The 144,179-nt window shown below is 44.2% G+C and overlaps 2 protein-coding genes across 4 annotated transcripts in view; both read right to left on the bottom strand.

Annotated features, from left to right (window-relative positions):
• LOC121004985 (gastrula zinc finger protein XlCGF26.1-like) overlaps positions 1-43,214 on the bottom strand; it is a 57,632-nt gene extending 14,418 nt beyond the window's left edge. The window contains exons 1-8 of the mRNA XM_040437470.1: positions 43,041-43,214; positions 39,279-39,434; positions 38,768-38,956; positions 35,929-36,037; positions 15,805-15,902; positions 14,707-14,812; positions 11,873-11,931; positions 9,923-10,019 (exon numbers count right to left, since the gene is read on the bottom strand). Of these exons, the coding sequence (XP_040293404.1) occupies positions 9,923-10,019; positions 11,873-11,931; positions 14,707-14,812; positions 15,805-15,902; positions 35,929-36,037; positions 38,768-38,956; positions 39,279-39,386 (766 nt within the window). The 5' untranslated portion in view covers positions 39,387-39,434; positions 43,041-43,214. The remainder of the gene's footprint in view (positions 1-9,922; positions 10,020-11,872; positions 11,932-14,706; positions 14,813-15,804; positions 15,903-35,928; positions 36,038-38,767; positions 38,957-39,278; positions 39,435-43,040) is intronic.
• Positions 43,215-54,028: 10,814 nt separating this feature from the next.
• On the bottom strand, positions 54,029-102,335 carry LOC121005079 (oocyte zinc finger protein XlCOF7.1-like). Of its 3 annotated transcripts, XM_040437612.1 has the most exons (8): positions 101,810-102,057; positions 97,537-97,672; positions 91,237-91,428; positions 84,984-85,098; positions 77,308-77,345; positions 77,248-77,268; positions 56,310-56,421; positions 54,029-55,460 (listed from the first exon to the last, which is right to left on the bottom strand). In XM_040437612.1, the coding sequence occupies exons 1-8, from the start codon at positions 101,878-101,880 to the stop codon at positions 54,550-54,552; spliced, it is 1,596 nt and encodes a 531-aa protein (XP_040293546.1). In that variant the 5' UTR covers positions 101,881-102,057; the 3' UTR covers positions 54,029-54,549. The 3 variants fall into 3 exon arrangements, with proteins under 3 accessions (XP_040293546.1, XP_040293547.1, XP_040293545.1); XM_040437613.1 differs by lacking the exon at positions 101,810-102,057 and adding an exon at positions 102,068-102,335 and having other exon boundaries at positions 77,248-77,345; XM_040437611.1 differs by having other exon boundaries at positions 77,248-77,345.
• Between the last annotated feature and the right edge of the window lie 41,844 nt (positions 102,336-144,179).

Genomic DNA, 144,179 nt, shown 5'->3' with positions numbered 1-144,179 from the left:
CGCACGCTTCCCTCAGAAACCGTTTTTTGCTCCGCGGAGGAGGGGCCCTTGAGGGGGAGGTACTGTCATGGTCTTACCTTCTTGCTGTTCTCCTTCGTTTGACATGTGCTGGCGGCCATCTTGGTTTCTGGGTTTCTTGTAGCCTTCCACCCTGCGGCTCCTCCTTCCCACTGGGAGGAGCTGGATGCCTAGCTCATATATATAGGAGGTCTGTGGCTTCAGTTCCTTGCTTGGTCCTCCTGTGTTCACATGCTTCTAAGACTGCTGCTGCTTCTGGTTCCTGATCCTGGCTTCGTCTGACTACCCTGCTGGTTCCTGATCCTGGCTTCGTCTGACTACCCTTCTGGTTCCTGATCTCTGGCCTCTCAAAGACTCTGCTTCGGTTTCACCATTCGTTTGGACTTTTGCTTTACAGCTTTATTTTCAATAAAGCCTTCTTATTTTCACTTATCTCTTGTTGTACGTCTGGTTCATGGTTCCGTGACACTATGGTAGGCCTGGGATTGAATAGAGCTCTATGTTCTTCTTTGGTGATGAGACTGTTTTCCTTACCTCTATCTAATATAACTTTCAGATCACGTTTGAAGATCTCAGTTGGATTTTCTTTTAATAGTTTTTATGTCTTTGTATCATTTAAGAGGGTCATCACCATTTGTATATAGTACTCTTTACTGAGGAGTACTATATTTCCACCCTTATCTGAGGGTTTAAAGGGACTCTGTCACCACTTTCTAACCCCCCCTTTTCAAAGTATTGTTATCTGCATGGCGCCCCTGTGATTATAAATGTGTTGTTAGAAGTTAAATTCGCCGTCTCCTTTTGATAAAAAGAGCTTTTATCTAACCTGTCAATCTTCTTGATAAGGTGCCCAGGGCGTTTCTTTTCGTCTCAATCTGCCGCCCGCCGCCGCCACCGTTGGTGCCCAGCTCCTCCCCTCATGCTTTCAGCGCCGCCTGAATGTAATCAAATACGCCTCCGGCTCTCTCTGTGCCCCCTCCTCCTTTTCAAAGATCCCGCGCGTGCGCACAGGGCTGTGCCTGATGCGCCCGTGCGGACATTTACAATCAGCCTCATTGAGCGAAGTGCGCATGCGCGCACTTCGCTCAACCTCCTCATCAGACGAGCACTGCAGCAGGCTGCAGTGCTCGTCTGATGAGGAGGTTGAGCGAAGTGCGCGCATGCGCACTTCGCTCAATGAGGCTGATTGTAAATGTCCGCACGGGCGCATCAGGCACAGCCCTGTGCGCACGCGCGGGATCTTTGAAAAGGAGGAGGGGGCACAGAGAGAGCCGGAGGCGTATTTGATTACATTCAGGCGGCGCTGAAAGCATGAGGGGAGGAGCTGGGCACCAACGGTGGCGGCGGCGGGCGGCAGATTGAGACGAAAAGAAACGCCCTGGGCACCTTATCAAGAAGATTGACAGGTTAGATAAAAGCTCTTTTTATCAAAAGGAGACGGCGAATTTAACTTCTAACAACACATTTATAATCACAGGGGCACCATGCAGATAACAATACTTTGAAAAGGGGGGGTTAGAAAGTGGTGACAGAGTCCCTTTAATTTCTAAGTTCTTATCTTTCATTAGACTATCCAGAGCAACTCTTTCCTGTTTGGTTAGATTGGATCCCATGAGTGCTTTCCTAGTTTTTATTTTTTGGAGATCTCTAGTCACTAAATCGACAAATGACTTGATTTTCCCATATTTCGTAAAGGGTGGAGTGAATCTTGATTGTGGGGTCAATGTGCTGTAGGGTGCACTGGATGGTACTATTTCTCCCGTATGTTCTCTCTGTAGTTCCTCCAAAAGTTGTATTGCTAGATCTTCTCTTGCACTCTGTTTTTTGGGGTCCCTCTCCATATTTTTATGTTCTTTATGTAGTGCCAGTTTTCTTGCAAATAGATTGATGTCTTTGACCCAGCTGAAGCAGTCATAGTATGGTAACGGTGTGAAGGATAAGCCTTTATATAGGAGGGTCTCCTGCTCTGGTGTTAAAATCAGACTAGTTAGATTTATGATTTGCATTCCTCTGTTAGGTGATACAGCAGCTATGTCCCCTGACTATATCCCCACTTGTCTCTGTCCCTAAGTTGTACTCCGGGTACTAAAAAATGTGGCATGAATGTTTGGGTGGTAGTCCCCATTGGTCCAGCACCTGTTGTTTGTGGTAACTGTGAGCAGGAGGATGGCAGCACAGTAGATGGCTGCCCATCTCCTCCATTTATCGCTCCACTTATATTTGTTGGTGCCGGATTTGGGCATCGTGAATTATTATGCGTTCCGTACTTATTTCTAGCCTGGTTCGAGTTGTATCTGTTATTGCCTCTACGTTTATGTCCGGGTTTGTACCCTGTTCTTTGCGTAGATGTATTGCTCTCTGGTTCTGACACATCTGATTCTGATATGTCAGTGTATTCACTGCGATTTCTTGTGTAATTATTGCGATAGTTAGTTTGACTGTTTTTTACATAGATCTTCCCTGTCTCAAAGTCTTTTTTGTCCCTATTGTATTTACGGTGTTTTCTTTCTTTAACCTCGCCCTGTGGGTATTCAATGTTTCTTTGGAGTTTCACTTCCAGATTGGTAAATTCAGTGTGGGAACGGAATGTTTGGCTATCATTGATTTATTTTTCCAGTTGTATTGCAATTTTATTAAGTATCATTTTATTAAGTATCCTTTTATCATATTCTAACAGGTACAACTGCATACGTAGGGAGCACTCAGTCAACAGGGTCTCCCATCCTCTCAAGAACTCGGGGTCGTCCTGGTGGGAGTTTGGCGTAATGTTTATCCTGATCCCTCTTTATACGATGTTCTGTTGCAGGTATGTCTCTAAACTTGTTACTTCCCATATGGATCTAATGTACTGCTTGTATGTCTTATTTAGCTCTTTGAATGCGAAGTTTATATCTAATAAATTTACTGGGAGGCTTTCTGTTGAAAACACTTTACTCGCCGGAAATCACCGGAACATGGGCTTCCACCCACTGTAGAATCTTCGCAGACTCCTGCATCACTGCTTGGCTGCGAGTCCCTCCCTGGTGGTTGATATAGGCCACCGCCGTGGCTTTGTCCGACTGTACTCTGACTGACTGACCCTGCAATAGGGGAGTCCAATGGCGAAGGGAGAGGTAGATGGCACGGAGTTCCGGGATGTTGATGGGCAGTTTGGACTCCGATGGAGACCAAACGCCCTGGACCGTCCGGGTGGCGAAGACCCCACCCCAGCTGTGGAGGCTGGCGTCGGTTGTAATGACAGTCCACATCACTGGAAGAAAGGCTTTAACCGAAGACAGGTACGCAGTCACGATCCACCAACTGAGTGCAGAGCGCACTTGCTAAAATAGACGAATCCTGAGATCCAGAGAGTCCAGGGATTTGTCCCAGGATGACAAAATGGCCCGCTGAAAGCACCTGGTGTGGAATTGGGCGAAAGGGATTGCCTCGAAAGAGGCGACCATCAAGCCCAGCACTCACATACAGTTGCGGATGAATGAATGGCAAACCGAAGAAAACGTTGGTGAACGGCTGCGATGGGAACGTGGAGGTAGGCATCCTGGATGTCTATGGACGCCATACATTCCCCTTGTACCAATGAAGCAACCACGGAACGAAGGGACTCCATCCTGAATCGCTGAGAACGGAGGAAGTGGTTCAATATCTTGAGGTCCAGCACTAGGCGCACAGCGCCTTTTTTTGAAGGGGGGGGGGACCACGAACAGGTTGGAATAAAAAACAGTAAAGCTTTCCTCTAAGGGCAAACAGTGTTATCACCCCCCGTGAGAGAAGGGATTGAACTGCGTGAAAGAATGCCGCAGCTCGAACTGAATCCCTGGGAGGCTGAGAGGAAAAAACGGTTGGGTGGGATAGACTTGGACTCTATCTTGTAGCCCGAGGAGACGACCTAGAGTGTCCATGCGTCCAAAATATGGGTTCGCCAAATCTCCTGAAAAAGGAGAAGACGCCCCCCCCACCCGTGAAGGTGGGGACGCACCTTCATGCTGAAGGCTGTTTTCCGGGAGCGGAACGAGGTTGCTGAGCCCGCGGACGCCAGGCCGGCGGGGGCTTAAAGGACGGGCCCTTCCGTTGAGGTGGGTGCTGGACGGGTGCCCGAGAACCGGCGAAAGGACTAGTAACAGGAGAAGGAAACTCAAGAACGAAAGGAACGCTTGACCCTGGGTTGGGACAGATGGGTGCTTTTTCCACCCATTGCTTCTGAAATAATCTCGTCCAACCGAGCACCAAAGAGTCGCGACCCAGCAAAGGGCAGCCTCAAAATGCGAGCGTTTAGAGGATGAATCTGCAGTCCAGACCTTGAGCCATAACTCTCGGCAGATAGATATCGTGAGAGCCGAGGAACGGCCGACCAGCGTCCAGAGCCGCTTTGAGGAGATACTTCCCTGCCTGAGAAATTTGGAGCGCTAAGGACTGAAGGTCAGCAGGGGGGGGAAGGTCGGACGCTAGGTCTTGGTTCAAATGGAGAGCCCACTCAGAGACCGCCTTGGCTACCCATGCAGAGGTGAAAATCTGTCGTAATGCCGAACCACTAGCCGCAAAGACAGACTTGGAGAGTGATTCTATGCGACGGTCTACCGGGTCCTGGAGAGAAGAGCCATCCACTACCAGAATAGCCGTGTTCTTAGCCAGGCGAGCGATCGGTGGGTCCACCTTCGGCGGTGAAGCCCATTTTTCCACGTAATCGCCTGGAAAAGGATAGAGTAGGTCCAGTCGCTTCGGAACAATGAAGCGTAGACCTGGCTGGTCCCAAGCTTTTGCGACAACCACAGAAAAGTCATCGTGTAATGGGAAAGACTTAGGTGCCTGCCTTGAACGCAGAAATGACACCCCCTGGTGGCTGGTGGAGGGAAGAGCCCCCTGAACCTGGAAGGTGTCACGTATAGCCGATATCAGGCTATCCACCATGGATGCAATCTGAGAAGAATGCTCCGGGTCCATTTCCGTATCCGAATCCCCAATCTCACCCTCTGACAGTGCGTCACCTAAGAGGGGAGGACGCCTGGGATTGGGAGCCAGGAGGGTAGGGGATGTTGAGGCGTCAGAGGAGGAACGGTTGTCTGCTCTGGGACGCTTACTAGGATGTCTGCCTCTGGTTTATACGCTATGCGACGGTGTGGATTGCACCGGTGGTGATTTCTCAACCAAACGACCCAGCAAGGAAAAGGTGGAATGGGAGATTTTAGAGAGGTCTTCCACTGCCTGGGACAGGGACCTTGCCCAGTCAGGTTCCCCATAACCAGGATGGTCCTGCACTTTTGTGGGCTGCTGAAGAATAGGGGGATGGCTCTGTGCAGGCGCATGACATGCAGAGCATAGTGGTAGTGACTGGCCACGAGGGAACTTCACTGAGCATGAAGTGAAGGCATAGTAGGTGGTCCTGCAGGGTGCCTGAAGGGGAATATTGGCCGGGTCAGACATTGCGACACGGTCTCTATGCTGGAGGGGGTAGCGATCTCCTACCAGAAATATGGCGGTCCCCGGTCCTGTAGCTCGAAAGGAAGGAGGAGGAAGCTTTGCCGCGGTGGGAGAATAAGCTCAGCCCCCTGCAACTGTGAGAAGGAAGGCGGAGCGGCCGATTTGGAGGAAGCCACGCCCCCCTGCTCCGATGCTCTCGCCTGGTGGCGCATGGAGCCGCCATTAGACGCGAACATATGTAAAAGAATGTGGCCGAATCTGGTTATCAACAGATGGAAAGTGGCCGCTGCGGCTAGAAGGGTGCCGCATGAGGCGATATGCGCCCGCACCGAAAAGGGTGCCGATGCGGCGATGTGCACCCACACTAAAGGTGTGCCGATTCAGCGATCAATGAAAGGGTGCCTGGGGGGGGGGTTGAGGGAGAGAGACTCTCCCCTATTGCAGAAGCATGAGATGCCGCCGCCGGGGTTAACCCCTGTCATACCGCATGTGGGGAGCCGTGATTGACTACAGGTGGGTGGAAAACCTCTCTACCCCCTACAGGTCAGTATGGGAGACAGGGAGAGGGGGAATATACTCACCTGTCTTCATCTGTGGTCTTCGCCCTTTAAACCTGTACCAGCAGGGCCACCACCACGAACGCTGGCAAAAGGCAGCAGGGGTCCTGGCAGAGAAGGGCTGAAGAGTAGGTGGCCCTCTTGCTGGCAGGAAGCAGGGGAGCAAGGCTGCCCTGGTCCGCTTTGTCTTCTTAGGGGGAGGCAGGGCGGTGGAATCAGTGCCACCGGCCAGCCTCCTAGGGAGACAGAAACGCCATGAGAATCTGTGCCCCATCCAGGAAACCTATAAAAATATAGAAAAAAATAAATAAACGCCACTCTGCAAAGCGGGGAGGTCTGCCTCCTACGACACAAAGCTAAAAACTGATATGCTCTCTCCAGGCTGGAGGGGGTATAGCCTGCAGGGGAGGATCTAACAGCTTTCAGCCTAGTGTCGCCTCCTAGTGGCAGCAGCAGGCTATACCCACGGTCCTGTGTCCCCCAATTATATGAGCGAGAAAATCTGTGTGATTGTTAAAAAATTTTTTTTAAAAAATAAGTATTATCGCTAGAGATGAGCGAATTTCATATTTTGAAATTCGTTTGCGCTTCGTTTGGTGGTAAAAGAAGAATTGCGTTATGGATTCCACTACCACAGACCATAACGCAATTCTATGACGGAATGCATAACGGGATGCCTTTGGAGGCATTCTGTTATTCATTCCGTCATAATAGAAGGCTATGGGGGGGTCCTCTCCTGCATAACGGAAACGGGACGGATCAGTTATGCAGGCCATAGACTTCTATTATGACAGAATGAATAACGGAATGCCTCTAAAGGCATTCCGTTATACATTCTGTCATAGAATTGCGTTATGGTCCGTGGTAACGGAATCCATAACACAATTCTGCTTTTACCACCAAACGAAGCGCAAATAAATTTCATAACATGAAATTCGCTCATCCCTAATTATAATTATAAAAAAAAATTCTGTTTGCAAGCTTAACTTTTTTTTGTCAGCCAATAAAGGTATCACTGCTATAATACTTTTATCTTTTTTTTTTTAACACAAAAGTAATTGCATGTAATCAGAGTTGTAGGGAAGTAGAGATCAGGTAGCTGCATGTGCCAAAAAATTAGAGCCCTTTGGCCATGCATGCCAGTTTATAAAAGTGGAGTGAGAAGTGGGTATTTATGAATTTAGACACATTTATGAATTGTGACTTTATAAAATGTCCACATTTTGTAGTCTTTTCCAGTATGTGGCTGGCAGCAAAACATAGAAACTTCTGTAGACATACACCTGTGACAGAATTAACCCCCCCACCCCACACCCTTGGGGTTTTCCTGTTTTGTTGCATTACAACCTAGAATTAAAATTGACTTTCATTTATATTTCATCATGGACTTTTTAAAATAGTCCAAACTGTTACACTGGGATGGAAAAAAAGACCTTGTTCACAAAATAAACACCTGAAACACGTGTGCATATGTATTCACCTACTTTTGCTATAAAACCCCCAAATAAGGTCTGGTTTAACCAATAAATCCCGCTGTGTGCAATCAAACAGTCACACGATATGAGAATAAATCCACCAGTTCCGATAGGCACCTAAGTCTGCAACACTACTAAGAGCAACATGAAGACCAGGCAACCAAACAGGTCAGAGACAAAGTTGTGCAGAAGTACAAGTCAGGCTTCGGTTAAAAAGATATCCCAAACTTTGAACATCCCTTATAACACAATGGAAAAAATAAGGCTCAACTACAAAGCTGAAAACAGAAGGCCATCCACCAAAACGAACAGACCAGACAAGGAGTGCATTCATCAGAGATTCAACAAAGACACTAGTAGCACTGAAGGAGCTCCAAAAAGAGAGATGGAGCGGAGATGGAAGTATCTGTCCACAGGACAACTGTAAGCCATACACTCGGGACTTACAGAAGAATGAACAAACAAAAACGCATTTTTATAGAAAAATCTAAGAAAATATGTTTGGAGTTTTTATCAAGCAGCATGTGTTAGACTCCCCAAGCACATGGGAGAAGGCTCTCTAGTCAGATGAGATGAAAGTTGAACTTTCTGGCCATCAGGGGAAACCCTATGTGTGGTGGAAAACCTAACACTTCCCATTCGCAGTGAAGAATGATGGTGGCAGCATCATGCTGTGGGGATGCTTTTCAATGCCAAGGACCGCTCAGAAATGAAGGGAGGATGGAAGGCAGTAAATACAGGGCAATTCAAGAGGAAAACCAGTTTAAATTTGTCAGAGATTTGAGACTGGGATGTTCACCTTCCAGCAAGACAATACAATAAAGGATATGAACACCTTTGGGCCATTTTTTTCCTGATTGCAATTTACTCATTTTGGGCTAAAATATTTATTTTCAATTAGTCTTTATTAAATTTCAGCAGTTTTTGTGAAAGGGTTAAATTAGTTATTTGGTAAATTATATTGAAGACCTATATCGTCTGGACATGTCCTATATCCTAGGCCATGTGATGTCACCGTACATCAATCATGTGGCCTAGTTGCACCTCAGCCCCATTTAAGTGAATGGCATTGAGCTGCAATACCTATCACAGCCGTTATCTGAGGAAAGGGATTTAGGAGTAATTATTTCAGAAGACTTAAAGGTGGGAAGACAATGTAATAGAGCAGCACGAAATGCCAGCAGAATGCCTGGATGTATAGGGAGAGGTATAAGCAGTAGAAAGAGTGAAGTGCTTATGCCGCTGTACAGAACACTGGTGAGACCTCACTTGGAGTATTGTGCGCAGTACTGGAGGCCATATCTCCAGAAGGATATAGATACTCTAGAGAGAGTTCAGAGAAGAGCTACTAAACTAGTACATGGATTGCAGGATAAAACTTACCAGGAAAGGTTAAAGGACCTTAATATGTATAGCTTGGAAGAAAGAAGAGACAGAGGGGATATGATAGAAACTTTTAAATACATAAAGGGAATCAACTCGGTAAAGGAAGAGAGCATATTTAAAAGAAGAAAAACTACCACAAGAGGACACAGTTTTAAATTAGAGGGGCAAAGGTTTAAAAGTAATATAAGGAAGTATTACTTTACTGAGAGAGTAGTGGATGCATGGAATAGCCTTCCTGCAGAAGTGGTAGCTGCAAATACAGTGAAGGGGTTTAAGCATGCATGGGATAGGCATAAGGCCATCCTTCATATAAGATAGGGCCGGGGGCTATCCATAGTATTCAGTATATTGGGCAGACTAGATGGGCCAAATGGTTCTTATCTGCCGACACATTCTATGTTTCTATGTTTCTATGTTATACAATGTAAAGCGCTGTGCTTGGAGAGCTGCTAGGAGCCCACCCATGGATCTGATAAAAAAGGGAATCCCCTTAAAAAACGTGCTACCCTGTTCCCTTGTTTTATCATTTTACCTAATAAATTATCTCTTCCTCAGTTTAGCGTTCAGTGTCCTTGTTCTTTTTCCACACTCCTGTATTTTTCAAACTAAGACGTACTTAGGATTTGGAGGAGGAAAATAAGAAAAAATATATATTTTCCATCAGACCTCAGAGCACACCCTCATCAACCCTCCAATCCTCATCAGACCTCAAAATCAGACCCCCATCTCTATCAGCCTCAGATCAGACCCTTAATCAGCCTCAGATGGGACCCCCCCCCCCCTTCCCCAAATCAGCCTCAGATGAGGTTTTAAACATTTACCATATTTACTCCCTACTAAAAGGTGATGTCCCATCTGGACATTTATGGCATTTCTGATAGGAGCCAATCCCAAAGTTGGAACCCGTACCTATTTTGTTGGAGAACCCAAAAAAGAAAGTATTGTTCTGATTAAAGGGAATCTGTTACCATGATCTTGGACTGTTATCTGCAGTAATTGATATGTAGTGCTGTACTCCAGATCACCATTTTTTTCAACATTTTGCTCCCTGTTCCCCAGAGACCTCCTTACCTGGGATGGTATCTAGAGAAACGCCTTCTTCCTTACACTGCTGATCACAATTGACATAGGTCTCTTCTTTTTCTAAAGCAGCTTCGACGTCTTCATCCTAGAATGCACAATGTACATTTCATCTGGAAATGCAAACCCTTTTTTTCGAAGATCAAGAAAATTGCTGGCTTACATTTAGACCATTTTCTACACCTGAAACAGGTGTAGAAAATGGTAAGTGAGACGGGCCTGTTGGCCCACCCCCTTCCCCCGACCATGCCACACCCACTTTTTAAGACCTGCCATGAGGGGGGAGAAGTCAGAGATTGTGGCGCAAATAACCGTTGGCGTATTTAAGCATTACAAATGACCCCCATAGAGTAATTCTCATAAACTCCAATGCTAATGCATTGGAGTCTATGAGAAAAGCAATCTCATGATTGCTTGCTAAGGGGAAAAGTAAAATAAAACTACATAAACAATTTTAAAAAATAAACACCATGAGTGTCGTCGCATGCGAAAGTGCCTGTACTATCAAAATAGAAAAATACTTATCCCATATGGCAAAACAGAAATAGAGTCAAATTCACTGATTCACCGTTTGTTGGTCGCTTCAGCCCACAAAAAAATTGAATAAAAAGTCATACACACCCCAAAATGGTATTGATGAAAAGTACAGATCGCCCTGCAAAAAATTAGCTCTGACACAGATCCTTTCACATAAAAATAAAAAGTTATGGGGTTCTAAATATGGTGATGCCATTTTTTTTAAAAAAAATTTGTATTAAAATCACAAGAAAAACTATACAGGTGAAACTCAAAAAATTTGAATATCGTGCAAAAGTCCATTTATTTCAGTAATGCAAATTAAAAGGAACTGCATTAATGCAGCTTAAAATTAGAATTTTGTAAAAAATGTTCAATATTCTAGGCTCAAAGTGTCACACTCTAGTCGGTTTATTAATCCATACCCCCTGAGCAAAGGGTACCTGAGATTGTGACTTTGGGGTTTCATAAGCTGTAAGCTATAATCATCCAAATTATAACAAATAAAGGCTTGAAATATCTCGCTTTGCATGTAATGAGTCTCTCTCATATATTAGTTTCACCTTTTAAGTTGCATTACTCAAATAAATTAACTTTGCACGATATTCAGATTTTTTTCTGTACATGTGGGGTATCTTTGTAACCATACTGACCCAGAGAATAAATTTAACAGGTCAGTTTTACCGCATAGGAAACGCTGCAAATACAAAACTGTGGCAGAATTGTGTTGTTTTTTTTTTTATAACTCCACCCCATTTGAAATTTTTCCCGCTTACATTGTATACAACCATAAATGGTGCCATTAGAAACTACTTGTCCTGCAAAAAACAAGCCCTCATACAGCTATGTGAATGGAAAAATGACTTACATTGAAACAGAATTTTCCACCAGAGTTGTGGTGCAAAACATTACCTCTTACGATAAGCCCCCTTCCCGTAAGGCCCCATCCCTTTTGATAAACCCCACCCCTCCGGGAAAAGTTTTAAAAATTTGGAGAAATCCTGGTTGCACCAAATTGTGCCACTCCTTAAACAGATTCTAGGCACAGACATAGGAAACCTGGGCCACTATTTCCAAGTAAAGGGACAACATTCAATTGGTTCTTTGTAAAAACAAGCCCATCTTATTCAGTAGACAGAGCAGTTCCAGTTTAAGAAAGGGCAGACAAAAGCCAGAAAAGTTGCTTCTGTATCTCATGTATGTCTGATGCACTAATTTGCGAGTTACAAAATTAAAATTAAAACACATTTTTGCAGCAAAGAATCAATTAAGTGCTGCCCCTTTCCTTGAAGGGAGAAAAAAAGAAAAGCACAAGTAGTGTTAAATTACACTTTGCAATACAAAGATTAAAAATTTGACATTTAAGACCAAATGATAGCTCCACATTTTATATATATTATTTGGCAAGACCTTAGCTTTACTCACCTGATGATTCTGCAAAATACTGTAATCTTCCATGGGGACATTTTTATTACTGTGAAAATCTAAAGAAAAAATATTAATGATTCAGTGTGTATGCAAAGTTTTCTGACACTTTTCAGAATCCTGAGTAGTCCTGGCATGTAGTGAAAATACCATTACAATACATCTAACAAATTACAATCATGGGACACCAATTTTGCATCCAACTGTAACATTTTGTTTAAAAAATGCAGATAATACTTACCTCGCTCCCCGGCATCCACGTCACTCCTGATGCCGGCACTGCATCTCCCTGTCACGCAGATCAAAACATCCAGTGACAGGGGGCAGGCCAATAGCAGGCCGCAACGGGGGACGAGCTTCCCTAGCATCAAGGGTGACGCTTGGGAGGCTGGTCTCAGTCGCGGCCTGCTGATGGCTGCCCCCATAGCCCGTTGCTGGAGGACGTTTTGATCCACACGACAGGGAGATGCAATGGTGGCCGTGCGGGCATCAGGAGCGACGCAGGTGCAGGGGACCGGAGCAAGTATAACCTGTATAAGGTGCCCGGGCATTTTGGGGGGCATTATAGGGGTTAGATAACCACTTTAATTACTGAAACTAAAGAGCCCAGAAATCTCAGGCCAGGTTCACATCTGTGTTGTGAGCTCCGGCATTGTAATCTGGTCACTGTATCCGGCGTACATGCCGGCTTTCAGCCAGACAGAAAATGCAACATTTTATGTCCTGCAGACAGTCGGCATATATGCTGGAAAGCGGACGGATTACAGCCAGATCACATTACAGTGAATGGGGATCCGACGGCGCACGGTGGTATCCGCCTATGCCAAATACAGTGAAATCCGGCAGTCTGTTTCTCCGCCAGAGCAGACTGCAGGAGTTCACAGCACAGATGTGAACCCAGCCTCCAGGTTTTGGAGTCAAACGTCCTGATAAGAAGCAGGTTATGGTTAAGGTTAAGCAAGGTATGCCAGGTTAGGCCAAGTTCACACTTCAGTTATTTGGTCAATTATTGTGAGCCTAACCAGTAGTGAAGCCTACTCAGAGATGAGGTATAATGGAAAGATTTCTTACCTGTTCTTTGTTTTTGACCCACACCTGGTTTTGGTCAAAATAACTGATGGAAATAACTGACCAAATAACTGAAGTGTGAACTTGGCTTTAGCTGAGATAAGCAGGTGTGAATAATGTCTGCCATCTTCCGAAAGAGAGTGGTAACTAAGAAGTACCTCATAAACAAGGAGATAAAATAAAAACATCTGACATTCAAAGCAGAAGACCACTCATGATATCTGATGAGCACATTGTGGGCATTTTTAGCCTAATCCTTATCTGTGACTTACGACCCAAGAAAGCACCCTATTCTTTTCTACCTTTTACTATAAACTTATGAACCAGAAAGATCCTTCATCTACTTGGCTTGGATCTGGAACTCTCAGATAATATTACTTTATTGATGCACGTGGAGAGGACAAAGTGGAGTGTAAGAGAAGGACAACTTTTTGCATATGGAAACTTCCCATTTAGACTTTTGAGGGTCGCTCTCCTTTCTGCTGGGCTCATCAGATTCAGAATGCACAGGACCTTCCACAGTTAAGTCCATGTACAATTAGGTAATAGGCAAAAAGGACCCACATATAGGTAGTGAGTGTCTAGGTCAATTATCTGATATTAGATGGTGTTGTGGGTGTAGGGTTCTGCTTGGGTCAAACTTTCAGCCACAAACATGATAATATTTTATACAAAATGCAAAAAGAGAAAAAAATTCCTACAAGATTGTGTTTGTGTCAGCAGTGTGAAATTGTCCAGCAAGGGCTAATGACAAGATTTTATGACTTAGAGAAGCTACCTTGAGAGGATTGCAGCACTAGGCTGGAGAGTCGTGTCTTGTTCTACAAATTGGGTCAAGTAGAACTATCCTAAAGGCGGGTTTACACCGCAGGATGTTACAGCCAAATGTCGGAAAGAAAGCATTCCTTTCCAATAGTTGGTTGCTCATTCAGTTAAGGAGACAGCTGCATTCACATCTCCTTTACAGTATGAGGACGAGGGATCGTTATTGCTACTGGTAGTCCTCATACAGACAGCACAACCTGCTGCCCAGAAAAAATGATTGACGTGCCTGCACGAAAAACAGGATCAACGAAGAACAAGTGTTTTGCTTATTCATTGGGTAATAGGCGGCACATTTATACTGGCAGATTGTCGGGAACAAGTGTTAAGAAAAACAGTCATTCCCAATAATCTGCCCAAAAATCAGGCCATGTAAATCTACCTAAAGGCTATGTACACCTTCAGGGACAATTGTTTCTAATAGGATTGCATTTTACTCATTTTTGGCTAAAAATCATTTTATCAATTGTTCGTTATTAAAAATATTGAGCTCTTCTGTCACAAAGGGTCAAATGTTTTTCCAGCTGTGTAAATCGTACTTTCACCTTGTGCTGGTCATCTAATAAACCTTATCTCTAAATTACTAAACGGTTATAAACACTTATTTAAGCCACATTGTTATCAGTAAGTTAAGAACAGAGCTTCAATGAGTGTTTATAAGGTTAGAGAAAAGGAGTCGTAAGCTCCCTGCCCAACGGAAAAGAGAGAAAATACAGATCCTGCTAGTTTAGAAACTCAAAGCTATGCAGGAAAAACAGCTCATCATTTTTAATAAAGACCAAATGAAAAAATTATTTTTAGCTCAAAATGAGTACAATGCAATAATAAAAAAAGAATGCCACCAAAGGTGTACATAGTCTTTAACTCAAGTAGGGCTTTTTCCTAGGTGAGAAATTATTGAACCCGGATGCCAATATTTTCTGAAGTTAGTAGTTAATACTCACCTGGGCTTATATCTACAGGAATTTCCTCCATTTTACACTGATAATCACCCCAAACGTACTTCTCTTCTGCTACAGTCTCAATTTTAATATCAGTCAGATCTTCAGCCTGGTTCAACAATAAACAAAAGTCATCTGGAAAAGCAAGACCCTAAGCAACATCTTCACTAAAACATGTTTGTAACGGACCGTTTCAGCAGACAAGGGGTTAAAATCCGTTTAGGCGATAAGCCCCTTTCTGAGAGACAGGCACAGCTACTGCAGAACACCAACTCCCGAACTGGATACAAAGTAGCACTCCAAACTGGAACCTCACGAATAGCTGCTAGCAGACGAACAGGAAAAGCATACAATCCTGGCAATCGGTCTTCTAACAGCATACAGTGAATCCCCCCAATAACGAGACAAGGCTCCGTTTTGAGGGTCAAGCAGTGGTCTGACTGTACTTGAAGTACAGCCTCTTTTATTCACAAAAAACAAACATAGTACTGCCCACAGGGGTTTGAAATACAACCAATCAGTAATTAACAACACATACAATGTAACTACAGCAACCAATCGTTCACGCCCCCAGAGGACCAGAATGAAGACTGGGACATAGGACAACATATCCCCACAATGCATCATGGTTTCCTCCTCTCTGTCCAGACAACCTGAAGAGCAATCCAATTATCTCTGAGGACAAAGGGAGATCGCCAATACACATGTGCAGACAACAGAACAGACATCACCCTTTAAACACACAATGGGACAATGGCACAATAGAAACACAACCAGCATATTCCCTCCCCTTATCCTGAGAGGAGACTCAATTATACATACAGTTAAACATACTTTCTACCCAACTTTCATAACTCTAAAACCATACATCACATTCACATAAAAATTACATATTCGCAATCAATCCATTCAGGGGAACAACATATTAAAAAATGGCATGAATCAGACCAGGGGTTCAAAAGTTAGTATATGGCCCATAATCCAGGGGCAAGAGGCCAGCAGCCAGTCCTCTCCAAAGCCCAGTGGCGAGGTTGGTTTCGCCACAATGTTAGAATGCACAATTCCTCAGAAGATCATGGGTCAGACCTCGGCTTCATTTACCTGATGATCCAGTGAGATCCTGTGATCCTTCTTTTGACAGCCCTGGGCATAGAGAGAACTGAGACATCTGTCAGGTGTAGTGCTGTCACTGGGTCCACCTGCAAAATACACAAAGTGGCTGAATACATTCCGAGTATTAGATTATGTTGTCAGAACTTTTGAGTATAAAAAGAGTTCATCATATAAGGCCTATACAGGTATATGAATAGGAACATTAAGAGAAGCCATTTTGGTCAGATTTTTTTTTGAAATATAATTTTTATTGTTTTTCTCCCAATCCAAAAAGTAGCAACTTGACATCATATCATTGCATACATGAAGATGACTTTGACATAGATAAATCAGCATGTCACATCTCTGGAGTATTAAAATAAATTAATATAACGTAACATTTCCCCCCTTCCCCCCTCCCTTCCCAGCATCAGCTTAAGCACCACACCTGGCCTTCACATTACTATATAAGTTCTTGGTAACACCTATGTCACTTTCAAAATTCCCAGTCTATCCTTTAGGTCCTCTAACAAATACCACTCTGTCAATTTAAAAGGAGACATAATCCGATTGTGTTCTCCTTGATCAATATGACCCAGAATAAATTTGCGCCATGTTAAATATAATTTTTTCCCTCTAACCTCTTTTTGTTGTATCGCTTCCAGCCATTCTAGATGAAACACACGCCTGAGACGCGAGGTGACCATAGAAACAGAGGGAATCTGAGACTGAAGCCATAGACTTAACAAACATTTTTTTGCCCCTAGCACAATCTTGTGCTCCAGTGGCAAAAGAGATGCCGTTGTGTAGCTATCGGACTGGTCCTCCTTGTTGTATTGGACATGCAAGATCACCATTGCAGGAGTGATTTCCGTCTCGTTCCTACCACACTTTTTCAGAAGATCCGAGACTCCATCCCAATATGACCTCAATCTCGGACAGCTCCATAATCCATGGTATAGATCTGATCTAGAAAAATCAAATTTTGGGCATGCTACCAATCTGTCTTGTCTTGAGCCTGCATTTGGAACATCAAAACCATATAATGCATGATGCAATATTTTGAAGTGGGTCTCACGCCAATTTTCATCTGGAACAGCCTGATGTAGGGCCCCTATGCCTGCCCAAACCAACTGGTGCACATCCTTAACCTCCAATAGTATTTCCCACTTCCGGAACATTTTCTTGGGGTCAACTCTCTCCCATTTATTTCTTAGGGATTGATAAAGAAGTGAAATTGTCGGTCTAACTTTTAACCGCAGGAGTCTGTCAAATTCATTTGCCCTCCATTCTTTTGTTAGATCCTTACACAATCCTTTGCCATATGACATAAGTTGCATGTACGGTAAAAAATTTAGACCCTGCAATCCCCACTTCTCCTTCAGTTCCTCCTGCGTTTTCCATCTGGGTTCTGTCTCATGGAATAAATCACCCATTTTCCTTATCCCTTTACTTAACCATATTGCTATACCTTTGCTATTCCTTCCTGGCTCAAAACTAGGATTGGCTGCAATTGGGAGATGTTTAGATATTCGATAAGGCAAATCATACATCTTCCTCAGAATTTTCCATACTATAATAGTATCTCTTAATAAGAATGACTTTTTAATTGATCCTGGTAGGTTAGGTATACTGGTATGTAATAATGCCATCAGGTCCCAAGGTTTTGCTAACTGTTTCTCCAAGCTGAGATTTGTATAATAAGAAGTCTGATTTGCCCAATCCAATATGTATCTGCTATTACACGCAATATTATAACCCCTAACGTCCGGAAAGTTGATTCCCCCTACCTCCCTTCTCAATTTCAGTTTGTCCAGAGCAATCCTCTGTCTCTTGCCTTGCCATATAAACCGCACAAATTTGCTTTCCAGTAATTTGACATCATCATGTCTTAGTAACAATGGAATAGTCTGCATTGGATATAATAATCTAGCGACTCCCATCATCTTCACCAAGCAGCACCTTCCCATCAGGGAGAGGGCAGACCTTGCCATCTATCCAGATCAGCTCCTATGCGGGACAGTAACGGTGGGAAATTTAATTGGTATAAAGAGTGTGGGTCCCTCCCTATTTTCACCCCAAGGTATGTTATGCTAGATTTGGCTATACTAATTCCTTGATCCCTTTTTACCTTTTGTAAGATATTATTCATGGGCACCAAAGGTAAGAGTTCACATTTGGAAATATTAACCTTATAACCTGAGTAACTTTCTAAAGCCTCAAATACCACTGGGATGTGTTCCCCCGGTCTGGCCAGAAATAACACCACATCATCGGCAAAGAGCGCCGCCTTCACTTGTTTGGTTCCTACCTCAACACCTGTGTACAAATCTGACGAGCAAAGAAGCCGTGATAGGGGCTCAAGTGCAAGGTTGAAAAGCAAGGGAGAAAGCGGGCACCCCTGTCTTGTACCCTTTTCCAATTTAAACGGTTTGGAGAGGTAGCCCTGGGTATATACCCTTGCTTTTGGGTTATTGTACAAATTTGTAATAAATGTCCTAAAAGCCCCTTCAAATCCCAGTCTGTCCAGTACCGCCTCCAGCCATGCCCACCTTACGTTATCAAAAGCTTTTTCTGCGTCTAAGGTGAGCATGGCTGGATGCTCCCCTGGCTGAGGGTCATGTCTAACCCTATCCAGGACCGCTAAGACTGTCCGAATATTTTTGACCGCTGAGCGGCCCTGGACAAACCCCACTTGTTCATCACCTATCAAAGACGGTAAAAAAGAAGCTAGCCTGTCCGCAATGATTTTCGATAGGATCTTTGTGTCTACGTTTATTAGGGATATAGGCCTATATGAACTAGGCATAAGGGGGTCTTTCCCTGGTTTAGGCAGGAGTTTAATGTAAGATACATTGTCTTTATCTGGATGGGATTTGCCCTTCAATACATTATAAAGCTGTACCATTATTGGGGAGACCTGCGAGATTAATATCTTATAATATTCTCCCGTGAAGCCATCAGGCCCTGGAGCTTTTGCGTTCTTCAGACCCTTGATGACCAGCTGGAGTTCCTCCACGGTCACATCCGCGTTTAATTTCAGGAGCTGTTCAGATGTCACCGTGGGCAACTCCACCCTATCTAAGAGAGTATCAACTAGTGATGTTGAAGAATGATCTTTATATAATGCCTCATAATATTGGCCTACTATCTCGCTAATACCTGCCGGGTCAATGACTATCTTCCCTTCAACGTCTTTTAGACAGGATATATACTGAGGCTCTCTCAGTCCTTTTGCTAGATTGGCCAGCAAACGGCCCGCTTTATTACCAAAACTGTATAGTTTAGCTTCAAACTGGGTTTGTCTGAGAGATTCTTTGTTTTTCACTAACTTCAAAGGCCTGGCGTGCCTCTACCCATTTTGCCTTATTATCCACTGTGGGCATTTCAGTGAATTGCCTGTACATTTGTCTTACTCTATTGCTTGTTCTTTCTAGTGACTGCTGGCATGCTTTTTTTCTGCCAAAGATGTAACTCATGATGCGAGCCCTCAAGACCGCCTTTGACGTTTGCCAGAAGAGCTCTGGCTTGTCCATGTGAACCTGATTATCCTCCTTGTATTCTTCCCACCAGCCTATTAACTTACTCTGAAAGTCCTCATTTCCCAACAGACCAGAGGGAAATCTCCAGGGTTCAGGGTTACCGGAGCATGGTCTGATATAATAATGTCCCCCACATCGGCATGTTCCACCAACCCAGATAGAGAGCCCTGTATAAAAATGTAATCAATGCGTGACCAAGAGTCTTGAGCATGAGAGTAGAAGGAATACTCCCTGTCATCAGGATGAAGCTGCCTCCAAGGATCCATCAGACCCACTGACTCTATCACCTGTCCCAAAACTGCGTCGTGAGCTACTGTAGTTCTGCCTCCTTTCGACTCAGTCTTCCTGTCCTCCTGCCCCACCATAACTGAATTGAAGTCTCCCCCCACTATTAGGTTTGAGGTCTTGTCTAGTAGTAATTTACTTTCCAGCACCCTGAAAAATTGTGAGTTATTGGCGTTCGGACCATACACATTGAAAACAGTGTACTCCATATTTTGGACCTTTATCGACACCTTAACCCACCTCCCTTTGTCATCAGCTTCTGAACCCAGCAAGGTAAAGTTGAAAGCCTTGTTGAACAGAATCAGGACCCCCGCTTTCCGCTCTGAGGAGGACGAGCCTATCACCTGGCCCACCCATAATTTTTGCATCCTGCCGAATTCCCCTGCTGGTAGGTGAGTTTCCTGGAGTAGTGCTATATCAGGCTTTAATTTTTTAAGATGGCGGAGGATCATCCATCTCTTCTGCGGAGAGCGGAGGCCCTTCACATTCCAACTAACTATTTTCATACTTAATAATAACTACAAAGTTTGATTTCCTCATGGCTAGGATAGTGACTGGATAAACATAGCTTATTACCAAGATACTCCCAAGATAAGCGCCAGCTGATGCACAGAAATAAACATGAACATTATCACATACATTATTGTAAACTACCCCCCTCCCCCCCCTCCCCCATTAGGAAAATCTCCTAGAACCAACCTGTCATTGTGACACATATTACCTACTTAACAATCTCCTTCCTTATTCCTGACCTCCCTTTTTTCTGGGCTGCAGTACTCAAACACCTGTCCCCCATACTTTATACTACCCTGACCGCAGTGCTTTCTAAATCATATAACCATGCAATCACATAGGCTAGACTATAGATTTCCCTTCTGTGTGCACTCCCGCTCCCACTGCGCAGGTTAACCCATGTCCACATTTTGTTGCTGGTAGAAAAAGGAAAAATAAAAAGAAATGGGCTATCAATGACTCGTAACAAAACTTAACATAGCTACCAGTAGCGTCCACTTTATCTTGACCAAGAGTCCCTTCTTCTTGTAGGACGAGGTCCTCTCTTATCAGCTGGGACCACCTCCCAATCTCTTCCCCGTCTATCTGTGGGGGGTGAGCGTCTCCACTCCGGGCTCCTTGCCATCTCCCTGCTCCGTTGTCGCTGTCTTGGCGACCTCCCTCTGCGTCGTGGCTCACCTTCCAAGTTGTTATCCCGCAAGAATTCCTCCGCAGCCACCGGATCTTGGAACGTTTTGACCTCGCCATCCGTACTTGAGATTTTCAATATCGCCGGATACAATAATTGGAACCGTATCTGTTGCTTATACAGCTCCGAACAGACAGTGCTGAATTTGCGCCTCTTTTTTGCCACCATTCCAGAATAGTCGGCGAACATTAGTAAGGTATGTCCTCTGACCTTTAGTGGACCTTTGCGGGCCCTAAAAGCTCTTAGAATGGCTTCCTTGTCATTATAATCTAGAAACCGCATAATGACTTGTCGCGGTCTAGACTGAAGATTTTGTGAAATATTGCGATTTTGTGCTTGAAAGTCCATGGCAGGGCCTACTCTGTGGACCCTCTCCACTATATGTCTGCCGTTCAGGTTCAAGGCTTGAGGCAACTCTACCTCGCAGATTTCTTTCAAGGCAGGCTGTTTAAGGCTTTCTGGTAGGCCCACTATTCTTAAATTATTCCGCCTGGACCTATTTTCCAGGTCCTCCAGGCGGTCTTTCAGCACGATGTTCTGTTTAAAAAGATCTTGAGCTTCATGGGTATATCTGGTCACATCATCCTCCATCACTGAAACCCTTTGCTCCAGCTCCTCTATGCTTGCCTCATGTCTTGCCACCGTGTTATGCAGCTCATGCAGGGACTGTGTGAGGGTCTTGGCTAGAGTCTCTCTGATATCTGGGGCCAGATATTTAGCTACTTCGATAGCTAGAGTCTTGTAGTCTATGCTACTCAGATCCCCAGTAAGCTTGCTGCCACTTTCCACCACCTCTGTGACCCCTTGGGTCACGATCGGGGAGTGAGGGCGGGTATCCGCCATCTTGTCCAGCACGGCACTTGCGGTCTTTTTCGTCCCGCTCACCACTTGTCGTCTGCCGCTCCTCAGTAAATACCGGTCCATGGACCGTCGGCCGCCGCTCAGTGGGATCCCCCAGATGACTTTCGGGGTCCCTTATTGTGCACTAGTTCGGAGCGCAGGTGAAGTTATAGGGACAGGCGCCGGAGCTCACTCACTCCGTGTCCTGCATCCCAGCGCCGGAACCGGAAGTCGGTCTGATTTTGTCTTATTCAAGAGGGTAATATAAGTTCAAACCCTTGTGAACTTAGAATCACTAACTCGAGATTAAACTTGTGTAAAGACTTTTGTTTATAAAAGTTAGGAGGGTTTGCATAGTCTGCTCTTGTGTGAGAGGAAATTTAGACAGGTCTAATAAAATGTATTTACCCAGATAAGACACTGAAGTAGAAATGTATGAGTTTTAGGTTAGTTGAAATGGATAGAAAGAGACTAATTTTCTTTGGGGTTTTTATGAGTGGTTTTGATTTTGTATATCATCGATTTAAATATGTGTGTTTTATATAACTAAGAGTGTGGTAATTATAGATATATTCATTTTAAGGTTAGAATTGAGGTAGAACTTCCTATGTAATTTCAGGATGTCTCCCAGAGAACAGTGTAAGTTAATGATCTCTTTCCCTGAAGATTTCTTGAATGGAGAAATGTGGACACAGGTGATCATAAACAAACCCTGTCTTTTTACCAAACAATGACCAACAGTGGTGTAGTGTGTGTTTGGAATTAATTCGGTTTAGTCAGAAATTTAGAAAGAGACTAGATGTCTGTCTGGAATCTTAGTTAAAGTTTATCCCTTCTTCAAATTAAGATGTAAATAAGTAAAATACTAATTAATTCCCAAAATTTATACATGGACCTTTGGTGCCATCTAGTGGTAGAGTAAATTAGGCTTAAATTGTGAAATTACTAGGGGAGGTCCTATTAGTTATAAAGTGATGTCACTTAGTAAATGATCGAACCAGGCCAGTCCCATTTTAGATGGCATAAAAAGATAGTATGGGATGACAGAGGGATCATCTTCTTGAATCAGCTTTGGATGGTCATCTTGAAGAAAACATCTTGAGACCTGAAGACATCTTGATCCAGCGGATACAGCCACTTGACCACCTTTTCAGCCATTGGAGGCAGTCATCTTATAACCATTGAAACTGATTTCTGCTAGCTGACATGGTATAGTATAACCTTACCTATAATTTATAGGATAATTAACTAATATATATCTACATATATTCAATTAACCATACTTTGTGTATAGTATCCGTTTTGGAATAAGATTCGGGTGTACCTGCAGCATCATCCTAAAACTTGATCCGATTCAGGGAGATTTATATGTACTGTTGGAAACACTATCATCTCCAAAGAACTGAATTCAGTTCTAGGCCGGTACGGTTAATTATGTATATATATATTTGCATCACTAAAAGAGGAAATCTGAAATAGACCAGATTTGGATTTAATCAGACATTTGTCGGCTGAGAGAAATCAGGTATCAAATTTATTTAAAATATAATTAAAGGGTATTGTCATAATAAGGCATAGTAGTGGAGATATACAGTACAGACCAAAAGTTTGGACACACCTTCTCATTCAAAGAGTTTTCTTTATTTTCATGACTATGAAAATTGTAGATTCACACTGAAGACATCAAAACTATGAATTAACACTTGTGGAATTATATACATAACAAACAAGTGTGAAACAACTGAAAATATGTCATATTCTAGGTTCTTCAAAGTAGCCACCTTTTGCTTTGATTACTGCTTTGCACACTCTTGGCATTCTCTTGATGAGCTTCAAGAGGTAGTCCCCTGAAATGGTTTTCACTTCACAGGTGTGCCCTGTCAGGTTTAATAAGTGGGATTTCTTGCCTTATAAATGGGGTTGGGACCATCAGTTGCGTTGAGGAGAAGTCAGGTGGATACACAGCTGATAGTCCTACTGAATAGACTGTTAGAATTTGTATTATGGCAAGAAAAAAGCAGCTAAGTAAAGAAAAACTAGTGGCCATCATTACTTTAATTAATGAAGGTCAGTCAGTCAGCCGAAAAATTGGGAAAACTTTGAAAGTAAGGGCTATTTGACCATGAAGGAGAGTGATGGGGTGCTGCACCAGATGACCTGGCCTCCACAGTCACCAGACCTGAACCCAATCGAGATGGTTTGGGGTGAGCTGGACCGCAGAGTGAAGGCAAAAGGGCCAACAAGTGCTAAGCATCTCTGGGAACTCCTTCAAGACTGTTGGAAGACCATTTCAGGGGACTACCTCTTGAAGCTCATCAAGAGAATGCCAAGAGTGTGCAAAGCAGTAATCAAAGCAAAAGGCGGAACCTAGAATATGACATATTTTCAGTTGTTACACACTTGTTTGTTATGTATATAATTCCACATGTGTTAATTCATAGTTTTGATGCCTTCAGTGTGAATCTACAATTTTCATAGTCATGAAAATAAAGAAAACTCTTTGAATGAGAAGGTGTGTCCAAACCTTTGGTCTGTACTGTATATGTATATATATATATATATATATATATATATATATATATATATATATATACACACGGCAGGTGATACAACCAGTGATTTTATACGCGATTTGTGATTTCTATTTTGTAAGTATATTAAAACAAACGTGAATTATACCAGTCTGGTGGTGCTTCACTATGTCAAGTTTTCTTGAATAATATCTAGGAAAAAATGAGAATCTTGACTGTGGGAAAAGTCCGTATCTTGGATTCAGTGATCGACCATATTGAAGGAACTTTCTCTGCATACCTTTTTCATCACAGTCTTTCCTATGGATGGCTAGGAGCTACGCGGTCTCTTCTTTGAAATTCAGGACTAAGTGTGAATGTGACCCTACCTCACCATAGACCTAGTAACATAGTACATAAGGCCGAAAAAAGACATTTGTCCATACAGTTCGGCCTGTCATCCTGCAAGTTGATCCAGAGGAAGGCAAAAACCTGTGAGGTAGAAGGCACATTTCCCCACTTTAGGGGAATAAAAAATTTCTTCCAGACTCCAATCAGGCAATCAGAATAACTCCCTGGATCAACGACCCCTCTCTAGTAGCTATAGCCTGTAATATTATTACACTCCAGAAATACATCCGACCTGCTGTGCTCTAAACAAGATTGTGGTTTGAGACTTTTTTTCTTTTGATTTTCGAGTGTGTGTGTGTATGTATATATATATATAATATATCCAAATAACGGTACAGCACCTCCAGAGACAATCGCAGGTGCAAGCTACCAGGCAACAATGTAGCAACCAAATAAAGTAGCAGCAGTGCAGCACACTGCTAAATGTGTGTGTATGTATGTATATATGTGTGTGTATGTGTGTATATATATATATATATATATATATATATATAGAAAGAAACCAAAAACAAAGCTCAGCAGCACAAGACCAAAAACAGTGGGTGCAAGTCCTCTCAGCCGCAGGCTAAGACGGCTCTGAATAAGTATAGTTTCCAAAGATGAGGCAGCACTCCAATAGACGTAAAAAGTGGATCCAGAGGGGAATAAAGGATCCACTTTTTACGTCTATTGGAGTGCTGCCTCATCTTTGGAAACTATATTATATATATATACACACATACATATATATATATACATACATACATACACACACACATTTAGCAGTGTGCTGCACTGCTGCTACTTTATTTGGTTGCTACATTGTTGCCTGGTAGCTTGCACCTGCGATTGTCTCTGGAGGTGCTGTACCGTTATTTGGCTATATTATATATATATATACATACACACACACACACACACTCTAGATTACTTTGACTTTCTTAAAAACTTGCATATCATTGATTGAGTTTCATTTGTCACCAATTTTCTTATATATTAATTTGCACTGTATTATTGTTATTTAATAAATATATATTTTGATTTACCACCGCCTTCTTTTTGTCGTCTAACTTAGCACAGATTTTGAGCTCGTTTTAGCTTGGTATTTATGATAATAGATTAGAATCTCCTTCATTACAGATTCTAATTTATTTACATAAATAATATAGACTGTTAAATCGGAGAAAGCATAAATATTCCGACAATGTGATAACTGGAGTGTCTGTGTGACCCCGAAAAACCGCTCCCTTTTTATCAGCTAAGGAGTCTCCTCTTACTCTGTGATGTAAGGGGAATGGCTATTCTCAATATGTGCCTCCTTGTCCAGCTCTAATGATGAGATTGTTGTCTTTCAAATACATACACTTCCTCCTAGGTCACAATTTGCTTGCAAGTATGTCACAAAAAAAGAGAGGAAGGTCATGTAAGCAGACGCATGTCTAGTCTTCGCCGAACAAAATGTGCACTACCACTCCACTGCCTTTCTCAGTTAAAGTGATAGCATTATTCTTACAATAATGTACTATGGTCCAGGCGCTCCAAGCAGTTGCCATTTTAATACACAGCCCAGAGACACTGCAACCTGGGTACCAGCCTCTGCCCAACCACCTATTCAGATATGCACCTGTCAGGGGCTGGAAGGGGATAAGTTTGGGGGAGGGGAATATAAAAAGCAAGCGGATGGAGGCAGTATATAGCAGCGGTTTCAGCCTTTACGTGGTCTTAACAACCAGAGCATGGCATTCAAAGTTCAGCTTCCAAAAGGTGAAAGCGGAGTCCGATCAGATATGTCACTTTTGTGTCGTATATCTGGCGCAGATTCTGTCACACGCCATGTTGCTGCATAATCTGCGAGTTCTTCCCCACTCACGCTAGGTCTAAAAAAGGGAGCATGGCATGGGCGGGCAAGGGGATGGGCTGGCATGCCTGGCTCACTCATAATTTTCTAAACCTGGTTTAGACGGGTAGAAAATTATCTAAATGTAAAACAGCTAGGAAGCTGGGTTACATTTTGAATCGGCTGGTGCCTCTACATAGCTTCGGCGATCCCCAGCTAGCACAAGGGCTTATTAAGGCAGGTGTCTAAAATGCCATTCTTAATAAATGACCCCCTTATTCTCTAGGATCTGGCAACATGCTGGTAACTCCAGGGTCCGCAATTCCTGATGACTGATCAGCATGCGCAAGACAAAGGACAGATGACGGGGAGGCTGGAAAGACGTTATCCTAGTCCTCTCTGGCTTCTATGCCCTGAACTTCCTGTCTGCTGATTCCACAAGGCATGTGAGGGAGCTGTGCTCTTCTCCATCACCTGAAGTTGGCTTGCTGAATAATCCTGACATGTAGCAGTAAACTGAGGTTTTGTACTCGATTTTTCTGTTTCTTTTTTCAGCTTGCCTGTGTAGATCTTGCTCAGTGTCTTGCTTTCTGTGTCTTGATGCTGGTGTGTTTCTGCCTTTTACACAGCCGTCTGTCTGTATTTCTGTGTCTGCAAATCTTACATTGTGTCTGTATGCTTTTCACTATGCATCTCCCACTATTTTCTATGTCTCTCTGTATGTATGTATTGTTCTCTCTTTCTCACATGACTGCACTGTGTGTTTCAAGAAAGAGAAGCAGACCTGGAAGAAGTGGGGCGCATAACTTAAAAAGAAGAGTCACTTCAGAGGCTGATATGTATCAGGTTAGGTTAAGTGCACCACATACACACCAACGCTACAGGAGTTGAAAAAGATAGATAACTGGAATACCCCTTTAACCCCTTAAGGACCGGGCTCATTTTCACCTTAAGGACCAGGCTCATTTTCACCTTAAGGACCAGGCCATTTTTTGCAAATCTGACCAGTGTCACTTTAAGTGCTCATAACTTTAAAACGCTTTGACTTACCCAGGCCGTTCTGAGATTGTTTTTTCGTCACATATTGTACTTCATGACACTGCTAAAATTGGGTCAAAAAAGTTAATTTTTTTGCATAAAAAAATACAATTTTTACCGTAAATTTTGAAAAATTAGCACATTTCAAATTTTCAGTTTCTCTACCTCTGTAATACATAGTAATACCCCCAAAAATTGTGATGACTTTACATTCCCCATATGTCTACTTCATGCTTGAATTGTTTTGGGAATGATATTTTATTTTTTGGGGATGTTATAAGGCTTAGAAGTTTAGAAGCAAATCTTGAAATTTTTCAGAAATTTACAAAAACTCAATTTTTAGCGACCAGTTCAGGTCTGAAGTCACTTTGCGAGGCTTACATAATAGAAACCACCCAAAAATGACCCCATCTAAGAAACTACACCCCTCAAGGTATTCAAAACTGATTTTGCATACATTGTTAACCCTTTAGGTGTTGCACAAGAGTTATTGGCAAATGGGGAGGAAATTTGAGAATTTCCTATTTTTGTCAAATTTTTCATTTTAACCCATTTTTTCCACTAACAAACCAAGGGTTAACAGCCAAACAAGACTGTATCTTTATTGCCCTGACTCTGCCGTTTACAGAAACACCCAATATGTGGCCGTAAACTACTGTACGGCCACACAGCGGGGCGTAGAGTGAAAGGTGCACCATATGGTTTTTGGAAGGCTGATTTTTATGGACTGGTTTTTTGACACCATGTCCCATTTGAAGCCCCCTGATGCACCCCAAGAGGAGAAACTCCCTAAAAGTGACCCCATCTAAGAAACTACACCCCTCAAGGTATTCAAAACTGATTTTACATACGTCGTTAACCCTTTAGGTGTTGCACAAGAGTTATTGGCAAATGGGGATGAAATTTGAGAATTTCATTTTTTTGCCTAATTTTCAATTTTAACCCATTTTTTCCACTAACAAAGCAAGGGTTAACAGCCAAACAAGATTGTATCTTTATTGCCCTGACTCTGCCGTTTACAGAAACACCCCATATGTGGCCGTAAACTACTGTACGGCCACACAGCGGGGCGTAGAGTGAAAGGTGCACCATATGGTTTTTGGAAGGCTGATTTTTATGGACTGGTTTTTTGACACCATGTCCCATTTGAAGCCCCCTGATGCACCCCAAGAGGAGAAACTCCCTAAAAGTGACCCCATCTAAGAAACTACACCCCTCAAGGTATTCAAAACTGATTTTACATTCGTCGTTAACCCTTTAGGTGTTGCACAAGAGTTATTGGCAAATGGGGATGAAATTTGAGAATTTCATTTTTTTGCCTAATTTTCAATTTTAACCCATTTTTTCCACTAACAAAGCAAGGGTTAACAGCCAAACAAGATTGTATCTTTATTGCCCTGACTCTGCCGTTTACAGAAACACCCCATATGTGGCTGTAAACTACTGTACGGGCACACAGTAGGGCGTAGAGTGAAAGGTGCGCGGTTTGGTTTTTGGAAGCCAGATTTTGCTGGACTGGTTTTTTGACACCATGTCCCATTTGAAGCCCCCCTGATGCACCCCTAGAGTAGAAACTCCATAAAAGTGACCCCATCTAAGAAACTACACCCCTCAAGCTATTCAAAACTGATTTTACAAACTTTGTTAACCCTTTAGGTGTTGCACAAGATTTAATGGAAAATAGAGACACAATTTCAAAATTTCACATTTTTGGCAGATTTTCCATTTTAATATTTTTTTTCCAGTTACAAAGCAAGGGTTAACAGCCAAACAAAACTCAATATTTATGGCCCTAATTCTGTAGTTTACAGAAACACCCCATATGTGGTCGTAAACCGCTGTACGGGCACACGGCAGGGCGCAGAAGGAAAGGAATTCCATACGGTTTTTGGAAGGCAGGTTTTGCTGGACTGTTTTTTTTGACACCATGTCCCATTTGAAGCCCCCCTGATGCACCCCTAGAGTAGAAACTCCAAAAAAGTGACCCCATTTTAGAAACTACGGGATAGGGTGGCAGTTTTGTTGGTACTAGTTTAGGGTACATATGATTTTTGGTTGCTCTATATTACACTTTTTGTGCAGCAAGGTAACAAGAAATAGCTTTTTTGGCACGTTTTTTTTTTTTGTTATTTACAACATTCATCTGACAGGTTAGATTATGTGGTATTTTTATAGAGCAGGTTGTCGCGGACGCGGCGATACCTAATATGTATACATTTTTTTTTATTTATGTAAGTTTTATACAATAACTTCATTTTTAAAACCAAAAAAATGTTTTAGTGTCTCCATATTCTAAGAGCCATAGTTTTTTCAGTTTTTGGGCGATTATCTTGAGTAGGGTCTCATTTTTTGCGGGATGAGATGACGGTTTGATTGGCACTATTTTGGGGTGCATATGATTTTTTGATCGCTTGCTATTACACTTTTTGTGACGTAAGATGGCAAAAAATGGCTTTTTTTACACTGTTTTTATTTTTATTTTTTTACGGTGGTCATCTGAGGGGTTAGGTCATGTGATATTTTTATAGAGCCGGTCGATACGGACGCGGCGATACCTAATATGTATACTTTTTTTTTATTTATGTAAGTTTTACAGAATGAGTTCATTTTTGAAAAAAAAAAAATCATGTTTTAGTGTCTCCATAGTCTAAGAGCCATAGTTTTTTCAGCTTTTGGGCGATTATCTTGAGTAGGGTCTCATTTTTTGCGGGATGAGATGACGGTTTGATTGGTACTATTTTGGCGTACATGCGACTTTTTTGATCACTTTTATTACTTTTTTTGGGAAGTAAGGTGGGCAAAATTTCAATTTTCTCATAGTTTTTATTTTTTTATTTTTATGGCGTTCACCGTGCGGGGAAAGTAACATGACCATTTTATAGATCAGGTCGTTACGGACGCGGCGATACCTAATATGTGTAGTTTATTTTATTTTTTTAATTTTTATTCAGTGATAAATGTTTTTTTTTTTATCTTAACTTTTTTCACTTTTTTTTACATTTTTGTGACCCAGACCCACTTGGTTCTTGAAGATCCAGTGGGTCTGGTGTCTGTATAATACAGTACAGAACAATATATATTGTTCTGTACTGTATTTTACTTACACTGAACAGATCTGTGCTTTTAGCATAGATCTGTTCAGCACCATGGACAGCAGGACGCCTGAGCAGGCGTCCTGTTGCCATGGGAACCCTCCCCGTCTGCTCAGAACTTCGCAGACGGGGAAGGGTAAGCACGGGGCTGAGGGGGGCTCTCTGGGGGCTCTCTCCCTCTCCATCGGGGGGCTGCAAAGCCACAGCAGCCCCCCGATGGAGAGGGAGGGAGCTCCCTGACCGATGACAGTTAACTTTTTCCATACAGCGGTCCGTACGGACCGCGGTATGGAAAGGGTTAAACGGCTGACATCTTCACAGATGTCAGCCGTTTATACCAGGGTGCCAGCAATGTGCTGGCACCCTGGTATACCCACTAGAAGCCAACGATCGTTCATGGGGAGGCGGGCGGGGGATCGCGATCCCGCCTGCCGCACCGCCCGCCTCCCGCAACGCCCCCACCGCCTGCGACACCCCCCCCGCACCACCCTCCGGCATAAAATCGTGCAGGGGTGCAGGGGGGGGTGAAAAATAATGATTTTAGCCACTCTAAAGTTTCTGATCCCCGCGGTCAGGGACCGCGGCGATCAGAAACTGCAAAAAGCGCAGCAAACCGCAGGTCTGAATTGACCTGCGGTTTGCTGCGATCGCCGATACGGGGGGGTCAAATGACCCCCCCCTGCATTGTTACGGGATGCCGGCTGAATGATTTCAGCCGAAATCCCGTTCCAATTAACCCCTGGGGCGCCGGAATACAGATTTTAAGTCAGGACGTACCGGTACGTCCTCGGTCCTTAAGGACTCGGGAAATAGGGCGTACCGGTACGTCCTAGGTCCTTAAGGACTCGGGAAATAGGGCGTACCGGTACGTCCTAGGTCCTTAAGGGGTTAAAGGGAACCTGTCCCCCCCCCAAAACCATCCCAAGCCGCCAGCAGTACCTGCGTGTAGCCAGCAGTGTTTTTTCTTCCTGAAGGCAGATGCAGCAAAAGTACTGAAAACGTTCTTTAATCCCCTGCTCGGCGCGCTTCTCTACTCAGGCTTGAAGTCACGGAGACAGCGGCCTCCTTGCTTCAAGTCACGGTAACCGCGCCCCCTTCCCTGCCCCTTCTCCTGTGACTGACAGCCGGCTGTTTGGCAAAGGCAGCCGAACTCTCATGCATAAGCGCTGTCAGTCACAGTGAAGGGGGCGTGGTTACCGTGACTTGAAGCAAGGAGGCTGCTGTCTCCGTGACTTCAAGCCTGAGTAGAGAAGCGCGCCGAGCAGGGGATTAAAGAACGTTTTCAGTACTTTTGCTGCATCTGCCTTCAGGAAGAAAAAACACTGCTGGCTACACGCAGGTACTGCTGGCGGCTTGGGATGGTTTTGGGGGGGTGACAGGTTCCCTTTAACTTTGACTGCACAGAGTAGTCCTCCATTTGACTGGCCGTGCTACTTCCACTGATAAAGATATAGCCATATGCCTCGTATAGTTTTGAGAAATTCCTGTAACTAAAATATCTGTTTAATACATTAGAATGGAGAGTTTTGCAATTCACGTACATTTGAATGGAGCAGTGGCAGAAATACCTGCAAGAAATCTGCCATGAGTGAACTTACCCTCAGGGCATATTCAAATTTAGCAGATTTTGTGCAGAAACCTGTAGGACTTTCCTTTTCATCTGAATGGAGTGAACAGAAATCCATGTGCATGCTGCAGAAACAACCCCGTTCAGATGTATGGAATCAATTTTAAAGGGTTTCTCCTGGAGCACAATATTAATGACCTATCGTCAGGTTAGCTCATCAATATCTGATTGGTGGGGGTCTGACACCCAGCATCACCACTGATCAACTGTCTGAAGGGGCTGCAGTGCTCCAGTGAGCACTGCAGCTTCCTCAAAGCATTTCAAGCACAGCCAATACATTGTATATACAACCCAGGCCCATTCACTTGATGGGGCTGAGCTGCACACAAGCCATGTGACCGATGAACGCGACGTCACTGGCTTAGGCCTCATGCACACGACCGTATTTTTTTGCGGTCCGCAAAACGGGGTTCCGTTTTTCCGTGACAGTTTTTTCGTCCGTGGGTCTTCCTTGATTTTTGGAGGATCCACGGACATGAAAAAAAAGTCGTTTTGGTGTCCGCCTGGCCGTGCGGAGCCAAACGGATCCGTCCTGAATTACAATGCAAGTCAATGGGGACGGATCCGTTTGACGTTGACACAATATGGTGCAATTTCAAACGGATCCGTCCCCCATTGACTTTCAATGTAAAGACAGGAGTTAATATACCATCGGATCTGAGTTTTCTCCAATCCGATGGTATATTTTAACTTGAAGTGTCCCCATCACCATGGGAACGCCTCTATGTTAGAATATACCGTCGGATTTGAGTTACATCGTGAAACTCAAATCAGACAGTATATTCTAACACAGAGGCGGACGAAAAAACTGTCACGGATCACGGAAAAACGGAACCCCGTTTTGCGGACCGCAAAAAAATACGGTCGTGTGCATGAGGCCTAAGCCAGTGACGTCGCGTTCATCGGTCACATGGCTTGTGTGCAGCTCAGCCCCATCAAGTGAATGGGCCTGGGTTGTATATACAATGTATTGGCTGTGCTTGAAATGCTTTGGTAAATACTTACCAGTAGGAGGAGCTCCCGGCCGGACCTGTCACTTACCAGTAGGAGGAGCTCCCGACCGGACGCAGACCATCGCAGCTCGCAGGTAAGTATAATGGTTCTACAAATTGCTAAGTAACCATAGCAACCGGGACTGCAGTAGCGTCCTGGTTGCCATGGTTACCGATCGGAGCCCCAGCGATTAAACTGGGACTACGATCGGTACACTCCGCTGCCACCAATGATAGGGGGGAGATTTTAATTAGGAGGGGGAGGGAGGGGAGAAGGCCCACTGGCCACCAATGAGTTAACTACAGGGGGGGGGGGGGGGGGGCCGCTCTTCGGATCCGTCTGTATAAAAACTAACCTACGGCCACGGATCACGGACACGGATGCCAATCTTGTGTGCATCCGTGTTCTTTCACGGACCCATTGACTTGAATGGGTCCGTGAACCGTTGGCCATGAAAAAAATAGGACAGGTCATATTTTTTTCACGGCCAGGAAACACGGATCACGGATGCGGCTGCAAAACGGTGCATTTTCCGATTTTTCCACGGACCCATTGAAAGTCAATGGGTCCGCGAAAAAAAATGGAAAACGGCACAACGGCCACGGGGGCACACAACGGTCGTGTGCATGAGGCCTTAGGAAGAGGCCGCTACTCTTCAAACTGCTGATCGGTGGGGGTGCCAGGATTTGGAACTTATTGCATCCAATATTGATGATTAATCCTGAGGATAGGACCTCAATATTCTACTCCCAGAAAACCCCTCTAAGTCACAGAAATTTCACCCTATGTGCGCCACTCATTATATTTGTTTTAGCACTGGAATTTTTTGTTTATAAAACTAAAGCAAAATAAACAGGAAATGCAAACAATTAATGGCAATTCATTGTGATTTTATGATTCAATGAATTTATGAAAAAATGGTAAACTTGATATGAGAGAAAGGTTACATAAAGGGGTAATGGCGTGTTAAAGGTGTTGTCAGGGTTTAGATCTGAACCCGGACATACCCATTTTTCACCCCGGCAGCCCCCGTGATGTTGGCATCGGATCGCGCTGGATCACGCAGGGCAAGGGCTTTTTTATTTACAATAATGGAAGCTTCTGCCCAGCAGTGTATTGGGTGACGTCACTGGCTCTGACGGGCCGGCTTTAGCGCTGCCCTAGCTGTTTTACAGGTGACGTCACCGGGCTCACTGCTGGGCGGAAGCAGGGCTGGAGCTCTTGTCAGGGGCTGGAGCGATGGGTAAACATGGTGCCCACTCCCGGTTCGGCAGACGCCATGGCCGGCGGGTCTCCGCTGTTTTAAACTGCAGAGACCCGCGGCTAATGCCAATCACGGTCTTTAAAGCCTTTAGATGATGTGAGCTTCTTACCAGCATCCTCTGTGGCCAATGAGGATGTCAGTAATTGAATTCAATACGCTGGTCTCTCTAAAAACTAGATTGTCCTGCAAAAAATGAGCCCTCACACAGCTGAGTAGACATAACTATAAAACAAAATTATGGGGGTCAGAATATGGTGATGTAAAAAAAAAAAATTTTTTTTTCAGTTTTAATTTTATTTTTACACTATTTAGGCTTCTTTGACACTAGCGTTGTTTTAATCCGGCGTTCAATTCCGACACCGGAACTGCCCGCCGGATCCGTAAAAACGTGTGAAAACGGATTACATTTGAATCCTGATGAGGATTTTGATCACAATGAAAAAATGCATTGGAAAAAACGGATCCGCCATTTATGGACTTTAACTTTTTTTTCACATTTTTCGGGTTTAACATGCAAAAGCCGGATCCGGTTCGACTGAACACACAGCGCCAGATCCGGCGTTAATGCAAGTCAATGGGAAAAAGACCGGATCTGGTGTTCAGTCAAAGTGTTCAGGATTTTTGGCCGGAGGTAAAAAATACAACATGCTACGGTTTTCTGAAAAGCCTGATCAGTCAAAAAGACTGAACTGAAGACATCCTGAAGGACGGACTCTCCATTCAGAATGCATGGGGATAAAACTGATCAGTTCTTTTCCGGATTTGAGCCCCTAGGACGGAACTCAGCGCCGGAAAAGAAAAACGCTAGTGTGAAAGTACCCTTAGATGTGTAATCATTGGGGTATCATTGTAATCGTACTGACCCAGAGAATGAAAGGCATGGGTCACTTTTGCCGCAAAAGGGAACGCCATAGGGACAAAACCTGTAAAGCATTTTTTTTTCCAATTCCACCCAATTTGGAATTTTTCCCCCCGCTTCCCACTACATTGTATGCCATAATAAATGGAGGCATTAGAAAGTACAACTTGTCCCGCAAAAAATAAGCCCTCATACGGCTATGTGAACAGAAAAAAAAAAATAAAGCTATGGATCAAGGAAGATAGAGAAGAAAAATAAAAAACAAACACCTCTGGTATCCAAGGGGTTAAACTGAGCGCGTGTGACCACCTCAGTGAGGTGGAGAGGAAATTAGAAAAAGTACAAACTACATGTGGTGGTATACTGATAGATTTCAGTGAATAACTAAGTGGCTATACTAAATTTTTAATTACATGCAATTACAAAAGTATTCAGATCCAGGTGCTGTCTTGAAAAATGTAGAATATTTTTTGTGTTCTTTAGCCAGTAGAATAGCCCTTGAAATATGAAGCGTATTGTGGTAACTGAGAGGATGGTGCTGCCTCAGGTAACTCACTAGAGCAGTCTCTATGGCTCCATTTTCAACCCCCTACTTGGACAAAACAGCACATTGTGAGGAGCAGATCATGTGTCGATCTCAGTGGTTACAACTCACCTGGGCTGATATCTATGGCAATTTCCTCCTCTTTGCACTGCTGACCGCTGCTCATATTCATTTCTTCTCCTGTTATTACCTCAATTTTAACATCTGTCACATCTTCACCCTAATTTGATATGTGGGCAAAGACAGTTTTAAAGGCAGTCTGTCAGCAGGCAATTCACGGTTAACGAGGCCCAAGGTCTTGTAGGGCTTTGCTCAATGTAACGATACCTTTCCTTTAGCGACCAATTGCTTCATTCTGGAGAAAAAGTACTTTTAATCCCTATGCAAATGAGCAGTTAAGTGCACTGAGGGTGGGCCCACGCTGTGCACTCTTGTCCCTCCTGCTTCTTCTGCCAGCCCCTACCATTACTTGATTGGAAGGGCCAGGCGAAATGACTATGCAGGAACCTGACCCTTGGAGCTCACTCTTGGGATCATGAGAGAGGTCGCAGCGGCCAGACCCCCATGATCCAACATTTATCACCTATTCTGTGGATAGGTGATAAATATCTTCATGGGATAACCTTTTTAAAAGGATTCTCCGAGACCATGACCCCTTTTCATATGGCCAGGCAAGGGATAAAAAGAATAACTCGCCTGTCATGTGGTGCTCCAGTTCCAGCACTGAGATCGCTTCTCCTCCGCTTCTGGTCCCGCTGGACCAAAAGTGTGACATGTCATCTCCAATGCCAGCCAATCAATGCACTCAGCAGTGATGTATGCAGGCACAGCACGTGACGACTGAAAACAGTGATTGCAATTTTACATTTTTTATAGTGTTTTTGAAAAACAAAAGCTGCACTTTGTCTGGAGGATACGGCCAACAAAGACCGTTTTCCTAGACAGTTTGCCTGAATCTTCCCCAAAATGTTCAAAGGGGTTTTCACCAGGATGGGCCATAAATACCACACCAGTGGGAGACACAGCAGCTGATCAACTGAAGGGACCATGGGGCTTCAGCAAGTGCCACATGCCCTTAATTGTTTACTGTGCATCTTGTAGGGACTGTGCCTGGTGCTGCTGGGAGTTACACCCCCACTGATCCAATATTAATCCTAAGGACAGCCCAGCAATATTGTGGCCCTGGAAAAGTCTTTAAGGTTACAATGCATGTTAGTCAGGTGTGCCACGGGCGAATTCTTAGACAGTGTTACCAGCTGATCAGCTTTAGGCCCCTTGCAGACAAGCGTGAGCGGATTAGGTCCGGATGCATTGCGAATGCGTTCAGTAAAAAAAATGTGTGATTTTTCAAACAATTTCATTCAGTTTTGTCTGCGATCGCGTTCAGGTTTTTTTCGCGCGGGTGAAATGCGATTTAATGCGTTTTGTACGCACGTGATAAAAAAACTGAAGGTTTACAAACAACATCTCTTAGCAACCATCAGTGAAAAACGCATCGCATCCGCACTTGATTGCGGATGCGATTTTCACGCAGCCCCATTTATTTCTATGGGGCCTGCGTTGCGTGAAAATCGCAGAATATAGAACATCCTGCGATTTTCACGCAACGCACAAGTGATGCGTAAAAAAGCAACGCTCATGTACACAGCCCCATTGAAATGAATGGGTCTGGTTTCAGTGCGGGCGCAATGGGTTCGCATCACGCATTGCACCCGCGCGGAATACTGCAAGGGGCCTTAGGCACACAACTTTCTTCAGTGTGCTAACCGCATTTTTTGCACATAGCACACTAACAACTTCATTTCTACGGGGTCATGCAGACATCCGTATTTGTTGTGAATCTGTGGGGCCTTTTCTTTTTTTTTTTATTTGTTGGTTTAAATGGTTGTGGATTTTTTGTTTGCAAATCTACTTATCCACTTACCAAAATAGCTGGTTGGTAGCTTATGGAGTGTTTACATGTTCCGATAGTCGGGCAGACAGATGTTCCTGCGAACGCTCATTTCCAACAATCTGCCCATGTAAAGGTGCACCTGATCACCCGATGAAAGAGCGAAAAGCTTGTTTATCGGGTGAAACTGTTGTTCGTGCAGGCACCTAAATTATCGTTTCTGGGCAGCAGATGGTGTGGTCTAAACAGTGACCTGCTGCCCAGAAACAATGCAGATGTAGGAGGACGAGCGATAGCAATAGAGATCCCTCGTCCTCATACATTGTCTCCTTCACTGAACGAGCAGCCGATAGTTGAGAAGGAATGCTTCATTCCCTATAATCTTCTGCTCCCTGGCCCATGTAAACCCACCATAACAAGTCTGTCAGTGTCCCTCTCTCTTCTTACCATGTGCCTCCATAGACAGTGATAGTCATTACCCAGACATAGAGAGGGAGGTTTACCAAGATTAAAAAAGTGCATTCCGGTTATAGAAAGTTATCCTCTATCTAAAGGACAGGGGATAACCATTAGATCGTGGGGGTCCTACTGGTGTGACCCCCCATCGATCACAAGTACAGGGAACCCATAACCCGTGGACCCCTCCCTGAAATGGACAGAGTAACTTGTCAGAAGAGCGCGCTGCTGCTCCATTCATGTCGACGAGAGCACTGTACTCGAGTATAGAAATGAAAGGACCAGACACTCTGTCCATTTCAGGGGCAATAAGGGGTATGGAGGCCCCATTCTCGGGATTAGTGGTGGTCACACTGGTACGACCCCCACAGATCTGATGGTTATCCTTATCCTGTGGATAGGGGAGAACTTTCGATAATCAGAACATCCTTTTAAAGCAAATAAAAAGTGTAGGAGTTGCCCTGAACAACCAGATTTACATTTTTTAAATGGCCTTCAAAAATAAAAGCTACAATTTGATTGGTTGTTAGGGGTACACTTTTCCTTGGAGCTGCTAAATCTCGATCATTCTTTATGTTAGTATATAAATTCCCAGCAGCTCACCTCTCCAGTCAGAAGCTCAATGATCTTGTTGGTGAGTTCTAGGATCTTCTCATCATTCTTTCTCTCATGTATCAGTGATTGAGGTGGCGTCTCGGTGATGGAGCTCTGGGTTTTGGTCCATCCTCTTGACGTAAGGATATGGCTACTTGACGTCACACACTTAGCGTTTTTCTTCACGACTGTGTAACTCTGTATGGAGAGACCCTGATAAATATCACTGTATACATTCCTAGCATCCCTTCAGCCATGTATCTAAACTATGGTCAAAAGAAGTTCCTCATGTCAGGGGGAACACTGCACAGCAACAGTATGGGTCAGGCTTTGATGACAACAGGGATAAATCTGGGTCACTCATATAGGCAGCAGCATTTTCTCAACAATGACACCAAAAGGACTGTTCCACACAGGCTCACATGGTCGTGGACCAGGGGGAGAATGTTTGGTTGACATGATGATTAGACGGATTCCTGTCACAGGACTTGGTGATATGACAATTCCCAGAAGCCCTCACCTCTCCAGTCAGCAGGTAGATGATCTCCAGGGAGAGGTTTAATACCCCGTCAGCTATCTCTTTTCTGTCCTTGTCGATACTCAGTCGACCAGTCAGGAAAAGGACCATTGTCTTGTGGAAGGAACTTTAACAAGACAGATCCTTTACTGAAGAAACCTATGTGGAAAAAAATATTTAAAATCACTATCCTATATGGATCAGAGTATCCCAACCAGAATTCTATCGGCCATAACCTTAAGGGGTTGTCTCACTTCAGCCAATGGCATTTATTATGTAGTGGAGGTTACTACAAGGCACTTACTAATGTAGTGTTATGCTGGCTGGATTCATTTTTTCCACTACATTATAAACTGCTTGTTTCCATGGTTACGACCACCCTGCAATCCATCTGTGGTGGTCCTGCTTGCAAACTATAGGAAAAAGTACTAGCCTATGTGCAGTGCCATGGTCCCGGTCACCAAAGAGGCCAGCTCTTTTTCTTATAGTGTGCAAAGACGACAACCACAGATGGTTTGCAGGGTAATCGTAACCATGGAAACGAGCAGTGTATAATGTGATTAAAAATGAATGAAGCCAGCAAAGGAGGCAATATGGACAATCACAATACGTTATTAAGTGCTTTGTATTAACTTTCTCTACATGATAAATGCTATTTGCTGAAGTGAGACAAGTCTCTAACCTGGTCATGTGACATTACTCTTCTGAAAATCTGCCAAAGTCTCGTCCTTTACCAGGTTTCCAGTCTGATCTATGGGCAGGGATGTCACTTCCAGAGCCCAGAACAGGTGAGGTTCTGTGGATGGGGCAAGAACTATCTGCCTCTCTGGCACACGTGCAAAAAGCTGATTCCACCTCATCTACACATGTACCAGTGGAACGAATAGTTCTGGCCCTGACCACAGCACATCCCATGTCCTGGCGTCCTCTGTCCATAGACCAGACATCTGGTAAAGGATGAGACATCAGCAGATGTAGGATTCTATGAAGAGGAGTGTCGTGTGACCAGGTTCCAGAGAGAGAAAGTTATTTGCAAACTTTCTTCTGCAATCAAGACATGATTCATAATGGTGGGTTGCTGGGTCCAAGAAAACCCCTTTAAAACCACAGCCAGGTGACGTGAATAACTGATCTTGTGACAATGGCTGGGATATATTACGCAGCAAACGGACATCAGTTATTGAAGTTGATGTGAGCAACTACGAAAAGGACCAAAGTGTGATGTCTACACAACTGGGTAGGAGCATCTTCCAAACGGTCTTGTGGGTTTTTCTTGCAAGCAGTGGTTAGTACCTACCAAACAACTGTCTAAAGAAGGATAACTGGTGAACCCGTAACAGGGTCATGTATGTCCAAAGCTCAATGATGTGCAGGTGAAGTAAAGACTAACTTATCTGTTCAGATGTCAAGCTAAAGGTACTGGTGTACAGATGCCGAAAATGTTAATTCTGGCTATGAAAGAAAGGTGTCCGAATACATAGGGCATTGTAGCTCGCTGCATATGGATCTGTGTAGTGCAGACTGGTCCGAATGCCTATGGTGACCCCTGTCTACTGCTGAAAGCACCTACAATACGGATGTGGGCATCAGAACTGGACCATGGAGCAATGGAAGGAGGCGACCAGGTCTGATGAATCATGAGATGCACCAGGATGGCAAGAACAAGCAGGAAGAAAAGCTGGCAGAGGCAGTCCGATCCATTGAGGCCGTACCTGATAGCTTACAGGACTTTAAGTGGGTGTACCACAATGGACATTTATCACCTCTCCACAGGATGACCCAGAGGCAGACTGGGAACTTAAAATGGCCCTGGAAAAATAAACTAAAAGTGGCCCTATGTTGTAGGTGGGTCCAAATTGACAGAGGGTGGGGCAACACAAGAAGGCAGGATCAGCAATACCATAGTGCAAAATACAGACCCAGCAGAACCAAATACTAGAGTGCAGCACAATATACTGTCCCAAAAGCTGTCCCTCTGTGGTGGCCATCGACAGCCATCATGTTCTGCCCTCCTTCTCCATGTGTCTGTAATTAAGATCTGGAGCAGGTGGCTTAGGAGGTGAGATGTGGGTTACAGCACTACCTTCCGCATGCTGCCTGGACTGCCCTTTGTAATGACCTAGTAGTATGTTCCACCGGTGGCCAGGGAGAGAAGAAATAAAATACCTGAGTGCTGTTCCAAGTCGTTTCCTCTGGTGCAGGCCACAAGCTCTTTCTAGCCTGCGACCTGAGACATCTGCACCACTTGTAGACTGCCTCAAATAGTTATGTGTGGCCTATGAGGGTGAACAGCAGGGTAAAGACCCATTAATTCCTGTGCCCCACCACAGTATTCAACTGTATCACCATCCTGAGGACAGTGATGCAGTTGAATTCAGGAGATCATGTGTGGCCACTGGACAGGCACATAAGCACTTGATGCATCCACTCACTATGTATTCAGCCAGTGAAGGCTTGGGTGGCCCCCTGGTCATCTATGGGAACAACTCCCCTGGGCTCCGTCTATTCACTAGAACTGAATTCCCAAGTCCCTTGTTCCTCCTCACTGGACCGTACAGCTTCAGTTAAAGTCTTTGGGAGTAAGGGTAGGTTCACATCACGTTTTTCCCATCCTTTTAAAGTATACAAAAAATATACGTTAAACAGATGCCTCGGACTGATGCCATACAGTGGCATCCATTTACCACAGAGTTCCATTTATAAAAATAAAAAAAAGTAAACTTTTTTTTTTTTTACTGGACTTTGCAGGATACGTGGTGATCCTCGTTTTTGTATCCTTTTTTTTTGTAACTTACATGTCAAACAGATGCATAAAACATGATGTGAACCCACCCTAAAGGAGACAGCTAGTACGGTGCCCGGCTGGTTCAGTCACTAGAGATCAGTGGGGCTCCCAGAGGTGGGTCCCCCAGTGACCGGACACCTGTCAACTGTGCAGAGATGATGGAGCTGTCCTATTAATACGGGTATGGAGAATGAGAGTAGAGACATCCTGCATATAGGAGGAACATAGAGAGGGGGCATGGATATGCCCCCCTTGTCTGATAGGTGCGGGTCCCACCTCTGGACTGGGACCCTCACCTATCTCTAAAACGAAGCCTAACCCAAGTCCAGCAAAGTGGTGTCCGGCCTCCACTAAGCCTTCGTATTGGCCCGCCGAAAACAGCCGAGTGCCGTGCTCGGCTATTTTCGGAATCTCCATAGAAATGAATGGGTGTGCACCGACCTTGTGCGGCCACTGCGCCCATTCATTTCTAAGGGGCTGACGGAAATATCTCAGCCAGCCCTCGGCTATTTTCAGCGGGCCCTTAGAAATGAATGGAGGGCGACTGTGCATGCACGGTGTGCCCTGCGGGACTTTGCCAGCTCAGTTTACGAGATAGGTGCGGGTACCAGAGGTGGGACCTGCACCTATAAGATAATGGGGGCATATCCTAGCGATATACCCCCATTGTCTGAGATGACGCAACCCTTTTAAATATTAAAAGGTCAGTTGGAGGAAATAGTGGCTGGCAGGGACATCCTGTATATGGCAGAGGCGTATTGCCTACAGGGGGCAGCAATTTCAGCAAAGGCAGCCTGTTCATGGGGAAATGGGCAGCCATTCTCACCAGACAGAAGCAGCAGGAGGTGCTGGGAATATTCCCCTCAGCCACTCCATAACTGCTGCTGCGGGGGCTTCCTACTGTCTGTGGCTATAATGGGGGCACTATTCTACAGGAAGAGGCAGGATGGTCCGGAGGAGGAGACTCCGAGCACACTCACCAGAACTAGCCCGTCCGTCTCTGATGTGCTTCCCCCGTAGTCCGCACACCCCGTATGACTTGTAGATTGTCGCTTCCTCCGCCGACCACTGCGCACAGAATTCGCACTGCCGGAGGGATGGGTGGCAGCCATGTTTTTGTAGATCCCTATAAGTGCGGCGACGGCCATTTTCTAGGGGACATGTTCTCAGATCCTGTGGTGGGGGGAAGCATCGGGACCAGTGTGTGTCATACTGCATGAAGTGACGTCATCGTTGTGTCTGGTGAATTTTGGGGAACACACTGTGCTGGGTTATCACATCAGTAACATACAAATCTGACCACAGAGTCACACAGCAATGTGTGTAAGAGCAGACCTTTCAGAAACTGTGTGGGGACACTAAGGGGGCCTTATGCTGTATTGAGAGCCCAAATGGGCATGTTACTGTGGGAACACATATGGTGGTATTATATTGGATGGGGGGCACAAAGGGACATTTTACTGTGGGAACACATATGGGGCACATAAGAGGACATCACACTGTGTTGCCACATGAGGGGCATGAATCATGATACTTTGGGGGGCATATACAAGAGTATCATACTGTGTGGGGGTCATATAAGGGCATCATACTGTGTAGGGGGTAAAATTGGGGGCATTATGCTGTGAAGGGCATTTTACTGAGAGAGGGGCACATAAGAAGGGAATTAAACAGGGTGGCCCACAAAAAAGTAGCCCGATAGTATGACAAGATTACGAATAAGTGGATGTTTTTTTTTTTTTTAAATTACCCACAAGTCAAAAGATGCTGAAAGTGGTCCCTGTTTATGTCTCTGCATCTTTGGGCACGTTGGAGTACGTTGGCCGATACTGCTTACAATGTCCCTTTTCCAACAAGATGGGGCCACACTGGCACAGGTTCTGTTTATGGAAGAGTGAACTGTGGAGCAAGGGGTTCTGGCCACCACATTCCTCAGAATTGTCCACATGCAATGTTAATCTGTGGAGAGTGTCCACTAACAATCCACATCCCCTGGATGAACTCAAGGAAAACATCACAAACACTATCCGCAGCATCACATAATCCGACGTGCCCAGAGATGCAGAGACGTGAACAGGGACCACGTGACTTGTGGGTATAAAAACAATCTACTTGCTCGTTCATTTTGTCATACTATCGCTGGAGGCGGGCTACTTTTTCATGGGCCACTTAATAGACTTATACTGTGTGGGAAGACACTAATGGGGCATCCTGCTGCAACGTGTGCACTTAGGGGCATCATACTGTGTGGGTGGCAGTACAGCGAGCGGGGACATAATAAGAATCTTTACTGTGAAGGAGCACTAAGCTGGTATCATCACTGTGAGGGGCTCATCCATAGGCATAACCAACAGGATAGCAGGCGTGACTATGGGCAGTCACTTATTTCCAGTTTGCTGTGACATGCTGGGCCTTGTAGTCTGCTAGCTGCTAATGTAAGTCTAATTAAACAGTTTCATACTATAGCAGTCTATGCATATATCATATAAACGGTGCTTGCTTCACATGGGCATAATAGCTTCTGGTGGCAGAGAGGTTGGGTAACTTAGTTCATAGTCACTTCCCTTCTGTGTGACCTCAGAGTGTCCACACACTCCTTGGGCCTGATTTATCATTAAGATACGCCACCATTTTGGAGACTTTTTCAACAGCACTTGCCAACACTTTTTTTTTTTCACAAGTAGCATTTCTCCGCTGGGCTCGTAACTTTCCCGAAAAGTGGCCGTTGCAAAGGCGGGGAGGTGGCAGAGCTGGCATCCCCACCACATTTATCATCCTCTACGCCGGGTTTCTGGTGCAGAAGAACACTGAAACCTACTCCTGCCAGGGGCTGGCCTAGATATTGTTTGAGGCACACAGACTGCCCAAGCTATGATAAATCTACCCCCTTGAGTCAACCAATCAGCTGGCCTCGTGACCTGCTGCAGTCAACGCTTTGTGGTGCCAGTATACCCTATAGGACATTGTTATCCTTGGGGCGCCTGGGAGCATTGGAAATAATCAAGAAGATCTGCACCCAGGAGTGCAGGAGAGCCCTTTTTCCGGGGGAGCTGGCAACTACAATATGTGTTATTGGGTTGAAAATTCTCCCATAACTTTGTTCATAAAAAACATAGGGGGGTCATTTATTGAGACCGGCATTTTAGACACATAAAAAAAATACCTGCATGTCTGGGCGCTAACTATACAGAAGGTCACCTAAGGTACTTCAGGATAAACAGGGATCAGGCTTTGCCAAGTCAACACAGGTCATGCAGTCTCCAAGCTCTGACACTGAATGAGTGTTAGGGTACATTCACAAATCCGCAAAATACAGATACCGGCTGTGTGCGTTCCGCATTTTGCGGACCGAACATGGCTTGCGTCATATAGAGAATGCCTATTTTTGTCCGCAACTGCGGACAAAAATAGCCCATGCTCCATATTTTTTGCAGGGCCACGGAACAACGAATGCGGACAGCACACTGTGTGCTGTCCGCATCTTTTGCGGCCCCATTGAAATGAAAGGGTCCGCACCCATTACGCAAAATTTATATGGTCGTGTGAATGCACCCTTAGGCCCCTAGCAGACGAGCAAGTATTCCACGTGAGTGCAAGGCATGATGTGAACGCATTGCGCCCACACGGAATCCGGACCCATTCATTTTAATGGTGCTGTGTACATGTGCGTTGGTTTTCACGCATAACTTGTGTGTTGCGTGAAAATCGCAGCATGTTCTATATTCTGCGATTTTCACGCAACGCTGGCCCCATAGAAGTGAAAGGAGCTGCGTGAAAATTGCATCCGCAAGCAAGTGTGGATGCAATGCGTTTTTCACGGATGGTTGCTAAGAGATGTTGATTGTATACCTTTAGTTTTTTTTATCACGCGCGTGCAAAACGCATTAAATCACATTGCACCCGCGCAATAAAAACTGAACAGACAATCGCAGAAAAAACTGAATGACTTTGCAAAATCGCGCATTTTTCACTGAACGCATTCGCAACACATCCGGACCTAATCCGCACACGCTCATCTGCAAGGGGCCTTAGAGGCTTGTAACTATACCCACAGTAATGAGCACAGCAGCTACACCTGGGTTCATCTCAGGCTAGGGAGAAATCTTGTACTGGAGTAGGAGGGAACAGCTGGTCCCTCTAGCAAGCCACCCACCATTCCATAAAAAATCCAAGCCCATGAAACAGTTCAAAGAAAAGTGCCTTAGCAAACTACACTTTGCTAAAACAATCCAGCTTTTCTGGATCTCTTTTACCTCACGCTTCTTAGCATTCTGGGTGAGATATATACCATCTCCAGTACTTTATCACACACAATATATACAAAATATCATTTGTATATATGTACTTAAAGGGGTTTTGCCTTCACAGACAATGGGGGCAGGACCCGCACCTACACAGAGAACAGAGCGGGGAAAGTAGTGGCGGGTGCACTCCATTCATTTCTATGGGCCGCCGAAAATAGCAGAGTGCTGGCTCGGCTATTTTCGTCGGCCCCATAGAAATGAATAGGAGCGGGGACCGCGCATGCGCGGTGGGCTCCCATACACTTGTATGGGAGCAGCATTTGGTTGTGGCCGGACCCCGGGAAACCCAGGGTCCTCCAGCCACAACTCTTCCCGCTCCGTTCTCCTTGTAGGTGCGGGTCCCAGAGGTGGGACCCGCACCTATTAGACAATGGGGGCATATCCTAGCGATATGCCCCCATTGTCTGTGATAGGAATACCCATTTAAGTGTGCCATGTATAATACACCATTTTGATATGCCTGTGTGATGTACTATATAACACTGTGATATGTCAATGAGCTATTAAAAGGTCAGTTTTATTAGGCTGCTTTCACATTTCTGTTAAGGATCCTGATCTGGAATAAATGCCGGCTGTCAGCTGGACAAAAAATGCTGCATTATGGAAGCGCTCACTAGTATAGATTAAGGTGCATGGAGCAGGTGAAGCGCTGGGAGCACTGCTGGTACTCACCCTCCCTTGTCTTCTTCTCTGGGGCTGCACTGCGCTGCAGGTTTTGGCCTGCACACTATGACCTGATGCTGCAGAGCGGGCCAGAGAAGACAAGGAAGTGCGACTGGAGAATCGATCGCCAGACCTGGAGAGGAGCGGTGGAGCAGGAGACGTAAGTGAAGTTCTTTATCTTATCACTGATCTGAGGTTTGATGGGGGTCTGACATGGAGTTCTGTTGCGAGTTCCAGATATGGGGGTCTGAACTGAGTTCTTTATTTGGGGGTGTGATCTGAGGATCTGATGTGAGGTCTGATGAAAAACATTTTTTTCTCATTTTCCTCCTCTAAAACCTGGGGTGCGTCTTATAATGCGAAAACTACGGTAATATATTGTACACTGCTCAAAAAAATAAAGGGAACACTTAAACAACACAATGTAACTCCAAGTCAATCACACTTCTGTGAAATCAAACTGTCTACTTAGGAAGCAACACTGAGTGACAATCAATTTCACATGCTGTTGTGCAAATGGGATAGACAACAGGTGGAAATTATAGGCAATTAGCAAGACACCCCCAATAAAGGAGTGGTTCTGCAGGTGGTGACCACAGACCACTTCTCAGTTCCTATGCTTCCTGGCTGATGTTTTGGTCACTTTTGAATGCTGGCAGTGCTTTCACTCTAGTGGTAGCATGAGACGGAGTCTACAACCCACACAAGTGGCTCAGGTAGTGCAGCTTATCCAGGATGGCACATCAATGCGAGCTGTGGCAAGAAGGTTTGCTGTGTCTGTCAGCGTAGTGTCCAGAGCATGGAGGCGCTACCAGGAGACATGGAGGAGGCCGTAGGAGGGCAACAACCCAGCAGCAGGACCGCTACCTCCGCCTTTGTGCAAGGAGGAACAGGAGGAGCACTGCCAGAGCCCTGCAAAATGACCTCCAGCAGGCCACAAATGTGCATGTGTCTGCTCAAACGGTCAGAAACAGACTCCATGAGGGTGATATGAGGGCCCGACGTCCACAGGTGGGGGTTGTGCTTACAGCCTAACACCGTGCAGGATGTTTGGTATTTGCCAGAGAACACCAAGATTGGCAAATTCGCCACTGGCGCCCTGTGCTCTTCACAGATGAAAGCAGGTTCACACTGAGCACATGTGACAGAGTCTTGAGACGCCGTGGAGAACGTTCTGCTGCCTGCAACATCCTCCAGCATGACCGGTTTGGCATTGGGTCAGTAATGGTGTGGGGTGGCATTTCTTTGGAGGGCCGCACAGCCCTCCATGTGCTCGCCAGAGGTAGCCGGACTGCCATTAGGTACCGATTTGAGATCCTCAGACCCCTTGTGAGACCATATGCTGGTGCGGTTGGCCCTGGGTTCCTCCTAATGCAAGACAATGCTAGACCTAATGCAAGACAATGCTAGACTCATGTGGCTGGAGTGTGCCAGCAGTTCCTGCAAGACGAAGGCATTGATGCTATGGACTGGCCCGCCCGTTCCCCAGACCTGAATCCAATTGAGCACATCTGGGACATCATGTCTCGCTCTATCCACCAACGTCACGTTGCACCACAGACTGTCCAGGAGTTGGCAGATGCTTTAGTCCAGGTCTGGGAGGAGATCCCTCAGGAGACCGTCCGCCACCTCATCAGGAGCATGCACAGGCGTTGTAGGGAGGTCATACAGGCACGTGGAGGCCACACACACTACTGAGCCTCATTTTGACTTGTTTTAAGGACATTACATCAAAGTTGGATCAGCCTGTAGTGTGTTTTTCCACTTTAATTTTGAGTGTGACTCCAAATCCAAACCTCCATTGGTTGAAAAATTTGATTTCCATTTTTTTATTTTTGTGCGATTTTGTTGTTAGCACATTCAACTATGTAAAGAACAAAGTATTTCAGAAGAATATTTAATTAACTCAGATCTAGGATGTGTTATTTTTGTGTTCCCTTTATTTTTTTGAGCAGTGTATAACCTTTATAAATTTGTGGTGACAGTTTGAAAAAATACCGAAATTCAGAGATTATTTTTTTTTGGGGGGGGTTGTTTTTGTGGTGTTCACCATGTGGTAAAAGTAATACGATAACTTTATTCTGCAGTCAGTATGATTATGGCAATACTAAATTTACATGTGGTTTGCTACTTTTATGCAATAAAATTTCTTTTTTTTCGAAGATAATTTGTCTTTCTGTTGCCACACTCAACTTATTTATTTAGGAGATAAAATGAATAAAAAACCCTCAGTTTTCTCTTATTTTTATGTTCAACGAGAATTCACCATCCAGGGGACAAAAACACACAACGAACAAGATGGTGGTGTACTATGGATTCCAACTAAAAGCAGCCAGATCCCTTTATTTATAGCTTTATAAAATGGGAGAACATGTTAAAGTATTATTTGATGCGCGATCAGCATGACGTACATCAAATTGTGAGAAGTCACTTCCCACTATGAAGTACTATTACCCCGTTCATGCAAAACCCACCTTAAAAAACGCCATTTGTTACAAAAAACACAAAAATATTTTTTTTCGTGGTCCAACAAATAAAGTTACAATCATTATACCAACATGTGCACTAATTTACAAAAAAGTGGTCAATAAGGCTTTTTCAGGCCAGTGAGCAATTCAACGCGTATTTTTCTGTTCAATAGAAAAATAAAGGAAATAAACAGATCCTGAGCATGTTTGAGCCATTTAGAAAATAAAGTCCTGCATGCAGTGATTGGCTGCTGAGGTCACGTGCTGAATCCAGGCACATTACAGTGCACGTCACTGACACCGTGATGTGCCTGGATATGGAACGTGTCATCTGCAGCCAATGAGTTGTACTTTGTAATCCATTCATTTAATGGTTTATCTAATATATTCTAAAACTGTAAAAAAAAATATTTGTGATCACATGAGGGGGTGCCAATCGGAACCCTTTTGTCTAACCACGCAAATGCTGCGGTCAGTGCAGCATCTGAGGGGTTGAAGGGCTGGGACCAGAGCTAGCTCCAATCCCGGTTGCTGTCAGCCATGTAATACAGTTCGCACCAGCCATGCATGGAGCAAGCTCAACTGGCCAAAAAGAACTTTGATGTCATATACTAATGAGCCAGCAATTGCCCATGCCCCATGGAGCTAGGAATTGACTGCTGTTCACCTTTCTTTCTGTAAGACATCCCACTATCTTACCTACGACACTGCTTCCGCTCACTGAAATCCTACGCACATCAACACCCAGATATGCACAGTACAATATCCACTGTGGGCAGCAGGACCGGACTGGGACTGAAATTTAGCCATGGCATTTTAAAACAGACAGGACCATTTGTTGTATGGTGAATGTGAAATATGTTTGTGAACGCCCCTCCCCGTGCCGCCCCAGTGCTAATGGTATATTTGGATGGACATTACATTCACCACTACTAAACATACCAGCTAATACAGCACTACATTACTCATAGTGACATCTCCTCTAATGTAGATGTTCTTTCCTCATCTTCGCCATTAGGAACGGACCATAATGACATCTTTCAGCCTCGTCTCTGCTACCCCAATACTTTGCCAGCTGTGCTCCGCAATGCCCCCGAATACTATACTGCAGAAATTATAGTGCCATACAAATAGTCCCCCTATAGTAATAGTGCTCCCAAAAGTTCCACCAATAGTAATTCTCACCCAAAGTGGCCCTAATACTAATAGTGCCTCCTTTAGAGATAATGCTCCAAGAATGCACCTGTTAGTAGTAGTGCCCTCCATATTATGCCCAATAATTATGCCCCCCACTGTACCACCAGTAGTAATAATGCCCCCTACAGTGCTCCCAGTAGTAAGGCCCCTATATGGCGTGACCAGAAGTTATCATAGGTCCCTCTATAGTGCCCCCAGTTGCTATTATAGGCCCCTCTATAGTATCCCCAGTAGTTATTATAGACCCCTCTATAGCGTCCCCAGTAGCTATTATAGGCCGCTCTATAGTGTTCCCAACTAGGTATAGTGTCCCCAAAACGGAGTCCTGCCCCTTGTTTTAATATGTGAAGCAGGCCACAGGCCTCTTCTGGCCTGCAGCCTGAGTTCCAACTTCCACGTGTTACGTCCTGGCTCAGACATCGCGACCACCTGAGACTCACAGATGGTTTCAATGATGTCAGCACTTTGCGACCACCTGCACTACCAGATAGGATTTCTTACCCTCCCCACTCTTTCTGGTCCATGCTGCCTCCAACTTGCTCTCCAATATGTATGATACTGTATTTGGTAGCTGGCGGTCCCCTTGTAAATTTCAAGAATATAACATGTTGCAGGCAGGTCTCCAAAGCTACCCTTGAGAATGGTGTGGACCATTGTCTGCTGGAACCTGGACAGTTTCAGCCTTTTCTTTGCATCTTTCCAGCTCAATTGATTTGGCTCAGTGTTTTAACTATAGGGGTCCCTGCGATCTCAATTGCTATTGGACACACAGTCCCTCCTCACCACACTAAGGCTGATTGCACTTATTTGATCTCATATCATGAATATTTTGGTGCACAGAGATGCTGGAATGGAGGAGGCAGAGGATTTAAGGATGCACAGGCTGCTGGACATCCTCCACTGTGAGAAATGAGAACATTAACCTTTTAATGACAAAAAGTAGCAGCATACAGCCAAGGAAGAGATGCAGTGGAGAAACATGCAGATGGGCCGCTGCAAGGGTTATACAGGGAGTGCAGAATTATTAGGCAAGTTGTATTTTTGAGGATTAATTTTATTATTGAACAACAACCATGTTTTCAATGAACCCCAAAAACTCATTAATATCAAAGCTGAATATTTTTGGAAGTAGTTTTTAGTTTGTTTTTAGTTTTAGCTATTTTAGGGGGATATCTGTGTGTGCAAGTGACTATTACTGTGCATAATTATTAGGCAACTTAACAAAAAACAAATATATACCCATTTCAATTATTTATTTTTACCAGTGAAACCAATATAACATCTCAACATTCACAAATATACATTTCTGACATTCAAAAACAAAACAAAAACAAATCAGTGACCAATATAGCCATCTTTCTTTGCAAGGACACTCAAAAGCCTGCCATCCTTGGATTCTGTCAGTGTTTTGATCTGTTCACCATCAACATTGCGTGCAGCAGCAACCACAGCCTCCCAGACACTGTTCAGAGAGGTGTACTGTTTTCCCTCCTTGTAAATCTCACATTTGATGATGGACCACAGGTTCTCAATGGGGTTCAGATCAGGTGAACAAGGAGGCCATGTCATTAGATTTTCTTCTTTTATACCCTTTCTAGCCAGCCACGCTGTGGAGTACTTGGACGCGTGTGATGGAGCATTGTCCTGCATGAAAATCATGTTTTTCTTGAAGGATGCAGACTTCTTCCTGTACCACTGCTTGAAGAAGGTTTCTTCCAGAAACTGGCAGTAGGACTGGGAGTTGAGCTTGACTCCATCCTCAACCCGAAAAGGCCCCACAAGCTCATCTTTGATGATACCAGCCCAAACCAGTACTCCACCTCCACCTTGCTGGCGTCTGAGTCGGACTGGAGCTCTCTGCCCTTTACCAATCCAGCCACGGGCCCATCCATCTGGCCCATCAAGACTCACTCTCATTTCATCAGTCCATAAAACCTTAGAAAAATCAGTCTTGAGATATTTCTTGGCCCAGTCTTGACGTTTTAGCTTGTGTGTCTTGTTCAGTGGTGGTCGTCTTTCAGCCTTTCTTACCTTGGCCATGTCTCTGAGTATTGCACACCTTGTGCTTTTGGGCACTCCAGTGATGTTGCAGCTCTGAAATATGGCCAAACTGGTGGCAAGTGCCTTGGTTTTTCCACACGCTTCTTGCGACCCTGTTGACTATTTTGAATGAAACGCTTGATTGTTCGATGATCACGCTTCAGAAGCTTTGCAATTTTAAGAGTGCTGCATCCCTCTGCAAGATATCTCACTATTTTTGACTTTTCTGAGCCTGTCAAGTCCTTCTTTTGACCCATTTTGCCAAAGGAAAGGAAGTTCCCTAATAATTATGCACACCTAATATAGGGTGTTGATGTCATTAGACCACACCTCTTCTCATTACAGAGATGCACATCACCTAATATGCTTAATTGGTAGTAGGCTTTCGAGCCTATACAGCTTGGAGTAAGACAACATGCATAAAGAGGATGATGTGGTCAAAATACTCATTTGCCTAATAATTCTGCACGCAGTGTAGTGTTCTCATCTTTAAGCAGGTGACAGATTCTCTTTAATTTATTTGTACAGGCATACTGCAGTGTCTTCTTGCAGCCCTTGGAATATGACAAAAATGTTAAATTAAATCAAGATTTAAAAAAATACCTATTGCCTATTCTAGAGCAAATAAATATAGCTTTGACAAACTTTTCTCACTGGTTTCCAGAGCTCCACAGCATCACAATGCAAAATACAGCACAAAGCATCTTTATTATACTGATCCACAATTATTTAGGCAAAGACATGCAGAAAAAAACTTTTACTGACAACCACTTTATAAGAGAATTCTCACCAATAAAGGTATTGTCTCAAGATTTCAACTTACCAGCTATCCACAAGATAAGGGATAAGTATCTGAATGGTGGGAGTCTGACTGCTTGAACCCTTGGGATCCGGAGAACGGGACTCCTGTGTCCCACTGTATGAACAGAGTGGTGGTCGAGCAAGTGCGCTGCCACTCCACTTATTCTATGGAACTGCCAGAGATGATAGAGTACACTAATATCAGTCCCATAGAAATAGAGCATTATTGTGCATTCTCGACCACCTCGCCATTCATATGTAGACATAGGACCCCCATGTTTGTGATCTGTGCGGGTCCCAGCAGTCAGACCCCCACTGATTAGACATTTAATCCATATTCTGTGGATAGAAGATACGTTTAAAAGGTTATGTACACCTTTGGAGGCAATTTTCGTTTGATTGCATTTTACTTACTTTGAGCTAAAAATCATATAGCCAATTGGCCTTTATTAAAAATATTGAGCCATTCTGTCACAAAGGGGTAACAGTTTTTCTAACTGTGTGACTGGTACTTTCACTTTGTGCTGTCATCTAATAACCCTTATCTCTAAACTACTAAGAGGTCATAAACACTTATTTAAGCCACATTCTTATCAGTAAGAAAAGGATTGAGCTTTAATGGGTGTTTATAATGTGAGAAAGCAGAAAGAAGGAGTCCATCTGCTTCCCAGATGATGGATAAGATAAAAAAAAATCCACAGGCAGCAACTACAGCATCTCAGCTCTCAAAAAGGATTCCATATTGTTAATAAAGACCAATTGAAAAAATGATTTTTAGCTCAAAATGAGTACAATACTATAATAAAGAAAAATTGCCCCCAAAGGTGTACATAGCCTTTAAATATTAGGACAAAAAACTTTAATTCCGTGAGTTGTAACATCATCTGATTTTACAGTAACATTTTTCTAACATTTTGAACATTAAACAGCCTCATCCTGTATTTCTGAAGTACAACAGCGGATTACAGGTCTTGAAATGAAAACAGGTTCTGCTCTGTGGAAATTTTTTTTGTCCTTCACTCCGAACATGAATACGACTTCTCCTCAGTGTGAATTCTATAATGGTCAACAAGTTCTGATATCTGTGTAAAACATTCCCCACATTCTGAACATGAAAACGACCCTTCCCACGTGTGAATTTTATGGTGGTCAACCAGATCTGATATTTGTGTGAAACATTCCCCACATACCGAGCATCCAAATGGCTTCTTATATCTGTGAGTTCTCTGATGTCTTTCAAGATAGTCTTTACGTGCAAAACATTTACCACAATTAAAACAGGAAAATGGCTTCTCACCGGTGTGGGTTACCTGATGCTTAACAAGATCTGAATTCTGGGAAAACCCTTTCCCACATTCTAAACATGAAAAAGGCTTCTGCCCAGTGTGACTTCTTTGATGTTTAACGAGAACAGATTTCTGAGTAAAACATTTCCTACATTCTGAACATGAAAATGGCTTTTGTCCTGTGTGAATTCTCTGATGTTCAACTAGGGATGACTTTTGGGTAAAGCATTTCCCACATTCTGAACATGAGAATGGTTTCTCCCCTGTGTGAATTCTCTGATGTTCCACAAGAACAGATTTCTTGGTAAAGCATTTCCCGCATTCTGTACATGAATATGGACGCTCGTCATTGTGGATTCTCTTGTGCATGGAAAGACTCAAGTTCTTTTTAAACTGTTTCCCACATTCAGAACATGTAAACATTTTACCCGTGCTGTGACCTGCACTTTCATTAACAATCTGTGATGGGTCAGAAAAATGTTCCTTGTGATTGAAAAGATCAGATGATGATTTTCTGTTGTGAAAGACTGAGGATAGATTGCCAATGAAGACATGTTCTCCGCATTTATTTTTTGTGAAATCTCCTGCTTCTTTATCTGGAATAAAAGTTAGCTGTTCTTCTGTGCTCCCATCTGAGTCATCTGTAGAGTGAAAATTTTTATTTTCAGTTTTTCCCCCTCCAAAACATTTTTCAATTAACATAACTATACATATATAATGCATAAATACACAATATTTTATGAGATCAATAAGGACAACAATTATAGGACCATGGTCACATACCATAATCTGTTGAGCAGGTATCAACCTCAGTTTACGTGTCTGACATGAAGGAAATCTATATATGCAGTGTTCCATTTACCAAAAACGGTTGCCATACACTTTGGGGTGAATGGGGTTTTCTAGCAGTTATTTTTTTACTGATGACGTATCCTCTCAATAGGTCATCAGTATCTGATCAGTGGGGGTCTGACACGTAGGACCCCTGCTGATCAGCTTTTTGAGAAGGCAGCAGCACTCGCAGTAGCATTGCAGCCTTCTCAAGCTTTTCCTAGTCTATTTGCCATCACGTTCATCAGTCACCTGGCCTAGGTGCAGCTCAGCCCCATTGAAGTGAATGGGGCTGAGCTTTGATACCAAGCACTGCCGCTATGCAATGTACGACGTTGTGCCGGGTACACTGAGAACAGAGCGAGTCAACTGCAAGCGCCAATGCTTTCTCTTTCCTTTAAATGGTCCAGTAGTCAAGGCAACCTAACGTATCAGACCAGTTACAGAGACCAGAGCAGGAAAGACTGGTTATCTATCCAACATATGGTGCTTTTTTTTTCTCTAAAAACAAGACTAGAACGCATCCCCACTATCATTACCCCCTTGGCCAGTACATTGCATACCACTGTAACACCTCCACTACTGAAGGAAAAAGAGACAGCTGTATGAATGGACACACACTCTTTGAAGCTCCTCTTTATTTAGTGGTCATTACTCACCTGGGCTGATAACTACAGGAATTACCTCTTCTTTACAATGCTGATCATCGCTCATATATGTCTCTTTTTCACTTTGTTTACCATCAGCTTTCAAGTTTTCCTGATCTTCACCCTAATTTCATGATTTAATAGGTAATGTAAAAATGAGCAAATAACGTATCCAACACAAACATAGATACCTTAGGAGACTCAGACTTCAGTCCTCACCTCCTTTTTACACAATAACAATTTAGGCTAGGGCTACACAACGACATGTGTCGCGTGACACATAGGGCACAACTACACTGCAACATGTGCCGCGCGACAATTTTTATAATGATAGTCTATGGTAAGTGACTGTCGCAGAAAAATCCATCTTGTATAGATTTTTTGCTACTGTCGTGTCGCAGTCACAGCATGTCGCACGTCGCTGTGCGACAGCAATGTGAAGAAGGAAGGGCACATGACTTCAGACCCTTTTTCACATTTTGTTATGTTGTGGCATTGTGCTAAATTAAAAGTTTTGCCCATTAATCGGAACTTGATACCCCATAATTATAAAGAATTTTAGAATTTTTTTGCAAATTTATTAAAAAGGAAAAACCAAAAGGTTCTCTGGAATGCCTTACCCCAAGCAATTAGGTTAATTCACAATATCCCGTTTTAGGTGCTCCCTAAAAACACATCTTTTTAGGTTAGCCTATTATATCCCCCAATCTAACTTTTCTTGAATTATCCTACTTCTGAACCTGATCCATCACCAAATATCCACACCCCATACACTCAGAAGCACTACAGATATCAGCTGGTGATTGGCTCATGCAGCTTCATATCTACTCCCCTATTGTTTAAAGATGGCTGAACCACTGTACAAAACAAGCACTTTTTACCTTCTCTGTTACCCCCATCTCCTCATACATTGTAAGCTATTGCGAGCAGGGCCCTCGTTCCTCAGGTTTTATTTGTTGATTTGTTATTTATGACTCTGTACATGAACTACCTAACTGTAAAGTGCTGTGGAATATGTTGACACTATATAAATAAAGATTGTTATTGTCCACCTTGTTGTTTTGCTATGACACTTGAAATTTTGTTCTGGGGGCCTCCCATTTCTCTTGATCATCTTTGAGATGTTTCTACACCTTGATTGGAGTCCACCTGTGGTAAATATGATTCATAATGAATTGGAAAAGACACACCCTTGTCTATATAATGTCTCATAGCTGACAACGCATATCAAAGCAAAAGCCAAGCCAGAGGAGGAAAGAACTTCCTGCAGAGCTCAGAGATAGGATTGTGTGAAGGGACAGATCTGGAGAAGGGTACAAAAAACTTCTGCTGCACAAAAATTTCTCAAGAGCACAGTGGCCTCCATAATTTTTAAATGGAAGAAGTTTGTAACAACTCTTCCTAGGGCTGGCCACAAGTAATTGGGCAAGAAGGACCTTGGTAAGAGAGGTCACCAAGAACCCAGTGGTCACTCTGGCTGAGCTCCTATAATTCTCTGTGCAGAAACTTCCAGAAGGTCAATTATCACTGCAGCACTCCACCAATCTTGGCTTCATGGCAGGGCTGCCAGACAGAAGCTTCTCCTCAGTAATGATACATAAAAGCCCGCCTGGAGTTTAGGAGTCCTTTTTGTGCTTTTTTTGCAAACTGTGAGAAAAATTATTCTCTGTTCTGATGAAACCAAGATTAAACTTTTTGACCTCAATTGTAGAAGCCATATCTGGATGAAACTGCTTATCACCTGCCCAATACCATCTTTACAGTGAAACACTGTTTTTAGCGCCTTGGACAGGGAGACTTGTCAGGGTTGAGTGAAAGCTGAAAGGACAGAGATATTCTTAATGAAAACCTGATCCAGAGTGCTCTGGACCTCAGACTGGGCCGATGGTTAAACTTCCATCAAGACAATGCCCCCTAGCACACAGCCAAGACAACACAGGAGTGGCTGAGGGGCATCTCTGGGGAGACCTGAAAATAGCTGTCCACTGATGGTCCTATCTAACCTGACAGAGCTTGAGAGGATCTGCAGAGAAGAATGGCATAAAACACCCAAATCCAGGTGTGCAAACCTTGTGGCATCATACCACAAGACTGGAGGCTGTAATCAATCCCAAAGGTGATTCAACTAAGTTCTAAGTGAAGGGTCTGAATACTTAGGTCAATGCAATAATAGGACTTTTTGTACTTACCTGTAAAATCCTTTTCTCGATGAGTTCATTGGGGGACACAGAAGACCATGGGTATAGCTGCTGCCACTAGGAGGCGACACTAAGCAAAGAAAGTGTTAGCTCCTCCTCTCAGCTATATCCCTCCTGCGGATACTGAGCTAATCAGTTCGTACAAAAGCAGTAGGAGCAGCCAGGAGAAGCCAACAGAACACAGTAAAAAGGAAGAAAACTGTAGAAAGGTCATCATCGAGAACCAGAAGGACCCATCTAGGAGAACCAGCAATGTACATACAGGGTGGGACCTGTGTCCCCCCAATGAACTCAGCGAGAAAAGGATTTTACATGTAAGCACAAAAAATCCTATTTTCTCGCTCATATCATTGGGACACAGAAGACCATGGGACGTTAAAGAGCAGTACCATGGGGAGGGAACAAGAACAGAACGAATCCAAGGCCGGTCATAAGGCCCCACACAGAATTGCGGGGAAAAGACACACCAGAAACCCTGAAAAGGGACAGAAAGACCCATTCCCCGGAAGGCCAGCCAGAGAGCGGCTGAATACGCAGAGACTCCGGCTGGGCAGAAGAAAGAACAGCCCAGGGAATAAAAGTCACGGCTTAGGAGACTTCAGAAGAAGTGGAGAGCACACAGAATATCCACAAGGTGGACAAGAATGAAGACAAGACACTCACCAAAAGCAACGGAGCGATTGCGGAAGATACAGAAGAGAAATACGTAGCCTGGATCCAGATGAAGAAGATGAACTGAAAATGGCATCTGGATATCAAGGGCCAAATAACTGCAGATGTGACAAAACTTGCCCCCCATGGGGGAAGAAGTAGGGATGCCAAAAGGCAAAGGCCCCACACACCATACCAGACTGCCAGAAGAGAAGAACACTCCGATGGGACCATGACGAACAAGTCAGGGCTAGAGAACCTGGAAGTCAGGCATGAGAATGGCTTACAAGAAAAAATTCCAGAGCAAGAGAGGAGAGAAGTCGTTCTGACACTCCACGGAAGGCTGCCTGAACTGGCAGACCTAATCAAAAGCTGCAGACAGGAACCGGAGATAGGAAAAATATTGCGCCAGGATGGGAGTGTGAACCCCGAATGCCACAAAGTCCCAGAAAAAACTGGTAACAGAACCAACACAACCCGTGCAGGCACCCCACAGCAGAAAGGGGGCATACGAGAACCCAATGGCTATGAACACTGGCCAAACAGGCAGTAACAGTATGTGGGGGAGCACAACTACTTTCCCTGCGGAAAGGGAGAAGTAGAAGCAGGCGATGCGGCTTAGTAGAAAACCAGCACTTACGGGTGACAACAAGAGCAGTACGACCGCTCAACCCGGTGAGGGGAGCCATGCAGACAACTCACATATGCAAACTGAATAAGTGCATACCCAAACTCCACACGGAGGGAACGCTGATGCTGTCACCATGGTAGATTGTAGAAGCAATGCGGTACATGTAAAGGGAACAAGGCGCTAAGCCAGTGCTATCGAAATCGGTAGGTTATACCAGGTACAGAAAAAGTACTAACGCCCAGCAGAAGTGAGTAAACCCCCTCAGCCGCAGTGCGTTCAGGCAGAACATAAGCAAAGGGCCCCCTGTAGAAGAAGGAAATGGAGACACAATCACAACTACAACTAGCAAGAAGGCACCAGGCCTAGAAGGAAGAATGCTGTGTAGATACCGCCGGAATTCCAGGGCCGATACTCTACATGGAGGAGGGGATGAGGAGAAAGCCATAAATGTAGTGTTTCCCGCCCGTGCGTCATGTAAGCCGCAGTTTAAGGATGAAAGCAAATATTCCCCCTGGGCTGGATTATATTTGGTCAGCGCAAAGACAGCCTCACAGGGGGGAGGCAATAGCAACAACTATGGCCTCTAGGGTCAGAGGAGAGACTCCACCTGAAAATGTGGACAACAGCAATAGCCACCAAGAATTGGTGCTAGCGCAACACTCCACCTGAGAAGGAAGAAAACTGGCAATCAGAGCAGATGTTCCACCTACAGAACGAGCGTGGACGCCGGGCGTGCCAATGACAATCAACCAAATGAGATTGCCCCTCACAGGGACTCAAGACATGAGGAAAGGTATGAGGTATACCAACGGCCTGTTAAAGCTACAGGCCGACCTGGAAGACCAAGGCTGCCATAGAGGCGCCAGACACCAATGCAAACTAAGACTACCTGAGGAAGGGGGTAGTGTGAAGCAGTCACAGTATCCAGCAGTAAGGCCAAAATACCACCTATGATGGGGGATAAGGCAATTGTAGGTACCGTGTCTAGCCAATAGACCACCTATGGAAAGGGATGCCATGCAACAAGGAACAAATGAGAGTAGTCGCGGTAGACAATATTGAAGCAATTACTCTACCCAAGAAAGAGGGATTATGTAATAGGAGGAACAGTTTCCAGTGGTAGTGGAATTACTCCGCTGATGGAAAGAGGGGAACTGAAAAGACGTACAAGGTCCCCTGGAAGTGCAAGCACTACTGGTTGGGCAACTACTCCGTCAATGGGGGGAGGGTAATGCTACAGGATCTCTAACACGCAATTGTGGTTCAACTAATCCCCCAATAGAAGGGGGAAAGCCGACAAGACAGATGATATCCAGTATGAGTGTAATTACTCCGTCTGCGGAGGGGTTAATGCTACCAGATGTATGGTATCTCCAGAGGTGGTATAAATATTCTGCCCATGGAAAGAGGGCAATGCTACCGGACGTAAAGGAACCAATGGGATGTAAACACTCCGCCGATAGAGGATTACTCTGCCCAGTGAAAGAGGATAATGCTACGGGCCGTACAGTACCCAGTGGAAGTGCAATTACTCTGCCTAAGGAAGGAGGGCAATGCTACAGGCCGTACAAAACCCAGCAGGCATGCAATTACTCCTCCCACGGAAGGAGGATAATGGCATGGGCTGTACAGTATCCAGTGGTAGAGCTAGTACACCGCCTATGGAAGGAGGGTAATGCTACAGGCTGTACAGTATCCAGCACAAGGACAATTACTCCGCCTATGGAAGGAGGGTAAAGCTACAAGCTGTACGGTATTCACCGCAAGGGCAATTACTCCGCCTATGGAAGGAGGGTAATGCTACAGCTGTCCAGTATCCAGCGCAAGGGCAATTAGTCCACCTCTTATGGAAGGAGGTTAATGCTACAGGCCGTATGGTATCCAGTGCAAGGGCAATTAGTCCTCCTATGGAAGAAGGGTAATGCTACAGGCTGTTCGGTATCCAGCGCAAGGGCAATTACTCCGCCTCTTATGGAAGGACGGTAATGCTACAGGCCGTATGGTATCCAGTGCAAGGGCAATTACTCCGCCTATGGAAGGAGGGTAATGCTACAGGCTGTCCGGTATCCAGCGCAAGGGCAATTACTCCGCCTTTTATGGAAGAAGGGCAAGACCCCTTGCAAAGTCATTCAGTTTTGCATGCGATCGCGTTCAGTTTTTATTGCGCGGGTGCAATATGTTTTGATGCGTTTTGCACGCACGTGAAAAACTGAATGTATACAAACAACATCGCTTAGCAACCATCCGTGAAAAACACATCGGATCCGCACTTGCTTGCGGATGCGATTTTCACAAAGCTCCATTCACTTCAATGGGGCCTGCGTTACGTGAAAAATCGCAGAATATAGAACATGTTGCGATTTTCAAGCAACGCACAAGTGATGCGTGAAAACAAACGCACATGTACACAGCCCCATTGAAATTAATGGGTCCGGATTCCGTGCGGGCGCAATGCGTTCGCATCACGGATTGCAACCGTGCGGAATACTCGCTCGTGTGAAAGGGGCCTAATACTACAGGCCATATGGTATCCAGCGCAAGGGCAATTACTCCGCCTATGGAAGGAAAGTAATGCTACAGGCTGTATGGTATCGAGTGCAAGGGCAATTACTCCGCCTATGGAATGGAAGGAGGGTAATGCTACAGGCTGTACGGTATCCAGCGCAAGGGCAATTACTCCGCCTATGGAAGGAGGGTAATGCTACAGGCTGTATGGTATCGAATGCAAGGGCAATTACTTCACCCATGGAAGGAGGGTAATGCTACAGAATGTACAGGGACCAGTGGTGAGCACACATAATCCACCTAAGGAGAGAAGGGACTGTGACAGGACTCACGGAATTCAGTGGTAGTGTAACTCCTCCGCCTAAAGAAGGAGGGTAAGTATACAGTGAGTGCGGTATCCAGTGGTAGTGCCAGGATTCCGCTTATGCTATAGGATGTATGTATCCAGCGGTAGGGTCAAGAAATTTTGCCTACAGAATGGCGTGGGAGCTAGGTTCAGAAGGACCAGATAGCTCCAAGTGTTAAAAATACATAAATATATAGTTTTTTATTTTTTTTAGCTAAATTCTAACAAAACAGAGCTAGGGAAACTGCACCCATCCGTCTGTTCTAATAACCAGCATTGTAAGCCTCAGCAGAGAGTCCAGTAAGCTCTTTTCTCAGCACAGTAGTACTGAGGCAAGGAAGGGGTTAAGCAGAAGGCAGGGGCAGAGCTTATTGGGCAGCTGGTGGGGATTAAAGCAAGCCAAGGGTGTTTTTTTAATGCATGTGCAATGTTTCAGCTGAGTAGCCTTTTTCCTACAGCTACTCCAATGGCTTTTGAAGTCCTACCTCTCCATACCAAGGTGGTGAGTTGGACCAAGTCCTCAGAAGGCGCTCACCCACTTATGCTGCATCTCTGGGAGTAAGCAGAAGGTGGCCTGACATGAAGTCTCCCCTGCCCCCCCCCCTGCCGAAACTGAGACCTCAGGTGGAGGTAAGTAGGCCTCCTTGTGGAATATTCACATGGGAAAACCTGAGAAGGGAGAGGGAGGAGGAATGGGGCCTTGGAGACTGACAGAATACTCACCTGTCTGGCGTTTTCTGCCCCCCTGGCTCCAGCCGGGTCACCAGTTTCGGTGTGTTACCCCTTGGTGAGGGTAGCTACATCAGTAACAGAGGGGACTTAACAAAGGCCAGACCTGGTGACCCGAAAGCTGGCGGGATACAAAGGTTTTAGGAACCTCTGGTCCTCCTTGCGATCTGGAGACCGTGAGCGAGCAGCGGGCCTGGAGACCCCCTGGACTCCCGTCTCTTGGGTGCGAACGCAAGCAGCTTGGAGACTGCCATAAACCCAGCTAAAGGAAAGAAAAAGAGAAAAATTAAAAGAAAAAAAGGGAGGTGTGCCTCCTACGGACACTAAGCTAAAACTGATTAGCTCAGTGTCTGCAGGAGGCATATAGCTGAGAAGAGGAGCTAACACTTTTTTTTGCTTAGTGTCGCCTCCTAGTGGCAGCAGCTATACCCATGGTCTTCTGTGTCCCCCCAATGATACGAGCGAGAAATTTAATACTGCCTGCAGGACTTAGAGTCTAAATCTAATCTATAGTGACGAAAAAAGTACATGGAGACTTCCAGGTAGCAGCCCTACTAATTTGTTCTAGAGATGCATTAGCCCTCTCTGCCCAAGAGGTAGAAATGGATCTGGTTGAGTGAGTACCAAATCCCAAAGGGGGAGTTTCACCCGCTGAGGAATAGGCTAGGGTGATAGCCCCCACTATCCATATGGATAGTGTTCTAGAAGAAACTTTATAACCTCTGTTTCTTCCTTCAAATTGTACAAAAAGTCTAGAGGATTTTCTCCATTGACTAGTGACTTTCAAGTATTCAGACAGGCAGGCATCTTTTAACGTCTAGACCAGGCATGCTCAACCTGCGTCCCTCCAGCTGTTGTAGTTTTGCAACTCCCATCATTCCCGGACAGCCTACAGCTATCAGCCTACAGAAGGGCATGGTGGGAGTTGTAGTTTTGCAACAGCTGGAGGGCCGCAGGTTGAGCATCCCTGGTCTAGACAATGGAGCCTCCTCTCCTGCTCGTTCTTTGGGGACTGACACAAGGATGGAAGAACAATGTCTTGGGTCTTATGAAACAGGGGGACTACTTTAGGTAGAAAAGAAGGATCTGGTTTAAGGAGCACTCTGTCCTCCAGGATGTTAGTATAAGGAGGAGAAATTCAAGGAGAAAAATATCCAGCTCACCATAAGCGTTCGGTGCACGAAGAGGACCAGACCCGTCCCTTGTATAGTCAGAAAAGAATAGAGCATTCTCCAGCATCCATCAAGGTTGATCGTCTTTATTGTAGATCGGTATAAAAGTACATACTTTAACCTTCACCACCACAGGTTAACATGTTTCAAACTCGGAAGTTCTTAATCATAACCGGAGGAGAGGCTGAAAAGGCAGAAATCTCCCCCACGCGCCTGGCAGAGGTAATCTCAACCAGAAACGCGGTTTTAAAAGACAACGTTTTAATAGACAAATCCTGCAGTGGTTTGAAAGGAGGCTCCATCATTCAAGACAAAACTAGATTAAGATCCCACGGGGGAACTAAGGATCTGATCACAGGTTTAATCCTACTAATTGCTTTAAAGAATCTCCTAATCCATGGATGATTGGCAATAGGGATATAAAAAAAGCACTAAGGGCAGAAACTTACCAGGCTGTTAGATGAAGGTTTCTTACTTCCGGATGGAAGACAGGACCCTGAAACAACAGATCCTGCCTGACCAGAAGAATCCAGGGATCTGTTAGAGAAAGTTTCCTCAACCAGGTGAACCATGTTCTCCTTGGCCAGAAGGGGGCGATCAAAATGAGTCTCGTCTGTTCCTGCCTCAGCTTCTGTAATACTCTCGGAAGAAGTCTTAGAGGAGGAAAGGCATACAAAAGTTGATTCGGCCACGGAAGGGAGAAAGGAGAATCTTCCGGACTTAGGGAAAATAATAAGTTGAATTTTTTGTTCTGCCTGGTTGCAAAGAGGTCTACTTGAGGATGGCCCCAGAGCTGAATTATCTGTCTGAAGACTTCTTGGTTTAAACACCATTCTCCCTGCCATAGAAGGTTTCTGCGTAGATAGTCTGCCACCTTGTTTTTTGTTCCCTTTAAGTGTACTGCTTTGATGAAAAGACATAAGATTTTTTGATCTGGTCCCTCCTTGCCTGTTTAAGTAGGATACCACCGTGGCACTGTCTGAGAAGATCTTTATTCTCTTTCCTTGTATTATGGGTAGGAATTCTCTTAAGGCAAATAGAACAGCTCTGAGCTCTCTCATATTCTGGGAGTCCTGACTCTCCATTGAGCTCCATACCCCCTGTCGAACCCACCACTGACAATAGGCCCCCCACCTGGTCGGACTGGCATCTGTGGTAATGGTTATCTGCTCCTATAGATCCCAAGAGAGGCCCTGAGACAGATTTGAAGGTTCCAGCCACAAGGTCAAGGATTGTATCACCTGAGGGGTGAGAGGAAGCGGGTCATCCAATGGGGATAGTGATCCCTGCCACTCTTTTAGAATCTGCCATTGAAGTGTTCTGGAGTGAAACAGGGCCCAATTGACCGCAGGGAACGTGGAGGTAATTTTGCCTAATACTGCCATTCCCTGTCTGATGGTTTGATCATTTGAGGCTACCAGCGACCGCACATCTTCTCCTAATAGGGATATATTGTGCTGAGGCAGGATACAACGTAGGTTCACTGAATCCAGACTCAGTCCTAGAAATACACAACTTTGGGAAGGGGTCAGTTTTGACTTTCCCCAGTTAATCTATCATCCTAGTTTTGTCAAAATTTCTAATACTTCTAGAAGATGAGAGGTTAAAAGGTTTTTGAATTCTGCCACCACTAGAAGATCGTCCAAATAAGGAATAACCAGAATGTCTCTTTCCCTTATGTGGGCCATAACCTCTGCCATCAATTTTGTGAAGAGTCTGGGGGCCTGAGATATTCCAAACGGAAGTGGTCTGTATTGCAAATTATGAACTTGGCCTTCCATGGAAACTGCCACTGAGATGTTTTTGGAAATCTGCATGAATTGGGATGTGATAATAGTAGTGTTGAGCGAACTTGTGTTTCAAGTTCGGCATCTAAAGTTCGGGGTCGGGTTATCGAAGAATCGCGTTATGGATTCCGCTACCACGGACCATAAGTAGCGGAATCCATAACGCGATTCTTCGATAACCCGAGCCCGAACTTTAGACGCCGAACTTGAGTTCGCTCAACACTAGATAATAGGTATCTTTTATGTCTATGCTGGCCATGACACAGTCTTTGAATAGATGTTTTATTGCACACTGTACAGATTCCATTCAGAATTTTTTGTATTTAAGGAATTTATTTAAAGGATAACTGTCACATTTAGACCCTAATTTCAATTTTCATATATGTAGTTACTAATACCATGATATTCCAGAATCAGTTACTATTAGACTGACTTACCCAATATTTAATAAGATTCAGCCCTTAGCAACCAGTCTGCATAAAACTGCAATTTCACTATTCAGTTAAGATGGCCACCACTGCCCTCACCCTGAGGCTAATCCCGCCTGCCCTCACTAGCCAGTAACAATAGCCCCCCAAAAGTGTCAGTAACCAGAGCCCTCCCCCCCTAAAGGGTTAATCTCCTGCAGCACAAAGGGGTCCTCTTACCACATGTTGCTTTCATTTATACACTGAGCAGATGGCAGATCTCCCTTCCCTGTTGTGCGCTGCTTCAACTCTGCATTCTCCAGCTCTGCTGAGTGAGGGAGCGTCTACCAAGCGCAGGGACAGGGAGAAGTGCACACAGCCCAGGCACTGTTATCAGCTGGCTTTAATCATTTACCGTATTTTTTGCCCCATAAGACGCACTTTTCCCCCCCAAAAGTGGGGGGAAAGTGCCCCTGCGTCTTATGGGGCGAATGCTGGCAAATGCTGCGATGTATTAGTGAGGAGGGAGGAGGGTCTGTAGTAGGTGGGGAGAGCGGCGGGGCCATGCAGGCACTGTACTCTGGCCCGCCGCTCAGTATGTACTGTATTATACGTAGTGTTAATCATCATATCTAAACTGCGCTCCCCCTGCGTACCGTACTTACCGGTAAACATGTCACGCTCCTGTAGTAAGCACTAGCAGGCAGGCCGGACTGCAGGCGGCCGTAACTCACTGAGGTCACGTGCCTGCTCTGCCTACTTCATTCATAAAGTAGGCGGAGCAGGCACGTGACCTCCGTGAGTTACGGCCGCCTGCAGCCCGGCCTGCCTTCTAGCTGCTAGTGCTTACTACAGGAGCGTGACGTGTACCGGTAAGTATGGTACACATGGGGAGCAGGGGGAGTGCAGTTTAGATCTGATGATTAACACTACGTATAATACAGTACATACTGAGCGGCGGGGCCAGAGTACAGTGCCTGCACAGCCCTGCCGCTCTCCCCGCCTACTACAGACCCTCCTTAGGGATCTGTGGATGGCATTATGATGGTGGGGGGGGATCTGTGGATGGCATTATGATGGTGGGGGGGATCTGTGGATGGCATTATGATGGTGGGGGGGATCTGTGGATGGCATTATGATGGTGGGGGGGGGATCTGTGGATGGCATTATGATGGGGGGAATTTATGGATGGGACTGTTAAGGGGGGGGGATCTGTGGATGACACATATAGCAGTGTCATCCACAGATCCACTACCCTATAACATAACAGTGCCATCCACAGATCCCCCCCACCATCATAATGCCATCCACAGATCCCCCCCACCATCATAATGCCATCCACAGATCCCTCCCACCATCATAATGCCATCCACAGCTCCCCCATAACAGTCCATCCACAGATCCCCCTACATTACAGTGCCATCCACAAATCCCCCACCCCATAACAGTGCATCATCGACAGATTCCCCATAATAGGGTCATGCACAGACCGCCATTAGTTCAAACCCACCAAAAGTACACCTTTTGGTTAAAAATATTTTCTTTCTTATTTTCCTCCTCAAAAACTTAGGTGCGTCTTATGGGCCGGTGCGTCTTATAGGGCGAAAAATACGGTACTTACAGTCCCTGGCTGTCAGTAATGTGACCCTGCACGCTGCGTGCTCCGTCTATCAACAGATAGACGGACCATGCCTAGCAACCCTATTTTAAGCACAGGTAAATGTAGGCAGTACAGGGAACAAAAATGTGGAATTAAGGGGTAATTGAATACACAGTGAAAAGTTGAAATAGGGCCACCAAGGTGATATTAATCACCACAATCCAATACTCAAAAAATAATAATACGACAGTTATCCTTTAAGTCTCTCAGATTTATAATCATTCTGAATGATCGGTCTGGCTTGGGTACAAGGAAAAGCAACGAATAAAACCCCCTTCTCTTCTCTGAGTCTGGAACAGGAACCGGAACCTTTTTCTTTAGAAGGGAAAACATTTCTTGTTTTAGTGCTAGGTTTCTTGTAGAATTTTGAGGTATGTCATTTTTAATCTTTCCGGTGGAGGAGAGACAAACTCTAGACGGAACCCGTCTTTTATAATACCAATAATCCACGGGCTAAGTCTAACCCCCCCCCCCCCCCCCCCCCCCCCGTCCCCGTCCCCACAGGACAGAAACAGTCATTGTTGACCAGCCTTGGGCCCTGAAAAATTGCCGAAAATTCTGTCTTTTGTCTCTATTGAAATTTTTTTTGTTTCTGCTAAAAAACTGTTGTCTTTTGGGAGGTCTGGAGACAGGAAACCCCTTTTTGTTATGAGAGGCCTTCTCTAAAAGGTCATCCAAAACCAGTCCAAAGAGATAATCTCCCTGGCATGGAATAGAGCAAAGTTTATTCTTTGAACCTGTGTCACCAGACCATCCCATAAGCCAAATAGCTCTTCTTGCAGAATTAGACAGAGCTGCGGACCTCACATTTAATTTTAATGCATCCGCAGAAGCATCCGAGATGAAGTCTACTGCTTTAAGGGTGGTATGAAACACTGCTATTAATTGGTCTCTGAAAGTTTTATTCTGGATATGGGGCTCCAGTTTTTGTAGCCATAACATTAACGACCTGGCAGTAGAAGTAGTGGCAATATTCGGTTTAAATGCCTGGGTAGAGGCCTCCCATGCTTTTTTAAGGTAAACGTCTGCTTGTCTATCTATAGGATCCTTTAAAGCACGAGATCCTCAAATGGCAAAGCAGATTTTTTCTTACATCTTGGCGATTGGGGCGTCCAATTTAGGAGGCCTATCCCAGCAGGAGGACTTCGCCTCATTAAAAGGATATTTTCTTTTAACATTTTTGGGAATATAAAAAAATTTCAGTTTTTTTTTTATTAAAAATTTTATGTGTTCATTTAATGGGAAAACTCTTGATCTTTTGTGCCCCAGATCACCAAACATTATATCTTGGACCGATTTCTGTTCTTTAGATTCATCCACTTTCATAGTGACTCTAATAGCCTTCAGCAGAGATTCCATATCCTCAGGGGAAAATAAAGGTCTACCCGTGCTTTCTTCATCCGAAGACGAGTTTAAAACTTCTAGGATTTCTCCTTGCTCATTCTCGTCTGAAGAATCTGAATCAGATACCATGCTAGAGTGACCCTGTTTCCCGAGGCTGAGGGGAAGGAAGGCACTTCCTAAAAATTTTCATTAAATCAGAAACTTCAGATTTGAAAATATCCTTAATGCTCTTAAGCAGAGATGGGGATTCGTCTTCTACCACCTTGTTCACACAATGCTGAGATAATAACCTAGACCAGGAATGGGCGAGTTTCTTCTTGCATACAGCTCACTCTTTCACTCTGGTTTTTGTGGTAGCTTTCCTAGGGCCCTCTTTGATACTCTAAAAATAAAATAAGAGAACAAGCCCCTATTAGAACCTGACAGAGGAAAATAAAAGTTGGGGATTGACCCCCTTACCCCACCAGGAGTTCCGGTCTAGCGTCATGACCCTCCTGAACATCAGAGCGCTGACTACTCTCATCTTCCATGATAGTAGACAGGGATAGAGCTTCTTCCATAAGGGATCCACTGATACTTGTAGGATGGCTGGGCTCCTTCTGACCGAGCGCTGAAGGGTTTTAACCACCTCCGGACCGCCTAACGCAGGATCGCGTTCCGGAGGTGGCAGCGCTGCGCACAGTCACGCATATACGCGTCATCTCGCGAGACGCGAGATTTCCTGTGAACGCGCGCACACAGGCGCGCGCGCTCACAGGAACGGAAGGTAAGAGAGTTGATCTCCAGCCTGCCAGCGGCGATCGTTCGCTGGCAGGCTGGAGATGTGTTTTTTTTAACCCCTAACAGGTATATTAGACGCTGTTTTGATAACAGCGTCTAATATACCTGCTACCTGGTCCTCTGGTGGTCCCATTTGTTTGGATCGACCACCAGAGGACACAGGTAGCTCAGTAAAGTAGCACCAAGCACCACTACACTACACTACACCCCCCCCCCCCATCACTTATTAACCCCTTATTAGCCCCTGATCACCCCTAATCACCCCTGATCACCCCATATAGACTCCCTGATCACCCCCCTGTCATTGATTACCCCCCTGTCATTGATCAACCCCCTGTAAAGCTCCATTCAGACGTCCGCATGATTTTTACGGATCCACTGATAGATGGATCGGATCCGCAAAACGCATCCGGACGTCTGAATGAAGCCTTACAGGGGCATGATCAATGACTGTGGTGATCACCCCATATAGACTCCCTGATCACCCCCCTGTCATTGATTACCCCCCTGTCATTGATTACCCCCCTGTAAAGCTCCATTCAGATGTCCGCATGATTTTTACGGATGCACTGATACATGGATCGGATCCGCAAAACGCATCCGGTCGTCTGAATGAAGCCTTACAGGGGCATGATCAATGACTGTGGTGATCACCCCCCTGTCATTGATCACCCCCCTGTAAAGCTCCATTCAGATGTCCGCATGATTTTTACGGATGCACTGATAGATGGATCGGATCCGCAAAACGCATCCGGACGTCTGAATGAAGCCTTACAGGGGCATGATCAATGACTGTGGTGATCACCCCATATAGACTCCCTGATCACCCCCCTGTCATTGATTACCCCCCTGTCATTGATTACCCCCCTGTAAAGCTCCATTCAGATGTCCGCATGATTTTTACGGATGCACTGATAGATGGATCGGATCCGCAAAACGCATCCGGACGTCTGAATGAAGCCTTACAGGGGCATGATCAATGACTGTGGTTATCACCCCATATAGACTCCCTGATCACCCCCCTGTAAAGCTCCATTCAGATGTCCGCATGATTTTTACGGATGCACTGATACATGGATCGGATCCGCAAAACGCATCCGGTCGTCTGAATGAAGCCTTACAGGGGCATGATCAATGACTGTGGTGATCACCCCCCTGTCATTGATTACCCCCCTGTAAAGCTCCATTCAGATGTCCGCATGATTTTTACGGATGCACTGATAGATGGATCCGATCCGCAAAACGCATCCGGACGTCTGAATGAAGCCTTACAGGGGCATGATCAATGACTGTGGTGATCACCCCATATAGACTCCCTGATCACCCCCCTGTCATTGATCACCCCCCTGTCATTGATTACCCCCCTGTAAAGCTCCATTCAGATGTCCGCATGATTTTTACGGATGCACTGATAGATGGATCGGATCCGCAAAACGCATCCGGACGTCTGAATGAAGCCTTACAGGGGCATGATCAATGACTGTGGTGATCACCCCATATAGACTCCCTGATCACCCCCCTGTCATTGATCACCCCCCTGTCATTGATTACCCCCCTGTAAAGCTCCATTCAGATGTCCGCATGATTTTTACGGATGCACTGATAGATGGATCGGATCCGCAAAACGCATCCGGACGTCTGAATGAAGCCTTACACGGGCGTGATCAATGACTGTGGTTATCACCCCATATAGACTCCCTGATCACCCCCCTGTCATTGATCACCCCCCTGTCATTGATCACCCCCCCTGTCATTGATCACCCCCCCTGTCATTGATCACCCCTCTGTAAGGCTCCATTCAGATATTTTTTTGGCCCAAGTTAGCAGAATTTTTTTTTTTTTTTTCTTACAAAGTCTCATATTCCACTAACTTGTGTCAAAAAATAAAATCTCACATGAACTCACCATACCCCTCACGGAATCCAAATGCGTAAAATTTTTTAGACATTTATATTCCAGACTTCTACTCACGCTTTAGGGCCCCTAGAATGCCAGGGCAGTATAAATACCCCACATGTGACCCCATTTCGGAAAGAAGACACCCCCAGGTATTCCGTGAGGGGCATATTGAGTCCATGAAAGATTGAAATTTTTGTCCCAAGTTAGCGGAACGGGAGACTTTGTGAGAAAAAAATTAAAAATATCAATTTCCGCTAACTTGTGCCAAAAAAAAAAAATTTCTATGAACTCGCCATGCCCCTCATTGAATACCTTGGGGTGTCTTCTTTCCAAAATGGGGTCACATGTGGGGTATTTATACTGCCCTGGCATTCTAGGGGCCCCAAAGCGTGAGAAGAAGTCTGGTATCCAAATGTCTAAAAATGCCCTCCTAAAAGGAATTTGGGCACCTTTGCGCATCTAGGCTGCAAAAAAGTGTCACACATCTGGTATCGCCGTACTCAGGAGAAGTTGGGGAATGTGTTTTGGGGTGTCATTTTACATATACCCATGCTGGGTGAGAGAAATATCTTGGTCAAATGCCAACTTTGTATAAAAAAATGGGAAAAGTTGTCTTTTGCCAAGATATTTCTCTCACCCAGCATGGGTATATGTAAAATGACACCCCAAAACACATTCCCCAACTTCTCCTGAATACGGCGATACCACATGTGTGACACTTTTTTGCAGCCTAGGTGGGCAAAGGGGCCCATATTCCAAAGAGCACCTTTAGGATTTCACAGGTCATTTACCTACTTACCACACATTAGGGCCCCTGGAAAATGCCAGGGCAGTATAACTACCCCACAAGTGACCCCATTTTGGAAAGAAGACACCCCAAGGTATTCCGTGAGGGGCATGGCGAGTTCCTAGAATTTTTTATTTTTTGTCACAAGTTAGTGGAAAATGCTTATTTTTTTTTTTTTTTTTTTTTTCATACAAAGTCTCATATTCCACTAACTTGTGACAAAAAATAAAAACTTCCATGAACTCACTTTGCCCATCAGCGAATACCTTGGGGTCTCTTCTTTCCAAAATGGGGTCACTTGTGGGGTAGTTATACTGCCCTGGCATTCTAGGGGCCCAAATGTGTGGTAAGGAGTTTGAAATCAAATTCTGTAAAAAATGACCTGTGAAATCCGAAAGGTGCTCTTTTGAATATGGGCCCCTTTGCCCACCTCGGCTGCAAAAAAGTGTCACACATCTGGTATCTCCGTAATCGGGAGAAGTTGGGGAATGTGTTTTGGGGTGTCATTTTACATATACCCATGCTGGGTAAGAGAAATATCTTGGCAAAAGACAACTTTTCCCATTTTTTTATACAAAGTTGGCATTTGACCAAGATATTTATCTCACCCAGCATGGGTATATGTAAAAAGACACCCCAAAACACATTCCTCAACTTCTCCTGAATACAGAGATACCAGATGTGTGACACTTTTTTGCAGCCTAGGTGGGCAAAGGGGCCCACATTCCAAAGAGCACCTTTCGGATTTCACAGGTCATTTACCTACTTACCACACATTTGGGCCCCTAGAATGCCAGGGCAGTATAACTACCCCACAAGTGACCCCATTTTGGAAAGAAGAGACCCCAAGGTATTCGCTGATGGGCATAGTGAGTTCATGGAAGTTTTTATTTTTTGTCACAAGTTTGTGGAATATGAGACTTTGTATGAAAAAAAAAAAAAAAAAAAAAAATCATCATTTTCCACTAACTTGTGACAAAAAATAAAAAATTCTAGGAACTCGCCATGCCCCTCACGGAATACCTTGGGGTGTCTTCTTTCCAAAATGGGGTCACTTGTGGGGTAGTTATACTGCCCTGGTATTCTAGGGGCCCAAATGTGTGGTAAGGAGTTTGAAATCAAATTCAGGAAAAAATGAGGAGTGAAATCCGAAAGGTGCTCTTTGGAATATGGGCCCCTTTGCCCACCTAGGCTGCAAAAAAGTGTCACACATCTGGTATCCCCGTACTCAGGAGAAGTTGAGGAATGTGTTTTGGGGTGTCTTTTTACATATACCCATGCTGGGTGAGATAAATATCTTGGTCAAATGACAACTTTGTATAAAAAAATGGGAAAAGTTGTCTTTTGCCAAGATATTTCTCTCACCCAGCATGGGTATATATAAAATGACACCCCAAAACACATTCCCCACCTTCTCCTGAGTACGGAGATACCAGATGTGTGACACTTTTTTGCAGCCTAGGTGGGCAAAGGGGCCCATATTCCAAAGAGCACCTTTCGGATTTCACAGGTCATTTTTTACAGAATTTGATTTCAAACTCCTTACCACACATTTGGGCCCCTAGAATACCAGGGCAGTATAACTACCCCACAAGTGACCCCATTTTGGAAAGAAGAGACCCCAAGGTATTCGCTGATGGGCATAGTGAGTTCATAGAAGTTTTTATTTTTTGTCACAAGTTAGTGGAATATGAGACTTTGTAAGGAAAAAAAAAAAAAAAAAAAAAATCATCATTTTCCGCTAACTTGTGACAAAAAATAAAAAGTTCTATGAACTCACTATGCCCATCAGCGAATACCTTAGGGTGTGTACTTTCAGAAATGGGGTCATTTGTGGGGTGTTTGTACTGTCTGGGCATTGTAGAACCTCAGGAAACATGACAGGTGCTCAGAAAGTCAGAGCTGCTTCAAAAAGCGGAAATTCACATTTTTGTACCATAGTTTGTAAACGCTATAACTTTTACCCAAACCATTTTTTTTTTACCCAAACATTTTTTTTTTATCAAAGACATGTAGAACTATAAATTTAGAGCAAAATTTCTATATGGATGTCGTTTTTTTTTGCAAAATTTTACAACTGAAAGTGAAAAATGTCATTTTTTTGCAAAAAAAACGTTAAATTTCGATTAATAACAAAAAAAGTAAAAATGTCAGCAGCAATGAAATACCACCAAATGAAAGCTCTATTAGTGAGAAGAAAAGGAGGTAAAATTCATTTGGGTGGTAAGTTGCATGACCGAGCAATAAACGGTGAAAGTAGTGTAGGTCAGAAGTGTAAAAAGTGGCCTGGTCTTTCAGGGTGTTTAAGCACTGGGGGCTGAGGTGGTTAAATACCCTAGGTCGGGTCCCTGCCGGTGCTCCCATGCGGCCTCGGTAGGAGATGTCTCTCCCCTACTTCCAGAACGCTCTTTCCACGCGCGTTTCAAATACCTTAGGTTGCGCCTCGCAACTTCCAGTTCGTGAGCACAGCACACAGTACAAACTCTAACCCCGCCCCCTGCCTCTGTAAGCTGCCCAGGCAGAAAAAAGGCCCTGGACCTCCTGAACACCGCCAGAAAGATCCGGCGTGTCAGGATCACCTTGCGGTTATGCTGGGAGGGCCCAGGAATGCCCGATGAAGCATCCAGGACCCAGAAGGAAAGGCCTCAGACTTTGTAGGCGGCTCCTAGTGGAGACTTATGCCACACCAGGTAACCCTTATCATAATGTGTCTCAAGGGCTCCTGCAGCCTAAATCTAGCTCTCCACAAAAAAAACGTCCTATCCATAGGACAGGAAACAGGAACTGGTGGTATAGGGGCAGAGCCCCTCCTTAAAGGGATTCTGTCACCAGGTTTCACCCCTGTCAGCTAAACATATGCTGATGTTCAGGGCCTCATCAGGATTCCTAATGTGGGCTTCTAAATGTGATCCGTAGCCTTATTTTGCTAAAAAACAGCTATTACTAACCTGTCACTCAAAGAAATAAGGTGCCCAAGGGGATGTCAAGGGATGCAAGGTGCCGGCCGCACCCACCGCCGTTCGTGCCCAGTGCTGCCTTTCCAGACTTCTGCACCGCCTCCTTATCCTCTGTGCCGCCTCTCGCGCTCCCTCCATCCACCCTCCTCCCGCTGTAAGATCTTGCGCTTGCGCACAGGGCTCTGCCTGATGCGCCCGTGCGGACTTCTCGATTTGGCATCTTAAAGCGAAGTGCGCATGCGCCGGCACTTCGCTCAACCCAGGTATGACCTGCACTCTGGCGCCAGCCTCTCAGAGCCCTGTGCACACGCGCGATATCTTACAGCAGGAGGAGGGGGGAGGGAGAGCGAGAGGCGGCACAGAGGATTAGGAGGCGATGCAGAAGTCTGGAATGGCGGTGCTGGGCACGAACGGCGGTGGGTGCGGCCGGCACCTTGCATCCCTTGACATCCCCTTGGGCACCTTATTTCTTTGAGTGACAGGTTAGTAAAACCTGTTTTTTTAGCAAAATAAGGCTACGGATCACATTTAGAAGCCCACATTAGGAATCCTGATGAGGCCCTGAACATCAGCATATGTTTAGCTGACAGGGGTGAAACCTGGTGACAGAATCCCTTTAAGAGCTCTCCATGAAAATTCCTGTTTCCTGTCCTGGATGGAGACGGTTTCTCAAGGGTGCTCTCATGGGCGTAAGGGAAATTTTAGTTTAGCTTTTTCAATAAATTTGCAAAGATTTCTAACGTTTTGTTTTCACTTTAGTGTTATGGGGTATCGAGTGAAGAATGATGGGGGAAAACGTGTTTTAGCACAAGGCCGCAACATAACAAAATGTGAAAAAAGTGAATATGTGAGAATATATGTACGGTACGTTCGGAAAGTCTTCAGTTTTAATTGTGGTATGGGAAAAAAATAAATAGGATCAAAGGAAATTAGATTAGGTGCAGAATTGCTAGAATATTTTTTATTTTATTTGTGAGATTATTTTATGTTTAATGTTCCTTTAAAAAGTTAATTTTAATGACAAGTTAAATTTCCAGAACAAGAAACCTCCATATGGTAAGGTCCCAGCATAGCCATAATTTTACAGCTCTATGTACCTGATGATCCTGTGAAACACTGCAATTTTCCTTTTGAAAACACAGGGAAAATATAGGACTTGAGCAGGTCTCTGGTATAATGCTATTGCATGGACTATCTGTAGAAAAAAAACACAAGCAGTGACTTAATTAATTTAATACATGCGTTTTTTGGAAAATATAGGTGACCTTTAAACCTGCTCATGCTTTAGTGTCAAACTTTGTGGCAAGCTGCATGCAGCAGGCTACACCCACCCACAGAAGCCAATTTTGCACTATATTATGCTGTCACTAGCACCAGGCCACACTGTTTCTGCTCACCCTCCCAATGAGACTCCTCTTACCAGGTGATATAAGGGGGCTGATGATTTTTAATTGTTGCATCGCTGTACAGTTTCAATGATGGAACTGCTGGAAAAGCAGTCTTCTTTCGAGTTATAATTCTCTTGTACACCTTCCGGTGCCAGCAGCAGAAAAACAACCAAAGAGCATGATGCATTCACCAGTTTCTCATATGTCCTGGCAGGGAGGCAATTCAGTAGCCAAGGACATACCTCATACATCCTTGCTACTGATGGCTGCATCTCAGGTTGTGTAAAAGACAGCTGAGAAGTCAGCCAGTGTGGAAAAGGAGAGTGGGGGGCAGTGGTGAAGTGACGACAGGCTACACAGGGAGAGAAAGACACACAGTTTTCTCTCTCCCTGTGAGATTTTACACAGTTTCAAAGGGAGAATAACATGGATTTCTTTGCATGTTGTCAACCCCCTTTCCCCCATCAAGTATACTTCTTTCTGGTTGTCATATATGGGGGTAATTTATTTCCAGAAAAGGAGAGACGCCATGACCCAGACATTTATCAGCGTCCAGATCACAGCACCAAATAAGCTGCACCAAACACAACATAAACATCAATAAAGTTTTTACACTGTCCCTATCCTGTCCATACCTGATCTATAGAGTAGAAAAGACATATTTAGGCTGTGTTCACATCACGTTTTATGCCTCCGTTTGACGTATACATTAGGGGAAAAAAGGATACAAAAACACAGCACACCATGTTCTCGTATCCTGCACAGTCCGGTAAAAAAAATATGTATGTATATATATATATATATATATATATATATATATATATATATATACACACACAGTACAGACCAAAAGTTTGGACACACCTTTTCATTCAAAGAGTTTTCTTTATTTTCATGACTATGAAGGCATCAAAACTATGAATTAACACATGTGGAATTATATACATAACAAACAAGTGTAAAACAACTGAAAATATGTCATATTCTAGGTTCTTCAAAGTAGCCACCTTTTGCTTTGATTACTGCTTTGCTCACTCTTGGCATTCTCTTGATGAGCTTCAAGAGGTAGTCCCCTGAAATGGTCTTCCAACAGTCTTGAAGGAGTTCCCAGAGATGCTTAGCACTTGTTGGCCCTTTTGCCTTCACTCTGCGGTCCAGCTCACCCCAAACCATCTCGATTGGGTTCAGGTCTGGTGACTGTGGAGGCCAGGTCATCTGGCGCAGCACCCCATCACTCTCCTTCATGGTCAAATAGCCCTTACTTTCAAAGTTTTCCTAATTTTTCGGCTGACTGACTGACCTTCATTTCTTAAAGTAATGATGGCCACTCGTTTTTCTTTACTTAGCTGCTTTTTTCTTGCCATAATACAAATTCTATCAGTCTATTCAGTAGGACTATCAGCTGTGTATCCACCTGACTTCTCCTCAACGCAACTGATGGTCCGAACCCCATTTATAAGGCAAGAAATCCCACTTATTAAACCTGACAGGGCACACCTGTGAAGTGAAAACCATTTCAGGGGACTACCTCTTGAAGCTCATCAAGAGAATGCCAAGAGTGTACAAAGCAGTAATCAAAGCAAAAGGTGGCTACTTTGAAGAACCTAGAATATGACATATTTTCTGTTGTTTCACACTTGTTTGTTATGTATATAATTCCACATGTGTTAATTCATAGTTTTGATGCCTTCAGTGTGAATCTACAATTTTCATAGTCATGAAAATAAAAAAAACTATTTGAATGAGAAGGTGTGTCCAAACACATACATACACAGTCCTGATCTAAAGTTTAAGACCACTTGAAAAATGGCAAAAAATCATATTTAGCATGGCTGGATCTTAACAAGGTTCCAAGTAGAGCTTCAACATGCAACAAGAAGAAATGAGAGTGAGACAAAACATTTTTTCAGCATTCAATTTAATGAAAACAATGAATAAACTGAAACTGTTTTCCAGCTGATCAAAAGTTTAGGACCACATGCCTTTAAAAGGCCAAATCTGTGCAAGGATGTAGATTCATTGTCATTTTCTGTCAGGTAGTCACACGTTGTGATGGCAAAGGCAAAAAAACTCTCCCTTTTTGAACGTGGTCGGGTTGCTGAACTGCATAAGCAGGGTCTCTCACAGCGCGCCATCGCTGCTGAGGTGGGATGCAGTAAGACAGTCATTTGGAATTTCTTAAATTCTTAAATGATCCTGAGGGTTATGGAACAAAAAAGTAAAGTGGAAGACCCAAATAAATTTCATCAGCACTGAGCCGGAGGATCCAATTGGCTGTCCATCAAGACACTGTATGATCCTCGACCCAAATTAAGGCCCTTACTGGTGCTGACTGCAGCCCCATAACCATCAGACGGCATCTGAGACTGAAGGGCTTCAAAAACAAAAAACGTCTTCAGAGACCTCGTCTCCTTGAACGCCACAGAACTGCTCGTTTGGACTTTGCAAGAGAGCACCAAACATGGGACATTCAAAGGTGGAAGAAAGTTTTATTCTCTGATGAGAATTTTTTGTACCTTGATGGTTTCCAACGTTACTGGCATGACAAGCAGATCCCACCTGAGATGTTTTCTACACGCCACAGTGGAGGGGGCGCCGTAATGGTCTGGGGTGATTTTTCCTTCAGTGGAACAATGAAGCTTCAGGAAGTGCAGGGGCGTCAAACGGCCGCTGGCTATGTCCAGATGTTGCAGAGAGCATTCCTCATGACTGAGGCCCCTCGTCTGTGTGGTAACGACTGTTTTTCAACAGGACAACGCTACAGTACACAATGCCCACAGGACAAGGGACTTCTTCCAGGAGAATAACATCACTCTTTTGTCCTATCTTGCGTGTTCCCCTGATCTAAATCCAATTGAGAACCTTTGGGGACGGATGGCAAGGGAAGTTTACAAAAATGGACAACAGTTCCAGACAGTAGATGGCCTTCGTGCGGCCGTCTTCACCACTTGGAGAAATGTTCCCACTCACCTCATGGAAACGCTTGCATCAAGCATGCCGAAACAAATTTTTCAAGTGCTAAACAATAACGGCGGAGCTACTCCTTACTGAGTTCATGTTTGGAAGTTGGATTTCTGTTTTTGGGGGGGGGGGGGGTTAGTTTTTTTTTCGAGGTGTGGTCCTAAACTTTTGATCAGCTGAAAAACAGCCCGTTTCAGTTTATTCGTTGTTTTCATTAAATTGAATGCTCAAAAAATGTTTTGTCTCACTCCCATTTCTTCTTGTTGCATGTTGAAGCTCTACTTGGAACCTTGTTAAGATCCAGCCATGCGAAATATGATTTTTTGCCATTTTTCAAGTGGTCTTAAACTTTTGATCAGGACTGTATATATATATATATATATATATATATATATTTTTTTTTTACAATGGAACTCTATGGTGAATAGATGCCACTGTATGGCATCAGTTTGAGGCATCCGTTTAACGTATACGATTTTGTATATGTTAAACGGATTGGGAAAAACGTGATGCGAACCCACCCTAAATTTTTTGCCATAAATAATAGCTTTCAATTACCATATTTCAGTGTCTGTCATTCAATTACCGTACTTTGTGCCAATATTATGAATACAGCAGCTGGACTTCCTGCGATATGGTGCTCAAACTTATTTTCTGATGAACTACAGGAGGTTTAGGTGTTAGTCCTGAGAATAGGTCATCAATATAAATCGCTGCACAACCCCTTTAAGTTATATTTATATTTGTGCTCTCAGAAAGATTTTGGATGCTGATGCTTGGATGTGTGTTTTAGGTCCAAATGTTTGTTTTCTTTTTTTAATAATTCCTGTTTGTCATAAAGTTACCTGAAGATGAACATGGTCAACATTCCATCAAGGCAACAGCTTTCAAGAACTGTAATTTTATAGAAATAAAAATAGATTTTATAAATACTTTTTTATTTTATTTCCAGCTTAAAACATCTTCCAGTTCTGGTGATTTTATGAAGAGACATGCATGTACTGTAAATGTAGGCCTACGTGCTAAGTATGAACTCCGCACATGTTGTAAGTTTATTTTTAAGAGTTATGTTCCATATAACTTAATGCTTGGGTCACACTTTTACCCACTAATATCAACTTTTTTGCATTTTTTTATGAAAAATTAAAATTTGAAGCAAAGTTGCATAAAGGTGTCTGCGTGTATAAAGTACTAAGTGCCATTTTGACAAGATGCCAGGTGTCTCCTTTCAGAAAATACACTCACCTAAAGAATTATTAGGAACACCTGTTCTATTTCTCATTAATGCAATTATCTAGTCAACCAATCACATGGCAGTTGCTTCAATGCATTTAGGGGGGTGGTCCTGGTCAAGACAATCTCATGAACTCCAAACTGAATGTCAGAATGGGAAAGAAAGGTGATTTAAGCAATTTTGAGCGTGGCATGGTTGTTGGTGCCAGACGGGCCGGTCTGAGTATTTCACAATCTGCTCAGTTACTGGGATTTTCACGCACAACCATTTCTAGGGTTTACAAAGAATGGTGTGAAAAGGGAAAAACATCCAGTATGCGGCAGTCCTGTGGGCAAAAATGCCTTGTGGATGCTAGAGGTCAGAGGAGAATGGGCCGACTGATTCAAGCTGATAGAAGAGCAACGTTGACTGAAATAACCACTCGTTACAACCGAGGTATGCAGCAAAGCATTTGTGAAGACACAACACGCACAACCTTGAGGCGGATGGGCTACAACAGCAGAAGACCCCACCGGGTACCACTCATCTCCACTACAAATAGGAAAAAGAGGCTACAATTTGCACGAGCTCACCAAAATTGGACTGTTGAAGACTGGAAAAATGTTGCCTGGTCTGATGAGTCTCAATTTCTTTTGAGACATTCAAATGGTAGAGTCTGAATTTGGCGTAAACAGAATGAGAACATGTATCCATCCTCTGATGGCTACTTCCAGCAGGATAATGCACCATGTCACAAAACTCGAATCATTTCAAATTGGTTTCTTGAACATGACAATGAGTTCACTGTACTAAAATGGCCCCCACAGTCACCAGATCTCAACCCAATAGAGCATCTTTGGGATGTGGTGGAACGGGATCTTCGTGCCCTGGATGTGCATCCCTCAAATCTCCATCAACTGCAAGATGCTAGCCTATCAATATGGGCCAACATTTCTAAAGAATGCTATCAGCACCTTGTTGAATCAATGCCACATAGAATTAAGGCAGTTCTGAAGGCAAAAGGGGGTCCAACACCATATTAGTATGGTGTTCCTAATAATTCTTTAGGTGAGTGTATATGGGTATAGGAGGTTGGTATGATTTTTTTATTTTATTTTGTAATTTAGGTTTTATTTGTACATGTCAACACTGTGAAAATTGTCCTGGCAGTACACCTGAGAGCGAAAGGGTTAACCCCTGTAACCACAACTGTGGATAAATCCTCTTCCTCTACAGCTGAAAGTGCTGTATTTGGACATGCATTTAGCACAAGCACAGAAGAGGATAGGTCCAGGACAGCAGTCATGTACAGTAGGTTTGTCATGTGACCACCGACATCTTTATTGCCATGTATGAAGTGGCCGCTGTTTACAGACTGTGCCATGGGCTGCGGAGAACACTGAACATAGGGCTTGTGGGTTCCTAGGCTAGTGCCTACAAAGTCGCCAATACCTTTAGGGTCCATTCAAATGTCCACAAAATGGGTCCGCATCCGTTCCGCAATTTTGTGGAACAGGTGCGGACCCATTAATTTTCAATGGAGCCGGAATGTGCTGTCTGCATCCGCATTTGCGGATCCACACTTCCGTTCCGCAAAAAAATAAAACATGTCCTATTCTTGTCCACGATTGCGGACAAGAAAAGGCATTTTCTATGAGAGTGCCAGCGATGTGCAGTCTGCCAAATGCGGAACGCACATTGCCAGTATCCATGTTTTGCGGATCCGCAAAACACATACGGACGTGTGAATGGACCCTTAAGCTGCTGATTAACCCGTTAGTTACTGCCAAGATGCCTTTTTACAGCAGTCACAAATGGGCCTTAGGCTAGGTAGCCACCGTTTTACAGCTGCCTGGACTATGATCAGGAGCTTGGCTCTCATATAACAGCTGGGCTCCTGTACTAACAGCCTGGATTGGCAGAAGTGACGATTAAGGCCGTTTAACCCCTTAGATGCAGCGGTCATTAGCAACAGCAGCATCGGAACCCTACAAATGAGATTGCGGGGTGCCAATGGCTTAGTAGGGCAGCCAGGGGCTTTATGAAGGCCTATAGTGTACTATATGAGCGATCAAAGGGCTGCTTATCAAAGTCCCTATGTGGGACTAATAAACTGCAAAAATAATAAAAATGCACATTTTTTTCCACTAATAAATGCTTTTCAATGGAAAAAAATTGCAAAAATAACATTCCTTCCACATATTTAGTTGTCCATAACAAACCACACTACACAATTATCACATAATTTATCCCGCACTGTGAAAAACAGAAAAACAATCAAAAAGTGTTATGTACCCCAAAATGATACCAGTGAAAACTACAAATCGCCCTGCAAAAATCAAGTCCTCACACAACTCTGTAAATGTAAAATAGTTATGGTCTTGGGAAGTGGCAATGGAAAACATTTTTTTTTTTTTTTTTAAAAAGGGTTTTTATTGTGCAAAAGTAGTAACCCAAATAAGGGTACTTTCACACTTGCGTTAAACTTTTCTGGTATTGAGTTCCGTCTTAGGGGCTCAATACCGGAAAAAAACTGATCAGTTTTATCCTAATGCATTCTGAATGGAGAGCATTCCGTTCAGTATGCATCAGGATGTCTTCAGTTCAGTCACTGTCCGGTTTTTGGACAGAGAAAATACTGCAGCATGCTGCGGTATTTTCTCCGTCCACAATTCAGGAACACTTGCCGGAATTCCGGATCTGGCATTATTTTCCATTTTAAAAATGCATTAATGACGGATCCGGCTCCAAGTGTTCCGGAAAAACGGATCCAGATTTGCATGCGCAGACCTTTAAAAATTTGAAAAAGATAAATACCGGATCCTTTTTTCCGGATGACAACCAGAGAGACGGATCCGGTAATGCAATGCATTTGTGAGACGGATCCGCATTCGATCTGTCTACAAATGGTTTGGATACAGATTGCCGGATCCGGAATCAAACAACGCAAGTGTGAAAGTACCCTTATAAAGGTATTGATATTTATGCCAAAAAATTTACATTGCAAATTGTAATATTTTTTTAAATATCTCCCCAGAAAGTTAATAAAAGTTAATCAGTAACTAATATGCACCCCAAAATGGTGCCATTAAAAACTACAACTTGTCCTGCAAAAAGCAACACCGCATACAACTACATCAAATGAAACATAAATAAGTTATAGCTCTCGGAATGCGACAATCAAAAAACTTGCCCAAAACAGGCTGGTCACTAAGTGCTTAAGAAGAGTTGTTTTGATTAAACATGGAGAATAAGAGAGACGATTACCAACCTGGACTGATCGCTATAGGGACTTCCTCCTCCTTATACCGCTGACTGCTGCTTTCGTACGTCTCATCGTCTTCTTCTGATATTACCTCAACTTTGACATCTGTGAAATCTTCACCCTACATTCATAAGTCAGCAAATAATGTTGGAGAAGCCTTGTGAAGAACACAATCTGTTGTAAGAACTGTAAACTTTCCCAACTGATGGTAACCATATTTATTTACCCCAAATTAATTTGATTACACTTACCAATAATTGGTTTTCTTTGAGCCTATAACAGCACCCCTGGAGAGACCGCCTCCTCCTCCTCAGGACAGGAAACAGGAACCAGAACCGCCTTTTTAAAGGAGGGACCATCCCCTCTATCTCCAGTCCTTTCTTCAAGAACTAAGAATAAACATCTTAACAACACATCCTAATATCTCTATTATTATTTATATATATATATATATATATATATATCCATATCCCTCTACAGAAACTTCTTAGGGTCGGGAAATAACCGGGTGCTGTCATAGGCTCAAAGAAAACAGATTACCGATAAGTGTAATCAAATCATTCTTTCTCGCCTATGACAGCACCCCTGGAGAATAGGCAAGAATTTGTCTAGGGTGGGACCACAGCCTGAAGTACTTTACGACCAAATGAAAGACCTTCATTAGAAGGTAACTGAAGTCTATAGTGCCTAAAAAATGTATGTGGAGAGCTCCAGGTAGCTGCCTTACAGATCTGCTCTATAGAGGCTGAAGCTCTCTCTGCCCATGATGTGGAGACTGATCTCGTAGAATGAGCCCCAACCCCCGAGAACGAAATAACTCCTTTAGAAGAGTAGGCTAAGGAAATGGCCTGTCTAATCCACGTAGCAATAGTCTGAGAGGAGGCTGCCGATCCTTTCCTTGCTCCCTGAAACAAAATTAACAAACGTGAGGAGGATCTCCAAGGCTGAGTGACCTGTAGATATTGCAGTGATATTCAGACTCCTTCTTATTTTTTGGGGAAGAACAGAAGGAAGGTAACCCTATCTCCTGAGAACGATGAAAACGTGAAGAGACCTTTGGTAAAAAAAAGAAGGATCAGGCAAAATCACTACCCGATCCTCCAGAATCACCAAATAGAGAGGGTCATCCGAGAGGGCAGCAATCTCACTGACCCTTCTAGCCGAGGTAATGGCCAGAAGGAAGGCAAGCTTAAGGGTGAGCAACTTCGGGGGGGTCTTATCTATAGGCTCGAAAGGGTCAGAAGTGAGAGCAGAGAGGACCAAGTTTAAATCCCAGGGGGGTACTCTATTTTTACATACCAGAGATAATTTAGACACTGCTGTTATAAATCTTTTAATACAAGGGTGAACTGCTAACTTAAATTCAAACAAGGCGTTTCAAGCTGAAACTTGGACCTTCAAAGTGCTAGGCCTAAGTCCTTTCTTCCACCCTTCTTGTAGGAAATCTAACACGAGCGGGATGTCGGGCGTCTCTAGAACATCCACAGGCTTTTTGGCGAATCTGAAAAAGGTCTTCCAAATCTTAAGGTAAATCTCGGTAGTGACCCTTTTCCGACTGGCCAACAGAGTGTCTACTACTTCCTCAGAGAGACCCCTTCTCTTTAAAATCTCCCTTTCAAACACCAGGCAGTCAAGTGCAGATTTTTCACCTCTGGGTGAAAAACTGGACCCCGAGATAGAAGCTCCTGGAAATCTGGAAGTACCCAAGGTGTTGCTATTGACATTTTGCGGAGCCAGGAAAACCATACCCTTCTCGGCCAAAAGGGAGCTATCACTATTACCATGGCCTCCTCCTCTCTGGTCTTCTTGAGGACCCTTGGAAGCAACTTTAGTGGGGGGAAAGGCATACAGAAGACCCTGCTCCCAAGACTGGGCCAGAGCATCCACCGCTCTCGGATGCTCCTCCGGAGAAAGAGAAAAGAAGACCTCTACTTTTCTGTTTGACCTGGTGGAAAAGAGATCTGTCTCCGGAGTACCCCACAAAGCTGCTCCTTGGTTGAAAATCCCCTGATCTAGGGACCATTCTCCCTGGTATAGACAATGAAGACTGAGGTAGTCTGCTTTTGTATTGTCTGAACCTCTTAGGTGAACTGCAGAAAGAGCTAATAAAGAAGTTTATGCTAGGTTGAAAATCTGATAAGTTAAAGATATTAGTCCCTGAGCTCTTGTCCCTGTCGGTTGATATAGGCCACTGCTCTTGTGTTGTCTGAATACATTTTTACATTTCTGCCCCTGATGATTGGAAGACTCTGTATCAAGGCTATCCTGATCGCGTCCAACTCCCTGAAATTGTGCGACTGGGAAAGAGAACTGCTGTCCCAATTGCCCTGCAACAGTATGGACTCCACATAGGCTCCCCAACCGGAGGGGCTCGCATCCGTGGTTAAGGGGAGAACCGCCTCCCTGGTCCAAGGAACTCCCCTCTAAGTTTTTTTTAATCCATCCACCAGTCTAAGAGGATAGAGACATCTCTATGTCCAGGGAGGGGAGACTCTTGCCCCAGTGCTGCAGGATCCGTAGCTGAAGAGACCTTGAATGATACTGGGCCCATTCCACTCCTGGATGTCATGAGACCCAGTACCGACATGGCCTCTCTTATGGTGACTGACGTAGACGAATGAAGAATCTGAACTCTTGACCTGATCAGTAAGGCTTTCTGCAGGGGTAGTAGGCATTTCTGGGAAGTGGAGTCCAGAATCATTCCCAGAAAGCTGCATTTCTGGCTTGGGCATAGACTGGATTTTTCTAGGTTTATTTCCCAACCCAGCCTCTCTAGAACCTCCCTCAACCGGCAATCTGACCCAGGAGAATCTGATCTGACCGGGCCACCAGTAGAAAATCGTCCAGGTATAGTATAATAATGATGTCCTGCTCCCTGATGTGGGCCATTATTTCTGAAATAATCTTTGTAAAGACCCTCGGAGCCCGAATGGTAATGCTCAGAACTGAAGATGTAGAATTTTCTTCTCTAACTGGACCACTACCCTTAGAAACCTCTGTTGACTGGGATGAATAAGGACATGATTTTATGCATCTCTTAGGTCTATTGTGGCCATGAAGCAGCCCGGGTAAAGATTGTTCACTACAGATCTGATGGACTCCATACGAAATCTCTCGTACTGCAAAAAAAGGTTCAAACACTTCAAATTTATTATGGTCCGAAACGAGCCATTTGGTTTTTTGGACCAGAAAAAGAGTTGAATAAAATCCCTCTTTCCATTCCTGCTCTGGGACACTCACTAGCACTTTTTTCTCTATTAGGAAAAAAACTTCTGAAACTATGGCAGAATGTTTTACAGGATCTGACCGGAAATCTGTAATTACAAATTTTCCTTCTGGAACACTCTGGAATTTTAGTTTTAGACTCTCCCCTATTACAGACTTTATCCAGGGGCTATTGGAGATCCTCTGCCAATGGTGTACAAAGAGGGACAGACGACCCCCAATAGGAGCCCTGGCGTCGTTGGGACTGCTTTTTTGAGGCATCTGACCTGGAAAAAAGAAAACCCCTATTCTTTTTGTTTAGCCCTGCAAACTGTCTTTCTCTATCTTTCCCCTTAAAGGACCCTTTGTTAAATCTGGGATGTAAAGATCTTTTGGGTGGCTGACTATCAGAGGGAAAGCCCTTCTTCTTGTCTGAGGCCTTTTCCAATAAATCATCAAGAACAGGCCCAAACAAGAATTCTCCCTGACAAGGGATAGCACACAATTCTGCCTTGGAACTGGCATCTCCTTTCCAGCCCTTTAACCAAATAGTCCGCCGGGCAGAGTTGGATAAGGCAGAGGCCCGAGCGGAAAATCTCAAGGTATCCGCAGAAGCGTCAGCTAAGAAATCCAAGGCATTGTTTATAACAGGAAAGGAAGAAAGCAATTGCTCCCTAGGGGTACCCCCTTTAATGTGAGTCTCTAGCTCCCCCATCCACACTTTCATGGACCTAGCAACAGATGTAGCAGCAATGGCAGGTCTACAAGTTGCTGCAGAGGCTTCACAATTTTTCTTTAAATAAACCTCTGCCCTTCTGTCCATTGGGTCCTTGAGTGAACCCATGTCCTCAAAGGGGAGCGCGGCTTTTTTGGACATTTTTGCTACAGGGGCATCCAGTTTTGGGGCTCTACCCCAAGGGGCAGACAATTCCTCATCGAACGGATACTTCTGCTTCACTGAAGAGGGAACGAAAAATGTCCTATCCGGTCTTTTCCATTCTCTGGCAATCAGTTCATGAATGTTCTTATGCACATCAAATATCTTCCTCTTCTTGGGGCCTAACCCTTCAAACATTGAATCCTGAACTGAATGCTGTGGCTTCTGATCCTCCACCCCCATCGTAGCCCTAACTGCCTTTACTAGGGAGCTAGTGTTCTCCACATGAAAAAGTGGTCTCCCTGCGGCCTCGTCTTCAGAAGAATCGTCTGATGACCCTCATTCTCCTTCTTCCTCCAGACCCGAAAGTATCTCACTGTCACTGGAGGGGGAGTCCTTAGCAGCAGCAGAAGAAGTCCCGGGACGGTGCTTTATCAAACCGCTAACCAACTCTCTGTTTTCTTCATATATCATTTGTTTAATGCTGCCCATTAAAGACTGAGTTTCCTCCTCCATTAACTTGCTGATACAAGCTTGACATATAGGTTTTACCCAGGCAGAAGGGAGCTTCTTCTTACATACACCATATCCCCGCTCCTTTACTCTGGAGGTCTTCCTGGAAGACTCCTTTGATACCTAAGCAATAAAAATGACCTTATGAGCATATACATAAATAATATTCATGCTGGGGTCAAACCCCTCTTACCCCACCCGGGTACCGAAGCATCATTGGTGAACCTGCTCCATGTCTCACACAGCAAACAGCCCAAATGGAGGTACTGCACACGCTCTTTTCACCCAGCGTGTCAGTGAGCTGGCTGGGCTTTTCTCCTCGGCGCGCGCAGCCTGTATCCCTACCCTTCCGGTCCAAAGCATAGCTTTCTCCCACCACCACAACCCGGAAGTAAACGCGCGGGTCGGCGGCCGAACGTGCGAACACGGCCGCAGAGGTTCGCAGGAGCCAAAGAAGGTCAAGACCGTCCCAGGACCAGGAAGGAGGGCCAAAGGGGTAAGAAAAGAGAGGGGAGCCCAGACTTTAGCAGCGGCTCCCGGAGGAGAACTTACGCCGCACGGGGTAACCCTCCACACACTATTTCAATAGCCGGGGCTCCCGCAGCTCTCGTTGTTAATCTTTCTTTCGGCGGATCGGACTCCCTCCTGCCCCTTAGGACAGGAAACAGAACTGGAGATAGAGGGGATGATCCCTACTTTAAAAGGGCAGTTCTGGTTCCTGTTTCCTGTCCTGAGGAGGTGGCGGTCTCTCCAAGGGTGCTTTCATAGGCGAGAAAGAAAAATGACACAATCTCACCTAAAGAGAATGACTCGCAGAATTCTGTCATTGGTTAGCTACAGAGAACCTGGAGAAGATGTGCTCTGGTATGCTGTAAGCCCTGTCTTTCTGACCACTGGGGAGAGATTTAGCAGAACAAGGAGAAGCTTCGTACTTTAGCTTCAGTAGCATTTGGGCTAGAGCTACAAGATGAGATGTAATACAGCCAGGAATGTTGTGGATTACTTACACTTTTTGGGTCTTTTTCCTCCCTCTACAAGTTCCTAATTGCTCTTCTTGTTGTGATGTAATAGATGTCCAGTGAGCTAATCAGATGTCTCCTCCCCTACTGCTTTCTCTTATGCAGTTTTAGTGAAATGCTAAGGGTACGGCCACATGGTCTGGTTTCTACATGCAGGTTGTACCCTAACTGAGAAACTGCAGGTAAACCTGCCCTCCCCCCTCTTCCACTTACATTCTTGACCGAAGATCATCAGCAGCTTATTGTAGAAAAGCCTAAAGTTCAGAGCTGTTCCACAATCAGCCACTGATGCTTTAGCCAAAATCCTGGGCAGAAGACTTCAAATATCTGCATAAAATGCCGGACTTTGATACATCTCCCCCTATTCTTTCAGCAAACAGCACAAAATATACTGTCCCAGATCATGTTGTGACGGACAGATATCTCAGTGGGACAGTCATGCATAATATATAAGTTTAGCATTATGTCCACATACTAGCATTTAGACTAATTGAGGAAGCTTTATCAAACTGGAGCTGTTAAAAATGAAAGGTGGAATCTGATTGGTTACTATGGGCAACTAAGCCAGTTCTACTTTACACCGCTTTGACAAATCTCCCACATTGTCACTCGTGTCACTGGTCCCAGCATTCCCAGCGGCGCTCACCTCTCCAGCCAGCAACTCAATGATCTTGTTGGCAAGTTCCAGGATCTTCTTATCATTGTCTCTCTCATGTACCAGTGATGAAGGTGGGGGATCCATGGTGGGGCTCTGGTGTTTGCTCCATCCTTTTGGCACACAAGAACAGTTGCTGGGGGTCACACACCCACCAGATGTTTTCTTCACTACTGTGTAATCCTGTATGTGGAGAGATACCCTGATATCACTATATACATCCACAGAATCAGTTACCATATTGCAATGCATTACATATAAAATGCAACACAGTAACTAATCAGAGAAATGGCTGAAGTATGTAGGTTGGAGTCAGCTGGTACAGGGACAATGATTATTTCTAGAAATCCTAGTCACCACTGGGCCGCTAACTTTTTCAGGAGTTCCTCAATGTGTGCACCACACTGTTAAAAACTTATGAGCAATCCTTGATCAATGCATGGTCAAAACAGTTTGAGTTGAACATCTATAGTAAGGGGTATTGCATGTTTGAACGGTTTATCCCATGTCGCCATTTCCATGCAATGGGAGCAATGGAAACAATGGAACGCCGGCCCGCTTGGCTGTTTCCATAAACCTAGCCACATAGCGACGGGAAAGATGGGACCATCCTTTTAAGAGTGGCACTTCACTTGTAGTAACAGCACACACATCAACTTGAACAGCAATTCTCTAATCCCACTTTGGCAGTACTAACCACAGTGTGCCACAAGCACCTACTTTCTTGGAGAAGGAGGGTTCACTACAGAGTTGGACTTGCATTACGGTGTTCCACTGGTAAGGCCCATTTGTAGAGGTTTCACCTTGCTTCCCTCACTACAGCACCCACTCTTAGTGCGGTACAATGGTCATTTTTTTTAGAGGCTATTAATTTTAAAGTGATTATATATTGTGGCAATGTGACTAGTGATGGGTGCAGTAAAGTCCCGGGGAAGCATGAAAAAGGGGTGTTTGCACCAGGAGCATGTCAACAAGGGGCCCGGCCTAAGTGGAGTAAAGGCCCTAGATATAGGTGGCCACCAAGTTAGTTGGTGGACACCAAGACAGTTAGCTTAGCTGGCTCCAGCTAGTCCAGGGCGGGCTTTTACTGGGAACAGGCAATGTGTTGGGTGGGTGCCTGTTCCCCATGCTCCAGTCCGGGATTTTGGAATATGCCCATGTCAAGGGATGGTATTTAATCCTGTTGCTGGACTTGGGTGTGGCTCCCAGTCTGGGGAAGGAGACAGAGTTGCGAAACACAGTCCTGCTGGAGGCTCTGGAAGAGTGGTCTCAGCTGGGCTGGGTGAGGGTCCACGGGGCTAGGTGCTAGCCGGATTGTTGGGGGACGCCATGACGCTTGGGTGCAAGTGGTCACAAGCCGGAGTCGGGAGGACTACTGGGCCACACTCCCCCATAAAGGCACTGGACTTTAGACTGTGTGTGAACAGTGCTCTGTACAGCCAGGAGGCTGATGGACATTGGGCTGGGAAAGCTGCATGTTATGACCATGTGTGAACGGTGCTTTAGGCGAGTCAGGTTATGTTATGTTTAGTTAGAGCCCAGCCGGGCAGGTGTTTATTTTGCATCATTTGTTTTTGCTTTGCTGAGGTGCCAAATAAAGCGATATTTGGACCTGAAACTTGGTGTCTGGCGAAGATACTTGTGTGAATGACCCCCGGGGAAGAGCTAACCCCCCACAATATAGTAATATAAAATATATATATATAATATATATATATATATATATATATATATAAATTATACACACACACACACATATACAGTGTGGAAAATAAGTATTTGATACATTGGAGATTTTGCAGGTTTTCCCACCTACAAAGAATGGAGAGGTCTGTAATTTTTATCGTAGGTACACTTCAACTGTGAGAGTCGAAATCTTTTAAAAAATCCAGAAAATTACATTGTAGGATTTTTTAATATTTCATGCAATAAAATGCAAATTAATTAAGTATTTGATCACCTGCCAACCAGCAAGAATTCTGTCTTTCACAGATCTTAGTTTTTCTTTAAGACGCCCTCCTACTCTGCACTCATTACCTGTATTAATTGCACCTATTTGAACTCGTAAGGCTACTTATACACTCGCGTTTTGGGCAGATCCGTCATGGATCTGCAAAAACTGATCCGTTACAATAATACAAGCACATGCATCCGTCAAGAACGGATCCGTTTGTATTATCTGTAACATAGCCAAGACAGATCCGTCAGGAACTCCATTGAAAGTCAATGGGAGACGGATCCGTTTTCTATTGTGCCAGATTGTGTCAGAGAAAATGGATCCGTCCCCAATGACTTACATTGTGTGCCAGGGCGGATCCGTTTGGCTCAGTTTCGTCAAGCGGACAGCAAAACGCTGCAGGCAGCGTTTTGGTGTCCGCCTCCAGAGCGGAATGGAGACTGATAGGAGGAAAACTGATGCTTTCTGAGAGGATCCTTTTCCATTCAGAATGCATTCGGGCAAAACTGATCCGTTTTGGACCGCTTGTGAGAGCCCTGAACGGATCTCACAAACGGAAAGCCAAAACGCTAGTGTGAAAGTAGCCTTACTTGTATAAAAGACCTGTCCACAGACTCAATTAATCCCACTCCAATCTCTTCACCATGGCCAAGACCAAAGAGCTGTCTAAGGACACCAGGGACAAAATTGTAGACCTGCACAAGGCTGGGATGGGCTACAGGACAATAGGCAAGCAGCTTGTGAGAAGGCAACAACTGTTGGCACAATTATTAGAAAATGGAAAAAAACACAAGATGACTGTCAATCTTCCTCGGTCTGGAGCTCCATGCAAGATCTTATCTCATGGGATAAGGATGATTCTGAGAAAGATCAGGAATCAGCACAGAACTACATGGGAGGACCTGGTCAATGACCTGAAGAGAGCTGGGACCTGGGTCTCAAAGATTACCGTTAGTAACACACTAGGCTGTCATGGATTAAAATCCTGCAGGGATGCCAGCACATGTCCAGGCCCATATGAAGTTCACCAGTGACCATCTGGATGATCCAGAGGAGGCATGGGAGAAGGTCATGTTGTCAAATGAGACCAAAAAATAACTTTTTGGTATCAACTCCACTCGCCGTGTTTGGAGGAAGAAGAAGGATGAGTACAACCCCAAGAACACTGTCCCAACCGTGAATCATGGGGGTGGAAACATCATACTTTGGGGGTTCTTTTCTGCAAAGGAGACACGACAACTGCACCGTACTAAAGAGAGGATGGATGGGTCCATGTATCGCAAGATTTTGCCCAACAACCTCCTTCCCTCAGTAAGAGCATTGAAGATGCGTCGTGGCTGGGTCTTCCAGTATAACAATGACCCGAAACACAGCCTGGGCAACAAAGGAGTGGCTTCGTAAGAAGCATTTCAAGGTCCTGGAGTGGCCTAGCCAGTCTTCAGACCTGAACCCAATCAAAAATCTTTGGAGGGAGCTGAAATTTAGTGTAGCCCAGCAACAGCCCCAAAACCTGAAAGATCTGGAGAAGATCTTTATGGAGGATTGGGTCAAAATCCCTGGTGCAGTGTGTGCAAACTTGGTCAAGAACTACAGGAAACTTCTGACCTCTGTAATTGCAAACAAAGGTTTCCGTACCAAATATTAAAGTTCTGTTTTTCTATTGTATCAAATACTTATTTCATGCAATAAAATACAGATAAATTATTTAGAAATCATACAATGTGATTTTATAGATTTTTATTTTTTTAGATTCTGTCTCTCACAGTTGAAGTTTACCTACCATAAAAATTAGACCTCTCCATTCTTTGTAGGTGGGAAAACCTGCAAAATCGCCAGTGTATCAAAAACTTATTTTCCCCACTATATATACACTGCTCAAAAAAATAAAGGGAACACAAAAATAACACATCCTAGATCTGAATTAATTAAATATTCTTCTGAAATACTTTGTTCTTTACATAGTTGAATGTGCTGACAACAAAATCACACAAAAATTAAAAAATGGAAATCAAATTTTTCAACCCATGGAGGTCTGGATTTGGAGTCACACTCAAAATTAAAGTGGAAAAACACACTACAGGCTGATCCAACTTTGATGTAATGTCCTTAAAACAAGTCAAAATGAGGCTCAGTAGTGTGTGTGGCCTCCACGTGCCTGTATGACCTCCCTACAACGCCTGTGCATGCTCCTGATGAGGTGGCGGACGGTCTCCTGAGGGATCTCCTCCCAGACCTGGACTAAAGCATCTGCCAACTCCTGGACAGTCAGTGGTGCAACGTGACGTTGGTGGATAGAGCGAGACATGATGTCCCAGATGTGCTCAATTGGATTCAGGTCTGGGGAACGGGCGGGCCAGTCCATAGCATCAATGCCTTCGTCTTGCAGGAACTGCTGACACACTTCAGCCACATGAGGTCTAGCATTGTCTTGCATTAGGAGGAACCCAGGGCCAACCGCACCAGCATATGGTCTCACAAGGGGTCTGAGGATCTCATCTCGGTACCTAATGGCAGTCAGGCTACCTCTGGTGAGCACATGGAGGGCTGTGCGGCCCTCCAAAGAAATGCCACCCCACACCATTACTGACCCAATGCCAAATCGGTCATGCTGGAGGTTGTTGCAGGCAGAAGAACGTTCTCCACCGAGTCTCAAGAATCTGTCACATGTGCTCAGTGTGAACCTGCTTTCATCTGTGAAGAGCACAGGCTGCCAGTGGCGAATTTACCAATCTTGGTGTTCTCTGGCAAATGCTAAACGTCCTGCACGGTGTTAGGCTGTAAGCACAACCCCCACCTGTGGACGTCGGGCCCTCATATCACCCTCATGGAGTCTGTTTCTGACCGTTTGAGCAGACACATGCACATTTGTGGCCTGCTGGAGGTCATTTTGCAGGGCTCTGGCAGTGCTCCTCCTGTTCCTCCTTGCACAAAGGCGGAGGTAGCGGTCCTGCTGCTGGGTTGTTGCCCTCCTACGGCCTCCTCCACGTCTCCTGATGTACTGGCCTGTCTCCTGGTAGCGCCTCCATGCTCTGGACACTACGCTGACAGACACAGCAAACCTTCTTGCCACAGCTCGCATTGATGTGCCATCCTGGAAAAGCTGCACTACCTAAGATACTTGTGTGGGTTGTAGACTCCGTCTCATGCTACCACTAGAGTGAAAGCACCGCCAGCATTCAAAAGTGACCAAAACATCAGCCAGGAAGCATAGGAACTGAGAAGTGGTCTGTGATCACCACCTGCAGAACCACTCCTTTATTGGGGGTGTCTTGCTAATTGCCTATAATTTCCACCTGTTGTCTATCCCATTTACACAAAAGCATGTTAAATTGATTGTCACTCAGTGTTGCTTCCTAAGTGGACAGTTTGATTTCACAGAAGTGTGATTGACATTGTGTTGTTTAAGTGTTCCCTTTATTTTTTTGAGCAGTGTATATATATATATATATATATATATATATATATATGTGTGTGTCACAACATGCAGTCACCAGCTCCCTTGGACAGCAGTCTCTATAGCTCTCCTGTGACCCCTTTGAGGGCGTTCATTTTCCAGGTCCTGACTCCTTAAAAAGAGGAGTGGGCTGGAAAAGCTCCTCACACACAATGAATGCACCTTTAGGGCACCCATTTGGCAAACACTGGGCTAATAGACAGTACACGGGAAACCCTGTTTACGGTATAGGAAAGTGTAGTCTGCTGCGGTTCCTATACAGAGGGACAAAGTCAAACAAACTATTCAGATGCAGTGTGTAGTTTTTTTAACAACTGGAGAAAATGGGCAACCTATGTGACTATATGCCCATATATGTGGCAGCCTTCTGTTGGTGGCATACGTTAAGACTGTGATGGCCAACCTCCGGCACTCCAGCTGTGGTAAAACTACAACTCCCAAGATGCACACTTACTTGGCTGTTCTCAGAACTCAATAGAAATGAATGGAGCATGCTGGGAATCGTAGTTTCACAGCTGGAGTGCTGGAGGTTAGCCATCACTGAGTTAGGGAATACTACCGACCTAGATGTCTGATGAAAAGGAAAGCCTCTATATATTTCCTCCATATTTCCATTTTCATCTGAGCGGTTTCATCCACTCACATCACAGGATTCACATATAGAAACTGCAGACGCTTGCCGACAAATGACAGGATATCCAGATCACGCACAATGTAAAATGAAAATGATACACGCTTGATCCTCTCATATACATGGCGCCGATATAATGCCACCACTTTATGAGGCCATCAATATGGGATTGATTATTGCATCCACAAAAGGACAGGGTGTCTGCAGGAAGGGGTTAACAGAGATAAGTGTGATGTCAGAATCCCTCACCTCTCCAGTCAGCAGGTAGATGATCTCCAGCGTGAGGTCTAATATCGTCTCAGCCATCTCTTTTCTGTCCACGTCCATCCTCGGTGGATCAGTCAGGAAAAAGACCATTGTGCAGGAGAGTTCATCTGGACAGATCCTTTAGTAAATGGAAGATCATATGTTAATGGTCCCAAGTAGGATGGTGGTGGTAGTAGTGTGGAAGGGGGGGGGGGAAGGTCTGCTTTTATAACCACTGCCTTCTATCTGATTATATTGTAAAAAATTAATAAATTATTATTTTTACACCACTCCATACAGTGGCATCAGTATAGGGGCTCGTCCACACAAACTAATTTTCTTTCCATGTCCATTCCGTTTTTTTTGCGGACCATATGCGGAACTATTAATTTCAATGGGTCTGCAAAAAAACGGAAGTTACTCCGTGTGCATTCCGTTTCCGTATGACCGTATTTCTGTTCCGCAAAAAAACAGAACATGCTCTATTCTTGTCCGCATTATGAATAAGGATAGGACTGTTCTATTAGGGGCCAGCTGGTCCGTTCCGCAAAATACGGAATGCACACGGACGTCATCTGTATTTTTTGCGGACCGCAGAATACATACGGTCAGGTGCATGAGCCCAAATACTGGTATATCCCTAACACAGGCTGTGATGAGTCAGGTATTGTGGATGGGGAAGCAGTAGAGATGTCCTGCACATAGACAAACAGTACAGATGCCCGGCATATAGGGAGATAATAGAGACATCCTGCATATAGGAGACAGACTACATATAGGGGCAGTAGAGACATCCTGCATATAGGAGACAGACTACTTATAGGGGCAGTAGAGACATCCTGCATATAGGAGACAGACTACTTATAGGGGCAGTAGAGACATCCTGCATATAGGAGACAGACTACTTATAGGGGCAGTAGAGACATCCTGCATATAGGAGACAGACTACTTATAGGGGCAGTAGAGACATCCTGCATATAGGAGGATAGTAAAGACACCCTGCATATAGGAGACAGACTACTTATAGGGGCAGTAGAGACATCCTGCATATAGGAGACAGACTACATATAGGGGCAGTAGAGACATCCTGCATATAGGAGACAGACTACTTATAGGGGCAGTGCCAGTAGAGACCTCCTGCATATAGGAGACAGACTACTTATAGGGGCAGTAGAGACCTCCTGCATATAGGAGACAGACTACATATAGGGTTAGTAGAGACATCATGCATATAGGAGACAGACTACTTATAGGGGTAGTAGAGACATCCTGCATATAGGGGCAGTAGAGACATCCTGCATATAGGAGGATAGTAAAGACATCGTGCATATAGGAGACAGACTACTTATAGGGGCAGTAGAGACATCCTGCATATAGGAGACAGCCTACTTATAGGGGCATTAGAGACATCCTGCATATAGGAGACAGCCTACTTATAGGGGCATTAGAGACATCCTGCATATAGGAGACAGACTACTTATAGGGGCAGTAGAGACATCCTGCATATAGGAGACAGACTACTTATAGGGGCAGTAGAGACATCCTGCATATAGGAGACAGACTACTTATAGGGGCAGTAGAGACATCCTGCATATAGGAGACAGACTACTTATAGGGGCAGTAGAGACATCCTGCATATAGGAGGATAGTAAATACATCCTGCATATAGGAGACAGACTACTTATAGGGGCAGTAGAGACCTCCTGCAAATAGGAGACAGGCTACTTATAGGGGCAGTAGAGACATCCTGCATATAGGAGGATAGTAAATACATCCTGCATATAGGAGACAGACTACTTATAGGGGCAGTAGAGACATCCTGCATATAGGAGACAGACTACTTATAGGGGCAGTAGAGACCTCCTGCATATAGGAGACAGACTACTTATAGGGGCAGTAGAGACATCCTGCATATAGGAGGATAGTAAATACATCCTGCATATAGGAGACAGACTACTTATAGGGGCAGTAGAGACATCCTGCATATAGGAGACAGACTACTTATAGGGGCAGTAGAGACCTCCTGCATATAGGAGACAGCCTACTTATAGGGGCAGTAGAGACATCCTGCATATAGGAGACAGACTACTTATAAAGGCAGTAGAGACATCCTGCATATAGGAGACAGCCTACTTATAGGGGCAGTAGAGACATCCTGCATATAGGAGACAGACTACTTATAGGGGCAGTAGAGACATCCTGCATATAGGAGGATAGTAAAGACATCCTGCATATACAGTCAGGTCCATAAATATTGGGACATCGACCCGATTCTAACATTTTTGGCTCTATACACAATCACCATGGATTTGAAATGAAACTAACAAGATGTGCTTTAACTGCAGACTGTCAGCTTTAATTTGAGGGTATTTACATCCAAATCAGGTGAACGGTGCAGGAATTACAACAGTTTGCATATGTGCCTCCCACTTGTTAAGGGACCAAAAGTAATAGGACAATTGACTTCTCAGCTGTTCCATAGCTGGGTGTGTGTTATTCCCTCATTATCCCAATTACAATGAGCAGATAAAGGGTCCAGAGTTCATTTCAAGTGTGCTATTTGCATTTGGAATCTGTTGCTGTCAACTCTCAAGATGAGATCCAAAGAGTTGTCACTATCAGTGAAGCAAGCCATCATTAGGCTGAAAAAACAAAAGAAACCCATCAGAGAGATAGCAAAAACATTAGGCGTGGCCAAAACAACTGTTTGGAACATTCTTTAAAAAAAGGAACGCACCGGTGAGCTCAGCAACACAAAAAGACCCGGAAGACCACGGAAAACAACTGTGGTGGATGACCGAAGAAGTCTTTCCCTGGTGAAGAAAACACCCTTCACAACAGTTGGCCAGATCAAGAACACTCTCCAGGAGGTAGGTGTATGTGTGTCAAAGTCAACAATCAAGAGAAGACTTCACCAGAGTGAATACAGAGGGTTCAGCACAAGATGTAAACCATTGGTGAGCCTCAAAAACAGGAAGGCCAGATTAGAGTTTGCCAAACGACATCTAAAAAAGCCTTCACAGTTCTGGAACAACATCCTATGGACAGATGAGACCAAGATCAACTTGTACCAGAGTGATGGGAAGAGAAGAATATGGAGAAGGAAATGAACTGTTAATGATCCTAAGCATACCACCTCATCAGTGAAGCATGGTGGTGGTAGTGTCATGGCGTGGGCATGTATGGCTGCCAATGGAACTGGTTCTCTTGGATTTATTGATGATGTGACTGCTGACAAAAGCAGCAGGATGAATTCTGAAGTGTTTCGGGCAATATTATCTGCTCATATTCATCCAAATGCTTCAGAACTCATTGGACGGCGCTTCACAGTGCAGATGGACAATAACCCAAAGCATACTGGAAAAGCAACCAAAGAGTTTTTTAAGGGAAAGAAGTGGAATGTTATGCAATGGCCGAGTCAATCACCTGACCTGAATCCGATTGAGCATGCATTTCACTTGCTGAAGACAAAACTGAAGGGAAAATGCCCCAAGAACAAGCAGGAACTGAAGACAGTTGCAGTAGAGGCCTGGCAGAGCATCACCAGGGATGAAACCCAGCGTCTGGTGATGTCTATGCGTTCCAGACTAGGCTGTAATCGACTGCAAAGGATTTGCAGCCAAGTATTAAAAAGTGAAAGTTTGATTTATGATTATTATCCTGTCCCACTACTTTTGGTCCCTTAACAAGTGGGAGGCACATATGTAACTGTTGTAATTCCTGCACCGTTCATCTGATTTGGATGTAAATACCCTCAAATTAAAGCTGACAGTCTGCAGTTAAAGCACATCTTGTTCGTTTCATTTCAAATCCATTATGGTGGTGTATAGAGCCAAAAAATTTAGAATTGTGTCGATGTCCCAATATTTTTGGACCTGACTGTAGGAGACAGACTACTTATAGGGGCAGTAGATCCAGAAAACATATATAGGGGCAGTAGAGACAGAATACATACAGGGGGCAGTAGAGACAGAATACATACAGGGGGCAGTAGAGACAGAACACATACAGGGGGCAGTAGAGACAGAATACATACAGGGGGCAGTAGAGACAGAACACATATCAGGGGGCAGTAGAGACAGAACACATACAGGGGGCAGTAGAGACAGAACACATACAGGGGGCAGTAGAGACAGAACACATATAGGGGGCAGTAGAGACAGAACACATACAGGGGGCAGTAGAGGACTACATATAGGGGGCAGAAGAGACACTGAATATTGGGGACTATGGAGACATCCTGCATATAGGGAGACTGCAGAGATGTTGTGCTTACAGGAGCAGTAGAGACATCCTGCGTATCGGAGCAGTACGTTCTGCATGCATGTGGACAGAGGACGTGTACATACGTCTGTCAGCTGGAATATACTTGGGTACACGCCTCTGCTCTCAACGTATTATAAATCTCCTATCACATTAGACTGCAGTGGGGCTGATACCTTCCAGAGAATACCAGGGAGATACAAAATGTCATAAAAGATCCAGTAGAAATGTCTCACGAAGTGACACATACACTGAGCTGCCACCGACTCACCCCGGAAGTAATCCGTCCGTCCATATAATCACGTGATTCTTAATCACGGTAGTGACTAGAACGGAGCTTCTCCTGGCTCAGGCTGGTATGATGTCATAAAAAGGGGCGGGGCTTCACATGCATGTGGCGGGTCCTACGGATTTGCAAGAGAAGGCACTTTTTAGAGAAGAGTGATATTTTTACATGGGGCCGTATATTAGAGGGGTCTGAAGAGAAGGGGGTGATGTATTTTACATGGGACTGTATATTAGAGGGGTCTGAAGAGAAGGGGGTAATTTATTTTACATGGGACTGTATATTAGAGGGGTCTGAAGAGAAGTGGGCGATGTATTTTACATGGGACTGTATATTAGAGGGGTTTGAAGAGAAGGGGTGATGTATTTCACATGGGACGGTATGCTGGAGGGGCTGAAGGCAGGGGGAGTGATGTATTTTACATGGGACTGTATGCTGGAGGGACTAAGGGCAGAAGGAGTGACATATTTTACATGGGACTATATGGTGCAGGGGCTGAAGGCAGGGGGAGTAGTGTATTTTACATGGGACTGTATGGTGGAGGGGCTAAAGGCATGGGGTGGTATTATTATTTTTTTAGATAGGACTGTATGTTGCAGGGGCTGAAGGCAAGGGAGTAATGTATTTGGAGGGGCTAGCGGCAGGGGGTGTTATTGTTTTTTACATTTTTACATAGGACTGTATTTTTGATCGATCTGAAGGGAGGTCAATGGTGTTTTGTAGTGCTGAAGGTAGGATTTGGCGATAAACCAGTGTCTATGATATACTGCGGTATTAAGAAGCAGTGATTACACCATTTCCTAATTACCGCGGTATTTTAGTGATCTCAGGCCCGCTTCTGTCATGAGAAGGCCTAGAGTCTATGAGGCAGTAGACATCATCGCAACCTCCTGCACAGGTCACAAACGCCACAGTGACATAGTCATGTGGCCTGGAGCAGGAGGTTGCGGTGATGTTATTGCGCTCACCTGCACTAGGAAGCGGCAGCTTAGGCCCTGAAGAAAGCAGAAACCTGTGGCTTGAATCGCAGACGGACACAGGATACAGCTCATTTACAGTTGATCTCACGAGGCTCTCAGCACTGAGATCTGTCATGCGCATGTGCTGATGTCAACTGCCTCCCAAAGGGGAAGATGCTTCTGGGAGAAGATTAACATCATAGCGGCTTACTTAGTGCAGATTTCCGCGGGGAGAACCTTGTGAGATCCGTTGCACATGCGCTGAAGAAGTCTCACCAGTACAAGCACAAGATTTCAAGGCCAGGCTTCCGAACAATGAGGATGCCTGACCCTGTCAATGAGACCATGATGGGAAGAGAAGGGGGTGAATCGATGCTCCGAGAGACTAGGCCAACTCCCCAGTGCTCCATTCACCTAATTTGCATATGAATAAAAGCAAAGATTTTGCTGTGACCATATATCAGTTTGCAGCAATACAGGCTAATTTAAATGGAATCCAGGAATTGACATAGGTCATCATTATCACATTAGGTGGAGGGGCCTTAGTCCTGGTACCCCCACCGTTTCAGGTAGCTACAGCTCTCCAGAGCTCTCCATACACAGCACCATACATTGTATAGATGATTACATACCTGATAAATCCTGTGCCAACACACCAGTCTTCCCTGCAGTGCATAGTTTTCCCAGCTAAACCGGTAATGACATTTGAACAACATGTGATGTCACCACTGCAGCCAATCACTGGCTTTAGAGGTGCACTGAAGCGTACAGTTATTGGCTGCAGTAGTCATGCTTTATCGACGCAATGTCACCTTCACAGTTAGGAGAACCGGAGAGGGATCTGGCAGGTAAGTATCTATTCTTTATTATAGGTCAATCTTCTGAAAGCAACTCCATTCTAGTCATGTCAGCAGTGATCTGTCTAGATTGGAGTTGCTCCTGGCAGTTTCTCCCTTCAGCAGCTCCATTCTATGCTACTCAGCACTCTATCCTAGTCATCTCACTAGCGAACTAGTCCACTGTCTCGTGGAGTTGCTGTAGGGAATATATACCAGGAGCGACTCAATCACTTCAATTCTCCGACACCTACCACAGCATGCTGGACACCACATGACTTACTGTTTGTAAATCATTGGCCCACTTCCCTATCCGGGATTTGACCAAAACTGATATGGCTGCGACCTTGCTGCTTATTAATGCGCATAATGGGTAAAAATAATGAACAAGTTGCAGTAATGTAGTGGCACTGTGGACCAGCGCGTCACCAAGGTCCCAGATAATGAGTCTATCCCAAAAGCGTACGTCAACTGTTGGTCCGAGTAAGCCTAATGGCGAATGTCTGAGAAAATAATCTCATAACCGGACCACAGAATGGCGTAAGCACACAAATAATATAAATGACACAGTGCTGGCCTAGTTGTAGGTGTGGATGGGTGCAGTGTGTGGATAGAGTTATTCACACACAGTAGCTAATGTAATTGCAACATGCACCCAACACCCAAACGTACAGCCAGCACGGCAACATGCATAATAGTAACAATTGTAGAAAAATGTAAGGGGAACCAACCTGGAGACCTGGGTGAGCGCACCCCTGACGCGCGTTTCGCACAGCTTCCTCAAAAGGGGCGTGTCTATTCGGCCAGCACACCGAGCTTTAAATACTGTCACAGCTGAGAGTGCGCCCTGAGCCTATCACAACATGCCGAAATAATTAATATTGCTCTCTCACCTGCGCCCATACTGGGCTCACCTATCGGAGCTCCGACGTCACTACCGCCCGACGATTACCATCCTCTCTACACACAGTCTAGCAGCGCAACGTCACTTCCGCCCATACTCTAGGTGGAATGTGGTATGTCACTACCGCCCACAACCCAGCATCACTTCCGCCCATACTCATTAGCGGTACCAATATCGCGATATCCCCGTCAGGGGTAAGCTCGACCCAAAGTCCATCAGCTAAGTGAGAGGTATATAACATATATAAGATATACAAAATGGGAGATATTATACAGACATACGGCTCATCATTTATTGCACTACATTAACCAGTACAATATCTGTATAATATCTGTACATGGAACATAGCTAAGGGGATATCATGAAGAAGTGAAATTATGATCAATGTGGGTGGTGCATGGGCAGGGGGGCAGAAAAGTCTGTCACCCACCCAAACACCAATCCAAAACATTGAAACAGAGTGAACCATGATAAGACAATGATTAATAATAATAAATAAGTGAGACAACTAAATCCATCGTATACATAATAAATAATAAAACAATTTTTTATAAAGTTTTTTGTAGTGTATCATGATTGGTAATAATAACATGATTAGTAAGTGCATACAGATATTAAAAAGACAATAGTAATATTGTGGCAATATGGCCAGACCCAATGATCCACCTAAAAGACATGCCATATATATGTATATATATATGCATGTGTATAATATATACGTGTGTCCCAACCTTCCTTACAATGATAAAAATTGTCAGTAGCATAGTATCTCAGTGTATGACACCCGTACTTTTGAAGTGTCACATATAGATTATAAATTATCATTACATAATATACACAAATATACTAAATACAGTGTTAAAGTGACTAAGTGAAAGTGCTCAGTGCGCATGCAGTGCAAAGTGAAAATATATATGCAAGGCTCATATTAATGCCCTGCAAAACATCTGTGAAAATGGTAAAGGAGATGAAGACAAAAAACCCCGAAACGAACTTTCACATATCTCTGACCAAAAAGGGAGAGATAATTGCACGTTTGGTGAGAGACAAGCACTGAAAGAGATTGGGAAGTGGGATGATGTGGTCCTAAAACAGGCTGATAAAGGCGGCAATATTGTGATATGGCCCACGCGTATGTATGAGAAAGAGGTACAAAGACAGTTACAAAATGTCAACTGTTACAAAAAACTAACATTTAATCCCCTAATAAAATTCAAGCAGGATTTGGAGGTCATCCTGCAATCTGGATTTGAACAAGGGGTTATTTCAAGGAAACAGATCTCCCACTTGTTGCCTGATCATCCTGTGATCCCAACCTTATACCTTTTACCTAAGGTCCATAAGGATGCGATGAAACCCCCTGGCAGGCCCATTGTATCGGGGGTGAATGGTTTAAATGATGCAGTTTGTAAATACATTGACCATTTTTTGCAGCCACTGGTGGAGGGGTTACCCACACACTTAAAGGACACGACGGACATCTTAAGAAAAATGGAGGGCATACACTTGGAACCTGACATGTTGATTGCTACATGTGACGTGGAGTCTCTGTATACCTCAATCAGACATCATGACGGGTTGGAAGCTACGCAATTCTTTTTGAGGACCACAACTATGGGTAAGGAGAAGTGCGATTTTATTTTAATCCTTCTCAATTATGTCCTTACCCATAATTTCTTCCTTTTTGGGGGGTCCTTCTACCTACAGCTCCAGGGCACTGCAATGGGGGCGGCATGTGCACCCTCATATGCAAATTTGTTCCTGGGGCTGTGGGAGAGGGACATCCTCCAATCCAGTCCCCTGCCAGAGTCCAGTAAGGTTCAATACTGGGGTAGGTATATCGATGATATACTGATTATCTGGCAGGGGACGGAGGAGGAATTTGTGAACTATATCCGGGTATTGAATAACAACTCTAAGAATATCAAACTCACATTTAAGGTGGCCCGTACGGATATAGAGTTCTTAGACGTGATCTTCCAGGTGGATGCCAATGGACATCTGGGTACCAACCTGTACCGCAAGGGAACTTCCGTGAATGCACTGTTACACGCAGGCTCGTCACACCCAGGTAACCTGATAAGGAGTATACCGGTGGGGCAATTCCTGCGTGCGCGCAGGATTTGCTCATCTGATAGTCTGTTTGAGGTACAGGCGGAGGACCTAAAAAGAAGGTTTGAAGAGAGAGGATATGGAAATCGGTGCATAGAGACGGCTTACAAGCGAGCACGACTTTCAAAGAGAAGTGACCTACTCCATAAGAAACACACTCGGCAAGACTCACAACAGATCAGGTTCATTACGGGATTCACTAGTAAGTGGAAAGAAGTGAATATGGCATTAAGTAAATATTGGAATATATTGTCCTCTGACCCCCAGCTACAGGAGGTGATACCCCCACATGCCTCAACAACGTTCCGGAGGGCTAAGAATCTTCGGGACCAATTGGTCCGCAGCTTTTATGTCCGAAAGGAAGGGGGGCTGTTTGGTAGCAAAGGGCCACCATGGGGGAGTAAAGAATGTGGGAAGTGTGTTGCCTGCACTAATATGGACAGAGCAACCCATTTCCATAATGCGGCAGGGGACAAAGTGTTCAAAATTACACACACCATTACGTGCACAACCATTGGGGTTGTATATTGGGCCATATGTCCATGCAACCTCATCTATGTGGGATTGACATCACGGCAATTAAGAAGAAGGGTCAGGGAACATGTACTGGCCATTGAGGCAGCAAGAGAGGAACAAGATGTCATACAATTAAAGACCTTACCAAGACATTTTAAAGAAAAACATAACTCGGATAGTACCCTACTCAGAATTAGGGGTGTGGATCGTGTACTGATTTCCCCAAGAGGAGGAGATTGGAAGAAAACATTAGCCCAAAAGGAAACAAAATGGATATTCCTGTTAAATACAGTTGCACCTTTTGGGCTGAATGAGGGGAATAGCTTTGCGCCATTTTTGTAGATGGTGCAACTATTGGATAGTTCCCCCTCCTTCCTTCCTCCTCTACCTTTCGCATCTTCCTTTTCTCTCCCCTTCCCCCTCCCTTCCCTCTCCCCCCCCTTTCCCCCCCCCCCCCCCTTTCCCCCCCCCCTTTCCCCCCCCCCCTTCCCTTTTTTCCCCCCCCCTTTTCCCCTCCCTTTCCCCCCCCCCCCCTTTTTTCCTCCCACCTCCCTGCCTTTCCCCCTCTTTCCCACCCCCCTTTTTTCCCCCTCTCCCCCCCCCCCCCTTTCCCCCCCCCCTCCCCGCTTTCCCCCCCCCCCCCCTCCCCGCTTTCCCCAGGGATTCCTTTCTAGTTAACAATCATGCTTTGTTGGTGTGCTCCTCGGTGCCCTTGGTCCAGATTATAGGCGTTCTGTGTTCCATCTACTCCTGGTCTGGGTCCAATGCCCAGGACTTTTTTGGTTTTAACTGATTTGATATTTTAATGTTTTTATTGTATTCTTGTATTTTAATAGGTCCTGATTTATTCTGTGTCGTATTCGAGAGGCATTGACGCAGTTTTATGTGTTACAGATTGAGAGAGTGTGTCCGATTCCTGTCAACATTGATGTGTCGCCTGGGAGGATCCGTATAAAGATAATGACCACACTGTATGGGGTGGTTATACCCTGGATACATGATGTGCAATTGATGACCTTTTATCTATGTACGGATAGACAGTTATGGTGTCGTTCGTAATCTTGGGGGTTTTTTGTCTTCATCTCCTTTACCATTTTCACAGATGTTTTGCAGGGCATTAATATGAGCCTTGCATATATATTTTCACTTTGCACTGCATGCGCACTGAGCACTTTCACTTAGTCACTTTAACACTGTATTTAGTATATTTGTGTATATTATGTAATGATAATTTATAATCTATATGTGACACTTCAAAAGTACGGGTGTCATACACTGAGATACTATGCTACTGACAATTTTTATCATTGTAAGGAAAGTTGGGACACACGTATATATTATACACATGCATATATATATACATATATATGGCATGTCTTTTAGGTGGATCATTGGGTCTGGCCATATTGCCACAATATTACTATTGTCTTTTTAATATCTGTATGCACTTACTAATCATGTTATTATTACCAATCATGATACACTACAAAAAACTTTATAAAAAATTGTTTTATTATTTATTATGTATACGATGGATTTAGTTGTCTCACTTATTTATTATTATTAATCATTGTCTTATCATGGTTCACTCTGTTTCAATGTTTTGGATTGGTGTTTGGGTGGGTGACAGACTTTTCTGCCCCCCTGCCCATGCACCACCCACATTGATCATAATTTCACTTCTTCATGATATCCCCTTAGCTATGTTCCATGTACAGATATTATACAGATATTGTACTGGTTAATGTAGTGCAATAAATGATGAGCCGTATGTCTGTATAATATCTCCCATTTTGTATATCTTATATATGTTATATACCTCTCACTTAGCTGATGGACTTTGGGTCGAGCTTACCCCTGACGGGGATATCGCGATATTGGTACCGCTAATGAGTATGGGCGGAAGTGATGCTGGGTTGTGGGCGGTAGTGACATACCACATTCCACCTAGAGTATGGGCGGAAGTGACGTTGCGCTGCTAGACTGTGTGTAGAGAGGATGGTAATCGTCGGGCGGTAGTGACGTCGGAGCTCCGATAGGTGAGCCCAGTATGGGCGCAGGTGAGAGAGCAATATTAATTATTTCGGCATGTTGTGATAGGCTCAGGGCGCACTCTCAGCTGTGACAGTATTTAAAGCTCGGTGTGCTGGCCGAATAGACACGCCCCTTTTGAGGAAGCTGTGCGAAACGCGCGTCAGGGGTGCGCTCACCCAGGTCTCCAGGTTGGTTCCCCTTACATTTTTCTACAATTGTTACTATTATGCATGTTGCCGTGCTGGCTGTACGTTTGGGTGTTGGGTGCATGTTGCAATTACATTAGCTACTGTGTGTGAATAACTCTATCCACACACTGCACCCATCCACACCTACAACTAGGCCAGCACTGTGTCATTTATATTATTTGTGTGCTTACGCCATTCTGTGGTCCGGTTATGAGATTATTTTCTCAGACATTCGCCATTAGGCTTACTCGGACCAACAGTTGACGTACGCTTTTGGGATAGACTCATTATCTGGGACCTTGGTGACGCGCTGGTCCACAGTGCCACTACATTACTGCAACTTGTTCATTATTTTTACCCATTATTGTCTATGTTGTTGTCCTTTATGTGACTATTCAATAAAATTTATTATTCATGCATATGTGTTTTGTTGTTTTTCGGATGCATTGAGTTAATTCTCACATATGATTTTCTCATTGTTTGAGAAATTATTTTCGGTTCTACTTATTAATGCGCATGTGCAAGATCACATCGGTAGGAGAGTGACCTGAGTGGTGCACAGCAGCAAACTGTAATGTGTCATATGAAGAGACTTCATTATTGTCTTAGGCTGGTTTCACACAAACAAGTTCAATACGTTGAACTCGTAGAGTGCGTCTGCGAGAGCTCCCACCCTGACTTAGAGTTCTGGAATGTATTGTATAACACTGACATAATGCTGTCACTGTTATTCAATACATTCCAGAACTCTAAGGCCTCTTGCACAGGGCCGTGTGTCCTCCGTGGCCATATTGCGGCCCGCATACGGCGGGTCCGCAATACACGGGACACCGGCCGTGTGCATTCTGCATCACAGATGTGGACCCATTCAGTTGAATGGGTCCACAAATCCGGAGATACGGAACGGAAGCACTACGGAGTGCTTTTGTGGGGTTCCGTTCCGCCAAAAGAGAGAACTTGTCCTATCTTTTTGCAGAACGGACGGATGCGATCCGCATGCAGCTGGCCCACGGTCGGTGCCCATGCATTGCAGACCGCAATTTGCAGCACGGGTAGCACACGTTCGTGTGCAAGAGGCCTAAGAGTTACATAGCAGCATAAATGAATATAATGCTATGCGACCCTATCAGTCAGGGCCGGTTTTAGACAAAGTGTGGCCCTGGGCAAAATTTTAAGTGGGTTCCCAAAAGAAATATTGCACAAACAACACATTCACACATAGCCTGCCTGCACTGATTTCGGATTACACATAGTTTTTCCACGCAGATTCTCGTGCAGAGAAACTGCAGTGTAATACAGTACCAGCAAGGTGTACAAGATTATCTTTAGGATAGGTCATCAATAACAGATCGGCTGGTGTCCTCCCGGGACACCTGCCCATCAACTGTTGGGAGGCCAGTGATGTCACTGTATATCAGTCACAAGGCCTAGTTGCAGTTCAGTCCCATTCAAGTGAAAGGAGATGAGCTGCAATACCAAGCATCGCTGCTGTCTTATGTATGGCGCTTTGCTTGGTAAACTATAAAGAGACCGCAGTGCTCATCAGAGCTCTTGTGAGCGCCGTGGCCTCTTCAAACAGCTGATCAGCAGGGGTGTCAGGAGTCGGATCCCCACTGATCTGATACTGATGACCTATCCTGAGGATACACACAACCAATAGAGATATATGGATCCACAGAATATCACAAAAGATACAAGTACAAAATGTAACAAATAGATGAATAATTTATTAACAGTTTTATTATTGACATGATTAGCACAACACAAAACATAAAAACACAATTAAAAGGTAATAATAGGACTGGTAGTGCATGATTAATAGACAATATAAGTAAAGTTCAAGTGCAACAAAGGCCAGTGATCAGTACATCTGAATAAGCTGATAGGATTGGTAAGGTTATAGACAGAAGCAAGGCCTGATCTGAATTTTACTAATACAAGAATAGATAACCTGAATCTACACAATGAACATATAAGGGCCAAGTCCAAAGATCAAAATTGAAAGTAAAAATACAAACATATACTGTCACAGTCCCTCAGGTGAGTGATGTCAGGAAATCAAGGAGATTGGCTGAGCGTGGAGGAATCTAACAGCCTCCTTGATTTCTCTTGATTCAGTGTTGATAGGGTTAATGACCACTTCCCCTTTCTCAGCTGTTGCTCAGTGGTCATCACTTCTACCCTTTATAGTCTGACCCCACCCTTCTGACTATGCGGTAGATAGCTTCATTTGGGTTTGGCTGAGCTGGTGCGAGTTTGTCTCCGGTGTTCCTGCTCGTCCGTCTCTACAGAAGTTAAGTGTCGCATTTGTTTGTGTTTGTTATAGTCCCTGTTTGTATCTGGGCCTGAGACAGAGACTTCCATTCGTCCATCTGGGGAGGAATGGGTTGTCTCTGGTCCTAACCTTTTCCAGGGCCTAATAGGGATATAAAGGCCTAGGTATCCTGCATATGAATATCCCTACCTTCACGGTCTATTGATATTGATAGATAGTTAGGGCCCAGATTAGGGTTGTCTAGGAGGTGCCCTGTTTCTTCCTTAGTTTGCAGGCCCAGTTACTGTTCCCCTTCGGTCCTGTGTTCAGTGTGGAGTTTCCCCCCCACACTTATCGTGACATATACTGATCAATGTATAGTCCACAATCACAACAACATCACCAGTCCACTCCCCGACGCGCGTTTCGCGGTCTGCTTCCTCAAGAGGTAGTGACTGGAATGGTGGTGGTACAAAATTTATATAGGACAGAAATTGGGTGTAATCTGACGATGTGGTCAGTTATCCAATAGACTCAAATTTGAATCAAATAATAATGAGATACTTGCTGCATACACATGTGTGCCAGGCTCAGACTCACCTGTATGATGACTATCAATGAGCGCCACTCACTACATGTACAATGTAAAAAAAAATCTGAAATATATTTAATAAATATATTAAAAATATATAATAATTCATACTTGAATAAAAATACCAAAATTCATAATTGATACTATGGTTGATATGTGGTGAAAAAGTGATGGGTAAATATGAGTACTGAATATCATGTACTAAATGATTATGAAAAATATAAAAAAGGTGAAGAAAAAAAAAAGAAGAGAAATTGTGAAAAAAATGTGATAGAGAAAAATTTTGTGAGGGCAATCCTAAAGTGCAAAAAATGCGTGAACAGGCGCTAATGACATATGATGAGACCATACCACTTATCCACACTCACGTAGGCGTGAGTGTGCGACAGTGGTGGATGCAATGAATACAAAGTGCAAGGAGGCACTTGGGTAATACAGAAACAGGATTATTTGAAAAAACTCCCATAATGTGTTGACCTGTGGAGACAAATAAACAAAGAGTTAATATACGCCCTACATATGAACCAGATCCAACAACCAGACTATTATATATGAATAAAACTAATAAAAAGATGATTAAGAAACAAAGATATTACTTCAAGAATAACGCAAATAGAATTTTGGCATTGAGATCATATGGTGTTTGGGTTTTTAGTTTCACTATCCACTTACTTTCTACTTGTTCCAAATGTCGCAACAAGTCGCCTCCTCTTGAACCAAGACATACTTTGTCAATCCCACAGAATTTTGGGTCTTGCCACGGATTATTGTGTTTGTAGCGGAAATGTCTCGCTATCGTTTTGAGTTTTGCAATTTTGTCCCTATCCCGATCGCCAATCCTAGATGCGGCTCGTATATCTTTTTGATGTTCCTGAATACGGACACATAACTCACGTGTGGTCATGCCAACATATATCAGTCCAAAAGGGCAAGTAGCATAATAGATGACCCCTGAAGTACTACAATAGACCATCCATATCAAATTCCCAGGTAAACCTTTTAACTGAACAAAACAAGAAGCAGGTTGGAAAGACAAACAAATATAGCCTTTAAAGTGTAACTCTCCTTTAAAAACACTTTCTACAGAGGGGGGGGCGTGGTCATAAACCAAGATGGCCGGACATAGCTAAAGGGAGCTCCGTAGCTACATTTCGGGACAAATCCTGCAGATCTCAACACCATTTAACAGGTCCCAGTCTCCTAAACAAGCCCCACTAGCAGAACCTGACAGAGCGCACGCTGAAGCTGTGCCGCATCGGGAGCCCTGAAGAAGGAGAAGCGCGATCCACCTGCGGAACGGAGCAACACAGGAGCGCTCCGGAGCTGGTAAGAAGCAAGGGGGAGCATAGGAAGGCAGTGGGTGAAGCAAAGTCAGTGAAGAAATAAGAACCGGCCACAACTACATGCACCTCTGTTTTCCCACCAGTCAGCCATCTTGGCGGCGCAAGCAGCACGCTGTGGAGGCAAGAAATCCCCGTACTGCAAGCACTTATATCAGCAAAGGGTACATAAACACTGTTCCATACAACTGTGCACACTTTTCAATAGCATTGCAGACTGCCAGATTACTGAGACGGCTCACCGTACTGCATACTAAATGCCAAAACTAATCCAAAAGGGACAAATATATTTCCACTGGTTAATGGAACGACTGTACAAAGTAATACAGTGCTTCACCGATCCTGCATCTCATATTGCAAGTCCGCAGATACTCTGATATAACAATAGAGCCGTAAAAATAACAGAGCGCTGCCGAGAAATTGCGTGAATTTGCCAGACAACCTGACGAAGGATCGCGATCACCATTACCGCAGAGAAATGTTCACACTAGGGCAAGTACAGCATCGGATTCAACAACGCCCGCAGTGTCCACTGAGGAGGACCATGAAGAACCCATGCTCAAATAAGTAACCGCCCAAGTCTTGAAGGCCATAACAGCCTGTAAGACATCTCTCACAGGGAAACTAGATGAAGTCAAAATTGACCTGGGGCTACTACGCCAAGACCTGCATAACCTGCGGGAGTTCACGCGGAAGAGCGTATATCACGCATAGAAGATGTTACCGCCACGGTTCCATGGTCCATATCTTATCTTAATACTAAAGCGGAGACTTGAAAACAAAAAGCAGACGACTTAGAAAACAGACTCCGCAGAAATAACATAAGAATAATCGGCTTGCCAGAAAAAGCTGAGGGTCGTACACCTGAAAAATTCATAGTAAAATGGATAAAAGAGTTCTTTCCGGATGCAGAGTTCTCAGCCTTTGCAGTGGAACGGGCACCAGTGAAACCCCCGCCGCCCGGGGCCCCACCTCGTCCCATGCTTGCCAGGTTCCTCAATTGCAAAGACAGGGACAGGATACTTGCTCTGGCTAGAAGACGGCAAGAAATCAAGTACGACGGTGCCAGAGTATACATTTCCCAACTGCAGAAACAACATGCCACATTTATGGATGTAAAGAGGCACCTGAGAGAAGTGAACATCCCGTATTCCATGAGTTATCCAGCAAGGCTCAGAGTGGTGGATGGTGACAGAGCGGTCTTCTTTACATCCCCTGCAGAAGCCACGGAATGGCTGGCCTTAAGGAGAAGATCCCCCAAACGCTGAGACTCCCGCAATTCCTAGGGACTAGTCACCAACTGATATCAGCGAATTGGTTTGATTTACTGTAATGACCGACGTCACGCACAGGGAGGAAAACAGGGAAAGCCCTGCCCAAGGGAGAGGGAAAGGTGGTGACCCCTAACTCACCTTGCGGCTGGCACCTGACTGCCCTGACGTCCCTAGGCGGGTTCCTCACCCGTGCGGCGATCACGTGCCTAAACCCTGGCTTTCCCTAATATGAGCCCTGGATAGTGAACAGGCCGGTGGGATCGCTAGTCCACACCACTATCACTAAGAGGGAAACACCAGCGAGAGGACAGACAAAACATACAAACACATACACCCAGGTGGGCGACCACAATAAACCAAAAAGGTCCAACAGGGATCCGGAGGGTAGCGTTCTGGACCAACTACCAGCGAACGCAGCAACACAGCTCCAGAAGGTCAGAATAGATGTCCAGGCAGGAAGCTCTATCTCTGGCAACCAGAGAAGTGTGAGAGAGGAATATAAGGAGGTCTGGGAGTGCTGGACAAGGAACAGCTGAGGAGAAGGAGCTACGGATCCCTGAGTGAGCCAAAAGGGTTTGCTAAGCAAACCCAGAAAGCTACCATAAGGAAAACAGCCCTATCTTAAATAGAGCGTGCAGCCAACCGCTGCGACTTCCTGACCCCGGGTATAACTGAGTCAGGCGTGGTCCTCGACACCCTCGTGACAGTACCCCCCTCTCTACGAGGGGGCCTCCGGACACTCAGGACCAGGTCTCTCAGGATGAGAGGCATGAAAAACCCGAACTAACCTGTCGGCGTTTACCTCAGACGCAGGAACCCACATTCTTTCCTCGGGACCGTAACCTCTCCAATGCACCAGATATTGAAGAGAGCGGCGGACCCGACGAGAATTAACAATTTTGGATATCTGAAATTCTAGGTTACCATCCACGACAACAGGAGGGGGTGGCAGCGGTGATGGTTCTAGAGGTGGAACATATTTTTTGAGTAACGACTTATGAAAAACATTATGAATTTTAAAAGTCTGAGGTAACTCCAGGCGAAAAGCCACGGGGTTGATGATGGCTACAATTTTGTAAGGGCCAATAAACCTAGGACCCAGTTTCCAAGAGGGAACCTTCAATTTAATATTCCTAGTAGACAACCACACATAGTCATTCACTCCTAGGTCCGGACCTGGCGACCGTCTCTTATCAGCCATGCATTTGTATTTACCTCCCATATTTTTCAAGTTAGCTTGCACCTTCTGCCATACCGATGAAAGAGATGACGAAAACCGTTCCTCTTCGGGAACCCCAGAAGACCCCCCCTCTTTGAAAGTACAGAATTGGGGATGAAAACCATATGCACCAAGAAATGGTGACTTGCCAGTGGATTCCTGACGACGATTATTTATGGCAAACTCAGCTAACGGTAAATATGATGACCACAACTCTTGGTTTTCAGACACAAAACATCTTAGATATGTCTCAAGGTTTTGGTTGGTACGCTCAGTCTGTCCATTCGACTGAGGATGGAAAGCTGAGGAAAAGGACAAGTGTACCCCCAAACGGGAACAAAAAGCTTTCCAAAATTTAGAAATAAACTGGGTACCCCGATCCGAAACAACATCGGAGGGGACCCCTTGAAGCTTCACGATTTCACTGACGAATACCTGAGCAAGAGTCTTAGCATTAGGTAGTGCGGGTAACGCAATGAAGTGTACCATTTTGCTAAACCTGTCCACTACTACCAAAATAACTGTTTTACCCGCAGACAAAGGTAAGTCAGTGATAAAATCCATTGACAGATGTGTCCACGGTCTATTGGGAATGACGAGTGGTAATAGAGACCCTGCAGGACGTGTATGTGAAACTTTTGCGCGCGCACAGGTAGAACAAGAAGACACAAAATCCAATACATCCTGACGCAACCTTGGCCACCAAAAACGACGAGACAATAGTTCCAAGGTTGCTTTACTACCCGGGTGCCCAGCAAGTGCCGAATTATGATGTTCCTTTAATAATTCGAAACGTAAGTTCAACGGTACAAACAATTTCTCTGAGGGGCAAGAGACCGGGGCGTCCCCCTGGGCCTCTAACACCTTCCCCTCCAAAACAGAGTGTACCGCAGAAACAACCACTCCTCTTTGAAGAATGGGTACCGGATCACTCACATTACCCCCTCCAGGGAAACAACGAGATAGTGCATCAGCCTTGGTGTTCTTTGCCCCAGGACGATAGGTAATCACAAAGTTAAACCTGGTAAAAAATAGCGACCACCTAGCCTGTCTAGGGGTGAGACGCTTAGCTGATTCGAGGTACAGAAGATTTTTGTGGTCCGTAATCACAGTGACGGGGTGGACTGCCCCCTCTAAGAAATGACGCCACTCCTCAAACGCAAGTTTAATAGCTAATAGTTCCCTATTGCCAATATCGTAGTTCTTTTCTGCTGCAGATAGTTTTTTAGAAAAGAAAGCACAAGGACGCCATTTGCCAGGAGACGGACCCTGAGACAGCACCGCCCCCACTCCCACCTCTGACGCATCGACTTCAACAATAAAAGGCTGAGAGACATCAGGTTGGACCAGTACAGGTGCTGAGGTAAACCTCTCTTTTAGAGAGGAAAAAGCAACTTTAGCGGCGTCAGACCATTTAGAAAAATCAGTCCCCTTCCTAGTCATGTCAGTAAGCGGTTTTACAATAAGTGAATAATTTTTAATGAATTTCCTATAGAAATTCGCGAAGCCCAAGAACCGTTGTAGTGCTTTGAGGTTCTCAGGAAGATCCCAATCTAAAATTGCCTGGACCTTCCTAGGATCCATACGGAAACCTGACGCAGATAAAAAATAACCCAGGAATTGTATCTCCTGAACGGCGAAGACACATTTTTCAATTTTAGCATATAATTCATTCGTCCGTAGGACCTGCAGTACTTGTCTGACATGCACCTCATGTGTTTTCAGATCAGACGAATAAATTAAAATATCATCTAGGTATATTACCACAAACCTGCCGATTAGATGACTAAAAATGTCATTAACGAAATGTTGAAAGACGGCAGGAGCATTGGTCAGACCGAAAGGCATAACTAGATTTTCATAATGCCCCTCAGGGGTGTTAAACGCTGTCTTCCACTCATCCCCCTCCTTAATACGAATCAGATTGTAGGCACCCCTAAGATCGAGTTTGGAGAACCACCTAGCACCCACAATCTGATTAAACAGGTCAGGAATGAGAGGAAGAGGGTATGGGTCTCGGATGGTTATCTGATTTAATTCGCGAAAATCTAAGCAAGGACGCAGGCCCCCATCTTTCTTTTTAACGAAGAAAAACCCTGCAGCCACGGGTGAAGAAGAGGGTCTGATGTGTCCCTTAGCCAAGCTCTCGGAGATATAATCTTTCATGGCTTGTCTCTCTGGACCCGAAAGATTATATAACCTGGTCTTGAGTAATTTTGCGCCGGGAATAAGGTTAACCGGGCAATCATAAGGACGATGAGGTGGTAACTTCTGACAACCCTTTTCAGAAAAAACATCCTCAAAGTCCGAAATAAATGTAGGTAGGGTAGTTATGGAGGCGACTAAGCAATTGCTATTTAAGCAATTTTCTCTGCACTGCTCACTCCACTCCAATATCTCCCTGGCCTGCCAATCCACCACTGGATTGTGCGCTACCAACCAGGGAAGACCCAGCACTACCGGAGTGGGAAGCCCCTCCAGAACATAACCTAAAAACGCATCTCGTTATGGTGGTCCCCTACCCGAAGGTGTAAATTATGAACAATGTGCGTGAGGTTTCTCTGAGACAGGGGAGCAGAATCAATAGCGAATATGGGAATGGGTCTCTGTAAAGTACAGAGAGACAAACCCAAAGTGCGGGCAAAATGGGCATCTATCAAATTTACCCCTGCTCCACTGTCTAGAAAGAAAGAAATAGTCTCCGTCTTATCACCAAAAATAATAACCGCTGGCAACACAAATTGCGATGTACGTATGGAGGAAACGTATACCCCCCGGCTGACATCCTCCACACAGCCTGGGGTTAGTAGTTTTCCCGACGGTCTTTTGTTTCTGAGGAAAGAAGGACAGACATTAATGAAATGACCCCTCTCCCCACAAAAAAAACAAACCCCACGCCTACGGCGAGCCTCAGGAAGACGGACCTGACGAGTAGTTCCTCCTAGCTGCATAGGCTCGTCTAAGTCCGTACAGACTAACTGCTGCTTGGGAGGGGTTACCAATTGCTCCGGTTTTTTCAACCTGTCCCTAAGGCGTCTATCTATTCGGATAGAAAGGGACATAACCGCATCAAGGGAAAAGGGGGTCTCATATAATGCAAGCGCATCCTTAACCCTTTCGGATAACCCAGAGCAGAACTGACTCCTGAGAGCCGGGTCGTTCCATTGGGTATCCGTAGCCCACCTACGGAATTCAGAGCAATACTCCTCTACCGGCCGCTCTCCTTGTAAGAGTCTCCGTAATCTTGATTCAGCCAGGGCGACTCGGTCAGGGTCATCATATATGAGACCCAAGGCCCCGAAAAACTCATCCACTGACCGAAGAGCCAGGGAATCAGTAGGTAAAGAGAACGCCCAGGACTGCGGATCCCCCTGCAGCAGGGAAATAACAACCCCCACCCGCTGATCTTCATTACCAGAGGAGTAAGGGCGCAGTTTAAAATATAACTTACAGGCCTCACGGAATGTCAAAAACTTGTCCCTTCCCCCAGAAAATCTGTCAGGGAGAGGGACCTTGGGTTCCGCAACAACCTGGTTACCAGTAGCAACCGCTGGGCTTGCAGTCAGTTGTAATTGCTGCTGTTGCTGGAGGACCGACGCCTTCAATCCTACCACCTCCAAAGACAGGCCATGAAATTGTTTGGACAGAGCAGCAATTTGATCCATACTGGATTCTAAGTAGGTAAAAAATTTTTTTTTTTTTTTTTTTTACCTACACAAAATAAGGGCCAGAGATAATGTAATGACCGACGTCACGCACAGGGAGGAAAACAGGGAAAGCCCTGCCCAAGGGAGAGGGAAAGGTGGTGACCCCTAACTCACCTTGCGGCTGGCACCTGACTGCCCTGACGTCCCTAGACGGGTTCCTCACCCGTGCGGCGATCACGTGCCTAAACCCTGGCTTTCCCTAATATGAGCCCTGGATAGTGAACAGGCCGGTGGGATCGCTAGTCCACACCACTATCACTAAGAGGGAAACACCAGCGAGAGGACAGACAAAACATACAAACACATACACCCAGGTGGGCGACCACAATAAACCAAAAAGGTCCAACAGGGATCCGGAGGGTAGCGTTCTGGACCAACTACCAGCGAACGCAGCAACACAGCTCCAGAAGGTCAGAATAGATGTCCAGGCAGGAAGCTCTATCTCTGGCAACCAGAGAAGTGTGAGAGAGGAATATAAGGAGGTCTGGGAGTGCTGGACAAGGAACAGCTGAGGAGAAGGAGCTACGGATCCCTGAGTGAGCCAAAAGGGTTTGCTAAGCAAACCCAGAAAGCTACCATAAGGAAAACAGCCCTATCTTAAATAGAGCGTGCAGCCAACCGCTGCGACTTCCTGACCCCGGGTATAACGGAGTCAGGCGTGGTCCTCGACACCCTCGTGACATTTACTTATTATGCCCTAGATGGCCCGGCTACATGATTATATCTAGTTCCATGTTAGACAAAGCTATAGGGCGTTAATTTCTATACTCTAGTCAAATGGTTATACCACTATTGTAGCCACAGCCCGCATGCTTCTGCTAATAGTCACCATAGGCGGAGGCAGCCCGGTCTCACTGGCCTATATTCTGGAGTGAGACGTCACTTCAGAGCTATCACTACATAAGAAGTTAGCATACCGTTACTGTTATTTTTAAACAGCAATGTTTTATTGGTTAGATGCAGTTATTTTTGTAGTAATGGTGTCTACAATTACACCCGTTTTGCCGAGCTTCACATCTGACAACCTATGTCTGCCTTTGAATCCATGGCCAAGCTAAAAATCTTATCATAAAATGTCAGGGGTTTAGGTACACCACAAAAGAGATCTATGGTACTGGCCTTTATTCGGAATTCTAGCCCCCAAATCCTGTGTCTACAGGAGACACACTTGACTACTGCCACCTCTAAAGTTTTACAGAAACCCTGGGTTCAGTGGGCCGCACACTCTTATCACACCTCTTCTTCATGAGGGGTGTCACTACTAATTCATAAACAACTACGCTGGGAGGTAAAAGACTTGGCCATTAATTCAGAAGGCAGATATGTCTTTGTTCACTTTCTAATTGACAATGTACAATATACACTATTAGGTATCTATAACCCCCCTCCCAGATCTATGCAAATATTACATTTAGCAGCTACCTTTGCAGCCACTTACCCATATTCTAGAGTAATTTGCATAGGAGATTTAAATATGATGGATCCCTCGTTAGACCGCTTTACGGATACGGCAGACCCAACCAGTACAGGGAGCCCCTCACAACTTAACAGGTTCTTGACTGAGTTCAGGTGGTTTGACTTCTGGAGGACAAAACATCCTAGAGATAGGGTGTACTCCTGCTATAGCGGTGGGCACAGCTCCGTAACCCGAATAGATTACGTTCTAGGCAACAAGTTAGCATTATTAAATCTCCGTTCCATATCATACTTAACCAGGGGGATATCAGATCATTCACCAATGTTAGGCACTCTAATACGGGGTACCCCCTCAGTAATGTAAAGGATGAGCATACATCCATTCTGGTTGAATTTGCAGGGTTCAGCAGATGGGACAGCTTGCCAGATAAAAAAATTCTTGGACGTACATATAATATAACCCTAGTCTGGGATACTCTAAAAGAATTTCTTCATGGGTCCCTACATTCCAGCATTTCATACATTGAAAAAAGACACTAAACGCCTGGAGATGGAATCCCAATGTAAAATACTGGAACAGCAATACATCAGTCATTCAACAAACGCTAACAGAAATGCATGGCTTCAAGCAGGCAGGCAATACCTAAGCAGATAGGAAACAATTTTTTGTGAAGCAAATAGCATTCGAGCTAGGGAATCAATCAGCTAAACTATTGGCTCAATTAATTCGACATAATTTACCATCTTCAACAATATTATCAGTCAGATTTAGGTATTTTCAATGACAGAGAATACAAGTATCTGTGTGTGGATGTCCCAGTCATACCGATTATGCATGCCTTGCCCAAAGTCCATAAGGGCGTCCACCCCCCCCCCCCCTTCGCCCCATAGTGTCTGGTATCGGCTCCCTGATGGAGCGTCTGGGCAGTTGGCTGGATAATGTCCTCCAGCCACTGGTCAGACGCACCCCAGGGTTCCTAAAAGATACGGCGGATGTGCTGCGAGCAATGTACAAATTTATCTGGGAGGAGAATTACTGTTGGATCACAGCAGATGTGGTCTCTCTCTATCCCTCTATTCCCCACGGGGTTGCTCTGTTGGCGATGGAATACCATCTTCATCGATACACCGCACTCAGTTCCGGTTATGTGGATTTCATATGTGAAATAACAGCTTTTTTGTTAACTCATAATTACTTCATGTTTGATGGTGTGTACTACCTACAGACCCGCGGTGTGTCAATGGGAGCCAAGTTCTCACCATCACTGGCTAATTTGACAATGTCATACTGGGAGGAGAAATATATATTTATAATTTGAATAATCCTTTTATGCCTGGTTTGGTCTGGTACGGCAGATACATCGACGATGTGCTCATGGTATGGGCCGGCGGTGTGTCTGCCGTCCCAGACCTCCAGGCATACCTAAATAACAACAACTATAACTTACAATTTGTATGTACAGCACACGCTTTCCATGCAAACTTCCTCGATTTGACGCTCCGCGGGAGTCCGGGGGAGGTAGTGCACACCATCACTTACAGGAAGGAAGTGGCAGGCAATTCTATCCTGAATGCCAAAAGTCACCATCCCATCCACACCATCAGAGCAATCCCCGTGGGTGAATTCACACGTACAGCCAGAAATTGTAGTGAGATAGAAAAATTGGAAGAGGAGTTCAACAAAGTGGAAAAAAGATTGAGGGACAGAAACTATCCAGTGTGGATGATAAAAAGGGGGAGAGAGATAGCTTCACAGAAAGAAAGAAAAGACATGTTATTTGGAAAACCAAAAAATAAGTCCGGGAAAAAATTAGCTGCTGGCGATGTCGGGGCTTCTGGAGACAGTGACCAGAACAGAGTTCCTACTTTATCCTTAACTTACAGCAGTGAATTTAATGCAATTAGTTCTGCAATACAAAAATGTCTGCCTATATTATATGATGACAACATCCTATATCAAGCTCTCAAATCAGGGTGCAGAATTGTGTCTAGAAAGGCAGCAACCCTGTCCTGCTCGCTGTCTCCATCCTTGTACACCGCCGGCAGCAAAGGAACAAACTTCAAGCAGAATTGGCTTATCTATAAAGGATTTACCAAATGTGGAGGCAACCCCTGTAAAACTTGCGATTATGTGCTGCCCACAAAGATATTTGAAAATTCAGACCACACGTGCAAATATCCTATCCGTAGTTACATACAGTCATGTGAAAAAATTAGGACACCCTTTGAAAGCATGTGGTTTTTTGTAACATTTTTAATAAATGGTTATTTCATCTCCGTTTCAACAATACAGAGAGATTAAAGTAATCCAACTAAACAAAGAAAACTGAAGAAAAGTCTTTTCAAGATCTTCTGTAAATGTCATTCTACAAAAATGCCTATTCTAACTGAGGAAAAAGATAGGACACCCTCACATGTATTCCCTCTTAAATTGGCTCAGATCTCACACAGGTATATCACACCAGGTGCACATAATTAGTAGATCGTTACTCTGCATGTTGAATGAGGCTTGCCCTATTTAAACCTCAGACATTTCGTTTGGTGTGCTCCTGACTGTTGAAGTGAGAGTGAGCACCATGGTGAGAGCAAAAGAGCTGTCAGAGGACTTCAGAAAAAAGATTGTAGCAGCCTATGAGTCTGGGAAGGGATTTAAAAAGATCTCAAAAGATTTTGAAATCAGCCATTCCACTGTCCGGAAGATAGTCTACAAGTGGAGGGCTTTCAAAACAACTGCCAACATGCCCAGGACTGGTCGCCCCAGCAAGTTCACCCCAAGAGCAGACCGCAAGATGCTAAAAGAGGTATCCAAAAACCCTAAAGTGTCATCTCGAGAACTACAGCAGGCTCTGGCTACTGTTGATGTAGAAGTACATGCCTCTACAATCAGAAAGAGACTGTACAAGTTTAACTTGCATGGGAGGTGTGCAAGGAGGAAACCTTTGCTTTCCAAGAGAAACATCGAGGCCAGCGATAAAGTTGACAAAGACCAGGACTTCTGGAATAATGTTCTTTGGACAGATGAGTCCAAAATTGAATTATTTGGACACAACAGCAGAGGACATGTTTGGCGTAAACCAAACACAGCATTCCAAGAAAAGAACCTCATACCAACTGTGAAGCATGGAGGTGGAAGTGTCATGGTTTGGGGCTGCTTTGCTGCAGCAGGACCTGGTCAGCTCACCATCATAGAATCCACGATGAATTCTACTGTGTATCAGAAGGTGCTTGAAGAACATGTGAGACCATCAGTTAGAAAATTAAAGCTGAAGCGGAACTGGACCATGCAACATGACAATGACCCAAAACATACTAGTAAATCAACCAAAGATTGGCTGAAAAAGAAGAAATGGAGAGTCCTGGAATGGCCAAGTCAAAGTCCAGATTTGAATCCCATTGAGATGCTGTGGGGTGACTTGAAAAGGGCTGTACGTGCAAGAAACCCCTCAAACATCTCACAGCTGAAAAAGTTCTGCATTGAGGAGTGGGGTAAAATTTCCTCAGACTGATGTCGAAGACTGGTAGATGGCTACAAGAACCGTCTCACTGCAGTTATTTCAGCCAAAGGAGGTAACACTCGCTATTAGGGGCAAGGGTGTCCTATCTTTTTCCTCAGTTAGAATAGGCATTTTTGTAGAATGACATTTACAGAAGATCTTGAAAAGACTTTTCTTCAGTTTTCTTTGTTTAGTCGGATTACTTTAATCTCTCTGTATTGTTGAAACGGAGATGAAATAACCATTTATTAAAAATGTTACAAAAAACCACATGCTTTCAAAGGGTGTCCTAATTTTTTCACATGACTGTAAACTGTAACACGGAGGGCGTTATTTATGCAATTAGATGCACGCATTGTGACCTAATGTACATAGGCAGCACATCTCGCAAATGTAAAAGCCGCATTCTTGAACATCTAAATTATATTAACAACCCCAACATCTTAAACATTTCAAACGTAGCTAGGCACTTCATACATATACATGCACGTCAGGTATCATTTTTTCAGGCATTTGCCATTGAGCGAGTTTTGGCCCCTAAAAGGGGTGGGGATCATCGGAAGAAAATCCTTCTCAGAGAAGCCTACTGGATTTTTAGACTTGCCACTAGAATTCCAGCGGGTCTCAATTTGAAAAAAGAATTGACCTATGTTTATCAGTGAACTATCAAACAAACTGAAAGGCAAATATACATTATTGAAAACCTAGTATTATAATAAAATATATACTTACTAAATGAATTTCCATAACATTCTGGGTTATCCGGTTTTGCACACATCTCTGTTCATTTGTCTATCAAGCTCACAGGACTGTGGTCAGACAGGGCGTCTTTTTCCTCTCGCAGTCAGGTTGTCTAAAATTGTCCAATGCAGCGTATTTATGCTGCACTGCAAATCATGCACCTAGTTGTGCCATATATATACCATGACTACTGCCTGGGAATAATACTACTGTTGTTTGCTAAACTGCAATGGGTTACCTTTGACTATTTGCATCTAGCAAAATCAACAGCGTTGAAAATTAATTGTTCAATACAAACTGCTACAATGTAACGAGTCATAATCTGTAGAAGCACTGAAGGTCATTTTTTGTTTTATTTTATGTAATCTGTTTGAATATGTATATTATACAGTTTTTTAATGATGGCATGTTCACACTGTGCGGCTATTGACGGTGAATGAGTGCCTTGGTATCCCCAGGGTTAATATACTCAGAGCAATGTCCACATAGTGTGTTACCAATTATACTAGTAATTGATGCAGCAAACGAAAGGGTGTGTCAGTGTGTGTGGCAACCTATGGAGTTGGAGACTCCTTCCCCGCTGTGGGGGGGGGAGTGATCTCCAACCCCTTTAAATAGAAAGGCCACACTTGGCATAGTGTTACGACTAAGGGTGCCAACCCGAAACGCGTCAACGTCATGTCATGTGGAAGGTGGTGATGTCTGTCAACTTTATGTGAATATTAAAGAAGAGCTGATAGAGGAACTCCATTTGTCTCCGGGACCTTTTTTCATTTACCTGCAGCCTGCTATGGGATCACTTCCCAAGGGCCTCTGGAGCCGGGACTATACATTCTACCACGGAGGTGAGCTGGATTAAGTTTTCTTATATTATCAGTCAGGAACTCTGCAGGTCAAGAGTGTAGCACGCAAGAAACAATCCTTCAGACCTTCACACAATTCTATCAAGACTTATATAGATCTAGCATAACAACGTCAGAAATAGAGATAGCCACATACCTGGAGAGTATTTCCCTTTCCAAACTTACCACAACTGGACCAACCAATTAGTTTAGAAGAAATAACAGCAGCCATAGCAGATCTTAACAATGGGAAGTCGCCTGGGCCGGATGGACTCCCTAAAGAAGTTTAGGCCAAATATTCAGAAGCATTATCTCCACAATTGTTATCCACCCTGCAAACAGCACATCTGCCGGAGTCATTTATGGAAGCCACCGTTATACTGTTACTTAAACCCGACAAAGATCCCCTAGATTGCAGCTCTTATAGACCCATTGCACTGCTGAACGTAGACTATAAAATTCTAACCAGGGTTCTAGCTACACGATTGAACCAGGTAACCTTATCACTGGTCCAGACGGGATTTATGCCGGGGAAGTCTACCACAGAAAATATCAGAAGGGTTCAGGTGGTTATGCAACTGGGGCATTCATTGAATGTAAACTGGGCCCTAGCCTCATTAGATGCAGCCAAGGCATTTGATTCAATAGAGTGGGCTTATCTGCATCAATGCTTAAAAGGGTATGGTTTGGGTCCACAGTTCCTCAAATGGGTCACTATTTTATACAGAAGACCGATAAGAAGGTTATTAATAAATGGGGAATTATAAGAAGCCTTCACTCTCCATAGAGGCACGAGACAGGGCTGTCCTCTGTCAACACTCCTGTTTGCCTTAGCCATAGAGACATTGGCAATTAGGGTGAGAAGTAGCAATGACATCACAGGAATAACCATAAAGGAAAAAGAAGTTTGCATAGGTTTATATGCAGATGACATGATACTATATTTATCTAGCGTATCTCTTAGAGGTGCTGCAGCATTGATAAATAAATTCGGGGAGTTCTCAAGTTTAAGAATCAACTGGGAGAAATCAGTATATATGCCTCTGGGCAGAACAAACTGGACGGGCCCTCTCATGTGGAGAGATTGAAGTTAGTAGACACTTTTAATTATTTTGGAGTAAATATTGTCACTTAATATATATCCCTTAATAGGTCATATATATACAAAACAAACTTCAAAACTGGAGGACTCTGCGTATTTCGGTGGCAGGACGCATTAACCTAATTAAAATGATCATACTTCCCAAAGCTCTTTATGCATTTCAACATTCGGAGGTACATATACCCAAATTGGTATTTAGGGAAATAGACTCTTTGACTAGGGTTTTTATCTGGGGCAGATCCCAAGTTAAATTAAGTTTGGATAGACTAAAACACCCTAAAACAGAAGGGGGCATGGCACCACTAGATCACTATATATACAGTCATGTGAAAAAATTAGGACACCCTTTGAAAGCATGTGGTTTTTTGTAACATTTTTAATAAATGGTTATTTCATCTCCGTTTCAACAATACAAAGAGATTAAAGTAATCCAACTAAACAAAGAAAACTGAAGAAAAGTCTTTTCAAGATCTTCTGTAAATGTCATTCTACAAAAATGCCTATTCTAACTGAGGAAAAAGATAGGACACCCTCACATGTATTCCCTCTTAAATTGGCTCAGATCTCACACAGGTATATCACACCAGGTGCACATAATTAGTAGATCGTTACTCTGCATGTTGAATAAGGCTTGCCCTATTTAAACCTCAGACATTTAGTTTGGTGTGCTCCTGACTGTTGAAGTGAGAGTGAGCACCATGGTGAGAGCAAAAGAGCTGTCAGAGGACTTCAGAAAAAAGATTGTAGCAGCCTATGAGTCTGGGAAGGGATTTAAAAAGATCTCAAAAGATTTTGAAATCAGCCATTCCACTGTCCGGAAGATAGTCTACAAGTGGAGGGCTTTCAAAACAACTGCCAACATGCCCAGGACTGGTCGCCCCAGCAAGTTCACCCCAAGAGCAGACCGCAAGATGCTAAAAGAGGTATCCAAAAACCCTAAAGTGTCATCTCGAGAACTACAGCAGGCTCTGGCTACTGTTGATGTAGAAGTACATGCCTCTACAATCAGAAAGAGACTGTACAAGTTTAACTTGCATGGAGGTGTGCAAGGAGGAAACCTTTGCTTTCCAAGAGAAACATCGAGGCCAGACTGACATTTGCCAGCGATAAAGTTGACAAAGACCAGGACTTCTGGAATAATGTTCTTTGGACAGATGAGTCCAAAATTGAATTATTTGGACACAACAGCAGAGGACATGTTTGGCGTAAACCAAACACAGCATTCCAAGAAAAGAACCTCATACCAACTGTGAAGCATGGAGGTGGAAGTGTCATGGTTTGGGGCTGCTTTGCTGCAGCAGGACCTGGTCAGCTCACCATCATAGAATCCACGATGAATTCTACTGTGTATCAGAAGGTGCTTGAAGAACATGTGAGACCATCAGTTAGAAAATTAAAGCTGAAGCGGAACTGGACCATGCAACATGACAATGACCCAAAACATACTAGTAAATCAACCAAAGATTGGCTGAAAAAGAAGAAATGGAGAGTCCTGGAATGGCCAAGTCAAAGTCCAGATTTGAATCCCATTGAGATGCTGTGGGGTGACTTGAAAAGGGCTGTACGTGCAAGAAACCCCTCAAACATCTCACAGCTGAAAAAGTTCTGCATTGAGGAGTGGGGTAAAATTTCCTCAGACCGATGTCGAAGACTGGTAGATGGCTACAAGAACCGTCTCACTGCAGTTATTTCAGCCAAAGGAGGTAACACTCGCTATTAGGGGCAAGGGTGTCCTATCTTTTTCCTCAGTTAGAATAGGCATTTTTGTAGAATGACATTTACAGAAGATCTTGAAAAGACTTTTCTTCAGTTTTCTTTGTTTAGTCGGATTACTTTAATCTCTCTGTATTGTTGAAACGGAGATGAAATAACCATTTACTAAAAATGTTACAAAAAACCACATGCTTTCAAAGGGTGTCCTAATTTTTTCACAAGACTGTATATATTACTTGGCAGGCCAATTGAGGCTCATCAGCACTTGGTATTCTTCTGAAGAACTGTCCACGTCGGAATACTTCTTAAAACAGTACCTAAACTGTAAAACACTATGGTCAGTTCTGGAAATGCCCCCTAGATTTCAGAAACCGCTGTTGCCAATAGACAAGTTGGCACAAACAACCTGGAGGGAAGTCAAATCACTAACCCATTTTACAGAGGTAGTTTCCGACATACCTTTGTGGGCTAACCAATCATTACTTCAAATGCGGGCGGTAATGGGGGCGGATAGATGGCAAATGGCGGGTGTTAAAACCCTAGGAGATGTATATGACCAGGGAGTGTTAATGACATTTGAAGCGCTATCCCAGAAACATCAAATCCCCAGAACCCATATTTTTTTTCATACTTACAGCTACTATCTGCCATACAAAGTATATTTCCAACAGCAAGCACCACAGTCTCCAAATACCCACTAATAGGAGTCGTTATGTTGGGGGGTAATAATTCAATTAAGAATTATTAATTATGGTCATAAAAATAATTAATCATAAAAAATAAAATTAATAAAATTTGTCATAAATTCTTAAAATCATGACCTGGTGAATTGTAGGCAACCTAATTGATACAATTCACATCTGAGTCCGACTATTTCCTCAGATAAAAAAAGTTCTTTTTGACGTGAGATGACGTTAATGATAAAATGTAGTTCTGCATTATACAATAATACACAGGTATTATAAAAATATGCAGATTTATTGGTTACAAGGTTATAAACATATATAAGTAAATAAACACAATGATATATGCAAATGAATATATATAGCGTTAATATAAAGCATTACAAGCTTAACAATACATGTGAGTGGAAATAACTTGTCACATTATAACCAAGCTATTATTAGGTTAGGATATCAAAATATGAACATAAGTTATATACATTACTTCTGTTCAGAGAAAACCTCATGATATCAGGATGGGCATGTCTAATCCTAGACATCATTATAAAATGCTAAATACATTCTGACCCCCCTAACCAACTACACATCACATGACTTCAAGATGGGCAAATCCATTCAAGGATATAACTTAGAAGAGACAACTGTATCCTTCCGCCCCATCCTGGACTATTTTCACATATATAACTTTGATAAGACTATTAAGACAAATAACAGGGATCTAGGATCTCAAATGGGAAGGACTTGAAACAAGTCTTTCCTGTGGCAATCCATCACTTAGCTTGGCGAAGAATGTTCTATCAATATATATATATATATATATATATATAAAAGCAATTATTTAATGCTTTGCTAGATTATGAGTCTAGATTCTTCTGCAGGTAGAATGAAGCCTCACAATATCCTAAGACTACATCTCAATATGGAGATGATCAACTTTCCAATCATTGTCGGATGGGCGTGACCATTGATAAAAAATGTGACATCATAACCTTACCCAGAATGCACTTTTGCTACTGTTGTAATGTCACCTACTCATACCTAGGTGGCACTGCTGTGTAAGCTATTTGCATCATAGTATAAAGGGTTAACTTATGTAAGTCTGAATGACCATTCAACCTTAAAAGCTTTAATTCAAAGCCATAGGGATTAATTCTGACACTTGTAGCAATTAGAGACAGACCTCTAGGCGTCTCTCTGAATGTTTCTCACACTGTTGATTTATGTATCATAAATAGTATGAATGGCTTTGTTTTCTCACAGAGATATCAGTACCTCCTGTCATGCCAAAGATGTGAATAATTGTTACAAGACACACATCTTTACAGACACTCTTTTTGAGACAGATATTCTCCTAATGAGAAATATATATATAATATACTGGATACATGTTGTCTTCGTAACATATAACAATATAATATAAACAAATATATATATATATATATATATATATATGTCCTACTGATTGTCTTATGCTAAGGACTAACTAAGGCTCATTAAATGAATACATACATATTATATATTTTGCTTCATTAATAAATGCCTAATTGTATAGGTAATTATCACCAGCTGCATAGAGCTTATCTTTATCTCCCGTCATAAATTTATAAGGAGGTATCTTCTCAGACTGGTACATTCATGAGAAGAATAACATTAAAGAGCAGAAACCTTTGTATGACCTTACTTTGGCCTACTCAAGACATACAAAATTGCAACTATAGTCGAGCATGGCTCTTAAAAGGTAATGAACATCCATCTTGACTAGAATGAATTGGATATCAATGCATTTACCTATGAAAAGGCACAACAGTTAAAACTCAGGGACCCAGAGGATTGGTATCAGTAATTTATTCACATCTAGTACAAGCAAAGGTCAGCGCCAACCCCTTACTTAGACAAATGGAAAAGACAGCTGATTCTACAGCAGATTTATTCTTATCACATTTACAGGTGTCGCCAGCAGTCAATAATAAAACAATACAGTTATATATTGTACATCAGGCATATCTAACACCAACTAGGCTGTACAGAATGGGTAGAGCATTATCTACTGCATGCCCAAGGTGCAGGGAATTGGAGGCGGATTTCTGGCACATGATTTGGAGGTGCAGCCCAATTGCCACATTTTGGGAAGAAGTGACGTCCTCTCTCTCTCACACCTGTTGCCGGTTTTGGTGGCTTGCAACCCTGAAATTTGCCTGTTGGTAATATTAAAAGAGGACAATTGGGATCATTACATGACAACATTCTTAAAGGAATCTCTATTCATGGCCAGTAAATGTATTGCTCTGAGATGGTATATTCCCAATTCACCGAATTTATCCATGTGGAAACAACAAATAAATCAGATTCTACGTATATAGTACTGGTGTTTAAACACCGCAATAAACCACAAAAATTTGATAAGGTATGGGGTCGGTGGTGTGAATCCCACATATACAGTACTTGTCCTCGAGACTGCAACAAGCTATATCAACAGCTCGAGGATCCATGGTTCAATCGGTTTAATGGGAATACCTGTAAGACATATATGATGTAAGAATACTCAACGGAATAAGTTGACGGCAACGGTGCAATGGGTGGTTGAGTTTATTGAGTTGATGGAAATTAGTGAATAATTGAAGTTCTTTGACAAACGTACGATTTGTTAAACCTTATTGTATTACGATGTACAGTCGTGGCCAAAAGTTTTGAGAATAAAACAAATATTAGTTTTCACAAAGTTTGCTGCTAAACTGCTTTTAGATCTTTGTTTCAGTTGTTTCTGTGATGTAGTGAAATATAATTACACACACTTCATACGTTTCAAAGGCTTTTATCGACAATTACATGACATTTATGCAAAGAGTCAGTATTTGCAGTGTTGGCCCTTCTTTTTCAGGACCTCTGCAATTCGACTGGGCATGCTCTCAATCAACTTCTGGGCCAATTCCTGACTGATAGCAACCCATTCTTTCATAATCACTTCTTGGAGTTTGTCAGAATTAGTGGGTTTTTGTTTGTCCACCCGCCTCTTGAGGATTGACCACAAGTTCTCAAAGGGATTAAGATCTGGGGAGTTTCTAGGCCATGGACCCAAAATGTTTTGGTCCCCGAGCCACTTAGTTATCACTTTTGCCTTATGGCACGGTGCTCCATCGTGCTGGAAAATGCATTGCTCTTCACCAAACTGTTGTTGGATTGCTGGAAGAAGTTGCTGTTGGAGGGTGTTTTGGTACCATTCTTTATTCATGGCTGTGTTTTTGTGCAAAATTGTGAGTGAGCCCACTCCCTTGGATGAGAAGCAACTCCACACATGAATGGTCTCAGGATGCTTTACTGTTGGCATGACACAGGACTGATGGTAGCGCTCACCTTTTCTTCTCCGGGCAAGCCTTTTTCCAGATGCCCCAAACAATCGGAAAGAGGCTTCATCTGAGAATATGACTTTGCCCCAGTCCTCAGCAGTCCATTCACCATACTTTCTGCAGAAGATCAATCTATCCCTGATGTTTTTTTTGGAGAGAAGTGGCTTCTTTGCTGGCCTTCTTGACACCAGGCCATCTTCCAAAAGTCTTCGTCTCACTGTGCGTGCAGATGCGCTCACACCTGCCTGCTGCCATTCCTGAGCAAGCTCTGCACTGGTGGCACTCCGATCCCGCAGCTGAATCCTCTTTAGGAGACGATCCTGGCGCTGGCTGGACTTTCTTGGACGCCCTGAAGCCTTCTTAACAAGAATTGAACCTCTTTCCTTGAAGTTCTTGATGATCCTATAAATTGTTGATTGAGGTGCAATCTTAGTAGCCACAATATCCTTGCCTGTGAAGCAATTTTTATGCAACGCAATGATGGCTGCACGCATTTCTTTGCAGGTCACCATGGTTAACAATGGAAGAACAATGATTTCAAGCATCACCCTCCTTTTAACATGTCAAGTCTGCCATTTTAACCCAATCAGCCTGACATAATGATCTCCAGCCTTGTGCTCGTCAACATTCTCACCTGAGTTAACAAGACGATTACTGAAATGATCTCAGCAGGTCCTTTAATGACAGCAATGAAATGCAGTTGAAAGTTTTTTTTGGGATTAAGTTAATTTTCATGGCAAAGAAGGACTATGCAATTCATCTGATCACTCTTCATAACATTATGGAGTATATGCAAATTGATATTATAAAAACTTAAGCAGCAACTTTTTAAATTTCCAATATTTATGTAATTCTCAAAACTTTTGGCCACGACTGTATATCGGAATGTACAAGTCTATGTACTTTTTTCTTATGTTAATAAAAGAGTTTAAAAAAAAAAACCACTTTCTACATGTCATAGTGACCTGCCAATTTAGATTAGTGGGAGTTGGGGGTATTGAGACCCTGCAAGGAGGCAGAAATACTCAGCCTTGCACTGACCCTCCTCACTAATGAAAAACTGGATCACAGACTTTCTATAAGGTCTCATGCACATGACAGTATTTATGATCTGCATGCACTCCATGTTTTTTTTGCGGCTCGGATGCGGACACATTCATTTCAATGGGGCCGCAAAAATGCAGACAGCACACCATGAGCTGTCCACATCCGTACTTCTGTTTTTATGGAGGGACATGGAACAGAACATGTTCTTTTCTCTAGCCTGAATAAAACAGGTGGCATGCAAATGGCCAGGATCAGTGTTTTGTGGACCACAAACAGATTTGGTCATGTGCATGAGGCCTTACCCAGTCTTCAGCTAGTGAGGAGAGACAAGACTGAGCACTTCTGCCTGTTGTTGACTTCCATAAGAGAATATATATATTTGAACTGTATATACAGTATCTAGATATCTAGACAGAATGTACACACATACACATTTATACTCATATCAACGTATATAAGAACATACACAGTGTGTGTGATAAAATATATATATATATATATATATATATACACTGCTCAAAAAAATAAAGGGAACACTTAAATAACACAATGTAACTCCAAGTCAATCTCACTTCTGTGAAATCAAACCGTCCACTTAGGAAGCAACACTGAGTGACAATCAATTTCACATGCTGTTGTGCAAATGGGATAGACAACAGGTGGAAATTATAGGCAATTAGCAAGACACCCCCAATAAAGGAGTGGTTCTGCAGGTGGTGACCACAGACACGTCTCAGTTCCTATGCTTCCTGGCTGATGTTTTGGTCACTTTTGAATGCTGCCGATGCTTTCACTCTAGTGGTAGCATGAGACGGAGTCTACAACCCACACAAGTGGCTCAGGTAGTGCAGCTTATCCAGGATGGCACATCAATGCGAGCTGTGGCAAGAAGGTTTGCTGTGTCTGTCAGCGTAGTGTCCAGAGCATGGAGGCGCTACCAGGAGACAGGCCAGTACATCAGGAGACGTGGAGGAGGCCGTAGGAGGGCAACACCCCAGCAGCAGGACCGCTACCTCTGCCTTTGTGCAAGGAGGAACAGGAGGAGCACTGCCAGAGCCCTGAAAAATGACCTCCAGCAGGCCACAAATGTGCATGTGTCTGCTCAAACGGTCAGAAACAGACTCCATGAGGGTGATATGAGGGCCCGACGTCCACAGGTGGGGGTTGTGCTTACAGCCCAACACAGTGCAGGACGTTTGGCATTTGCCAGAGAACACCAAGATTGGCAAATTCGCCACTGGCGCCCTGTGCTCTTCACAGATGAAAGCAGGTTCACACTGAGCACATGTGACAGACGTGACAGAGTCTGGAGACACCGTGGAGAACGTTCTGCTGCCTGCAACATCCTCCAGCATCACCGGTTTGGCATTGGGTCAGTAATGGTGTGGGGTGGCATTTCTTTGGAGGGCCGCACAGCCCTCCATGTGCTCGCCAGAGGTAGCCTGACTGCCATTAGGTACCGAGATGAGATCCTCAGACCCCTTGTGAGACCATATGCTGGTGCGGTTGGCCCTGGGTTCCTCCTAATGCAAGACAATGCTAGACCTCATGTGGCTGGAGTGTGTCAGCAGTTCCTGCAAGATGAAGGCATTGATGCTATGGACTGGCCCGCCCGTTCCACAGACCTGAATCCAATTGAGCACATCTGGGACATTATGTCTCGCTCTATCCACCAACGTCACGTTGCACCACAGACTGTCCAGGAGTTGGCAGATGCTTTAGTCCAGGTCTGGGAGAAGATCCCTCAGTAGACCGTCCGCCACCTCATCAGGAGCATGCACAGGCGTTGTAGGGAGGTCATACAGGCATGTGGAGGCCACACACACGACTGAGCCTCATTTTGACTTGTTTTAAGGACATTACATCAAAGTTGGATCAGCCTGCAGTGTGTTTTTCCACTTTAATTTTGAGTGTGACTCCAAATCCAGACCTCCATGGGTTGAAAAATTTGATTTCCATTTTTAAATTTTTGTGTGATTTTGTTGTCAGCACATTCAACTATGTAAAGAACAAAGCATTTCAGAAGAATATTTAATTAACTCAGATCTAGGATGTGTTATTTTTGTGTTCCCTTTATTTTTTTGAGCAGTGTATATATATACAGTGGGGGAAATAATTATTTGACCCCTCACTGATTTTGTAAGTTTGTCCAATGGCAAAGAAATGAAAAGTCTCAGAACAGTATCATTTCAATGGTAGGTTTATTGTAACAGTGGCAGATAGCACATCAAAAGGAAAATCGAAAAAAAAACTTTAAATAAAAGATAGCAACTGATTTGCATTTCATTGAGTGAAATAAGTATTTGAACCCCTACCAACCATTAAGAGTTCTGGCTCCCACAGAGTGGTTAGACACTTCTACTCAATTAGTCACCCTCATTAAGGACACCTGTCTTAACTAGTCACCTGTATAAAAGACACCTGTCCACAGAATCAATCAATCAAGCAGACTCCAAACTCTCCAACATGGGAAAGACCAAAGAGCTGTCCAAGGATGTCAGAGACAAAATTGTAGACCTGCACAAGGCTGGAATGGGCTACAAAACCATTAGCAAGAAGCTGGGAGAGAAGGTGACAACTGTTGGTGCGATTGTTCGAAAATGGAAGGAGCACAAAATGACCATCAATCGACCTCGCTCTGGGGCTCCACGCAAGATCTCACCTCGTGGGGTGTCAATGGTTCTGAGAAAGGTGAAAAAGCATCCTAGAACTACACGGGAGGAGTTAGTTAATGACCTCAAATTAGCAGGTACCACAGTCACCAAGAAAACCATTGGAAACACATTACACCGCAATGGATTAAAATCCTGCAGGGCTCGCAAGGTCCCCCTGCTCAGGAAGGCACATGTGCAGGCCCGTCTGAAGTTTGCCAATGAACACCTGAATGATTCAGAGAGTGACTGGGAGAAGGTGCTGTGGTCTGATGAGACCAAAATAGAGCTCTTTGGCATTAACTCAACTCGCTGTGTTTGGAGGAAGAAAAATGCTGCCTATGACCCCCAAAACACCGTCCCCACCGTCAAGCATGGGGGTGGAAACATTTTGCTTTGGGGGTGTTTTTCTGCTAAGGGCACAGGACAACTTATTCGCATAAACGGGAAAATGGACGGAGCCATGTATCGTGAAATCCTGAGCGACAACCTCCTTCCCTCTGCCAGGAAACTGAAAATGGGTCGTGGATGGGTGTTCCAGCACGACAATGACCCAAAACATACAGCAAAGGCAACAAAGGAGTGGCTCAAGAAGAAGCACATTAAGGTCATGGAGTGGCCTAGTCAGTCTCCGGACCTTAATCCAATCGAAAACCTATGGAGGGAGCTCAAGCTCAGAGTTGCACAGAGACAGCCTCGAAACCTTAGGGATTTAGAGATGATCTGCAAAGAGGAGTGGACCAACATTCCTCCTAAAATGTGCGCAAACTTGGTCATCAATTACAAGAAACGTTTGACCTCTGTGCTTGCAAACAAGGGTTTTTCCACCAAGTATTAAGTCTTTTTTTGTTAGAGGGTTCAAATACTTATTTCACTCAATGAAATGCAAATCAGTTGCTATCTTTTATTTAAAGTTATTTTTTCGATTTTCCTTTTGATGTGCTATCTGCCACTGTTACAATAAACCTACCATTGAAATGATACTGTTCTGAGACTTTTCATTTCTTTGTCATTGGACAAACTTACAAAATCAGTGAGGGGTCAAATAATTATTTCCCCCACTGTATATATATAAATACTAGCAGAAGGACCCGGCTTCGCACAGGTATATTTAATCTATTTTATTTCATGTTTCCTTGTGTCGTAAAAAGATATCAACAGTATACCCCATAACAGTGACCTCTACAGTACCCACCCTTGTAACAATGACCTCCTCAGTGCCTACCCCTTTAACATTGACCCCCACAGTGCCCGCCCCTTTAACAGTGACCTCCACAGTGGCCGCCCCTTTAACATTGACCTCCACAGTGGCCGCCCCTTTAACATTGACCTCCACAGTACCTGCCCCTTTAACAATGATCTCCACAGTGCCCACCCCTTTAACAGTGAACACATCTTTAACAGTGACCTGCACAGTGTCTGCCCCTTTAACAGTGACCTCCACACTGCACGCCCCTTTAACAGTGACCACCCCTTTAATAGTGACCTCAACAGTGTCCGCCCCTTTAACAGTGCCTGCCCCTTTAACAGTGACCCCCAGAGTGCTCGCCCCTTTGACATTTACCGCCCCTTTAACATTTACTGCCCCTTTAACAGTGACCTTCATAGTGGCCTCCCCTTTAACAGTGACCTTCATAGTGGTCGCCCCTTTAATAGTGACCTCCAAAGTACCCGCCCCTTTAACAGTGAACTCCACAGTGCCCGCCCCTATAACAGTGCCTGCACCATTAACAGTGACCCCCAGAGTGCTCGCCCCTTTAACAGTGACCGTCATAGTGGCCGCCCCTTTAAAAGTGACCTCCACAGTGCCTGTTCCTTTGACAGTGACCTCCACAGTGCCCGCCCCTTTAACCCCTTAAGGACAAAGCCCTATTTCACCTTAAGGACTTGCCCATTTTTTGCAAATCTGACCAGTGTCACTTTAAGTGCTGATAACTTAAAACGCTTTTACTTACCCAGGCCGTTCTGAGATTGTTTTTTTCGTCACATATTGTACTTCATGACACTGCTAAAATTGGGTAAAAAAAGAAAAAAAATTGCATAAAAAAAATACCAAATTTACCAAAAATTTGCAAATTTCCAAGTTTAAATTTCTCTACTTTTATAATACATAGTAATACCTCCAAAAATAGTTATTACTTTACATTCCCCATATGTCTACTTCATGTTTGGATCATTTTGGGAATGATATTTTATTTTTTGGGGATGTTACAAGGCTTTAGAAAGTTTAGAAGCAAATCTTGAAATTTTTCAGAAATTTTCAAAAAAACAATTTTTAGGGACCAGTTCAGGTCTGAAGTCACTTTGCGAGGCTTACATAATAGAAACCACCCAAAAATGACCCCATTCTATAAACTACACCCCTCAAGATATTCAAAACTGATTTTACAAACTTTGTTAACCCTTTAGGTGTTCCACAAGAATTAATGGAAAATAGTGATACAATTTCAAAATTTCACTTTTTTGGCAGATTTAAAATTTGAATAATTTTTTTCCAGTTGCAAAGCAAGGGTTAACAGCCAAACCAAACTCAATATTTATGGCCCTGATTCTGTAGTTTACAGAAACACCCCATATGTGGTCGTATACCACTGTACGGGCACACGGCAGGTCGCAGAAGGAAAGGAATGGCATACGGTTTTTGGAAGGCAGGTTTTGCTGGACTGGTTTTTTTGACACCATGTCCCATTTGAAGCCCCCCCTGATGCAACCCTAGAGTAGAAACTCCATAAAAGTGACCCCATCTAAGAAACTACACCCCTCAAGGTATTCAAACCTGATTTTACAAACGTCGTTAACCCTTTAGGTGTTCCACAAGAGTTATTGGCAAATGGAGATGAAATTTCAGAATTTCAATTTTTGGGCAAATTCTCAATTTTAATCCATTTTTCCCAGTAACAAAGCAAGGGTTAACAGCCAAACAAAACTCAATATTTATGGCCCTGATTCTGTAGTTTACAGAAACACCCCATATGTGGTCGTAAACAGCTGTACGGGCACACGGCAGGGCGCAGAAGGAAAGGAATGCCATACGGTTTTTGGAAGGCAGATTTTGCTGGACTGGTTTTTTTGACACTATGTCCCATTTGAAGCCCCCCTGATGCACCCCTAGAGTAGAAACTCCAAAAAAATGGCCCCATTTTAGAAACTACGGGATAGGGTGGCAGTATTGTTGGTACTAGTTTAGGGTACATATGATTTTTGGTTGCTCTATATTACACTTTTTGTGAGGCAAGATAACAAGAAATAGCTGTTTTGGCACAGTTTTTTTTTTTTCTTATTTACAACATTCATCTGGTTAGATCATGTGATATTTTTATAGACCAGGTTGTCACGGATCCGGCGATACCTAATATGTATGCTTTTTTTAAAATTTATGTAAGTTTTACACAATGATTTCTTTATTAAAGCAAAAAAATCATGTTTTAGTGTTTCCATAGTCTGAGAGCCATATAGTTTTTGGGCGATTACCTTGGGTAGGGTATGATTTTTGCGGGATGAGATGACGGTTTTATTGGCACTATTTTGGGGTGCGTGTGACTTTTTGGTCGCTTGCTATTACACTTTTTGTGATGTAAGGTGACAAAAAATGGTTTATTTAGCATAGTTTTTATTTTTTATTGTGTTCATCTGAGGGGTTAGGTCATGTGATATTTTTATAGAGTCGGTCGATACGAACGCGGCGATACCAAATAGGTATACATTTTTTTTATTTATGTAAGTTTTACACAATAACAGCTTTTTTAACCACCTCCGGACCGCCTAACGCAGGATCGCGTTCCGGAGGTGGCAGCGCTGCGCACAGTCACGCATATACGCGTCATCTCGCGAGACGCGAGACTTCCTGTGAACGCGCGCACACAGGCGCGCGCGCTCACAGGAACGGAAGGTAAGAGAGTTGATCTCCAGCCTGCCAGCGGCGATCGTTCGCTGGCAGGCTGGAGATGTGTTTTTTTTAACCCCTAACAGGTATATTAGACGCTGTTTTGATAACAGCGTCTAATATACCTGCTACCTGCTCCTCTGGTGGTCCCCTTTGTTTGGATCGACCACCAGAGGACACAGGTAGCTCAGTAAAGTAGCACCAAGCACCACTACACTACACTACACCCCCCCCGTCACTTATTAACCCCTTATTAGCCCCTGATCACCCCTAATCACCCCTGATCACCCCATATAGACTCCCTGATCACCCCCCTGTCATTGATTACCCCCCTGTCATTGATCAACCCCCTGTAAAGCTCCATTCAGACGTCCGCATGATTTTTACGGATCCACTGATAGATGGATCGGATCCGCAAAACGCATCCGGACGTCTGAATGAAGCCTTACAGGGGCGTGATCAATGACTGTGGTGATCACCCCATATAGACTCCCTGATCACCCCCCTGTCATTGATTACCCCCCTGTCATTGATTACCCCCCTGTAAAGCTCCATTCAGACGTCCGCATGATTTTTACGGATCCACTGATAGATGGATCGGATCCGCAAAACGCATCCGGACGTCTGAATGAAGCCTTACAGGGGCATGATCAATGACTGTGGTGATCACCCCATATAGACTCCCTGATCACCCCCCTGTAAAGCTCCATTCAGATGTCCGCATGATTTTTACGGATGCACTGATACATGGATCGGATCCGCAAAACGCATCCGGTCGTCTGAATGAAGCCTTACAGGGGCATGATCAATGACTGTGGTGATCACCCCCCTGTCATTGATTACCCCCCTGTAAAGCTCCATTCAGATGTCCGCATGATTTTTACGGATGCACTGATAGATGGATCGGATCCGCAAAACGCATCCGGACGTCTGAATGAAGCCTTACAGGGGCATGATCAATGACTGTGGTGATCACCCCATATAGACTCCCTGATCACCCGCCTGTCATTGATTACCCCCCTGTCATTGATTACCCCCCTGTAAAGCTCCATTCAGACGTCCGCATGATTTTTACGGATGCACTGATAGATGGATCGGATCCGCAAAACGCATCCGGACGTCTGAATGAAGCCTTACAGGGGCGTGATCAATGACTGTGGTGATCACCCCATATAGACTCCCTGATCACCCCCCTGTCATTGATTACCCCCCTGTAAAGCTCCATTCAGACGTCCGCATGATTTTTACGGATGCACTGATAGATGGATCGGATCCGCAAAACGCATCCGGACGTCTGAATGAAGCCTTACAGGGGCATGATCAATGACTGTGGTGATCACCCCATATAGACTCCCTGATCACCCCCCTGTCATTGATTACCCCCCTGTCATTGATTACCCCCCTGTAAAGCTCCATTCAGATGTCCGCATGATTTTTACGGATGCACTGATAGATGGATCGGATCCGCAAAACGCATCCGGACGTCTGAATGAAGCCTTACACGGGCATGATCAATGACTGTGGTGATCACCCCATATAGACTCCCTGATCACCCCCCTGTCATTGATTACCCCCCTGTCATTGATTACCCCCCTGTAAAGCTCCATTCAGATGTCCGCATGATTTTTACGGATGCACTGATAGATGGATCGGATCCGCAAAACGCATCCGGACGTCTGAATGAAGCCTTACACGGGCGTGATCAATGACTGTGGTTATCACCCCATATAGACTCCCTGATCACCCCCCTGTCATTGATCAACCCCCCTGTCATTGATCACCCCCATGTCATTGATCACACCCCTGTCATTGATCACCCCTCTGTAAGGCTCCATTCAGATATTTTTTTGGCCCAAGTTAGCGGAATTTTATTTTTTTTTTCTTACAAAGTCTCATATTCCACTAACTTGTGTCAAAAAATAAAATCTCACATGAACTCCTCATACCCCTCACGGAATCCAAATGCGTAAAATTTTTTTGACATTTATATTCCAGACTTCTTCTCACGCTTTAGGGCCCCTAGAATGCCAGGGCAGTATAAATACCCCACATGTGAACCCATTTCGGAAAGAAGACACCCCCAGGTATTCCGTGAGGGGCATATTGAGTCCATGAAAGATTGAAATTTTTGTCCCAAGTTAGCGGAACGGGAGACTTTGTGAGAAAAAAATTAAAAATATCAATTTCCGCTAACTTGTGCCAAAAAAAAAAAATTTCTATGAACTCGCCATGCCCCTCATTGAATACCTTGGGGTGTCTTCTTTCCAAAATGGGGTCACATGTGGGGTATTTATACTGCCCTGGCATTCTAGGGGCCCCAAAGCGTGAGAAGAAGTCTGGTATCCAAATGTCTAAAAATGCCCTCCTAAAAGGAATTTGGGCACCTTTGCGCATCTAGGCTGCAAAAAAGTGTCACACATCTGGTATCGCCGTACTCAGGAGAAGTTGGGGAATGTGTTTTGGGGTGTCATTTTACATATACCCATGCTGGGTGAGAGAAATATCTTGGTCAAATGCCAACTTTGTTTAAAAAAATGGGAAAAGTTGTCTTTTGCCAAGATATTTCTCTCACCCAGCATGGGTATATGTAAAATGACACCCCAAAACACGTTCCCCAACTTCTCCTGAATACGGCGATACCACATGTGTGACACTTTTTTGCAGCCTAGGTGGGCAAAGGGGCCCATATTCCAAAGAGCACCTTTCGGATTTCACAGGTCATTTACCTACTTACCACACATTAGGGCCCCTGGAAAATGCCAGGGCAGTATAACTACCCCACAAGTGACCCCATTTTGGAAAGAAGACACCCCAAGGTATTCCGTGAGGGGCATGGCGAGTTCCTAGAATTTTTTATTTTTTGTCACAAGTTAGTGGAAAATGCTTATTTTTATTTTTTTTTATTTTTTTCATACAAAGTCTCATATTCCACTAACTTGTGACAAAAAATAAAAACTTCCATGAACTCACTATGCCCATCAGCGAATACCTTGGGGTCTCTTCTTTCTAAAATGGGGTCACTTGTGGGGTAGTTATACTGCCCTGGCATTCTAGGGGCCCAAATGTGTGGTAAGGAGTTTGAAATCAAATTCTGTAAAAAATGACCTGTGAAATCCGAAAGGTGCTCTTTTGAATATGGGCCCCTTTGCCCACCTAGGCTGCAAAAAAGTGTCACACATCTGGTATCTCCGTAATCGGGAGAAGTTGGGGAATGTGTTTTGGGGTGTCATTTTACATATACCCATG

The sequence above is a fragment of the Bufo bufo genome, chromosome 6 (genome assembly GCF_905171765.1).
Source record: "Bufo bufo chromosome 6, aBufBuf1.1, whole genome shotgun sequence".
In the NCBI taxonomy this organism is placed as follows: Eukaryota; Metazoa; Chordata; class Amphibia; order Anura; family Bufonidae; genus Bufo; species Bufo bufo.
Note: the sequence above shows the minus strand (reverse complement) of the source record. Positions and strands in the feature narration are given on the sequence as shown.

Excerpts from the sequence above, each read along its gene's own strand:
- LOC121005079 (XM_040437611.1), bottom strand. The coding sequence starts at position 101,880 with ATGTACACGTCCTCTGTCCACATGCATGCAGAACGTACTGCTCCGATA. Across the intron at positions 77,346-84,983 it reads CCCTATAGCGATCAGTCCAG|ATAGTCCATGCAATAGCATT; the intron begins GTTGGTAATCGT and ends TTTTTTCTACAG. Across the intron at positions 56,422-77,247 it reads GTGTTTCACAGGATCATCAG|GGTGAAGATCAGGAAAACTT; the intron begins GTACATAGAGCT and ends TCATGAAATTAG.